Source organism: Colias croceus, chromosome 24 (assembly GCF_905220415.1).
Source record: "Colias croceus chromosome 24, ilColCroc2.1".
In the NCBI taxonomy this organism is placed as follows: Eukaryota; Metazoa; Arthropoda; class Insecta; order Lepidoptera; family Pieridae; genus Colias; species Colias croceus.
Window position 1 is genome coordinate 5,136,025 of NC_059560.1, and position 117,107 is coordinate 5,253,131.

General features: G+C 31.4%; 4 protein-coding genes across 4 annotated transcripts in view; 2 read left to right on the forward strand and 2 right to left on the reverse strand.

Moving 5' to 3' along the window:
- Positions 1-1,404, forward strand: part of LOC123702875 — a 7,804-nt gene extending 6,400 nt beyond the window's left edge. Inside the window, exon 4 of the mRNA XM_045650709.1 lies at positions 1,319-1,404. Coding sequence (XP_045506665.1) covers positions 1,319-1,350 — 32 coding nt within the window. The 3' untranslated portion in view covers positions 1,351-1,404. The remainder of the gene's footprint in view (positions 1-1,318) is intronic.
- Positions 1,405-17,754: 16,350 nt separating this feature from the next.
- LOC123702832 (neuropeptide F receptor) lies at positions 17,755-66,056 on the reverse strand. Its single transcript, XM_045650643.1, has 4 exons — positions 65,738-66,056; positions 27,352-27,558; positions 23,552-23,785; positions 17,755-18,745 (listed from the first exon to the last, which is right to left on the reverse strand). Exons 1-4 carry the CDS (start codon positions 65,831-65,833, stop codon positions 18,062-18,064), a joined length of 1,221 nt encoding a protein of 406 aa, XP_045506599.1. The 5' UTR covers positions 65,834-66,056; the 3' UTR covers positions 17,755-18,061.
- A 5,202-nt stretch (positions 66,057-71,258) lies between these two features.
- LOC123702870 lies at positions 71,259-75,763 on the reverse strand. The gene is made up of 4 exons (XM_045650703.1): positions 75,730-75,763; positions 75,510-75,657; positions 74,383-74,477; positions 71,259-71,307 (listed from the first exon to the last, which is right to left on the reverse strand). The coding sequence occupies exons 1-4, from the start codon at positions 75,743-75,745 to the stop codon at positions 71,276-71,278; spliced, it is 291 nt and encodes a 96-aa protein (XP_045506659.1). The 5' UTR covers positions 75,746-75,763; the 3' UTR covers positions 71,259-71,275.
- An 8,009-nt stretch (positions 75,764-83,772) lies between these two features.
- On the forward strand, positions 83,773-99,538 carry LOC123702772. Its single transcript, XM_045650563.1, has 4 exons — positions 83,773-83,867; positions 86,828-87,264; positions 94,367-94,542; positions 99,061-99,538. Exons 2-4 carry the CDS (start codon positions 86,835-86,837, stop codon positions 99,256-99,258), a joined length of 804 nt encoding a protein of 267 aa, XP_045506519.1. The 5' UTR covers positions 83,773-83,867; positions 86,828-86,834; the 3' UTR covers positions 99,259-99,538.
- Positions 99,539-117,107: the final 17,569 nt, after the last annotated feature.

Genomic DNA, 117,107 nt, shown 5'->3' on the forward strand with positions numbered 1-117,107 from the left:
ATATATAATCTATATACTTTTTTAGTTATGTAAAGTATGTAGGTAGGTAAGTATACATATTACGTATATAATATACATAGTACTAGCTTTCCGCCCGCGGCTTTGCCCGCGTTTTCAAAGAAAAACCCGCATAGTTCCCGTTCCCGAGGAATTTCCGGGATAAAACCTATCCTATCTCTCAAGTTGGATTGAACTGCACATGGTGTGCGAATTTTATTATAATCGGTTAAGTGGTTTAGGAGTCCATTGAGGACAAACATTGTGACACGAGATTTATATATATTAAAGGATATATCTTCATAAATGGAGCGTTAAAATACGGTGTAAGGAGTTAAAATTTAAAAGTTAAACATGCATATAACATAACGTTCTTAACAGAAACCAATAACGTTCCTCAAAGAGTTTCTAGAAAAAGCTACATTTTACAGCAATTTCCTTAAAATCTTCAGTCAGCGCTTAGCAAAAATTTCACCTAAGTACTGTTCCGAGAATTTAAATCTGTCCGGTACAGTTTCAGTCATGTTTCACTGCCTTTTTATGCTTCAAAGCCGATCAAAATAACAGTACACTGACATATTGCAGCTTGTGTTACGTATGTACGTTTTTTTGCGTTTAATTTTGGTCCTTTGATGCCTTTTTCGAAGACTTTCAGCATATGTATATGAGTATGCATTTGTAACTTTGAATTCTAATTAGCCACTTCTCGTGTTTGTAGGGAACTTTTGTTAATGAAGGAATGGAAATCTTTAGAGCGTCGTTTGATTAATGCTACTGCAAATGTATTTTTTTAAGCTATTGCATAGCTTCTATGGCGGGCCTTGAGCGCGGGGATCGAATCGAGAAATTTCGTAACGAAAAAACTTCACGCTCCTTTCCTGTTACAAATGACCCAAAATTTTGTGTCAGTGTTTCGGGTCATTTATAACAGGATGGCGGTTCTACAGGGGTCTTAGTACGCAATGACAAAAAGAAAAATGATGGTCAGAACGCTGATACCGGATACCTTAAGATACTGTAATATTTTATATTAGATAATCTTAACATAAAATATTATAGTATCTTCACCGTGTGTGATGCGCTTTAGTATGTGTTTGTGTGCATGTGTGTGTGTGAGGGTTTTCAATCAATCCTAGTAGGTACCCTACATCGCACAATTATTAAACATGATATTATAACAATATAATTTGTACATATTTTACGTGCACATAATATTTTAAAATAAAAGAAACTACTCATTCCACGATGAGTTGCTTTACAGTGATAAATATTAAAAGCGAATCTCATAATGGGTTTTAAAAGGATTTTTTTTTTGTTTCAGAATGGAGTATGATAAAACGCGAGCGATGTTGAAAACTTTCTAAAGAGACATTTTTCTGCCCACAAAATTCGTTCGTGATTTAATGTGCAGGGAACATAATAAATTGTGGTGAATTAATATATTTCTTCATCGTTATAGTCTCATGAATATATCAGTTTATTAATACCCATAAAAATAAATTAATAATAATAAACAATTAATAATCCTGACTTAAATATAATTTGACCTTGATTTATGTTTTCTGTCTTCTGTCTTTTTTAAATGGGTGCTTTGCCACCAATAATGAAGCGAAATGATTGGTTTTTAAAAACACATTCGTCGCTACACATGTTCGCACATTATTATTGGTGGAAAAGCCCTAATTTGCCTTATGAAAGTTTTGAAATACAATAATTAATTGTAACATCTCTGACAATCCACACCTACGCGCCCGTCGGAGTGGGGAGCGTGAGGTTTTTCGTTACGGAATTTCTGGATTCGGTCCCCGCGCTCAAGGCCCGCGATAGAAGCTATGCAATAGCTTAAAAGAAACAATAATATTAGAAATGTATAGTTCAGGAATAGTAGAATTATTTTCTATATTGGTAGAGCACGTGGGTTTCCAATACTACGATCCTTATTATTAGGTATTTTTATACAGAAGTATTTTGCAGCAATCGTTTGGAATTGTACCGGATTTTATCGCCCTACTTGCCCTATTAAACGAGTCATATATTTCCTACCTCTGCGTTGTCAATGTTATGATTTATTAAAAACTTCTAGTGTGTGTCGTATGGTTTAGATTGTAGCTCTACGTTGAGCTCTACTTTAGGAGAGAGTAACCAATTTTATGTTTCATATAACTAACCATGTTTAGGTGGGTTTTACATTGTTTAAACGATTACATACCTAGATTTTATACTAAAATAAAAACAGCGTGTGTGCCGAGCACACGTGGCAAGATACAAAAATGTCGCTTTACTCCATGGAATCAGTTAAGCCGTTCTTGAGTTATGCGCTTACTAACAAATTTTGCGATTCAATGTCATGTTCGAATGTCAATCAGCAGTAGGCAACATAATTAGATATCCAAACTATAATATTATAAATGCGAAAGTAACTAACTCTGTCTGTCTGTCTGTTACTCAATCACGCCTAAAATACTGAACCAGTTTTCATGAAATTTGGCACGGAGATATTTTGAAGCCCGAGAAAGGACATAGGCTACTTTTTATCCCGGGAAAATGACGCAATCCCGGAAATCCCACGGGAACGGGAACTATGCGGGTTTTTCTTTGACTGCGCGGGCGAAGCCGCGGGCGTCAGTCAAAAGACACAACTTATATAATACTAGGTGTATTATATAAGTTGTGTCTTTTGACTGAAATTATATTTACGCTAGCACACTGTACGTATCTAGTGACTTACATAATATGTACGACTAATAATAATTAAACCCTCTACGTTAATAATAACTATTACTTTTACTTGATAAGTACCTAATAATATAATATCTCTTCTGTGCGTGTGTTTGACACTGAACTACTACTAACGGCTAACCCGATTTCAATAAAATTTTGTGTATGTTTTCTAGTCGATTCGAGAATATTTACAATTCGAATGTGAGCAAAGCCACGGAAAGCCTTAGTTAATTCTTGTAACACATTCTATTAAAAAAACCCTCTATAACAGCTTGACCAATATTTATGAATTATTTTATGTACATTTCGTGGGTCTGAGAAAAGGTCGTAAACCATTTTTATATCCTTATGTGATAAGGGTGTCCTGGCAGAATGTTTGCAGTGTCAGTAGGTATACTTGTATACATATAAAACCAACTTTTACTGTTGGAACAATCGGTATGGTTTTGAACGATATTTTGTCCAGTGTCCGTGCTCTAAAATTTATGATAAATATAAGCTGAATAAGCTACAAAGCGAGCAAATTTCATCAATATCCGTTCAGTTTATTTGGCATGTCACTTGTAAATAAACTTTACCATTGATGCCTTTTTAGCATCTAAGGTATTATAATATGTACAATTAGCTTTTCAATAATAAGATAACGTCTTAACTTGTAATTATTTTTAAGCAAGATAAACACAATCTACGCACTAAAGAGAGAATTTACAATAATATGTTCATTTACACCAAGACTTGAAAGAAGCGGAAATGTATTTTTGCAAAACTTTTAACAAACTCCAAAAAATATGTTGCTCGAATTTTTTTTGTAACATTTCAAGTGAGGTCGAGAAGGGACGCTAAATGTCTCAGAAAATAATACATTTTGTCATTTTTAAAAGTCAGTTTTGTTTAAATATGCGTGTAGATTATTTTATTTATTTATTGTTTTAGTATAAAATACCACACATGTAGAGGGTAACTTGAATTAACACATAGGATAGGTTTTATCCCGGAAATCCCACGGGAACGGGAACTATGCGGGTTTTCCTTTGAAAACGCGGGCGAAGCCGCGGGCGGAAATCTAGTAATATTATAAAAATACTTTATACAGGGATAAGTAAAATTAAATCTATTAAGTTTTTTTTTACAAAACTTGTACGTTGTAAATGCCAACGCGAACAAAAAATCTCATACGAATTTTCCTTTTAATAAGAGCAAAAGCGTCTTATATTGCTCCATAAAGAATTATGTAACTAACATCACACTGAGCCAACGTTGGATACAAGAAAAGTTTACAGAAAATTTTATCTCAAGGAACTTTAATAACGGTGGCTTTCGACAAAATATTTTTTGTTTCCTCCGAGTGAGTAATGCAGGCTTTTAGGGTCGCAAATGTAAAGTAAAATCCTTTTAATCTTCAATCTACTAAATTATAGTGGCGTGTTTGTGAATAGCGAAGTTGTTATGAATTTTTAAAAAGATGTAGTTTCAGTGTGACATACTTTTTATGATAATAATATGTTGACATTGTAAATAAACAAACTCAAACTCAAACATTTATTTATTCAATTAGACTTCTTCTAGAAGCACTTTTGAAACGTCATTACATATTTATAACATTTACCAGCGATTCGGAAAGCAGTATCTACGGAGAAGAACCGGCAAGAAACTCCATAGTTCATCATCATCATCATCATCAGCCCATATACGTTCCCACTGCTGGGACACGGGCCTCCTATGAGGGTACAGGCCATAATCCACCACGCTGGCCAAGTGCGGGTTGGCGGATGACACATGTCGTCGAACTTTTTAATTCTTCGACATGTCGGTTTCCTCACGATGTTTTCCTTCACCGTTCGAGCAGTGGTGATGTTACAACATGCGCAGATAAATTGAAAAATCAATTTATTTCCTGCGCGCTCGCCTGGTCTCGAACCACGGACTTATCGATTCGAAGTCCGAGGTCTCACCACTGAGCCACCACAGCACACAAGAAACTCCATAGTTGCAAACAGAATAATATATTTTTAAACCAATATTCCTATGTAAAAGTAGTAGTAAGGATATAACTGTTGTATTGAGGTCGTACCAAATTGTGATATTAAAATACGGTAGATTTTCAAAACTGAAAAGAATAAATAAATATTACAGTTCACACACGGCACGGTCTATTCCTATACTAAGCTTTTCGCTTGTGTTATGGAAACTAACATAATTTTATAAAGCAATTAGCTTACCGCCCGCGGCTTCGCCCGCTTTCTCTAAAACGATTTGAGATTTAAACTATCCTATATCTCAAGTTGGATCGAACTGCATATGGTGTGCGAATTTTATTATAATCGGTTAAGTGGTTTAGGTGTCCATTGAGGACAAACATTGTGACACGAGATTTATATATATTAAGATTTGGAAAACGATCACATCGATCAGTATTTCCCACCCAACCAACAAATCGTTGCTCTATAGAAGGGATAAGAACGTTTCAGAGGTGCTAATTGGTAGTCCTATAAGGGTGATAAGAACGTGGTATAAACCCCAAAGTGGCGCATTTATAAAGCCATTTGATGGTATTGTGTTGCTGTAGCAGCAACTCAGATGCCATTTGGACCTATAGAAGAGTACACTTATAGAATCGCGATGCTGTTATAGAGCGAAGTAGTGATATAAAAGGAACCGCGATGCTGTTACAGCGCGAAGTTGTGTTTTAAGGCCGTGTACGCGGTCCGTGCGCTGTTTGGCTCAAATATGTGATTTTTCAAACCAGATTGTCCATCAACCACTTATCTTACAAACATATGAATTACTAATAATTTTAGGAAATTTTATTGTCTTTATAGTTAGTTAAGAGTTTTTTTCAATTAATACAGTATTTGTGAATAGCATCAAGATAACTGAGCCGATGATTACTTGATTTCACTTTTAGTGTCAATTTCGAAGCTAAAAATATCTGAAATTGCTGACAGATCTAACACACATTTTTTTTAACTAACTGAAAAAATCCTTATTAAAATAGTTAGTTAAAAGATTTTTTTATTTTGGACTCCTAACTTACGAAATTAAAATCCGAACAATGTGAAATTTTTTAGAAATTATAGTCGACAAAATGATTATTTTCACCAAGATATTTGACTTAGTTGAATATAATTTATATACATTGCAATAAAAGAACGTATTACTTATAAGATAAATCAACTAAGGTACCTCTATTATTTTTCTACAATTTTTTTTAAAGTACTATATAACACTGCGCGCGACTCGATTAAAATCAGTCGGCAGCGAGCCTTTCCTGAGAGAGGACATGTTGCTCGGCGCTCTCCTGTGGACCTATGCTGTTCATAGTAAAAGGATAGCGCAAGCCGCGATCTATCGTAATAGATCGCGGAGATTTTGACTTGCGTTAAATTGAATAAGCCCTCTTAAGAGTAACCGCAAATCTTTTGTAGCACGAAGTTGCAATGTACGAGCCACCGCGACGCTACAATTATAGTACAAAATGGTAAATCGTGTACCAGTTGATAATACGAGTAAATGACTATAGGAACCATCATCGTGGTGTCGAGTATTAATTTTTGTTACGCTGTTAATTATGTTAGATACATAAACTGACTGGCGAATGAAATTTTACTGATAGATTATATGCATAATTACGCTGTTTTTTTAATGCCCCCCTCGAATTATTGAGTTTTAAGTAATTAAAAACTAATTTTACACCAAATTGCTGTATAGGATGCCAAATAGCAACTCCGTGGCTATTATACAACCGCAAACGAACGTAGTTTTGACAACTGTCATGCCTTAAACTGGATTAAATTAGTAGGGTTCCCTGATGTAAATAGAAAACCCATAACATTTTTTTTTGTATTTTCTAGTGTAAATTCCGATTTTTAGATTCCGATCCCGAAGTGTCAAGCAGAACACTAGAGTCTGAATGGTCTGCTTCTGAATTATCACAAACCACATGATGGCTGTTTAATTGGTTTTGTTCATAGGATGTAACAGATTGTACGGAATCATTGTCCGTATTCGAAGCCTCACCTTGAATTTGTCTGTCTTGTCTGTCAATCCTTACTTACTTGTCTTACATATGTTCTAAATCCATGATTTTATTAAATAGAACCCTTCAATTATTTACGATACGGTGCTGACAATATGGCAGGTTTTTGTTGTTTTAAAGAGAAAGAAACTCTCTTATAGGCCGTATATCTCTCATAAGTGTCGCATTTTACTACATTAATACGCCGTTTTTGTTACATAATAGATTTATTAACTCTTTTATACAGTAAAACAGTCCTATAACTCTGACCACTCAGCTATTACACCACTGCGTTATAATGGGCAGAAAAACACTAATATAATTCAATTAGGTTACAAAGAAGTGATATAGAACTCGGATATATCACCTAATTGCTCTATTATGGAGTTTCAGCTACCATGAAGATTCACAGTGCTATAATAGCAATAAGGAAAACCATTACAACACTAAATTGTCCTATTGTAGATTTTTTTACGCCTCTATAGGCATGGGACTATAAAGGTTACCCTAGAATCGTTTATTGCACTAATTTGCTGTAAAAAAGAGACCACCAGCGCTGTTATGTGATAATATCGCCCTGTTATTGCTGTATCAAAATCTGGATAAGAGCTGCTCTATAAACGCCGTATAAAATAGTGATATAAACGTTTACATCACCTTGTTATGGGACAAATCTGCTGTGTATGATTATAGAGCAAAATCATCACATTAAACGCTATTATACAACAAGCATGTCACCGCGACACTGTTATACGTCATTTAAAAAACTTTTTAGTGTTGTAAGTTATTGTTATAGGACATCTTTGCTGGTTGGGCAGTGACTTGGTAACAAACAAAAAGTAGCAATTCCCAATCCTACCTACTTCAATAAAGATAAAATACAATTAATGGAAGAGCCTGATCGAAACTAAATAAACAATTAGTCATACACTCAAACTTAACGACCGTTTCAGGATTGCTAAATAAATTAATGGCCTATTGGGTAAACCATGCGATATTCTTAATTGATCTATAACTAACTTACTTTATTGAAATGATTAATCGATAAAACCAATTATCGCTAATTGGTAAGCAAAATATATTTAACCTGAAATGAATTTTTCGCTTCATTTGGCGAAGAACGGAATATAAAATTAGGTAAAGTAAAGAAACAATTTTCATCAGTCACGAATTTAATGATAAATAAATACTTTCATATTATATATTAAATAGATGTTTATTCCTCGTTTCTTATTTGAGTAATATAATATACAAAAATATATATTTATAAATAAATAATGAGGACATAGAAATGTGTAGTAAGCTCTGGTGCATTGCTGTAGCATGAGTATGCTGTAAGCGCGACTGCATTACAGACGCAATTGTGCCTAATTACCCCTTTCGTAGCTTAAACGTACCTATGTAAGTATGTAGTTTCTTAGTATAGTTGTGTAAGTATACTGCTGTAAGAATGTTTTTAGCCTTTAAGCATTTTCGTAGCTGACATTCTTAGCACTCATGGTACATAATATTATATAGTGTTTCCTAGCGAAGTATGATGTATATGGTAAGTATGCAGGCGTCTACGGTTTACATTACACTGACTACGTTCGTAGCACTCAGGATGCCTATATAGTCTTTCTTAACGTAGTGTGATGTAAGTATTTAAAAACATTCGTAGTACATCTACGGTTTACATTCTACTGACTACATTCGTAGCACTCAGGATAACAATTAATATTTACTACCGTAGAGTTGTGTAAGTATACGGTAAATATGCAGTATGAACGTTTCGTAGTAGACATCTACGAAAGACATTCTATTGACAATATTTGTAGCACTCAATTGCGCAAAACGTCCTATTGCTAGTATTCCTATGAGTAGGAATAACTATAATACACATATGCGTAGTCTACTGTAGTATAATTTATTTCACAGGTACAGGTACTTATAGAATAATATTGTTGTAAGTTTGTACAATAGCGTTGTTTAGCGTTACGAGACCTCTACGGAAGACGACCAGTGCACATTTGTACGGAGCTTTACAGTATCATGAGCTTTAAATTTCATGCTGCAAGGCTTCTAGAGAGGATTCCTTCGTACTATGTATTGAAGCGTTGTATGGAATGTAAATATTATTCAACTCAAATATATACCTACCTGATATTATATAATTTTCTCGCTACATTGCGGTTTCCATCATCTTCTCTTACAAAATTTTTATATACAGCTACTGGGCGATTACAATCTACGTTCTCATTTTTTAAAATATAATAATATTTAATCAGATTTATTTTAAACATGGAAAATCGACGGCACATGCATTTTGCCACCTTACTATTTGGGATAGTAAAGTCTACTAAACCTGAGTATCTCCATAATAAAATAACTTGGGGGCGAAATATTAACAGCAGATATAATACTAGGGCAACTCCGTACATATTTTCAAAAATTTCATACAAACGCATTCAGAGGCAGTTTTAAGTACAATGCAACTAAATGTTGGAACAACCTGCCTCCCCCTTATCGCAACATTCAATCTGTGACTAATTTTAAAAAGAAATATAAAAATTATCTAATCATAAGGCAGGTAGGCCAGCTTTAGTTGCATGGTAACTAAATCTTTCGCATTGTTTGATCTCCTTACAACCTAATCAATTATTTATGTACTCAGTAAAGTTACTATAATTCTATAACATACAAATTATAATGTAATTATGTATATTGTATATTTTTGTAATATGTTTTTCTTTTTTTAAATATGTTAATTATTTATGTATATCTTTTGCTTTCTCCAAACTATCTATATATATTATGTAACAAAATTTACACTGTGCCTTTGACTGTCGAGGAGGGCCCACTGAAAACCGGTGCTGCGATGCCTCTGCATCACAGAATATCACCGAGTGGTTTCCTTTTTTAATGTTTGATGCTGCACAGACCCTATGTGTTTAGGTTGAAATCAGTATTGAATATAATTTTCTGTTTTCTTCGCATGCAAAATTTATTGTATTTTACTATTCTCTGTTTTTTTTTTCCTGTGTGGCAAGACATTAAAATAAATGTATTTTCTTTCTTTCTTTCTTTCTTTCATTTTGAGGCTCTTATGTAATTTATAAGTTAAACATTTGATTTTTATGTTTTATAGTTTAGGGGCTGGATTTGTATCCTATCGAATTAAAATTAAGCGTGAATATTTGAATAACCAGCATAAAATAAAACAACAACAACACAACATTTATTATATTCTATTGCAATATTTTATCCTGAACATTAAAAATGTCCAAGTATCTTCCACATCTTCAACACACGCCATCGTTGTAGTATCTCCACGTAACTGAAATTTTAAATTCGATAAAGAATTGTTCTAGAACTTTCGAGAAAACTCCATAGTAACAAACTTACATAAGCAGGGTAATTACACGTTCAACTAATGTATAACTAAGTAAATAAACTGAACCCACACTTTATAGATTGAGTTTCAATCAAGGTAACAGCTATTTACCTATTTACGTAAGGGTTCGATTTAAAGACCAATCTTAAATGTATAATAACTACTTTGTAGGTGATTTTGATTTGAGAGGATGAATGATCCTTAACTAGCTGCTCCGCGCGGTTTCACCCCCGTGGCTCCACCCCTGTTGGTCGTAGCGTGATGATATATAAGCTTCCTCGATAAATGGGCTATCTAACACCGAAAGAATTTTTCAAATCGGACCAGTAGTTCCCGAGATTAGCGCGTTCAAACAAACAAACAAACAAACTCTTCCGCTTTATAATATTAGTATAGATATAGTGTATGTAGAAATGATATGGTGACAACTTTGAATTAAGTTTCCTAAACAATTAAAGAATCAAATCACAATAATAATTGTGATATGGCTTTTACATATTAATGTTCAAGGTTCTAACTAGCTGTTATTCACAATTCCACGAAACAAAACTACTGTGACCTATTTTAAACCTTTCGTTGATTTTTGAAGTAACATAACATGTTTGACACCCTAGCTCTTCTTCTTTCTATTTTCATTCCGAATTTTATGTAAATCAGTGCTGTGGTGCATTCATAGTTTATCTGTTACAAAGACATACTTTCGAATTTATATTACACTAGCTGCTTCCCGCGGTTTCACCCCCGTGGTTCCGCTCCTGTTGGTCGTAGCGTGATGATATATAGCCTATAACCTTCCTCGATAAATGAGCTTTCTAACACCGAAATAATTTTTTACATCGGACGAGTAGTTCCCGAGATTAGCGCGTTCAAACAAACAAACGAACAAACAAACAAACAAACTCTTCAGCTTTATAATATTAGTATAGATAATATATTAGGTATATGGTTTGTTAGTTGTCACATCCACGTTGCCTTCTACTGTTTCGTAGGATTTGCTATTGACCGTTTGTAAGATTGACAATTGCATAATCATATGCAACTCTACCCTAGGTTATTGGAGTTAGAATTATCTTTAAATTATTTAATCTAGTTTAGTTATTGCTATATTTTAATTTGACCTTACTAGCTGCGCCACGCGGTTTTACCCGCGTAGCTGCACTCCTGTTGGTCTTAGCGTGATGATATCGATAGCCTATAGCCTTTCTTGATAAATGGGCTATCTAATACCGAAACAATTTATCAAATCGGACCAAGTAGTTTCTGAGATTAGCGCATTCAAACCAACAAACAAACTCTTAAGCTCTATTATATTAGTATAAATTAGTAAACTAATAAAGTTCTATTTGACTTGATGAAATTAAACTATATAGAGTAAACGCAAACATCATTAAAACAAGTTAGTAGCGTTAGATATATCTCTCAATTATAATAAGAATGTTAATCTCAATATATTTGCTAAGTTATCTTGATATATTGTCATTAATATTTCATGTACCTACTACCTATGTACATTATAATACGAATAATATGTATATATATTTTGATTGATTTACAATCTCATTTGGAGTTATTCCCTCAGGAAAACAATGAATTTTCCATATTAAATGGGACGTAATAATTAAGAGAATGAAGGGCATATTGTTATAAAAGTATGCAATTAATTAACTCGTTCATTCATTTTCATAACAGCATACAAACTTTGCACTGCATTTGCAAATTAACTTTTGAATCTAGTTCATAAGAAATATTACTTACCTCCCGTATTCTTACAATTCTCGTACTCCATTAAGCACAGAGAAAGGAAGATTTTCTTTTCTTGGCGATCATTCAAAGCGCAGATTTGTTTTTTCCTGCGTATTCAAAGAATCAAAAGAATTAATTTTTGACCGGAGCTGAGGCAAACGTTCTTTGGCTTAATATATCGTGATTTCGTACTTTCAGTGTGCTATATTATAGGTAATACTAGCTTTCCGCCCGCGGTTTCGCCCGCTTTGTTTAAATCCTAATAAATTACATAGTAAAACCTTCCTCTTGAATCACTTTATCTATTAAAAAAACCGTATAAAATCCGTTGCGTAGTTTGATAGATTGTAACATACAAAGGGACATAGGGACAGAGAAAGCGACTTTGTTTATGTAGTGATTTTCGATTACGTAATGTATATGTGAACAGTAAATCAATTCAGAAGTTTTTTGAGCATTATTGAAAACAAATTTACATTTTACAAATACACATTTAGGACAAACATTATGACACGAGATTTATATATAAGTAGCATTCCGCCCGCGGCTTCGCCCGCGTTTTCAAAGAAAAACCCGCATAGTTCCCGTTCCCGAGGGATTTCCGGGATAAAACCTATCATATCTCTCAAGTTGGATCGAATTACACATGGTGTGCGAATTTTATTATAATCGGTTAAGTGGTTTAGGAGTCCATTGAGGACAAACATTGTGACACGAGATTTATATATATTAAGATTATTATGTTAGAAATACTGTTCGTGAATAAAATACATTCATTGCTTTCATAATTATAGTAATTAAATAAAATAATATACCTACCTTTACCTACCTTTTGGCCGTGGAACCCTACGGCGTGACCTCAATAATTACTACAGAAAATAACGTTTTTTCTATATACCTGGGTTATACGTGAAGTATGTTTATTATTCACGCATTATTATAATAAATATCTATGAGAATTATAGTACTATAATTATTAATTCATTACAGGCGTACCTAATTAACGCAGAATATCTTTTGTTCAAGCCCTCATCCAGTAATGCGTAATAAGTAATAACAGTAGTGATAATTATATAATTCCATTATTTGTTTGAAACAAAACGGATTATTTTAATGTGATACATGAAATTTTTGAATGATCTCTCCTCTGAGATCCTCTGAGAATGATCTTAATAGTTAATTTATGCCACCAAAATCCAACAAGAAACTATATAATAAGTATTCTTGTCTTAATAGTTATATTTTAGCCGACTCCTTCATATCTCGTTGAAAAATATGTTATCGGTTTTCAGTATTACTCAAGAAGCTTATATTATTTACTAGTAACTACTACTATTTCTTATTGGAGGGTTACTTTAATGTCATAAAGAGGTATTACTTCCAGTGTGCGACAATTATGGTGCTAGATGACATCTTAATCTTATCTTATCTTATCTTAATTCTTAATATATATAAATCTCGTGTCACAATGTTTGTCTTCAATGGACTCCTAAACCACATAACCGATTATAATGAAATTCGCACACCATGTGCAGTTCGATCCAACTTGAGAGATAGGATAGTTTAAATTTCAAATCGTTTAAGAGAAAGCGGGCGAAGCCGCGGGCGGTAAGCTAGTATAATATATAAATCTCGTGTCACAATGTTTGTCCTCAATGGACTCCTAAACCACTTTACCGATTATAATAAAATTCGCACATCATGTGCAGTTTGATCCAAATTGAGAGATAGGATAGTTTAAATCTCAAATTTTCATTACCTACTAAGACCCCTGTAGAACCGGCATCCTGTTACAAATGACCCGAAATTTTGTGTCAGTGTTTCGGGTCATTTGTAACAGGATGGCGGTTCTACAGGGGTGTTAGTACGCAATGACAAACAGAAAAATGATGGTCAGAACGCTGATACCGGATACCTTAAGATATAATATTAGAGAATCTTAACATAAAATATTATAGTATCTTCACCGTGTGTGATGCGCTTAAGTAGTTTATTTATATTTTATACTGACCTGTCGGCAATAAAACATTGTGTAAATTCAGCCATACATTCTTCCATATCTTCTTCGAATGATGTTTTATTAATTTTTATATCGGGTCCAAAATCAGGCATCGGACGGGGAGTAAATGTGTCTAGATCTGAATCGTCTTGTCCTGTTACTGCTGCTGTTGAAATTGTTCTTCAAAATATATGTACATAGACACATAGTATGTTTAATTTAAAATGAATTACCTATACTTCTGCTCAACATATTCGTATATTATATAGTTAATAAAAGTTCAATTAACATTAAAGAAATAAGTGCTTTCATTAATGTTAGTAAATCCTAGTTTGTAATTTGCAAAAATATACAACTAATCCTAATGTACCTTATTTCTTCAGACGCAAATATTAAATTAAAATCTAATTTCTACTTTGTAGTTTGTGTTGTTCTGTTTAATTATTAAGAAAATAAATTATTAATCGAAATATTTGTTTAATAATTACTAGCTGTTCCCTGCGCTTCGCTCTTGTCCTCTGCTCCTAGCGTCATTTTCCCGGGGTAAGAAGTAGCCTATGTCCTTTCTCGGGTATCAAAATATCTCCATACAAAATTTCATGCCAATTGGTTCAGTAGTTTAGGCGTGATTGAGTAACAGACAGACAGACAGAGTTACTTTCGCATTTATAATATTAAGTATGGATTTAAAATTGAAAACATGCAACTTTGTATATAACTGACTACCGTCTAAAGTCATTAATGCTTACACTAAAAAGATTCTCACCTCCTTCTACTATATTATTTTATACTCAACCCAGTTTACGAAACTGCTACCAAATTTAAATGTTCTCGATAGGAAATCCTATAAGGATTTGTTCGCAAACGATCTCATATATATTCTGAAAATTTGCATAAACTGCTCGGGCCATTTCAATCCGAGATATTGCAGAGTGGCCACTGCTTATACAGGGTGTCTCTCTGTTGGTATACTAAGTTCAAAGGAGGTTATAGTTTTGTATACGCTGAGTACGTAAAAAGTACTTATAAAATTCCAGACGTATTTTTTTTCAAATAGATGAATTCTTATAACTCTATGTGAACACCCCTAACAAGCAATCCGCCCATTATGTTTTCATAGACAAAATGCTAGATTAGAGAAGCGGTATATGCCGGCTGCACTAAACTAGAGAAGAAAACATGAATTATCAGGAAAAATTTAGCAAAAAATTTTTGACGTAATTTTGTTGTTTAAGTATTTTTTACGTGATCAGAGTATGCAAAACTACAAGTCCTTTCGCGCTTAGTATACCAATAGTGGGGCACCCTGTATAGATATATGTATATTATTATGTGATTATTCGATTTGAGAAAACGGAAGCTAGCCAACTTATAAAATGGACGAAGATAGATTTTTGTTTCACTTGGACTGAGTAAATTTAAAAAAATCAGTACAGTAGATAGGTTAGGTTCCTTTTCAATGTACACAAAGAAATATTTCCTGTATTTATCTATAATATTATAAAAAAATAAATATAAGTTACTTTTATTTATTATATTGTTATTTAATTTTTTTTTATTATGTTTAGTAAAATTAAAGAAATGGACACTACTTTATATCTATAGATATATAAAGTTCACAGCATAACCTTTTTAACTAGTTTAGTAGTTTTCTTAAAGTCGATATTTAATATTATTGAAATAACGAGTTAGCTTGTTTTAAAAACTTACTATTTTCTATTACTTTGGAGCACAGCTGTGGCGGTAATGAGCAAACTTCTGGCCAGCTGAACTACAAAGAAGTTATTTTCATGCTCGACTGTTAAACAGATTGTACGTGTGTAAAAGTTATAATTAGACGCAAAAACCTACGCATGTTATTTACGTTTTCTAAAACGTAAGATAAAGGGTTTTTGTACTTTCACTACAAAGTTACATAAAGTTGTATAATGTACCTACTAGCTGGATTTATTTTTCACACTCACAGCCATTTATTTTATGTTCAACTAGCTGTGCCCTGCGGCTATTCCCGCATTGCTGTGCTCCTGCTTAGCGTGATGATAATATTATATATAACCTATAGCGTTCCTCGATAAATGAGGTATCTAACACCGAAAGAATTTTTCAAATCGGACCAGTAGTTCTGGAGATTAGCGCGTTCAAACAAACAAACAAACTCTCCAGATTTATAATATTAATATAGCTCTTCAGCTTTATAAAATTGCATAATTTGAATAATATTACAAACTAGCTATGCATTGGGTCTTCTTTGCCCCCATATTTCTCGATAAATACGCGATCCAATTAGATATACCTTATTTTTCAGTTCGATTGAGTAGTTCTTGAGATAAGCACGTTCAAAAAAACAAACTTCAGCTCTTATTATTAAAAGTATAGAAATCAAATAAAAATAGAATCAGTATAAAATTTGACGCAAATTAAGATTACCTACAAGTCTAAATGCAAGCATAAATTCAGAATGAATGCATGATATGAATATTCAAAATAGATGCATAAATTACGCCATACATTTTGTTCATAGCTTAACCGCTCTAAATACAACATAATATTATGACAAACTCTTACAAATTACAAATACTCTTATGAATAGAGTCATCACTACATAGTATAAAACAAAGTCACTTTCTCTGTCCCTATGTCCCTTTATATGCTTTAATCTTTCAAACTACGCAACTGATTTTGATGCTATTTTTTAAATAGATAAAGTGATTCAAGAGGAAGGTTTTAGTTATTTAGTATATAATTTATTAGGTTTAAGTCAAAGTGAGCGAAGCCGCGGGCGGTAAGCTAGTATATAATAAGACTAGATTTTCTTGTATAATGCTGCAGACTTACCCATCACGAGTAACAATACATGTACTTTGAATATATTTAAATGAAACATTAAAATTATTTTCTATAACGTCGTCAAACTATGAACGAACATTTTCTAGTATGAATGTTAACTATTGCTAAGTTCTTATTTATTACATTAGTCATACGGCAATTACACGGTCATTAATTTTTATATAGTTTCAAATGGTTCATTAGGTCTTGATTTTTATGTACTAGGTAATGAAAAGATTGCCAACTATTCCTTATACATATTATATATAGTATGTATCTTAAATGAAATAGAAATATGTGTGTGTATTATTTTTTACTAGTTGTGCCCCGTGTTTTTACCCGCATTGCTCCGCGCCTGTTGGTCTTAGTGTGTTGATATATTATAGCATATAAGCCTTCTTCGATATATATATGGGCTATCTAACAAAAGAATTCGTACCAGTATTTCCTGAGATTAGCGCGTTCAAACAAACAAACAAAGTGTAAAATAATGATGAGAACAAGGTTTTATGAGAATAATTATTATAAGTTGTAGATTTGAAGACGCGAATTATATTAATTATTCCTGTTAAGTACTTATCTTTTCATTGTACATAGGTACACTATTTACTAATTAAAATTATATTATATAGGTATATTATATTCATTTCGGTGGAGGAAAATTCTCTTCGAGGAAAATCTGGATAATATGCATTGAATTTTGCAAGAATATATTAAAATCCAGAATGTACTAAATTCTCAACTCTACAAATAAACTTTCTGAACACTTGTAAGTAAATTTGTCTTCATTTGCAAATATTTAAACTAAAGGGTATGCTAATGTCCTTAGAGTTCTCGCTCTCAGTTCTGAAAATGGTCAGTACTTAAATAGAAATGAACTAGTGTAAACGACCTTAATGAGTGTGAAATTTTCATCCAAAAACAGTTTCAAATAGTTGAAATGCAAGTAAGTTAAAACTTTGTAGCAAGCAAATTTGCCTAAATACTTATTTTGGTGTGCGATGTACTATAAAGTAGTTAGAGTTATAAAATATGAAATCTTTCATGCAAAAAAAAAGGTAAAAAAAATAATAAAACAAATTCAGTTTGCAACTTTAATCTCGTAATTAAATTACAATAATAAATTTATTAACTCTATAAGAATCGCAGCAATTTACGTTTTGGGCTCATAAAAACGTATATTGCTTTGCAATTAAAATAAGACAATACAATTATTTACATACAGAAGACACTCATTTACAATAATAGTAACGTAATAATTACAATAGGCGTTAACAATACAAAAGGAACTTTATAATACACTATACAAAATGTCATTTCAATTGACTCGAGTTCATAAGTGTTGCATCTCGACACTCGTATCATGCTATTTGAAGCAGGTTTTTAGTCAGAAAATTTGGGAGCACTGTGATGTTTTTGTGTTCGCGGTTACTGTATGCTCAATCTGCGCTAAAGCTGTTAATTCTGTATCCATCTTTTTGTTCTTAGTTCTAAATTTCTCATTCTTCTGCCCTTTCTTTCGACCACAGCACAGGATTTCTTCGAACTCCTTCCTGAAGTTGTCATTCAACCACCCGTATAGGAGAGGGTTGGAGACAGCGCTGGACATTCCAAACATATGGCATACAGCATACGTTATCGTCAACGTCTTCTCATCCAGGATAGCGTCCTCACTGAAGTCGGCCACCAGGTTGAACACATTCAAAGGCATCCAACTTATAACATACGTAACAGCTATCGCTATAAGAATAGCTGGTGTTTTTCTAGTGGTTCTTCGTCTACCACGTAATCTTCTGTGTATTTGTACGTGTGCCATAACAACTACTAGTACGGGAAGAACGTATTGGAATATTAAACTAAATAGAGAGTAGATAGCTCGACCATTGGAGATGGGCCAGTCTTCTATGCAGAAACTGAGGACGTCCATTCCAATGAGGCCGACTTTGTGAGTCTTGAGGCTTCTGAAGATATAGAGAGGAGATGCGAGGGTGAAGGCGGTGACCCAAATGAAGAACATGGTGATGAGAGCTCCCATTGTTTGAAGGCCGGGTCGGGTTGGATACACGATCAGCTGTAAACAAATGTTTGGGTAAGTATTTCGAAATTTATTATATTTGTTTATGTTTAACTTTTTTAAGGATTCAAATATATCTGTAGAGTTGAATATTACTACTAACTTTAATTGAACTAATAATAAAACTTTACAAAAAAATTCTGAATGTAAAAGCAACATAATTATTTGTGTATTTCAATTATATACCAAGGATAAAATAATATCTCAACAACTACGGCTCTTATTTCAACCTTGAGACCAGACAAACAGGGATAGGGTAATTTTTCGGTTCAGTGCTACAGATTAATTCGTTTTCTTTTTTACTCCAATGCCACTAATCTAGGCGGCCAGTATTATTTTATTCCTAAAAGTTTTCAACCTCTTTGATCATTGAACCTGTATGGAATAAATAAAGAAAATATTAATAACGTTCTAAATTTAAATTGTTACCGCTTTTGCCGCCTACGTTAAACGTGGTTAAACTCAGTTAAACCAAAGCGACGTATTCGGTTAAATATAATGAGAACAATGCTTTTAATTATTGGTTTATTTTCCTGCACTGTAAGCGTAAAAGGGTTTATATTTAGAATCCAAATATGGAAATTTTTATCAAAAACTACGATAAACATATTTTGTTACTCTTCTATATCTTATACGAGTAAAGCCGCGGGCTCCATCTAATAGTAGATACATATTTTTTTTAGTTTTCTCCAGCCATAGCAACAAAACACGACTGCAGTGAAATTGCAAGCGAATTATCTATACACACGACAGTAAATGTCAAATTCCGGTTATATTACTTTTTTCGTGTTTTACAGCTCTTATTTTATCAGCTTTATTAAGTGGTGTTATCATCTCTCTACAGTTTGATATTTTGTTCATTACGCGACACTCGTAATATGATGTACTGATAAATATATTGGTGATAGTACAGTTCTTATGAAATCAATATTATGTTTTTATTGTGGACACATGCTTGTTAACGGCATAGTTTTGTGTTATATTGATTATTTTTGTGGCTTATGAAGCATCTGTTTTACGACATGAATTTATACTTCTTCTTCTTCTTCTCTTATTTAATGGCTCCAACCAAAAAGCAGGGACTCTGCCATGAATTTATAATATTCTGGGTTAATTGTGATGTCTCTACAGTCCTCTTCAATTTGATTAATACGCTTATAATTCAAACTTTGTACACTTATCAGGGAAGGGTAACAATACAATCTTTTTATTTTTATTAGAGTTCGATTTTTATTTTTTGAAACTATATTAATTATTTGAATAGAACCTTTTTTGCTTAATCGTGTGTAATGCGTGTTTATACCAGCAAGTAAAAGGTAAAATATAAATATAATGAATATAGATCAATGTTAAATGTACAGATATAAATATAATAGTTTATAAATAAAAAAATATCAAGACTATAAAGTCTATTGATGGTCACCCATCAAAAACACGGCCGCACGCTCTGGCGCTTAACTAGTGGCATATTGCTGATTGTAATTAACCACGGGTGCAAAACGTTATTCACAGGAAGTGTGAAGGCGGATGTAATATCGCCTCACATCAAATTCTATCCCTTTATTTGGTTGTAGCAAACACCAGCCCGTATGATGTCTTTAATTCCACTGTGGTTAATAAATGTCAGCGATATATAGTTAGCGCTATCTCTTTCGCACTCAGATAATAATACTGATACAAGACATCTTGCTTGATGCTGAGGAATGATATAGAATATATAGATTATAGATTAATTTATGAGATAAACTTAAGACGACAATAGATTTAAAATGTATTATGAGTTGTAGTTTAAATTTCAAAATAATGGAAGAATGCTACTGATTCCAAATGTAGGTAAACTAAATTGAAAGGAACAGAAATAATGTCTGTCTGATGTCTGATAACATAGCCACAATATTTAAATAAAAAACTGTGAACTTTTAAGGACCAATAATATCATCCACCTGTAAAAGAGACTTACAACCAAATACTATAAACTGACAAAATTATGTAATACTATTTTACAATACATTTTAAAAATAATACTATTTTATAATACAAAATGTATCTTTGTACCACAATAATTATATTTAATAATGAATAGAGGTCTCATTAGAAAAGCTAAGTGAGAAGCTCTTGTTAAATTATCACTACACAAAGTTATTTAGATTCCGAGTTATTTGAATTTATATAGAGTTCATTTAAATTAAATTCGCTAAATAACTACGAGTAACACGGGTGTATCTTGTTATTTTGAAACTTTACAAAATATAAACTCAAACTCAACTCAAACTCAAACATTCATTTATTCAATTAGACTACTATTTAGTACCACTTTCGAATCGTCATTACATAATTATTTTAACATTTACCACCGATTCGGAAAGCAGTGATCTATGGAGAAGAATCGGCAAGAAACTCCATAGTTGCTCTTTTAAAATCATGTCGATATTACATAATATGTAACTTATATCTAAATACATAATATATCATAATATACAAAGAACTGTCCTGTGGTTTTTACGCGACAACCCTCCATGGGTTTTTATCGTCCATATATTCCTGAATACTGTAGTACGCTCTCTGAACTAGTACATTTTTTATATAAGTTTTAAATTTAGAATATAATGTAATATAGTTTTATTAAATCGTCTAACAAACAGATTCTGTTTCAGTCATGTATAGAATATTAAAGGAAGGACTAGTCTTGAATTATTAATCGGTAGTGTTGTTTTTATATTATTTTTTTATAAATAGAGTAGTTCGTAACGTAAGTGCCCTTACGAACTAGCGGCTAACCGCGGGGGCGGCTAACCGCGCGATTAGCCGCTTTCCCATTTTAATATGCAACCGCTTTTATGATTAGTGCGTACAATCATAAGCGGTTGCATATTAAAATGGAAAAGCGGCTAACCGCGCGGTTAGCCGCCCCCGCGGTTAGCCGCCCCCGCGGTTAACCGCTAGTGCGTAAGGGCACTAATAATTTTATTTCATAACTAGTGGTCCGCCCCGGCTTCGCCCGTGGTACGTATTTAGTATCCTATATCCTTCTCCTGGCTCTAAACTACCTCCCTGCCAATTTTCAGCTAAATCGGTTCAGCCGTTCTTGAGTTATAAGTGGAGTAACTAACACGACTTTCTTTTATATATTATATAGATTTACAAATCTATTTCAACTGACTCTTTGGTATGATGTTTTCGATAATATAATAACTAAGGTAATTAAATATCTGTTTTCTGCTCGTAGTAGATTATTATAACCTACAAAATTATACGAGACACAGCTTTACAAAGCTCCATAAGAAATGAAACATACTATGTTAACTAAGCAGTAATGAATACAGCAGCAATGCATACAGCTGTAACCCTTTTCAAGATAGATCAGCATAAAAATCAAACAAATTATTTTGACTTTAAAACATTTCTTTACAACGAAATAAGATTGTGAGATCTATTGACAATCGTAAATTCTACTTAAATTGTCAAAGCTAATGAATTTCTATTGTAACTATTTTATCTCTACTGGGTTAAATGGATTAAGGATCTTGAATTAAAACCTCAAAATCAAGAGGAGTAACATTTTAAACCGACTTCAAAAAAGGTTTTCCTTTCGATTGTATGTACTATGTTTTCAGTTTGTTACCTTAGAAGTTTCGACTGGGTAAACTGATTTTGATGATACTTTTTTTATTTGAAAGATGATGCCTCCTGTGTAGTTTTATTAAACTTTGTCTAGTTCGGAAAATTCCAAGGTGGTGTAAGGTTTTTGTTAAAAATAATTAATATCCAATATTTTTATACTGTTTTCCTCATGTTTTTCGTCTCTAAAGTTCAAAGTACGAATGAAATTAACATTTCAGTACAAGATAGATCTAAAGATCAATAGATTCTCATTATTAATTTAATATAAACTGTTAACTCCAGGATTAAAGCAACTGACGTCATCCTTATGTAAATAAGGCGGGAGCAAACAGAAAAGGGATCCAATAAACAATGAAATTATGCAGACGGTATATTAAATGATTTAGTATTTTATAGCAGTTATATACAAAAAGTGTGAACAGTTTTATTTATAAATGTTTATAGGTTTCCTCAAAGAATGGAATGTAGACATCCGTACATCAACAATGCGAAAGAAATTAAATTTTTGTACAGAATTGTGTTTCTAATGGTTTTATGAATAAATTTTTATAATAAAATTGATGGAACCTTGTACAGAAATTTGTGATTAATTGAAAGAAAACAGGGTGAAAGAAGAATAAAGAGTAGAGAAAAGCACGAGCACACATATGTCAGAAGTGAAATGTTGTGAATAAGTAATTTGATCATATAATATTATTTGTGTTATGACAAAAATCTTTTCGAAAAACAAAATTCCTTTACGTATTCAGAAAAAGAAATCCATTATCATTCTTGGTTGAATAATAATGATAGATTTCTTGCCGTGTTTCAACTTGAATTTATTAATTATTATACCACCGTTTGATGGATTGCATAGCGTGTTTAACTTGACCTTTTTATGTGGACACGAAAAAATACAATGTTATCTGATGTATTTTGATAGATGAAAAATTAAGTCAGGGACCTACTGTTGTTTTATTGCATTTAACATTACAAAGAACATAGATTTTGATAATAATTTTGACTTAAAAGTTTGAACATCGAGAATGTTTTGTAATAAAAGATTACAGAAGATTCGACGAAGTTAAAATATATCTACCAAAAATAGTTGTGTCTTCTCACTTCTGTAGTGGTTACCAATTATTACGCGCAGGATGCGCACAGGTCACCTACAGCTATGAACAACAGAGCACTCAAACCAACCTGGTAGCGATCCAAGGCAATAGCAGTGATTGATATAGTGGAGACAAATATGGATATGGCCTGTATTGCTCCACATGCTTTACACAGGCTGGGCCAGTCGGGAAGTGGCCAGTGCTTCGTCAGCAGCTCCATGAGGGTCAGCGGAGTGCCGACACAGCAGACCAGCGTGTCGGACACCGCTAGGTTCACTATGAACATGTTGCGGGCCGTTCGCATGGCTGGCTTTTTGACCACCTGGAACAAATGACAGCTTTAATTGTCGAAGAGACTTATCCACATGTTTTTGGTAAAATATGTATTGATACAAACTCTTCGTGATTAGTTTATACATAGATAGAAGGTACTTTGTATTTATAGTATTCTGAGATAACATAAAAATCAATGAACAGTTTGTATTACGATACCAAACTAAGTAAATATTGTGCTATAAAAACTATACTGTAATATGTTATTTATGGATACTGGAAAAGCAAAACACTCTCACAATATCGTATATTTCTAGTTAAGATCGAACCTCTTTTGCGTAATAGTGATTGTACCTAGCCATTATGAAGATATTTTCATTCACCTAATAATATGAATAGAAAGTTGTAATTATATATAATTATGTATTTATCAATCACGCTACAAAAACAACGAATCGTAATTTGTCGTGAATATAAATAATTATAAGTTCTATTCGGGCACAATATTTTGATGAATATGGGTCAAAGATACTATTTTAACTTAACAGTATAATATATATTTTGTTGCTTGAAGGTTTGTCCCGCTTTAAATATAAATAAATTCGAAAATATGTATAAAGCTTATTGATTATTCCTGGAATTGATAAAATTATACTTAATTAATACTACCTCAAATATTAACTTTTTTTTTGTGAGAAATTATGAAAATCACTTCAGTGATTTAATCATGAAAGAGGGTAAAACAGATAAACATTTCAAATCTGTGTTTCAAATGCACTGTTAAAGTGACATATTTATTAATAACATTTAAAGGTGGTTTTACTCAATACCTAAACTAAGTAAATGCTATTATTCTGAGTACCTAAGTCGTAGGTTCAGAATATTCAATTGCGAGTAAATAGGTTTCCAGTAAGTTGAAGATTGAGTCCTTTCCTAATTCCTAATCCTTTCCTAATTCCGAATCCTTTCCTAATTCCTAATCCTTTCCTAATTCCTAATCCTTTCCTAATTCCTAATCCTTTCCAAATTTCTAAGCCTTGAATTCAATACAAATAGAATGTGTTCCACGTATAAATAATTAATTAACATTCATTTGATTTGGTGGTTATCGTAGTATAGTTAAACTAGTACAGATACATAGAGAAGAGATGGTTTAATTTCTTATTTGATTGCCAAGATTTATCTTTACTGACTAATATAGTTGTCTTTTTTTATCTTAGGTACATCCAAGCGCAAGCATGCGGCTTGAAAATTATATTTTGATTTAATATACACCAAAATTTATCGTTTAAAATTGATGTAAATAACACGACAGAAGGTATTGAATATAGAGAAAAATAAACTACACCTAAGAATAATTTTAAACTGTAATAATTTATTAAAGACTTATACAAAATAAAATTATGATATCCATAATATTATTATGTGTTTGTATTTCCAAACTAAAATAATCAAACATCTTATATGTTCGTCTTAGAATCTAATGCAATTGACTGATAAATAATATCTAAGTCTGTCTTATCAGATCAAGCTGAAACATCTATTAAGCCATGTTATTGACTCTTATCAACTATGTAGATCAATGAACAGTGATAAACTGATGTTCTTGAATATATTTTTAATATATATAAAATTGTATGGTATTTACTATCTTCTTCTGTCGTTCTATTTACATTTGTAACTATATAGATAGTATAAAATTTTACATTAACGAAAAATAATTTCGCTTGAATTAACATTAAGATTATGATTATGTAGTTCAAAGTAAAGAAACTATTAATGGTAAACCAATATTGATATAATTTTGAAATTAGGTACATTTTCTTGTTTGATTTTCCTTGTTAGAAAACAATATTTTTACTTCTTTAAATTAAAAAAAATCTTTACATTTAATTGCATTTAAAGAAATCGTAATACACCCACGATGAGGGCGTATAATTTGCTTCAAAGTTTGCTTCTCTTAACAGTTAAACATCGAAAATGCAATGAAATGAGAACTCTCGCCTACGCTTTTCATGATTGGTTTCCAACCTGAAAGGGAAACCATCTATCCTATTTTTATATAAACCTTAATTTAAAATGTAATTGAAATTAAAACTCAGCGTAGAAAACGGAATTTCCGATGAGTTGTGTAAAACGTTGTGAAAGGGTCTCTAAACAAAAATCGTACCTACCACGAAAACACTATATTGTGACGTAGAAGAAAAAAAAGAATTAATAAGCCCACTTTCGAATTTAAAATATTATTTATTAACTATATGTATGTACCTATGCTTTATATAAATTCCTGTAATAATATAATATTGTTATAGTAATTAGTATGAAAGTAAAAAGATCTGCAGGCATTGCTTTCATTTGTACTTTGATGTGTATACCTCTATTATTATCTTATATATGTTCTTAAATTAGTTAACAATAAGGTATCTTATATTCCTTAATTCATATGAGTCCCCATAATACGTCGTTTGGATGTATGAGAAGGCTTACAGCCAAACTTCTCAATGGGTTTAGTAGAAATTTGGTTTGCTCATAGATTTGGGCTGGAATAACATTAAGGTTTTTATTTGGCTTGGACATTATACGGCCTTAGGTTACTTTTAAAATAATACAATATTTATCTACTATCGCTATAACTTATATCTATACTAATATTATAAAGCTGAAGAGTTTGTTTGTTTGAACGCGCTAATCTAGGGAACTACTGGTCCGATTTGAAAAATTCTTTCGGTGTTAGATAGCTCATTTATCGAGGAAGGATAGGGTATATCATTACGCTACCACCAACAGGAGTGGAGCCACGGGTGTGAAACCGCGCGGAGCAGCTAAAATGTTATAGAATTTATATTTCAATAGGTACATATGATTGTTATTAACACTCCCTTACAAAATTGGATGCGGTTTTGAAAGCTGTATTCTCAGGGGACTAATAAATTCTGTCGTTAGCAAAGCCGGAATATAATTTGAAATTTATGAATAATGGATATTTTAAAATAAATTATCATAATATAGTTCTTTCGTAAGAGTGAAATCCTTTTTAGATTGTAAATGCTTGTAAATGTGATATTTCGTGAAAATTCGGTTCAGGAAAGCTCTACCTGAGTTTTTTTTATCGCATAGCATTTTCTATATTTACTTGAATCAATTTATATTTTTTGGGACTTCTGAACAGGTTTTGGAAATTTCTTTCACAATATTTTTTGTGCGACTTTAGTAAGAGTTTACACGTTATACCGTTTATCTGATCTGAATTAATTATATTGAACATTATATTGAAAATAAAATATTTATTATAAAATAATAGTATTTCACCTTTTTTATTGTCTAACAAAAAAAAAAGATAAAGCTAGCAGCTAACAAAATTATTTTTTGTCTTAATTTATATAATTACTTACGGATCAGCTCAACGAGAGCATTCCCAAAAGCGCCCATGACTACCAGGATACCATAAACTGTGAGCAGCAAGGACCAAGTTGATATAAATCGGCTTTCTATGAGAATTTTCCAAGACCAAATTGGAACTTGGGGCATCAAATTATTTTATTACCATCTAACAATAGAAATAAAATAAAACAATAAGCTACTCTACAAAATACACAAATTTGTCAAATTACTTACAGATAGCACAACGAGGGCATTCCCAACAGCGCCGATGACTACCAGGATGCCATAAAACGTGAGGAGCAGGGATCGAGTCGGGTCATCGACCTTCCTGTTCTGTGAGAATTTGTCCAAGAGCGTGTTGGGGTTTTCAACGCCGAGGGAAGCCTCGATTAGCCATTTCGCTGATGCATTGAAGGTGAAATTCATACTCGGATCCGCGGCCTGGAACAAGGCATATTATTTATGATTAGTTATAACGTCAAAATCAATATTTTAAAATACATTTACAGTATTATTATTTTATTACGTTGATCTTTTGAAATTGTAGAGCAAACAGATAAGAATTTATTATGTAAAAAGCTGCTGTTTAGTTTGCCATAAATACATTACCAATAATAGTAATTCGCAGAAACTATACCTACCTACTACTTATTTAACTAGGTACATTATAATAAGAAATTATATTATTTAATTCCTTAATATTTTCGTACATTATTTTTAACCGACTTCAAAAAAAGGAGGAGGTTATCAATTCGGCCGGTATATTTTTTTTTTTTTTATGTATGTACACCGATTACTCCGAGGTTTCTGAACTGATTTACGTGATTCTTTTTTTGATCGATGCGGGATGGTGTCGAATTGGTCCCATAAAAATTTTATTCGGATAGGCCCAGTAGTTTTTATTTTATGAGCATTTTTGTCTGTAGGTATTTGTAAATTTTGCAAGTGCAAGTTTGAAGTCGGTTGTTTTTAACGCAGTTATCACTTGTCAGTTTATAGATCGTAACTCGTAAGCGATAAAACATTAGGTATTACCTAACCTAACGCACTAAGATTATTTCTAACTTTCAATGAAGTCTATGATTTGTATAAAAAAGTGGGCTACTATCCGAGTTTTACAACCACGAAACCAACGTGCATATAAATAAACAAATCTAAAATTTCAATCAGCCGCAGAATATTTACCTTTCAATCTCCGTTTTGCGTAAAACTGTCGACGTTTTTACACATTTACGCGTTGTTTACGATACAAAGAATTGACATTTTTAAAGCTACCGCCCGCTTCTATATATATAATGTAGTATTAACAATACAAACGAAAATCAACTCTAGCTATGAACTTTTAGAGTCCAATTTGTCGAAATTTCCTTTTTTTATTATACGTAAACGACTTCGCGGAAGCTTGTTTTCTTCTATTGACCGGTAAGCCAGATTCAGTTGGTTTCATTATTATGTCGTTGTTTTTGTTCGAACGCATGATCAAATTTGAATCAAAATATTATATAACTAGATAACAGTTTATTCGATCTTTTAGGCATAATAGGTACCTTAAAGACTTATACTTTAAACCAGTTACTAAAGGTATCTATTTATGTTTTGTAAATACAATCTTAATTTAGAATATTCCATGCCTCTATACCATGTCTATATCTACAGAAGGCAAGTGTATCCATGTTTGTATACACTATAAAATAATACTTGGCCAAGTAAAGCCCTATGCGTGGTTAAGTAGTCTCTTTAGAGATAATCTAGTTTTGATATAGTAATATATATAATATATATAGTATAATATGTAATAATATTATCAAACGCAAGCTCTTAAAATATTTAAAAATAGATAAAACGTACAACTTTTGAAGATAATCCCTCCAAAGCCAACTCGTAACGTTTCAAATATTTTATGACTCTATAAAGACGCTTTAATGTCAAAGAAAGTTGTTGATAAATAAAAAATCGTCGTCAAAAACAGAAAAGAGGCAAATAATATAATATTACTAGATATCATTAAAATACATAAACCCTGCTACAGACTCATCTGCCTGCTGAATTGCACCCTTAATTGGCTCCTTAATTATTGTGATGTGTTGAAGTAGGGGCAATTTAGAGAACTGCTCCAATATTGCCCCTGCGTCAGGTACATGAGTAGCCGGCTTTACTCTTATATTAATAAGGGCTGATTTTTCAATCGTTGGTTAAAACTTAGGTACTCGTCGAATAACGTATTAAACTACCATTTCAATAATATTTTCTTCTTGCCTTTATTTGACAGTTTATAGGTGACATTTTAATATTATCGTGTAATACTTTATTGGACGGGTAAGTTTTAACTAAGGATTGAAAAATCGGGTCTAAACAAAACAATGCAGACTGTTGCTAAATAGTTCGCGTCCTATATTACAATTTATGACAGTTAGTGTTGCAAACAGCAAAAATAACTCAAGTATTCATTAAGCCCGTGAATTTTCATTGCATTATTCTGTTTATTCATACGGATTTGAACGTAAATAAATATCAGGTGGTTATCTGCATTTTCTCTTTCTATATGAAACTTTATTTTTTTCCACTTACTCGGCAGTTTTGAATCTTCATTCACCTTTATATGACTTTATCGAGGTCAACTGTTCTGTAGGTGAATCGAAAGCCCAGATTTTTCGCTGTGTATTAAAAAGTAACTAATTAAAAATGGGATGTGAATAAATTGAAGGTTTGAGTAATTATGCCTTCATTTTTTTATCTGCGAGAACATTTTTAATTTCAGTTTATATTCAACATCTGAAGTATTTTAATATTAACCATTCCATGTTGTAACATTTTTTACTTACACCACTTCATAATAACTAACTGCTATTCAATTCATTTACTTCATTTTTTGATTTTACGCGAGTATTATACATTTAGAAATTAAATACTTTTTAACGGATTTTATACGCGATTTATTCATTATATTATTTACCCGACGTTTAAAATCCCATGTCAAACGTACCAAAAGACTAGAATACACGATCAGCCAATACTGCCAACATCCGGAAAAATACTCCACATACCAACTACGGAGGAATAGGTGGAGGTAGTTCACAAATAACAATTTTTGAATGACCGTCAAGACGTACAACATCTCAGTCTCCCCATGACCACGCTCGCTGTAAAGTGTTCGAAACGTCGGGTAAATAATATAATGAATAAATCGCGTTTAAAATCCGTTAAAAAGTCTTTAATTTCTAAAGGTATTATATTTAACTAGCTGCGCTCCACGGCTTCACACGCGTGGCTCCGCTCCTGTTGGTCTTAGCTTGATATATAAGCCTAGCCTTCCACGATAAATGGGCTATCTATCACCGAAAGAATTTTTCAAATCGGACCAGTAGTTCCTGAGATTAGCGCGTTCAAATTCGGGTTAATCCAGTTATATCTTCATTCCTATAATACTAATAAACTCAGTATTTGTTCAACATCATAACGAAAAAGATTTCCGGGATAAAAAGCCTATGTCTAATCACAAATTTCATTGTAATCGGTTCAGTAGTGTTTGCGTGAAAGAGTAACAAATATCCATCCATCCTACAAACTTCGTGCTTATAATATTATAGTAGGATTTAATTCAAAAGAAAGGATTTTCCATTGTATTTAAGTTGTTCCTAATATTATCGTGTTATACAATGTGCTGACAGTGATGGAACGGCTAGACTATTATTATGTAAAGTGTATGCAATTTTTGTGATTCATAGTCTTTTTCTTGTTAATAATGCTTTTTAGGGAAATATAGTACGTTTTCGTTAGAGAAAAAGGACATGTGTGAAAAATTTAAAAACTTTTGAAGTTTTATCAAGCTGTTGTATAAGGTTTTTTAGAGTTTCAAAATAGTTTATCTTCTGATGGAAAGGTTTTTAAACATCTTTAATTACTTATTTGTCACACTTCTTTTATCAGTGCATTTACATCGAAAGAACATAGAGCTAGAGCAAGATTATTCTTGACTTCTTCTTTTAGTGTAAATTAAGTTTAAATTATATTTAGTTGCAAGAATGATGTTACAAATTATAGATGTTTTAATTACAATATTATATGGCTAATACATTCTACCCATCGACTGGCCGTGCAAATATTAAAAAAGAAAGTTAATTGATCTAATTATTTAAATGTACACACAATTCAATTTTCAAAATTACACGAACACACTACTATTAACACGATTATATCACACACAATTCAGTTTACACTACTTCAAAGTCATAAATTAAAACTCGTATTCAGTATTTTTCAGTATTAGAACATTGAATAGAATCTTTTCGAACGCACTAAGAACAACGATATAATGCTCTACGCCTGTTTACACTAAAGGAATTTGACATAGTGGTGGGTTAGAATAGAAAAAAAAAGAAGAAGCGTTTTATGTGAATGCAGCGATAGTATAATAATAATTAATGAATACGTTAACCAATTATTTGATGTTGTTTACTGTTTATTATCTTTTGAGTTTTACCATACAATCCATACTTATATTATAAATGCGAAAGTAAGTCTGTCTGTCTGTTACTCAATCACGCCTAAACTACTGTACTAATTTTCATGAAATTTGGTATTGAGATATTAATATTTTAATACCCAAGGAGGACATAGTAATTCCCACGTTCCCACGGGAACGGAACTATGCGGGTTTTTCTTTGTCTGCGCGGGCGAAGCCGCGGGCGTAAACCTAGTATTCCATAATTTCTTATGTATTCGTATAATCTTATAAACACTACTTTAGTATGTAGAATACAATTTCCATAAGATCGTCCATAGACATCCTTGAAACTTCAACAATCTCAACTTTACGCATCAAACCTAATGGACAACTAGGAAATTCTCCTAAAACAAGCATTTCGCAACCTTGAGAGAAGAAAAACATAAAATATTATATAAAAAATGTTTATGTCGGAAAATAAATGTTTGGGAAATGGTAATTGCATTTAAAGTTAAGGCTTCATGAGCTTCAAACGTTAAATAATAAACATTGTTAAAAAAAAAACGTTAAATCGAAAGCATACATGAGAAGTATTGACTTTTATCCTTTGCATCAAAAAAATAATTAAGTTTCTTAATTCACTGATACATGTACAGACTAATAAAATAACTATAATGTCCCAACGGAATCGTCATCATTTTATGAGAAATAAAGTTCTTAGCTTAGTTATTAGTCTAAGAGATATTTTATGACTCATTACAATACTGTTTTCTGTATAACGTGAAATAATACAAACAACGAAGTGTTTTGTTATGATCTTATAAGGCGCAAGTATATTATTCTCATGTTACCTATACTAATATTATAAAGCTGAAGAGTTTGTTTGTTTGTTTGAACGCGCTAAGTTCAGGAACCACGTGTCCTAATTGAAAAATTATTTCACTGTTAGATAGTCAATTTAACGAAACAGGCTATATTATTATATGTATAACGCTCAGACTAATAGGAGCGGAGCAATGCAGGTAAAATCGCGGGGCACAGCCAGTTAATGATAAAACATATTATGCAGTTTAAATACAATACAAGCTACAACGTAATAACATTATCTAAATATGTTATTTGAAAGGTTAAATTATCAAATCTTAAGGTATCCAACAAAAAAATTGAGGTATTAGATACCTATGGAACTTTGAATCGACTTCTAATTGAATTTTAAGCTTCCTCAAACGAAAACTTTAGATATTAATGAAAATGTTCTGTGCTCAAAGGGCTGTTTTAATTAATTATACTTTTATTTTCTCTAACTCTTTTTGATATAGCGTTAATTAAAACAGGTAAAGGGCTTAAAATTTTATGTTTTTTATAATATATACCTACGATGAAAATAGCAGATTACGTACGTAGAGGTTTTTAAGGACCTGTTTCACAATTTGAAGATAAACACATTGATAGTCTATTCAGTCTGTAGGTACTTTTTGTTTGTTTGTTTTGTTCTTTTTAATTTTCATCATTAATTTTTTCATCGTTAAAGTTAGAGTAGTAATGCTCATTGAAATAAATATAAATTTTATTGAAGTGAAACTTCTTTATCGGGGTTGGAAAAAATTTAGTGTAACATTTTTTCGTTACGCGTGACATTTTTCCGTTACGCGCCATCTTTTTCTTGCCACGCGTGATTCGACGTTTTTTCTGTAAAGTTGCATAATTATATGCACATAGTAAATTATTTTTTTGAAAAATAAGGTCATAAAGAAGTTTCACTTCTTACGTGTGTACATTAGTACACGCACACATGTTTTATCATATAAATACTTTGTAGTATTTCATCGATATAATATTATTATAAACGATACTCTAAAGTTAAGCTCAATTTCGATATTACGCTACATTCGCATTTACCCTAATACCACAGAATACTTATTAGTAGTATCTACACACTAAAATGATTTTCCCCCTTTTCAATGCTTTGTCAACCTTTTATTATAGCTACCTCATCTAAGTACCTTTATGTTAAACCTATATTATGTAGAGATAAAAGATGTCATATAGTATTTAGCAAAACAGGGTAAGGGCAAAATGTACGTTCCATTTCTGATCGCTTGATTACAGTATGGGCATGAGTTAGTCCTTTGTGCTTAGACAGACTAAGACCAAAGTCTTACCAAAGATCTTATTGAAGTTATCTGAGTTGTACAGCTAGTATTCATTCCAATAGGCAAAGGTTGCTTTGACTTTCAACCCTTCGAAGAAAACTAGACTAAACTACAAGTAACATTTTGTTTATTTTTTTTTTAATTAGAGTGATTCGAAAATAAATACTATTAATTGTTATTATGACTCAAATATTCTAACAATTATTTAATACAGTTATTTATAATATTATTTAGTGTAGATACATTGGAAGCTTAGAAATAATAAAATATGTGTGGTTAGATAAAATCCTAAAGTTCTTCCAAGAAAACTTCACCCTAGAGTTCTTTAACTCCAGTGCGAAAGAATATAAGTGCACTTGTCTTGAATACAGAGATATATTTTCCAAAGGGTGTATAAAAATATTTTTTCATGATACTCTGTAACAAAAATGACAAAAAATAGCATTTGGATTTCATTCGACCTTAGTACCTAGATACAAATAAGTAGGTACATTCATGTTAAAAATGTATTAAGTGTACCTTATATTCTGATTCGATTTACTTAACTAGAAGAAAACTTCCGAAGATCTTTTAACATTAACCTGTGAAAGCAGTCCTTGGAACTTTGTGAAACTGCATTAAATGAAGCACAAAATGTAAACAACACTCAATTTCTTAGACTAAGGCTGCGTTCACGAAAAAGAAAGAAGCTAGGAATAACTTAAACTAACAATATTAATTATTATGAGTATATAACGACGTAATATCTGCAAAATGAAAAATTTAATATATCAGAAGTGGGAATACAGCATTTTTATATATTGAATTATAAAGTATTCGTACCTTTTCAATGGCCTTTTTATGGCGAATACACTGGAAGGATATAATTATCTTTTTATATCTCATAAATTCGGACACCATTTCAATGTTTTCACCTCGCTCCTTGGAAATTGAACTCTAGTAGATGGATATAACGCACAATTTACAACTATCTACTACAAACTCTTAGCTTCGCCACGGCTTGTACACCATAGACATATACACAGGTTGTTACAATTTTGCCACCGAAAATTGTATCTTACTCAAAGGACATAAACGCACAATTTAAAAATACCCGTCTAACCATCAACAAAACGCTGTTTGCATCGCTACCGCTTGTCAACCAGAGAACTTCGTAATTCACAAGTAGATGAAAATTGAACTCTACAGTAAACACATTAGGTACAATTTACAACTAACAGTCCTTCTAACAAACCGCTCTTTTCATCGCCACCGCTTGTCCACTATAGAATTCACTCACCGAAAATCCAACTCTACTACTACAAGGACTACTACAAGGACATAAGGCACAATTTACTCTTCTAACCCTAAACCGCTCTTCGCTTAGGCCATAGAACTCCACACAAGTAGGTGTTCATATCTAACAGTGTTACGGTGTAACTGGGTCAATGGTTCTCCAGTGGAGTGGACGATCTGTTTGTTGAGTAAGCGAAATTCGTTAACTGCTCGAACACCTGGCTGCATTTGTTATGAAGGACCAAAACTCGTGTTTCTTTATTTCCTTTTATAATTAAATATTTTCTTGTTTCATAAAGAATTCTATCGAATTAGATTATTTTTCTTTAAATGTCTTCTGTATAGATAAATAGCAAAGAAGAACAAGCTTATTACGGGAATATTTTTAGGTCTCTGAGGAGAAGCACATCTGTCACTTTGGTGGTAATACGCGTTGCGACCTTAACAAATCTCATATTTATTTTCAAATATTGAAATAATCTGAATTGAGGCCAGATATTTATAGGTACATACAATAAGAAACGAATACAGAAATATACCTAACGTCACTTATCTTCTTTATTTCTTATAATATACCTACGTTAAGCTTATGTTAGCCTTTTTTCACTTTCAAAACGCCTTTTATAAATTTGACCTCAATTTTTATAGAACAAAATCCAACTATTCTTTACACGATTGAAAAGGTCAGCCACAAAGTATCCCCAGAGAAAAGTGACATTTGTCGAAGAAAACATCAGACTGCGGCTAAGCTTTAGTGCAATCTTCGGTAGTAGCCTCTAAGCTGTCTAGGCACAGATTAGAGAATAGTTACTTCGTAAGTCTAGGCACCGTATTATCCTTAATCTAATATATGTATATTATAAAGGCGAAAGTTTGTAAGTATGGATGTATGGATGTATGGATGTTTGTTACTCTTTCACGTAAAAACTACTGAACCGATTACAATGAAATTTAGCACACATATAGAGGGTAACTTGGATTAACACATAGGATAGTTTTTATCCCGGAAATCCCACGGAAACGGGAACTATGCGGGTTTTCCTTTGCAAACGCGGGCGAAGCCGCGGGCGGAAATCTAGTAGATAATATAATAAATACGATTGTGTATATGTTGCCTTATATACGTATAAATTGCGTTTAAAATTTAAGTATAGAGAAGACTCCGCTGTGAAACTATGAAAATTATACATTGCAATCAGCCTATTAATTAAATTATTCTATCTGTTTAATATTATCATGTTTGTATTCTACTTTTTAGAAATATGAAGCTCTATTTAATTGGTACATGCCGTGTTAATCTTTGATTATTAATTTATTTTTCACAAGAACATTTGTTTTATATAATATATACATAATACTTATATACATGAATAACTGTGAACAAATGTTGGATGAAAAAATAAATATACCGGTATGAAAATATAGTACATATATTAAAGCTTTAGTTAAGCCGTAATGATTATTGAAGAAAGGATTTTTTAATCTTTAAAATAACCTAATCTATACATATAATAAATCTGTAGAAGGGTCAATTCTGTACTTTGAAAATATTGAAAAAATAAATAGCAGGGGGTGTTACTGGATCGATACCAAACCCAAATATGTGATTAAAAAAATTTTTGTCTGTCTGTCTGTCTGTATGTGAAGGCATCACGTGAAAACTAGCGGTTCGATTTCGATGAAACTTGGTATAGTTATACCTTATTATCCTGGGCGTAAAATAGGATACTTTTTATCCTGGAAAAATACGTAGAAAAAAAATAATCGTAATTTTTCAGTTTTATCCATAGACGTTGTTCCGTAGAACCGCGAACACACGTTGCGTATTATTATAGGCCTAGCCGTATTTGGGAATTGGGTCCAATAGATATTTATAAGATGTTATTGACAGAGGTACTCAAAATGGAGAAATAACCATCCACGCGAAGACCGACATCCGCGCGGACGGAGTCGCGGGCGGAAGCTAGTGATATAATAATACTATCATTTTATATACGTAGGTATATACATATTTTTGCACTTCATTCCTACAGTAATTTATGCCACTCATGTATTAAAATAACAGTAAAAGTAGTAAACATCTCAACGTGTTTACTATGTTGCCATGACAACGAATTTAAATCATTCTACAGACTACAAGGTCTTTTGAGTAAAACTTTTATGAATATTTCAACGCGCTGTGAGAAACTGGGAGTGGTTGAGCGAAATGCTCAAGTTTTCTAAAACGGTGAAGAATTGAACTGAATTTTTATTCAGGAGTGTTCTATTTATATTTCAGTACTTGAATAATCTTTTTGTTTAGATGCATTTTATTTTGTATTCATCGTGTTGAAGAATTTATTCTATGATACTTGAATTTGTTAGAAAGAATTGAGCTAGTAGATAAACTTTATAATGATTGGCAGAATAAATAAGTCGAATATATAAATACAATTTAGTATATTTCCTCTAGATAGCATTTCTAAAAAAAAAAATAGCAAAGAAAACCTATTATACGATTATTTGCCCATATCAAGTGGCACCTTTAGACGTTTACCTTCCTGTCACATAAACACTATTTACTATTCTACCGTTTGATCTATTCTTGAATAAATCCAAGGTGAACTCATAAACTGTATGAAATATTGTATTGATCTACAAGAAAAATAGGTTAAAAGTTGGCTGACGTAAATGTAGTACGTTGAAAATTTGCTCAATGATAAAGCTTGGAACAAACGTAAACTATATTCATTCTTTTGAGTTTTAGCGTTGAATTTAATCAAATAGTAACATTGCTTTCTATGTGCGTTTCTTGTTCTATTTTGAAGTTATACTTCTTTTGAGAGTGAATTTTTACGATCCGCGCGCACACCGACACCTAAATTTAACAGCATGAAGTTAGTTCTAGGTGATATGAAAATTGATAACTATGTTCAAGTTGTATATTCTAGTATTTTTTTTCATACGCCAAAGAAGTATAACTTCTAACGCGTGTACATAAGTACATACACTCTTTTTTATTAAGTGTATCTTTTCATGTAGATGGAAATTGTTTTGTATTTTAATATATTCTAGTGCTAGTGTAGATTATCTTTCAAGGAACTATTTATTCATATGTAAATGGTGGTATAATTAAAATCTATTTATAAAGCATTATTAATAAACCATCGGAATCATCCAAATACAGAATAGCATACAATAGAAATAATAAGCTTTTAGACGTCGCTTTCTAAATCGTAAATAGGTACTTTATATGTTACTATCTGCTCCGCGCGGTTTCATCCCCGTGGCTACTACACTTCTGATGGCCGTAGCGTGATGATATTATATAACAATTAGCCTTCCTCGATAAATGAGCTATCTAAAACCGAAAGAATTTTTCAAATCGGACCAGTAGTTCCCGAGATTAGCGCATTCAAACAAACAAACAAACTCTTCAGCTTTATAATATTAGTATAGATATTATGATATTGGACAACGAAAATGCTAAATATTCAAATCTACATATTATTTTTATCAGAGTTTACCAAATGGCCAAAGCTTTTAATATTAATATAACCTTTGTAACTCAGAATAAATGTATAATTTTTAAATCAAGTCGTGGGCGAAAGAGGAAATAGATTAAAAACAAAACAAAATAAAACGGACATCCATTGATAATTCGACCCACACCATTATTTTGATAATATAATGTTCAATTAATCAATTTAATAATAATAAATATAATGTTCAATTTCGGTTTTATTTTTCATGCAGATATCTCTTATCTGTATGAAAAATAAAGATTGAATTTATGCGCAGCGCATCAAAATGACATTGAAATTGATAATGTTTTTTTTTCTAATACACGTATTATATTACAGTATATATAATATAGTTTAATTACTTTGTTGAGTTGTCATGATTAAGATAGTAAAATCAGTTTTCATAAGGAAGTAACACTAACACAACACGTTTATAAATAACAAAAAATAAAGGAGGAAAAATGTACTTTATTTCAGAAAGTTAGAAAAGGTCATATTAATTATTGTGATACCAAAATTGGTGCAAGCATTTTGAAGATAAATGTAATTCATACCTGTAAAATAATATCAACATCACCACGTACCTAGTATAAAACAAAGTCGCTTTCTCTGTCCCTATGTCCCTTTGTATGCTTAAATCTTTAAAACTACGCAACGGATTTTGATGCGGTTTTTTTTAGATAGAGTGATTCAAGAGGAAGGTTTTAGTATATAATTAATTATGTTTTAGACAAAGCGGGCGAAGCCGCGGGCGGAAACTAGTAGAGGATAAAGTATGAATTACCTACCTTAGATCCCGGTACATACCTACTTCATAATATTTTTTTCATAATCTTGTTTATGTAATTTTAGCCAATACATTTACTGTCATAAATTGGTTAAAATTAAATAACTACCGCTAGACCACAAGTCTTTATGAAATACACAGCATACTTCAGGCAATAAAACTTTATAGTGGTAAGAAACTTTGTGTATTGGCCCGTTTTAGTATGATAATTACTGGACTTTAAGTCTAGAAATTTCGTCTTTTGAGCTTCGTGGCTTATAGTTATGTTCAATATTAAAATCTGAGATAAAGCTTAGCTTCGGTTTTATAAAAACAAGTGCGGATTTCATTAAGAAGATTATAACTTTTTATTATAAAGATAGTATATGTGATATTATGTTGTCGTTCTTTTTTTTTTTTGTAAATTGTTTGCTTGTGTTATGTGGCCTAGTCTCCTCACAATCTCACAAACATACGTATTATATGTATCTGTCATTATATATCGAGAGTTACTATTTAAATAACAAGACCATAAATTTTACACAAACACATAATTTTGTTGATCAATTCTCTTGAAATTACTATGCGTTAAAATACTATTATTATGTAAAATTGAATTGTAATATTGACATGATATTAAAAGAGCAACTATGGAGTTTCTTGCCGGTTCTTCTCCATAGTGCCCTTAGTGCCCTTACGCACTAGCGGTTAACCGCGAGGGCGGCTAACCGCGCGGTTAGTCGCTTTCCCATTTTAATATGCAACCGCTATTATGATTAGTGCGTACAATCATGAGCGGTTAACCGCTAGTGCGTGATACCGCTTTCCGAATCGGTAGTAAATGTTAAAAAATGTCATGACGATACAAAAGTGCTTTTATAAGAAGTCGAATTGAATACACAAATGTTTGAGTTTGAGTTTGAAAAAGGTGTGTTTAATTTCAATCGCGTACCTTCTAACAAGTCTATTTTAGTGCTCTTCATGTTATGATCTGTTTTGATGTAAACGATTTTATTACCTCCAGACGCCGCTGAGTCCCTAGTCACGGCATCGGCACTTGAAAAGATTCGCTTTGTTTCATCTTAGAAAGAAATAGGGTATTATCGTTTTTAACATGCTTTCATTTTCTTCACGTAATTCGTCATCTTTATATTATGTAACTCATTCCTTCAGAGTTGAATTTGATGCAGTTTTTACAGATAGATTTAATTCTAACTTTGAGCACTTATCAGGGATCGATGACAATACAATAATTTTATGAATTTGCACGATTTTTAGGTTTTTAAACAATAATTATTATTATTCGACACCTACAGTAGTGTATATAGGTAAATGTATTTGTACTAGCTTCGCTCGCTTTGTCTAAAACTAATTATGTTCCTATTAAAATCTTCCTCGAGAACCAACCATTCTATTTAAAAAATCGTATCAAAATCCATTGCGTAGTTTTTAGATGTAAGCATACATAGGAACGGACAGACAACGACTATGAAGTGATATAGAAGTATCTTAGATTTGCTATTATTTATATAAACTATTTCAAATATAGCTATTACCAAAATGGACACATAAATATTTTATATTTTTAGAAGTATAATAATATATTTTTTCTTGGAATATTTGCTCAGCAGTTAGTAACTAGACACGAGTTTATGTATATCTTCATTTATAAATGAGGGCAGATTTCTTGAAGGTTTCCATAGAACAAGTTATTTAACTTCATAACTTGGAAAAACAAACTTTGTTTTTCATGCTCTGAATGTGAACAAACAATAACAGGATTAAGTTTAATACTTAGCTATGTAAGTGAACTTATTATAAAGTTTAAAATAGTCAGTGTGTGAAGTAATAATCAGAAAGGAACTAAAAATGAATGCAGAATTTGGTTTTAAAAATAATTCCATGAGACGGATTATACAAAAGTTTATCAAACTATTTACAAATATTTTATTTCTAAATAAAACTGTTATATAGGGCGGGTCACGAGTGGCCGAGTTGGTCAGGCATCCGCGAAAGGATGAGGGTTCGAGTCCCGCCTCATCTATATGTTATACTGTTATACATTTTATAACATAGGTACTAAGGAAAGAGAAAATGCATATACAACTGAAATAAATCGATTTAAATTCGTCTCCCTTTCCAAATAATAAGGCTTATTTTCAAACATTACTGAAATAACTCAGTAAACATGAATATACCTAATATACTTTATTCTTTCACATCAAAAGAACACAATCTTTCCGTGTCTCATAAATACACGCGTTTGGTTTCCTTTTAATAAAAAATTCAGGGGCTTCTGAGAAAACGATCGAAAAATAAATCAGCCATAAACAAACACATACATATTGGTTCGAATACCTCGATATTATCAACGAATTTACATATACTGAAAGAAAACGTACTTCAGTAATTCTCAGAGCAGTATAAATCGTTGTGTTCAGCATTATGTATCGATGCTTTAAGATTTAGCAGGAAAATAAAATGTAAAAGATTCTTAAGAAGTACACAATGCATCGATGAATAGAACAATAATCAAGCAGTAATCACTCTAGAGATTACGAAAAGGTAAGACTTATTTTCGTTCGGCTATGATTCAGCTCTCGACCGCCTCCTTTGTACAGTGGTTGACGCGTGAGCGTAGCATCAAGGGGTCCTGGCCCTGGGTTCAATTCCGGGTGGAGACGAAGAAAAAAAAATGTCTCGGTCTGGTAGGACACAGAAGGCTAATCAGTAATCACCTACTTGTCCCTAAAGAAAATCGATCAGTGAAACAGATGTATAATGCATCTGCCCCCTTAGCCCACTATAGGACACGGGACTTCACACACATGATTCAGCTCAAAAAATATGAACCGAAGTTATAAAAAAATTCCATTAAATTTAATAAATTATTCTGTAACAGTCTGTTCTGTTTATAATTTGAATGTTATGACTGCTTTAATTTTTTTGGAGTAAGAGTAATGTTTTGCTTCTGTTATCATTACAAATACTTACTATAAGCAAATAATTTAAGTGAATCACTATTCGCATCACTAATGCAAATTACGGATTATAAGAACAAGGAAAACTTGCAAGTCATGTGGTTTCTTTCACGTTATGATTAAAGAGATATAAATAAAAATATGTAGGAGTTTATCAGCTATTACACTAATACTATAAAGAGTAAATATTTTATATAAACCATTCGTAATGTTATTTTCTTTCGTTTACTCTTTACATTATTTTATAAATTAAAAACATGTAAACGGATTCTTAGTTCTATGAAATCGTAAGAAATAAATGTGGGGTTAAATAATGAATAAATCGTATTTTAAATACGTTAAAAAAACATTCATTTCTAAGTATTTTTTGTCTATGTAAGTTTTTGAAACAAGCGCTTAGTTTATTATTATACTAGCGGTCCGCCCCGGCTTCGCCCGTGATACATATTTTGCAATAAAAGGTAGCCTTTGTTCTTTCTCAGGGTCTAAAGATTGTCTGTGCTAAATTTCATCAAAATAGGTCCAGTAGTTTATGCGTGAAAACTATACATACATACATACAATCCTTTCCTCTTTATAATATTAGTATAGATTTTAATGAAATAATTCGTGTTGTTGGTCATTGAATTTAAAGCCCCTTCATACTTAGTGGCGTCAAAACTTCCACGTTAAATTAACAAATTGAAACATTGTTTACATTTATTTTGAAGCTTCTTGTTACGGAGAGACGTAATTTTAAATCGTTGTTTCGTTGATTGGTCCGTTTTAATTTTCAATTAAGGGGTGTAACTCGATATTGAAGTTACGTTTCAAATTTTATGGAAGCAATTTTTGAGTTGTTTTTCAAGTGACATAAAATTAATTTAAGGTAGGTTAGTTTATAGGTATAGATAATAGTTAATGAAAAATAAGTTTTACGTTGTGATGTATGAATGCTTCACGGTGAACGTGATCGAAGAAAGCTCAAATAGCTAGGTATCTTGAAATTTTAAGCCTCCATTACAATTTGTTTTAATGAAAATAACGTCATAATTGTTTAAAAATTTAGTAACACAATATCCAATAAAAACTCATTTTGAAAATTTCGAATATCACCATAAATTTTCTAAATTCGTTCCAGAATTTTCTAGAAGCATTCCTTCGTACTAAATATGAACGGAATGGAACGTGTTATGTTATTCCGTGTTTATATACGGCCCATAATATAGGCCTAGTAATGAGGCAATGAAAATTCTAGGAGTCGTATTCAGAGATGACGATGACTTGTGAAGTAGGGTTGCCAGCAGACAAATTGGGTTTGAATTAAATAGGGCTTGTCAATTATTAAACACGGTGAAATGCCGAATGCGGAAGTGTGAAAATATTTTTAAATAAACGATAAGTTATGTTTTAAAATTACAACTAAGGATGATAAAATAATACCTAATCACATGTCCTTGGAAAACAAAAATATTATTATTTTATTCAGAGAAATAGTATTTCAACCACAATATCAGTTTTTTTTTAATTATTAATATACACTTCACATGCATTTTTCGTTTGGAAAATAAATGTCGTGGAAAAAGGTTAATTGAATAACCCAAAAGTGCCAACCCTACTCGTATTTATACGATCCGCCCTAATGAATCTTAATAATATATTTTATTTCTTTCTTACCAGTTCAGCGGATTTCCACGTTCAATAAACCACGCTGTTGAGGTTATTTTATTTATTGCTCCTTGCAGAAAGTTAAGCACTTAATACGGGGTATAATCGAGTACCTAAGTGTGAAAAGCTAGGGTTGGCGAAAAGTATTTTGATTTACGAGTATTGAACTTGATAGTTGTATATTTTATATTTTTAAGGGATAAAATGTAATCCATAATTAATGTCGTTTGGTTTTAATTCTAGTAACATAAACTTAGTCTAGTCGATAGTTCAGCTGTGTATTGTGTAAGCCGTAAGGCATCGCTAAGGTAAAGTGAACTGAGTTTGAATATCTAGTTCTTATGAAGTCTTTAGGATCAATTATTTTATTAGGTACTACTTTATTTTAATATATTGCATTTGCTATAATAAATAGCTTTCAGTCATTTTTTTATATTAATGTGAATGACATGACAAGCATGCCTTTCGATGATATACTACGCAAAATAACACTAAAGCACATTATAATTCATTCATTTATAGCAGTTATTATCATGATTATTTATCATTCATTCAGAGTTCCTTACTTTACGGTACTTTATTTTTAATATATTATGGAATGCAATCGTAAATTATATTCAAATCTTGTCTTAATATAATGCTTTTAATAACATCAGCAAATGGGTCACATAATATTTCGCCATGAACTGACCCTCATGAAATTAATAAAAGTAAAACACATTCCAAATACGAATTTCGTAATCTTCACAATATTAGGTTATGCGATCGATAAAGGCATCTAATTAAATTAATATTTTGTTTGATATTCATTCATTATAATAATCTTATGTGATTTCTGTGAAAGAGCTCGATTAATTTAATATTTATGAAATTGAGTTAACAAGTACTAATTTATACGACAAATGGATTAATATATATATAATAGATAATAATAATTTGGATAATAAAATTATTGAATAATGCAAACAGCCGCGCCATTATAATGTTATATTCGTTAATATTAAACTGAAATTTGAAGTCGCCTCAAAATTCGAGCGTCCTTTATCAAATAGAATAAGACAGATTAATTTTCGATGACAAGAGAATTTACGACTTGTGCAAGATTTTCATTTATAAAACTCAGTGGAACATCAAAAGGGACGACTTAATACTTTGACCTTGTATTATTCAAAAGGCGGGTTTACACAGAGCGAGCAGCCTCGCAAAGCTATTTCCGCGCGAGGAAATGATACGTAGCATCGGTGGCATCACGAAGATGCTGCGTGCAAAAGCCATAGCCTAGCCATTTGTTCTTTCTTTATCAATACCTCACTCTAAATCGCGCAAAATATGTTTTTGCTATGGAGCATAATATTATTAACAACTTTACAACATATTTCACTGGGTGTAGTCAAGTCCGTGTGCATACGAAAAAATGACAGATCTATCTTTGAGAAGATAATAATTAATTAATCGGTGGTTCGGCCGATCGCTCGCTCGCCCACGTTGTCACACGCGCTTTCCTTGACCGAGCTGCTTCGCATAGGAATTGCTTCGCGAGGTTGCTTGCTCTGTGTGGACTAGCCTTATGATATTGTCACTATCCGTAATGGTGAGCCATCATCATTTTGTCAGAATTTTGAGACTCATTAGATTTGTGTTCATTATGAAATATCGCGATGACGATGTTATGATTTTGCACAATAATATTATCAAATAATAATCAAAGCATTTATTTGACTTTTAATTTTTGACTATTATTATTAGAATGAGTCTATTCATACAAAATGGAATTAATTATTATTATTTTATAAGAATGTAGGTACAAAGCTCTGAAAAATACCTATTTGTAATATTTCATGATTTTCATTTGTTCGTGTAAATGCACGGAAAGTTCAGTTACATATCAGACGATTTGAAAAAAATGGAAGCAAAACTGAGATCCTGCTTTTCTTGATGAAATAAAGATTAAACGTCAAAATAGCTTTCCGAAGTCCACGACACGATCAAAAATTTAGTATCAATTAAGTACGAGACATTAAATACTACTTATAGACATTCCAGCGGAATGTTCCAGTGAAATGTTCCAGCAAAATGTTCCATTGGAATGACACGTAGGCTGTATACACGTGCGACGATTAATATCGCTGATCAAATTATGTTTCCAGCACCTTCTCTTAATTTAATAAATAATATGTAATGAACATGCTAGCTTGTTGTAATTTTATGTGATGTCAAATAAAATTCAGATTAATTATGTGTTAGTCGTCTACTAATATGACCTAAGAGCAATAAACCTATAGAGTTCTTATATTGAGACAGAACAAAATACATATTTTCTAATCTACTTACTCTTAGTCAATAACAGCATAAGCCAGATTGAGATAGCGATAGAGTATCTGCACTGTCTTCAAACGTAGCGCGCCGGCAGTCAGTTTGTTTTCCAACCAGCTGGTGGGCTCAGTGCGTCAAGTGTTTATAACGAAATATTTAGAAAATATAAAGTGTACAGTGTTTCTTTTTATTTGTCAGTGTGCTAAAATAACTATTGTATGTTTAGCAACCGGCTATCACTAGTCGAATGGGAGTTTTGGATAAAAACAATGTAAAAATATCTTTCCATCGGTAAGTGATTTTCAGCAAATTGATAAATATTTATGTTTTAAACCTATTTGAAGGTTTTATATAAAGCGCTTTTTTTGTAATTTTATGTTGTAACTGTAACATTTACCCACTTTAAGGGGTTGTGGAATATAAAATAATGAAATAATTTTTAAAAAATGTCACAATAATATCACGTTTGACATTTTGTTTACCACCGTAGTGTTGTAACACATCTAGCGTATATTGTCGATTTATGACAAAAAATCTATTTCATATTAACGTTGATTTATTTATTTTGTTTCTTATATCAGATTTATATGTAGTTGTTGTTGCAAATAATAGATGTAAATTTTTTACCGCAGGAAAATAAAACATACCACGTGGTTGTTTTATTTGCCTTATGTGTTTTAGTTTTTGTTTGTTGTTTATTAATTTCTCTTTCAGATTATTAATAAATTCATTTTGTTTTAGATTTCCAGAGCTAAATAAAAAATGGGTATAAAACATGAGACATGAGTTGATTGGACGCCGCCACAATTTGCTATATTGTGTTCACTGCATTTCGAGCCTGCGTATTATCAAGATGGATACTCTAGAAGAATTGTGCAATCTTACGCTTACGTTTTTTTTTTGTTCCTGTAGATAATAAATACATTTGATTAAAGAGAGTGAATTTTTATTTTGAAATTTTTTACACATAAGTTACTTTAAATGTGTAACTATGTGAAAATTAAACGGTTGATTAAATGACAGTTCTCATAGATGAGAAACTACTATTGAAATACATACTTAATATACATGCGTTTTCAAAGAAAAACCCGCATAGTTCCCATTCCTGTTGGATTTACGGGATCAAAAGTAATTTTTCCAAATTTCATTGTAATCGGTTTAGTAGTATTCGCGTGAAAGAGTAACAAACATCCATCCTCACAAACTTTCGCTTTATTAGTAGGATGTTAGGAAAATGTTTTCATTAAGACTGTCCTTTTATTAACTTATTAAAATGCTGCATGATTCCTTCATGCTGACTGTGCCTTTCTCCTCACTCCTTTAACTTTATCATCATTTCCTTCTTTATTTTAAATTACATTTCAAGTTTTAAAATTTCTTTTATAATGTACTAACTTTCCGCCCGCGTTTTTAAAGAAAATCCTGCACAGTTCCCGTTCACGTGGGATTTCCGGGATAAAACCTAACCTTTGTGTGTATGTACAAAATTTCATTGTAATCGGTTCCGCAGTGAAAGAGTAACATCCATTCTCGCATAATTTCGCATTTATTATATACGTAGGATTAAACAAATAATGTATTCAACTGAAATTAATTATAAGTTTTGTTTTTTTTTTTATTTATTATTTCACGAAACCGTAAATGCAAAATACATTCACGATTTTATCGATTGAAGCACATCCATCACTATCACCTTCTATCTATCTAAATACGTACCTATAGTAAAAATGGTGCCATGACTATGTTGAAACGTAGCTTGTTGTCTATAGCTGTCTCATTCTTTCATACGACGTTTTCATTAGATAGAGAGAAACAAATATATGTAAATTGTATACGCTCGATACAAGTACTCTATAGGTTTATTGCTCTGAGAATATGACTTTATTACTTCTTATAAATGTGCATATAAGTAGTTTTTTAAATTTTATGTATGTATAATTGTATAAACTGTACTGCTTTTTACCGCTGATTAAATTAATTATTATTAAAACATTTTTCAAATAATTTGGAAAAATTGCCGCTCGCTGAAAAATCTATGAAAAAATTACGACACTATATTTATCTATGTTATATATTTTATGGTGTCTTTAAATCAACAAAGTCTTATCCATTTTTACATACTCGTTTACTCCCATGACACGCATTTCTTCATGTAGGACCTAATGGCTTATTCGTGTTAGCTTAATAGAGCAGCAGTCTCAATAATCCTTCTAATATCTTTTCAATGTAACTAGAGATAATGACATAGTTTTATGTAGGTTAATAATACAATTTTACTAACAGATTGAATCAATTATTCTTATATAAATGAGTGTTTTATGACCTATTATTTTTCCGTATTTTTCCATACTTTTATTAGAAACCTATTTAAAATATAAACCAAACAGAGCAAAAAATAAATAAAACATTCGAGAATTTTCTAATATTATCTTTTCATCTATACGCGACGTGTAAAAAATGTGATAGGCATATTTCAGAGAGTTTTTGTTTCATTTATACCTAGTGCACACTAAAAGTTTTGCGTTTCTAGCCACCCATAAATGTTTGAATTTTGAATGTTATATTTTTTTAACCTATGAAGTCTCATAAGTTGAGGAAAAAAAAATTTGGCTGGAAGCTCGTGTCAATTTTTTTTTATCTCAAGTTGAAGTTCGTTGTCCGTAGCAAAAACGGAACTAACACGAAACAATTTTAGGGCGATGATTTTTGATGATTTTAAAAGTTCGCTCTCTCCGAAAGCTTGCACTGCTCGCCTTCAATATACTTTTGGGAGGGAAGCACCTTATTTGAGCACTGTAAGGCATTGATATGCTGAATTTCATCGCGGCCGTGTTTCTCTTCATGATGAAATTCGTGAAGGTCGACCCTCAACTGCGATCACGGAGGAAAATATGGCTACTATCAGACGACTAATTTATGAAAATTGCCATATCACTTATTAGGATATTCGAGGACATTTGGGGATTGGTATGAGACAAATTCAGAAAATTTTACATGAACATTTCAAAGTTAGGAAGATTGGTTGCCGGTGAATTGCTCCCAAACTCACTCCAGAACAAAAACGACATCGAGTAGATTGGTGTTAAGAAATGCTATTAAAGTACAATTACGGACATTCTAATGCCGTGTATAATATCGTGACAGGATATGAAATATGTATATATGGTTATATTCCAGAAAGAAAACACCAATATTCTTTGTGGGTGTTTGAAAGTGACAGCAAACCAACCAAATAGAGGCAGGCGAGAAGGGTTGGCAAACAAATGATTGCATTATTTTTCTCTAAGACGAATCCTGTCTGCACTATCCCACTTGAGTAACAAAAGACTGTTAATGCCGAGTGGTACACCACTATTTTTTTGCCCAATGTCTTAGAAAAAATAAGAGAAAAGCGACCTAGAAGTCGCATCTTGTTGCACCATGACAGTGCTTCGGCGCACACCGCGAACAAAACAAAGTCATTTTTAGCTACTGAAAACATAGAGCACGTGACTCATGCCGCACGCAGTCCTAACCTAGCACCTTGCGATTTCTTCCTTTTCCCAAAAATCTATGATTCAATGAGTGGTTCGACATTTACGAGGCCAGAAGAGGCCGTGGTTGCTTTCAAACAGCACGCAGAAAACATACCCTCGGACCAATGGTCCTCATGTTTCCAGAAATGGTTTGAACGGATGAAAAAGTGTTTTAAATGTAGCGGAGAATACTTTAAAAAGTAGTAAATATAATATTGGACAAATAAATTGTTTTGTTTATTAGTTACGCAAAACTTTCAGTGTGGCCCACGTATTGGACAAAAATTCAAGAGCGGGTCGTTATTTATTAGATATCATAAATTACGTTGGAGAGTTTTTAATAAATGAAGTCGTGCTTCAGTTTGGAAAACGATATTTTTAATTTGAAGTCATATATTTTAGGTAGGACGTTCCTAATATATAAATAACATATTTTTATATCTAGTTATTATTGTGACTAATTTATTTTAGTACTTACATACTTATATATTTTTTGGTTTGATTTTCACTTCTAAAATTATATTATGTTCAATATTGTATTTTCATTTAGTAGGATATACTTACCTATAATATGATTTGTTTATTAAAAAATTATAATGGGATATTCATCGTCGTCTATTTTATAGAAGCTCTTTATTACTGCATATTATCAGGCACACCATAAATAATTAAAAATCTATATTTAACTAAACCTTCATGGGCATAATTTAATAGCTTCCGTTTCCGTGATATGAAACAGAGTCATATTGATAATAATAATTATTTAATATTTTCATAAGTATATGGAGCCTAGAGTTATTAAAGCTCCGTTTTTTTTGTAATTTTATAGTTTTACTATACGTATTGTAAGCAATATTATTAATGACTTAATCTTAGATCATTAAGTATGATCTAAGGACTTAATGTATGGATAGTAGTTATCGTCATTGTTTATTTTAACATTAATTTGCTGATTTTCAGCAAAAATTTATAGAACAATATAGTAATAAATTTGAAATTTAATTTCAATGTTCTTTTATTCCCTGAGATTATTCATAAGATTGATACATTATTACCATACCTAGATTCCAGATTTTTCCAAATATGGACATGTATTTTTTTCCGAAAAAGGTAATATGTCACGTCAAATCGTTCTCAAATTTCGTATTCAGCTGTCTTTGTCCCTTTTCGTATTTACATAATTCTCTTTGGCGTTTCATCAAAATGTTAGACGAATGTTTATTTTATTGGTGGTTGGGTCAACGGAACATGCACATGTAACAAAATTTAGAAAAAAAAAAACTATTATCACCATGATAACCAAAATCGCGGGGAAGATGGCCGACAAAAACGAGGTATAAAGAGACAAATGAAAATATACAATTTTTCAAGCGTATTCATAATAAATAATCTTGAAATTCAATTTAAAATGTTAGAAAAACTTTCTAAAAACATGTTGTAAAATTTCGTTTCATATTTTACGAAGCATGTTCAACAGTATATTAAAATTAGGTACGCTTACGAAGGCTTTGTTGAATTCGAAACAGCTTATGTCAACGTTAACACGACGAATATTTCAGACAATACAAGCTTTTAATTAAAAATATTTTATCTAAGCTTGGTTAGAAGTAGTTTAATATGTTTATAATTTTCATATAAAGTATATTATTTTTAACTATGTATGGTATATTTTATGAAATTTATGTTCAACAAGTACCAAGACCATTTCTGAAAGAAAACTATCTAAAACAATTGCACGCTTCGCACGCTTAAAGCGCGTCACACACGGTGAAGATACTATAATATTTTATGTTAAGATACTCTAATATAAAACGTTATAGTATCATGGTATTCGGTATCAGCGTTCTGACCATCATTTTTCTTTTTGTCATTGCGTACTAAGACCCCTGTAGAACCGCCATCCTGTTACAAATCACCCACAAAATTTCGGGTCATTTGTAACAGGATGGCGGACAAAAAAAAACTCACTGCTTTACACTCAATACACCGTTCTGTGTCGAGTTTTTTATCTTCTATTTATTTGGAAGCGTTACAACAGAAAATAATTAAAAGAACATATTAATGTGATTTGCCTGCATGTATAATAAAATAATATTATACATAAATTGAATGAAAAATCAAGCTAAAAATTCACTCGATTAACCAAACCCAAAACAATTTTTCATTTTACAAAATTCATTTCCTCTTACATCGGTTGTCATACCAGAAATTGGATTCTGACTCAAAAAGGCAGATTTCATCTTTCAGAACCTAATCTGCCAAAAAAGATCATTTCTAGGTATACGGAACACAAGATATCAACATTTTTGCATATTGCCTATCAGAGTATAGCCGATAGCCTATCGACTATATAATATTATTATAATCCATACTAATATTATAAATGCGAAAGTAACTCTGTCTGTCCGTCTGTTACTCAATCACGCCTAAACTACTGAACCAATTTTTATGAAATTTGGTATGGAGATATTTTGATACCCAAAAAAGACATAGGCTACTTTTTATCCCGGGAAAATTACGCAATACCGAAAATCCCACGGGAACGGGAACTATGCGGGTTTTTCTTTGGTTGCGCGGGCGAAGCCGCGGGCGGAAACTAGTATATTATATCGGATAAAAACATTCTTAGTAATATAAATATTATTATTCCCTACGATAATAATCTAAAAGGCCATATTCTTTACGGCTTACGACAAAATATTCATTCATACATAAATACTAAATAGGTACATAATATTATTATTCTGGGTATTGGGCATTTCTTATGAAAAATATTATTATTATTTATTTTAACGTTTTGTGAGACTACTATGATTTTGTGAAGTATTTTTTATGAAAATAAGTACATTTAGAATAATCTTTATCAATGACTTACGTAATTCATTTACCCATCTCAACTAGTACCTATATGAATGTAGGTTACACTTACAAACCAGGATAATATTTAAGACGAGCTGTTTGTCTCAGCTTCGCCTGGGTTTGCCCGATATAAAATATTAGCAAGGCTATATTTTTATGCTGATTGCAGCAAATATATAAATGTGCTTTAAAATGGTAAAATAATTTTAAAAATCGGCAATATAGGGTTAGAACTGTATCATGATTGTGATCATGATAAACGAACAAAGAAACTTTCTTTCAAACTCAAATCAAACATTTATTTATTCAATTAGACTTCTTCAAGAAGCACTTTTGAAACGTCAATACATATTTTAACATTTACCACCGATTCGGAAAGCAGTATCTATGGAGAAGAATCGGCAAGAAACTCCATAGTTGCTCTTTAAAATCATTTCAGTATTACAATTTAATTTTACAAAATATGTAAGTAACTGTACGTATATATTATCATTATATGCCAAAGATTTTTAGTAGGTAATTGGTACCTATGTATTACTTTAGTTAATAACAGTTAAATTTTGCAACTGATACGCGTTAAAATCCTGTCCGTCTTTCTGTCGGTTCACGTTTTAACCACTGATCCGATTTTGATGAAACAAGACATGTTATATGGATGGATGTATGTAGCATGATGGATGTAGATGCGTTGACAAATAAGAACAATATTCACGCGATAATGTGTTCTAAAAACAACCAGATAAATACTTTTATTGTCTGCACACTCGCAAGTCACATTCCTTCAACCTGTAAATGCTACGTGGCTACGTTTTAATAAATAAACATTTAGATTTCTTAAAACAGAATTTATTTTTTGTTAGCAAAGAAACGAATATAAATCAACACGATTTATTACACATTTTCTAGAAGTCGGTACGAGGTAGTAAATGTAAGACTGAGTTCCGTTTCAAACATTATGATGTATATTTTGCTTTCATTTGTACTAAAATTACATTTATTTTATGAACTAGCTTTCCACCCACGGCTTCGTCCGTTTTTTGAAAGAACAATCCGCATAATTCCCGTTCCCGTGGGATTTCCGGGATGAAACCTTTCCTATGTGTTAATGCAAGTTACCCTCTATATGTGTGCTAAATTTCATTGTAATCGGTTCAGTAGTATTTGCGTGAAAGAGTAACAAACACACACACACACACATCCTCACAAACTTTCGCATTTATTTATTTATTTATTATTTATTTACATCACATAAAACTTACTATCATTACAGGATTCTAACCTAATTCGACAGTGTTCTTTTATAAATTAACAAAAACAAATCTCATCTATCAAACATCAACATCATTAACATTAAAAATAAGTACTACTTAACAATTATAATCTTAATACAATTAACATTCCCGATAACATAGAATATATAAGAGCACCTTTGAAAAATCACTCAAAGTACAAGAGAACACATCTACATATTTTATTGTGTACTTCATTAACTGTACGGCATGCACAAAAAAGAGGGGATTTGGCTAATAAATTAGTCCTCGCTACTGGAACATACAGTAACTTGGGTAAGATTCTTCTTCCTAAATAGTGGTCTGGAACCTTAAAATACAATCTCTGTAATATTCCAGGATTGTATTCTTTGCCCCTTAAAACCTCCACCAAGTATGCCACCAGCTTAAATTCGCGCCTTTTATAATATTTTACGAATTACTCATAAGGTTTTCTATTGAAATACGCCTAAATTATCTTTATGATTTTAATTTAGATTCGAATAGTTTTTCGTTGTATAATATTTGTGTTATAAATATGAGATAGATAATATGAGAACAACTTATTATTTTAAATAGTTAGTGGTTAAAATACTCCAGAGAACAATAATTTAACAAAGATTAAATCAGCTCTAAAGGATTGTAGCTTAATAAACAATCATTACCTATTGTATAAAACGATTTAATTACCAACACATTTCAGGAACAATATACCTAATAATTAATGTGACAAAAGACTTTTCTAAAAAAACTATGACTGCGAAACGACGGGATAATAACATAATGAATACATCGTGTTTAAAATCCGTTAAAGTCTTTATTTTCTAACTATGATTTCATTTAAAGAAAATAAAGAACGTTCGAAATAGCTATGCTGTAGATTCTGTAACTTATAATATACTAGCTTTCCGCCCGCGGCTTCGCCCGCGTTTTCAAAGCAAACCCGTTCCCGTAGGATTTCCGGGATAAAACCTATCCTATGTCCTTTCTCGGGTATCAAAATATCTCTATACCAAATTTCATGCAAATTGGTTCAGTAGTTTAGGCGTGATTGAGTAACAGACAGACAGACAGACAGAGTTACTTTCGCATTTATAATATTAGTAAATATATGTATGTACATAATATTATTATTTAGAAAAGTGATGAAAAACAGGCGCTTTCTTAATATCGGCTATCGAAATATCTCTTGAATGAAAACAGACTGCGTTTTGATGGAATTATTAATGTTGTTTAAAAATCTGATTTTTAAATGTGATGACTAGCATCTGGTTAGTTATCTTGACACTATTAGATACTAATTTCAGTTTATTTTTGAAGTAAAACTTCTAGGCACATTGAGAGTAAAATTTCAAGGTCACGTTATGTCAATACCGTTATGCAGTAAGGCGACGATTATGATATCTTTGAATCCTGCCAAAGAAGTTTCACTTCTGACGCGTGTGCTCGGAACACACGCTCTTTTTTAAACTAGGTTGTTTTAATTCGAAATTTCCTAATTATTATCTTGTTTATTAAATTTCATAATAGCTCAACTTGTATTATAAGAAGTCTAGCATACGGCCCGTGGCTTCGCCCGCTTCGTCTAAAACCGAATAAATTATAAACTAAATCCTTCCTCTTGAATCACTTTATCTATTACAAAAAACCGCATCAAAATCCGTAGCGCAGTTTTAAAGATTTAAGCATACAAAGGAACATAGGGAGTGGGGACAGAGAAAGCGACTGTGTTTTATACTATGTAGCGATGAAGCAAGATTGGTAAAAAATTAAATATGTAAAAGATGCTTTCCAAAACAGCATCATTGTTCAATCACAGTATCATTTAGCTAAAATTGACGCAATACGTTTATTCTCCGTTTTTACATAATATAAGTATTTACTGTTAGTCTGTTATTATTAGAAAATGCACTATGCTTTATCAAAACATCCTAATCAGGATGTTAACACATCAAAGATTTAATCTAACGTACCTCGTCACTTATCATCTCAATTGACATGCAATAAAAATGATATTGTAGTCTATATATTTTATATCTATCTCTCATTGTTAACTACTATATTTGTTAAGACGTCCCTAGATGATATGGGTGCCTTTACACCAATAATTATGTGCGATGATGTAATAGCGAGGAATGTGTTTGTAAATAACCAATAGTATTGCTTCAAACGCTAAACGCTTCAAACTTCAAACTAAATGAAGCGATATGATTGGTTCTTTACAAACACATTCTCACACATCCTCGCACTTAATTGGTGGAAAAGCATCCTAATGCAGCATGCCAAACGTTACGTCATGCATGAATGATCGTTTAATTAGATGATTATAATGAATGACATGCAAACTACGTAGTTACTAATAGCTGTTGTATTCTCAATGATATTATGTTTATAATTTAATACTCTTCAATCGCTCTCTCTTTCTATACTATCTTTTATATTATTATCTTATCTTTTATTGCGGGGGGCAAGCATATCAATCAATATTAAATTTATAAAATGATCGTGTGTCTGACTCTTTCTCTTTTTAACCGATGATAGATTTTGGTAAAATAAGCATTGTGATAGTTGAATATTGCAGCCGAAAAAAGCGACTTTACATATAAATATATATATATATATATATATAAGAAAATTAACTTTTACAATACATTCATAAGTACCATTCATCAAATTTTAGAGGTAGATCAATGTTAAACAATTTGTTGGAAACTAACCTCATAAATTATCTACTTAGAGGATCGCTGAAACTATGTTCCCATCAAACTTTAAAACATCTGTGTCTGTGATAAAGCGTTCAAATTAAAATAGTTCATGCTAAACTTTTGCTAACACACATAATATAAATAAACCTGGCCACATAATACAACTTGTATATTATTTTATTATGCGTGTCCCCCTACTATGCGATCTATATTAATAATTATAATATATAAAACGTTTTAACATTAGGTCGCACTCTAACTCAATATAATGATGTAGTTCTTGTGAATTTGGTAACGATCAATATAAACAAATATGTTAAAATATTATATTCGTGTGCGGTTAGAACATCATTGAGTAATAAGCTAATGTTATTATTAAAAAAATTTGCACGAAAAAGCCACACTGATTTTTACTTGAATAGAAATTTTCTATAAGCTTCAGCAATTCATTACATTATTAATATCTGTTAAGAATTTTATTATCTGTAAGTTTTACACGACGACCGGTTGGCTACGTTGGTAGTGACCCTGCTTTCCAAGCCACAGGTCGTGGGTTCGATTCCTACCCGGGGCAAATATTTGTGTGATGAACATAGATGTTTGATCTGTGTTAATTATCTTTATAAGTATTTATTTAAAATTATATATGTATGTTTATCAGCCATCTGGTTTCCATAACACAAGCGAAAGCTTAGTATGGGATCAGATCGTGCCGTGTGTGAAAATTATTGTCCTGAATATTTATTTAATTTATATACTCTGTGGCCGCTAAAATATCGCCGTTGGTTTAATTATATTATCCCTTTTAACTTTCGCCTTCAATGTTATTAGAGAAGTTAAGCATAAAGCCAAGTTCTTGACATGTGGGTGGATTCTTATAAAAGGGATTGTTACGTGGTTATAATAGAAATTTTACAAATCTATCCTTTCTATTCTTTATAAATTTATAAATCTATCCTAATATTATAAAGCTAAAGAGTTTGTTTGCTTGAACGCGCAAATCTCAGGAACTTCTGGTCCAATTTGAAAAATTCTTTCGGTGTAAGATAGCCTATTTATCGAGGAAAGCTATAGGCTATATTTTCATCACGCTAAGACCAACAGGGCTGGAGCCACCCGGGTGAAAGCGAGGGGCGCAGCTAGTATCTACATATTATGGCATGATGGTATGTAGTACAATGCCAGTCATATAATGTGTAGAACTGTTTAATGAACATTATAACCCTCAACAATTACGAAATACATTTTTCTACACAACAACAGATTTTACGAAACAACGAGAAACAGGAAAAAACAAAACGAATTCAAACCACAACAAAGTCTTCATTCGTAAATTCGTTAATAAGTTACCCACGTAATTCTCAACTGCTAACACTGTTAAACTTTTCCCATAACCAGCCAACAATACGTTAAAAATTCCAACAAATCTCGTTCTTTGCTAAATCAGTACTTTGTCCTGGCAATTTATGGCTGGTTGCGTAAGGTTTGGCATGAATAAAGTTTGTGCTCTGAATTGTCAAATTAACTGCGTGAATATATTACCGGCGTGCTACATTTGTAGCGCGGTTGGATTTCACTGTATCACGGTAATGAATCAACATAAGGACGCACGTAAGAGCCGTATTAGTAAAATGTATGTAGAAATAGTGCACTGCAGCTTTTATGGAATGTGAGGGAGGATATTGCGGTATTAATACATTAATCCTACTACTATTATAAAGGCGAAAGTTTGTAAGTATGGATGTATGGATGTTTGTTACTCTTTCACGTAAAAACTACTCAACCGATTACAATGAAATTTAGCACACATATAGAGGGTAACTTGGATTAACACATAGGATAGGTTTTATCCCGGAAATCCCACGGGAACGGGAACTATACGGGTTTTTCTTTGAAAACGCGGGCGAAGCCGCGGGCGGAAAGCTAGTTTTAAATAAAAATATGCATTTTAGTTATTACACATTTATTTTAAATCTCAAGTTTAAGTTCCTGGTCTGTTACAGATATTTAGCTAAGCAACATACGGTGTGGTCTGTTTACTATCTTCTGTGAAGCTACATGGAATATTAATGATAAGTTTTTTTACAAACTTTTTTTGCATTAGAATATTATTTCGTATTTTCTCCGAATAGTGTATAAACAGCCTAATATAAATTAGTACCTACTATTTCAGCAGATTATGAGTTATATCAAGGAATATAAAACCTTTATATCATTACCCGATTACAGGAGCCGAGGTTAACTTTGTACTTTCGGCGGCTATCCTGGTCTCGTAATGAGTTCTTATCTTCCTTATTAGGAAAGCAAAGAGTAAGAAAAAATACATTGTGAGATATAATATTTTCTGCTATGTATAATATTTTGTGATTTTTTTCATCTATATCAGTTGGAAACGGTCGGCTTGTAGCGTTTACAATGAAGGTTTTAATAATCTTCGCATTAGGAAAATAAAAAATTACAGGAACTTTCAATATCTTTACATATGATTTTTAATACCCTCTATAAAAAATTCACGTTATAATATGACGAAGTATTCATCCGCATTATTTTACGTATTTTGATGTAAAACACATTCCAGTTTTAATAAAAAACCATTTCATAAAAGCAAAAGAAAGCAATTCGAATTCTTGAGATAGAATTTCCTTTGACAAAATAGATCATCCAGTGTGTAGTTGTAATAACAGATATTCGCGAAAAGCGTCTTAGGAAACGCAATTTGCTTGAAATTTGAGTAAATAAGAAATACATAGAGAAATGGCTTCATCTAGTACAAACATAAAGCTCGTATTAACTGTTAACATTTTTATTTTATAAATCCTCACTTTATTATTAAAGTGTGTTTGTTTGATTGTCTGTCTTTCACGTCGCAATGGAGTGAATTTATGGTATGATTTTGGAGTCTAAATATAGAATAGGAAGCTACTATTTTTTACCGCAGTGATATATCACACTCCTATGGGAATTTCTCTTGATCGCATAAGCGGAGCCGCGGGCAATACCTAGTACAATATATGATGTTATTGACTTAGCAATAAATCATAGACAAGCTATTTAGGGTGATATATTATTTCTTGGCACTGGGTGAGGTCAAAAGCCTATTTACCAGAAGGCTGAGTAGGGTAAAGTCTGTACATTTTTGTGGGTAGTAAATTGAAAATAATATTTTTTAGCTACTTACGAATCCGTCCAGTGAAAATAAAATCTTTAAAGCTTAGGTATATTATTGAAATCATAATAGTAGGCTATTATATTATATTATATATGGCGGGCAAACATACAAATCTCTATTGGATTAGTATGGTATATGAAACTAAAAACTGCGAGTGTATTCTTTAAAATATTCTAACTTGGTTACTTTACAAAATATTTCGAGTCATAGATATTCCCATACTCTCTAGCACAATAGTCCGGTTCACTAGTCATTAATATTGGTAAAATAGAATTCCAAATAAATTCTACAATAGGAAGCAATTTTAATATCTTCCTTGACGCAGCCAATCTTCTTTCAAGAGCCAAGAGCATACGTAACAATATCAATTGCATAAGTTTGTGTGCACACACACATTGTAAAGCAAATTCGAAAAGTACTTAATCTAGTTTATAATTCATAAATAAATACTTATCTGTATATACTAAATACTGATCATAATAATATTACGATCATAAATAGTGAAGAAGCTAAAGAGATAGCACATATTCCAGTTAATGCGTTGGCACGTCTATTGAAAGCGAAACATAATGAACCCGGTTTCCAGAATGTTCCCGTATCGCATTCAAATGTAATTTCAATTCATTTCTAAACCTTAGTATCTTTAAGTATACAAATTTGATGTAACATTCTGTAAGAATGTTTGAAATTTGATTCTTTATCAATCTTCAATACGTACCTAGGTGCTTAATTAATAAAAAAAAGAGCGAGTGTTCCGAGCACATGTGTCAGAAGTGAAATTTCTTTGGCAGGATTCAAAGATACCAAAATCATCGCCTTACTCCATGACGTGACGATATTGCAATGACGTGACCATTAAATTTTATTCTCAACGCGCCTAACGAAGTTTCACTTCAAAAAAATATGGACAAAATAATTAGAGACCTTCATAAAAATCACTTTATGTTAGAAACAATGTACTACCTAAAGGCTTAACATTATGAAAAATAAATAAAGCACGTTCATATAAATAAAAAAGTATATTAGGTTAGCTAGCTACTAGTTATTATTCTGTGGCTAGGTTCAGGTTCAGGATATCGATATCATAATTTTTAATTAATAGATTTCCTCATACTCCTACCTATACATAATATAACACCATAATATACTGCATATGCGTTCCAGATTATATTTAGTTTTTATCGCGCTAATATAAACAATTTAAGTGTTTAAATTTTGAGGTTATGTGCGCATCTGCTTTTTGTATAGAGATGATTTATCAAATGTTCTATGCCTCATCTATTATAGATTATCAGAATAAAACTGTTACCCAGATATTTAAAAGTATTGTTTTTAATTTAAATTCGTGTAGATAGAATTACAGCATCTATGATTCTGCAATTTATGTCGAATAAGAGATTGTCTTCGTTCGTTGAGAGCGTTTTTTCGGTTATAATGAAAATACACGCATGGCAAACGCAAACTTACTTATAATATTTATTTATTATGTACAGTGGTTCACGTCAGTCGTATACCAATGTTTCCTCGAACGATCAAGCGAATGTTTGGAAAAAAAAAGACGTGTGGCACTCGGGGACTGCCGCAGTAAAGCCATTGCATGCTATGCCTTCAAGCCACACCTCCGAGCCCGTCGGAGTGGGGAGCGTGAGATTTTTTCGTTACGGAATTTCTCGATTCGGTCCCCGCGCTCAAGGCCCGCGATAGAAGCTATGCAATAGCTTAAAAGTAAATTAAGTTCGAAAAAGTAAATTTTATACAATGTTAAGTATGAGAATTAAATATTAACCATTTTGTCGTTCGATTAATTCTGGTAAAATTCACACATGCAACGGAATCAAATTTTCCGAGCCTTTATAATAACCATCAATCAAAAACGTTTACACTATTGTGAATGTTTTGTGATCTAAATTGGTATGATGAAAAAGTAATAGATTTACTATGGTATTGCAATTGAATTTATTACTATTGCAATTTATATTAAAACTATACGTCGAAGCTGGCTTGATAATATTTTCTATGGTATTTTTTTACAGAATTTCTAGGAACTGTTTTGTTTATTAATTAATACAGCTATTGTTCATACTGTATATCAATAGAATTTACTTTTATTATTACTTACAATCTATTATTCAGCTCTGGGGCCGAATTATGACCTCTTATTTCCAGACAGATTACGCCGTGAATTGAACTTAGGTAATTAAAAATTAGCTCCAGGTAATAAAAAAAAATGTGTGCGTGTACCAGTGTACACACGTAAGAAGTGAAACTTCTTTATGACCTTATTTTTCAAAAAATAATTTACTATATGCAACTTTACAGAAATACGTCGAATCACGCGTGGCACGTAACGGAAAAATTTCACGCGTAACGAAAAAATGTTACACTAAATTTTTTTACAACCCCGATAAAGAAGCTTCACTTCAAAAATATAGTGTAAGAATATGCCTAAAAAATATGTGAATACTAATAATATAATTATCTAGGAGATATTAAAATAATTATCTAGTTTCTCTTCTAAACAAATACAGCAGCTTATAATCTTTCAACTATAAATAAATGCAATAGTACTTCTTACGTCGTATGCAATCTATTCCAATTAAGGAAGATTAATCAATTTATTATGGTTGATCAGACAACAATATGGTATACTGTCATACTATCACACAATCATACAATATGAATTGAGGAACTTCGTTGTTTTTAGAATAAAGATGCAATACGAATTAAGAAGCTCCATTGGTTTTGGAATGTCGATTAATAATGTCTACTTGTTCTAACTATGATTACTTATAATATTTTAAACAAACAAAAAAACTTTCGCATTTAAAATATTAGTAGGATTAATATTTTTATGAATTTTCCGGTATTGTTTTCATTCAATAAACAATCCGTTGAAAACCAAATTTATACACAATAAAGCCCGCTTTATCCAGTATTGAAACAATATACGAGTCGGTTAATTAATTTTTATGGCCAACCCGTTTGATATATGAAAAACAACGTGTAAATACATTCGGAGACGTGATACAAATGAATGAGGCTTTTTTTCAATTTAATAACGTAATGGAGTACATTTGATATTATGTTAGTGGTTTTTGTACTGTATTCGATGGTTTGATATTGCGTTTTTATTTATCAATTGATTGATGGTGTGAAATGGATGGGAAGAAGAATAATGTACACTAGCTATCCGCCCGCGGCTCCGTCAGTGTATTTTTAGCGAAAATACCCATTGAAAACCTACGAATATATAGCTAACAAAAATCGCAAAAATTTTAAAATCAATTCGTTGCAACGTAAAAGTTCACGCATTTATAATGGTAAGGATTATTATTATCGTTATTGATTATTTTTAAACACGACTCAGGAATCAGGGATTTAACATCACGACTTTAGTAACCTATTAACGGACACAAAATACATGGATTAAAAAATATATCATACAGAAAATATCATGCATCAAGCAAAAAATAAAATGTTACTCATAACGCACGTAGCTACACCCCGACTGCACGTACTAGTTTACATAACAAGTCATTTAAAATAGCTTACGTGAACAATTTTTCTTATATTTCCACAACATCAACTATAAATCCGACTTATTTCGTTCGAAGAGTTTCACAACTTACCCGATAGAGATCTGTTGAAACTGGACGTCAAAGAAAACTCCAAACTTTTATTAACTTAAGACTTTTTCTAGTGCTTTTGAATCAACATCTAATATTTATGTAGGTAACCTTCATTGGAATGAAGAATGTACTTCCGCTATAGATTTAAGTAATTTTGTACATGAAAAAAAGATCAAAAATGTTTTGATGATATTACAATCCACCCAAACAAATAACGGTTTTTTTAACAAATTTACAAAGCATTTAATATTATAAATAATCAAAATATGTAGGTTGTTAACATAACTGATATTGAAGTTAAAAGAAAACGAAAGAAAGTTATATATTATGTACCTAAACATTATCTTTAATTATAATAGAAACATACATCTGAAAAAATTACACTCTAATCAAAATACGACATAATATTATGTATCATAACTATACGACCACTCTAAAATACAAGACACATGATAAGATAGTAATAATATGTATTATGATTTGAAAAGAAAAGCATTAATATTTATTAACTTACTTATTTGTACTTATTTCAATACATTTAGTATTCCCACCGCATTGGAATATTAATACGGTTATGAGTGAGCCTTTTATTGTACGCAGTTAAATTTTATTAAAAGGTCAAACATATATGACTGTCATAGTAATACAATTTGTCTTAATTAGAAATTGATGATGATTAGATTGGAACATGTAATAAAATCTAATTAGAATAATGACTAGGTATACTTATATTATGTACCTATGTACAAACCAAATTGTGTATTTTTATCATTTATTCTGTTTTTCAATTCGATTCGATTATTATTATAAACTAGATGATGCATGCGACTCTGCCCGCGATTAAAAAAATATGATCACTATCAATTTGTAACTAACACTAAATAAGGCTTCGCTATTTATTTTTATTTATTTTATTATTTATTTTTAGATACTACTTAATATAAATTTTATGTCATGAATTGTTAGTTAAACATAATGAGTCCTGGTAACTTGAATAAATGAATGAATTATTATATTCCTTCTAAATTAATTTAATCGAATTTAAAACATGTTTCTACTGTAGAAAAACAACACAAAAGTTCCACTAAATTCATTCTAGTTCTATATTTGTATGCGGAATTCAGCCATAGTATCATAATTACAGCCGAACTTTTAGAGCTCTCGAGAACATCCACAATAATAGCTTAACAATGGACACAATAGCCGGATTTTCGACTTGCACAGACTAAAAATACATAGATTATAAAAGATACAAGAAGAGAAAAAGTTTTGCTTAAATGTAAATGATATTGAATTGACAGTTAAACCGCTTAGATAGGTAGGTAGCTTAGGTACTAAAAATATGACACAAAAGTAGCTTCAAGTTTCGTATCAAAATAAGCTATAGTAAAAAATAATACAAGTAACTATATTTACGTTAGTAAGTTGGTATCACTGTGCCAAATATTATTATCTCGATTCAGACGTGATTCAGACAGCCTTATTATGCGTAAAAGTGTAAACAATTTTCAAGTCAGGAATTTCCAACCCATAGCGAGCTTATTCCTTCACCGTTCACGATTCAGAGATTCCTCAAAAGGGTTTTAAATCAATGTTGCGCTAATTAAAATTACCTTTGAATTAATACGGAATTTATATAAATACCTGTTTAATTGTATTAAAATATTATTATTGTTAACTTTTTGTAGGTACCTACCTACTATATATTATTATAATGTTATATTTATAGTATCGCTAGCGAATTTTCAACATAAAGGTAAGAAAGAAAATAAAGACGCTATTATCTTTAGATATTATTATATTATAAGGAATATAATATTATTTTTCTACTTCTATTTATTAAAAAAAAATGTTTTGCTTAGAAGGGAAAGCTATAGGTAGTTGTTTCGAGAAATATCTTCTTGCAATATCCTCCTCGATTACCTACATTGTATTATGTTGTTAAAAAAATAAGTAAACTGTACATAAATTGATCCGAATATTACTAGAATAAGTTTTAAATACCCAACCTGAATTTTATTTAAAAAAAGAAATTCATGAATTTTATACGTGAATCCCAAAAAAAACTTTCTTATTATATTCATTTTAACATTGCATTTCATTGATAATAATAATATTTGAAACGTAATACTTATATTAATATTAATAATCACTAGCAAATGCTCCCCAATTTTCATCAGAATATAATCTTTAGGGAAAAGTATAGTTGGGCGAGACCTTCTTTAAAAGTTAAAACTTTCTTATGCTTCTTAATTTAAATTATTCATACATAGAATAATTATCCAAAGTTCTTAATTATTTTAAATAACAAAAATGTAAACAAAATAAACTATCTTATAACATCTTTTTAAATATCCATTATTTCTGAGATGTATTAAAAAAATCAGACTTACCATGTCATCATAAAATGGCATCAGGATGCCTAACAATCTCTTGATATGATAATAGCATAATGTCCAATTCAGATCACTACCGTTGCATAGGTACATTCACTCCGAATAAACCATTTCGACCAGTCAATGAGCTTCCTTGAGCACCTATCTTGCTAAATCACAGTATAAACAATAAAAAAGTACACTAAAAACTTTAACAGTCAACACCGGCCACGCAGAAAAAAAATGAATTTAAATTAAGAACTTAGAATTTAAAATCGAACTGTCGGATAAGTTTCGTAACATTGAGGGAGAGGGGGAACAAGCGTCCATCCACGACGGTTGCTGAAAGAAGACTGAAGCTGAACAATAAATTATTATTAAGCGTAGTAGGTAGCAATGTACTGTACATCTCATGAGCGAGCCACTTATCTGAGAACTGAACATTTTATCGCGTTGATAAACAGTTGTTACAATGTTTTGCCGAAATATAATTTTTATTGGGTTAGCTGCGAAATTTTTCGACTGCGAATTAAGACTTCCATGACTAAGAATTGGATGGAAAGTTTATAAGCGTTTTAGGATCTGTTTTTTGTACAACTTTTTGACTAATTGAACTGTTTTAAGACGAAATAATAATTGATATATTTGGAATCGATATAATAGTTTTATAATGCTCTCTACAACATTTGTTCAACATATAAAGGCCATGGAACTAAGAAGCAGTTGGTAATAAAATAAAGGTTAATTTTAAATGTGTAAACATAATACATAATAACATTTTCCATAAAGAGAGTCAATACGAGGTCAATAGCCAGATAGTGTCGGTAATGGGAAAACTATTATATAGAAAACTAATCAATAATATTATTATGGCGGTAGATTTGTAAGTTCTTTTTTTTAAATAGACAATTTTTTAAATCCATTCAACTCTAATAAGGAGTAGCATAGGCTTTATTTTTTATGAAATGTATCAAGTGTTAATTAGGGCTGTGCCAAGGGTTACAGACGGAATTTAATAGGTTATATTATTATCTACATTCTATACAATTAAATAAATTAATAAAATATTATTCTTCGTACAATACCTGTCTATAAAATATCTAGAACTTCATTTCAAATCAATAAATAATAACATTATAGTATTTGTAAATCTATTCATTTTTCCGTTAGTTTCCTTCCCTATCGTTCCACAAAACTTAAAAATACATGGCAACATGTATTTAAATAATATCACTGCCGGTCATCTTAATATGGGCACAAATAGTATAATACTACTGGCGGTCCGCCCCGGCTTCGCCCGTGGTACATAATATATTTACGTATTCTCTACCGTCAAACCATCCTTAGACTTCCACAAACATTAAAAAAAAAGAATTATCGAAATCGGTTCAACCGTTCACACGTGATGCTGTGACAACGCGAAACGGATTTCATTTTTGTATAATATATTAATACAAAATATTATTTACTTATCTTAGTGGAATTCGATATACTGCGTCTTGTGATTGAAGTAAACCCTTATCTACTGGCCGCAGTATGAGCATCGTTTTGACTGACGCGGACGCTTCGAAACAATTTTGAGGGTATGTTTGTTTCTTTTTACGTGATAAAAGTTTTCTATAGGAGTATGTTTCTTATTGTATTTTTGTACAATTAAAATACAATATAACATGTAAATAAAACTCCCTAAATATATTGAAATATATGTTATAAGTTATAACCAATGTGGTTACTGCGTAGTATTAAATTATCTGTGGTTCTTATATTTTACTTTACTGTATTTTTATCGTATAAAAATCATACTATTATATCGTATCATAAATATTATATTATGTGAGATTTACTATTTAATATTATAAAATATTCAATTTAGTATTTACGTTGGCCACATTTTTTATTTTTTATAATTATGGAGTGGCAACCCATAAATAAAAAAAAGAACATTCGAACGTGATTTAAAAAAGTGATTATTATAAACCGAATTAGTTTTGTGTGAATAAAAAGTGATTGTTTTTGTTTGCAATAAAACAATAAAATTATGAAGTAACATCTGATAAAGGAATTACTTTTATATTTATTTCCTCATATCGGTAAGTATTCAATAAATGACTTTGTAAAAAGTAGCATTACTTATACAATTTAGATTTCAGTTTTTATCCAAAAACAGCTGTCCCGGCGCGGCAGCCTTCGTTCTGCCCTATTGCACCTTTTTCGTGTTTTATTTCCCTACGAACCTTCCTCGGTAAAATAATTATTAGGCAATGCATTTGATTCATTAACCGACTTCAAAAAAAGGAGGAGGTTATCAATTCGGCCGGTATATTTTTATTTTTTATTATAGTATTAATGACACGATTTCTCTTCGCATTTACCTACCTATATATTTAAGCATGAGTATATTGCAAAAACCAGTTTAAACCAGTTTCTGAAGCAAATTAGGGCTGACACTGTCACATATCATAAACAATATGTGAATATGTGGTTTCCCTGAGATACAACCAGCGTTGACTTGTCACTGATGAATGCAGTCATAAAATGTTAGGGGAAACTTTGCTTTAAGCTAATTTCGATCTTAACACTTGAGTACACGGTTTTTAATAGCAAATCAAGAGACGCGGCAATAAGTTACCATAATAATATTATACCGTCATAAAACACAAAAATGTCGTCGCAGCTATTTGTTTGAAAAGTACGGTTTCTGTGGGTTTGATTTTTGCATTGTTGACATTGATTGGTTTTTATCTGTAGAAATTTACTTGCTGATAGTTGTTTTATTAGGTATATGTTATCTGTTATTAATGTAATTCACGTTTATGTATTTTTTAAGAAGTCGCTTAGGTACTAAGAATCGATAGTAAATCAAACGATTTATTCCAAATACCTACTTATAAAATGCATTTGCTTTATCATTCCTGACTTATTAGAAATTATATTATGTTTGGTATATATTTCCCAATTTCGATTATCGAATAAAAATGTATAGTTTTATTTTATGCCAGTCACTCATTATCGAACCGGTCATAACCGGTTATCCGGATTGACCGCGGTATTTTATTATTTTTGATTAAATTAACTTCTCTTGTTTATTTTTTTTTCTGAATTGAAGCATTCATCTCGCAATTTGTATATTATATTCCTATGATAATTTGGATATTTATAAGATACTAGCGGTCCGCCTCGGCTTCGCCCGTGGTACATATTTCGCAATAAAAGGTAGCCTATGTCCTTTCTCGGGTATCAAAATATCTCCAAACCAAATTTCATGCAAATTGGTTCAGTAGTTTAGGCGTGATTGATTAACAGACAGACAGACAGAGTTACTTTCGCATTTGTAATATTAGTATAGATTTTTACAATGAAAACAACATGTAAAATCATATTTATCGAATATTCTAAGATTGGAGCAAATCCGTTTCCCGAAAAGGTCGGTAGAGCAAAAATTCATAGAACATTTGTATGCGTACAGGTGGATAGAAAGAACCCACTTGACATAAAGCGATACAGTTTTATATGCAGGGACATGGTTCTATTGGAAAGAAACAAATATTTTTTACACTGTCCGATCCGATATCGGAACGATAAAAAAATGAAGGCTAGATTTTTAAAGTGAAACTTCTTTAGGCGCGTTGAGAGTAAAATTTCGCGTCATGGCAATACCGTCACGTCATGCAGTAAGGCGACGATTTTGGTATCTTCCTAAAGAAGTTTCACTTCTGACACGTGGGAGCGTGTGTGTCAAACACGTTCCTCTTATATATATATGTATATAATTATCGTTAGTAATCGTGTCGCATGATATAAAAACGACATCCACAATTCGATCAAATACAACGTATGTACTTAAAATGTGGCAGTCGTACGACGACGAATTTTGTGAACTTGCTTCTTCAGTTATGGATTAGGGTTGACACCTTTCAGTTTTTGTTATGAATAATAGAATAATAGAATGTGATTGTATTCCAATAATAAAATATTCACAACTAGTCCAAGATATGTTGTAAAATTAAATATAGGTAATCTCTTATTTTATGACAATGACAAATAATAGTTGTGCTAGATAGTCAAATCATACAGGACCCGATATTTATTAGTAATATTGACTTTGTATAAATTAATTATCGGCTTCTCGACTAACATAAAAATTTAATTACAACCTTGTATTCATAAAATATGGATATATACGTATATGTGATAAAAATATGTACCTAGTTGTTAGGTGGGACAGGGGATCAGGCGTTACTAGATAAATAATTTCTTGTTTATATAAAACTAGGTTTCCGTCCGCGGCTTCGCCCGCGCAGTCAAAGAAAAACCCGCATAGTTCCGGTTCCCGCGGGATTTCCGGGATTGCGTCATTTTCCCGGAATAAAAAGTAGCCTATGTCCTTTCTCGGGTATCAAAATATCTCCATACCAAATTTCATGAAAATTGGTTCAGTAGTTTAGGCGTGATTGAGTAACAGACTTTCGCATTTATAATATTAGTATGGATTATATTTACATTAAAAAATATTTTACGTTACCCAAATAAATTACCACACTAACATTATCCTGCTTTAAAGATCATAACTTTACACTCGGTAAAGGTTTGACTATAAATTAATTAAATTTCAACAAGAACTTGACGGAACCTTTTCATTTCTAAATCCATTAAATATTATCGGAAACGCTAAAAAGAAATGTGAATGAAAATTAATTATTATTTTGCAGTTTACAACCTTTGAAATCATGGATTAATGACGCTTGATTAAACAACTCGGAGAATTATGGAACCACATAATATGGAACTTTGACATTATGGTAACTTGATAATAAAGATTCGGCTTAAAATATAATATTATGTGTAATGGTGATTTTTCTTATATGTAATAATTAAAAAAATCGTAAAAGTTAGTGTAAAATATTGATATAATAAATACAGCTTTTAATCAATTACCTAAAAAGTCAGTTTTCTATAAACTACTATGCAAATTCATGATTATCGTCACGTCATAATAACATTAAAAACAGTCTCTTACTTTATACTTACTTATACATTACTACAAACATAATTTATTCAAAGCTTAATAAATTTGAAGATGTCAATAAACGCTTACATATTATGTTAAAACATTCGCTATAAAATTGTAAACGACAGGAAAATTTTCCTTGTTTGTGTTATGAAAATTATTGTTTTATTTATTTGTAATAGAGGAAAGATTTCTGAAGGTTTTCTATTGTCATGCCTTTGGTTAACATGGTGAATTGCTTGTCTATGTTTTCATGTAAAAAATATTTATTTTAAACTAACATCATTTGCTTTATTTCAAGTCCCAAATATAAATGACTTGCAGTTTATTCATATACCTACAACTATTATGTAGAAAGCACAGCAAAACATAGACTTTGGTCATTGCTAAATTTTCTTCATTAATCTGTCACAATTCAAGAGTAAGAAATGCGATTAAGAATTTGAATTTTTCAACAATATAATAATAGACAATGCAATTTTATCGTAATTTATTGAACAAAAACAAGCAATATTTCAATGTTCTAATCTATTACGCCTTAGATTTCATTAGCACTTCTCTCTTTTGAAAACTCTCCAATCTGAAACAAAAAGCTTTTATAAAACTTTACATAAAAAGTAAATTCATTTATTTAATTTAAGTAAACATTTAAGTTAAAAGAAATAACCCCAAAGTCCTATTTAAATAAAACAAAACATCAACAAAAATTCAACGATAATATTATTTAAATTTATTTTAAATATTCTAAAAATAAATTTAAAATAATCTGGTAAAATATAATTTAAAAACTTTAAATTAGGTAAAAAGTTTTTAGACTTTAACTTAGTCTAAATAACCTACATAATTAATTATCTTATCAGGTAGGTATTGCGTTATAGAAAAAAGCATTTTTAAATAACTCTATAACCTTTTTTTCCACACTTATATTATTATAAAATGCAAAGCTTGGTAGTTTGTCTGTTATGTATAATAAATATTTTCTTCCCAAATTCATCTAAGTATTAGCTAATTTTGAATTTACCATTAAACAGTTACAATTAAAACCTATATTGTGGTATTCTTCCATCTTCGTTCTTATTTTTTTCAACATCAAGGAATGAATGTGAACCAACTATATCCATACTAATATTATAAATGCGAAAGTAACTCTGTCTGTCTGTCTGTCTGTTACTCAATCACGCCTCAATTCAATCACGTGAACCAATTTTCATGAATTTTGGAGATATTTTAGTACCCGAGAAAGGACATAGACTACTTTTTATCCCAGGATAATAACGCAATCCCGGAAATCCCACGGGAACGGGAACTATGCGGGTTTTTCTTTGACTGCGCGGGCGAAGCCGCGGGCGGAAACCTAGTTTCCTATAAATAATAACTACATTTTAAACTTTATATTACGTCCATAAATACAATTTTGTCGTTTCAAAAGTATTATATTCACATAAAAATGCGCTACAGAGACCGTGGTATCGTAACTTTGCGATCTGTCTTGAGAAATATTTTACAATCACAATATGTTATATTGTGTATTGCTATTTTATTATCCTTTAGAAATTGCCGAGGAATTGCAACAGAGCTTTATATTTTCTATTATGGTTGTTTTACTGACGTTTGTTTGAAGAAGATAATTTTAAACAGTGGGCAAAATTAACACTATTTGGAAGCGGTATCTATGAAATACATCTAAATTAGGTTGGTAAGGTTAGCAGGTTAGATTTTAATTTGTGGGTTTTAAAAATATTGATTTCGATTTTCGTGTTATACATACAATAAGTAGGTAGCTTATAGCACTCAGAGATCACGCGTAAATACAAGGGTGACAGAATTTTTGAAATCGATCCACTAGATTCTGATATTATCGCGCACAAACAAACAAACAAACTCTTCATCCATATAAACAAACAAACTCTTCATCCTTAATATAAGCATAGGTCGTATAGACAAACGAAATATTTTATTTTATCTACAAAAGAATGTACAATAGAACTGGGTTAACAGCAATTAACCAAAACGATTAATCACGGTAATCCCATTTAATTTGGTCTTTAAAATATAAGGGTGGTCAATATACCCTGTTTACTAAAATACTCCCAAATGGTCAGTAATATGGGTCGGGATCAATACGGGTCAATCGGACTGTAAACAATCTTGTAAATTAATACTCATTTGGACCTTTCGGGGTATATATTTCTGAACGTAATTAATCCTAGGTTTCAAGTCCTAGTTGTAGTTAGTTTTATTTTAATTAAAAAAGTTTTATCATGTTTTCCGATAGGTAGGTACGAATTCTGTGCTTTAGGGTGCTATTACACCATTTGCATTGGTGTCAGCTGTGCTGCGAAAATGTAACAGCTATGCTTGTATTTAGCCAGCGATTTTCAAAACTACACGAATTATATCCGCTGATGGTACATTTCGGTTTAATTTTCTTATACTAATTACATTTTTATAGCATAGCTGCATAGCACTGTATCTCTGGTGGAAAATCACCCTAAGGCAAGGTAAGTATGTCAATAGATTTTCTCGATATATTTGGAGAAATAGTTAAGTATAGGCCGAGACCGATAAGTCCTAAATTTTTAAGTGAATAAAGTGAAATGATTTGTGTAAAGTGGCTTTTTATATTTTTATAGAAATTGCAATTTATTTCTTTCACGTTTCATTTTATTACATTGTAAATTGACATTACGTCGCAACTCGTAGCGCGAGCAAGTCAATTATGTAAATTTCTTGAAATATTATAATAATGCATGCTCTTGAAATATGGCTCATGGAAGTAAAACTATGTATTTAAAATAAAAAATAACTTATATTACTATGTTATTTCTTAGTTACTAGATATTAAGGTATCAATCGTATTCAGATAATTTAAAATTCCAAATCGATACACGAAATATATATTTTATCCACTTGAGAAAATATAAAAATTTAAAAAAATCAATGAGTATGAAATAGAATAAATTTCACATTGAGCACAGCATATTCTTTTAATGTTGGTTAAATGTTTAAGTGCTATAAAATATTTAAATCATAGATGCTTCAAGATTAAAATAGTGAAGTTTGAACTTTCACAGATTAAAAATCTGCAGAAAATATAAAAACTTAAAAGAGAAGAAGGCTGCATTTTATTCAGGCGATATAATTTTTATTTCTTATTCATCGCAACGAGAAACGACAGACAATCTTTGTCTAGATAACGGAATTTTCATAAATAATATTCAGTCTACGACGATATATATTTTTTTATTCGACGACGCTTTTTGAAAAGGAACTCAAGTGAGCACTGAATACTTTTAAAAAATCTCCACCAAAGCACTAAACAACAATTCTTTGCAAATTTACTAACAACGAACGACTACGAGATTGACGGACTATTCATGTATTTTCAATAGAACAACCGATAAGAATTGATTAATTTTAAGGAATCTCAGTTTATTGGCTTTATCCAAATCGGTTCAGGGTTTGAGTCGTGAAGAAGAGACAAACAGACAGAGTTACTTTTATATAAATAATATTAGTTAGAATGGTTATTAAACAGCTCCAGAAAATCTAACTAGCTAGGAAGTTAATAAATTAGGAAATCAGCCTTTGTCTAACAAATGTTGTCAAGTTTTAATCTTAATTTGTTAAGTTAAAACTAAGCATTGAGACTCACTTCTCCAAGTGTTGCAGTTTTCATATTGCATTTGACAATAATTCGCGAAGTTTCTGTATTCCCCGCCGTAACTACGAGCGCAGATTTCTTGAACTCTGCAATATAATATTATACATAATAGATATTTAGTTGAAATAACATTAATTAAATATGTGAAGGAACACTCCTGATCGTGACCATCAATATAAACAATAATTTTATAACTTTCCTAAGCTTCTAAAAAGTTTAATTATTATTATAATAGAACATGATAGTGAAGGTACTTATGATCAATCATCAAAAGGATTACACTGGCTATTTACTTATTTAATATCTAACAATCCTGCCAAAATTGGTGAGAATTTTGCATGTTCTTAAGAAGAACAATGTAAAATTGATTTATGTAACACTAGTCGCTCCGCGCGGTTTCACCCCCGTGGCTCCTCTCCTGTTGGTCGTAGCGTGATGGTATATAGCCTATAGCCTTCCTCGATAAATGAGCTATCTAACACCGAAAGAATTTTTCAAAGACCAGTAGTTCCCGAGATTAGCGCGATTAAACAAACAAACAAATAAACAAACTCTTCAGCTTTATAATATTAGTATAGATTAAGACTTGAAAATCTAGAGCAAAGCAGTGCCATTAGCTAAGACAAACATTTAGCATTAGTGGTGAAGTCGAGAAGTCTGCTTATAAACCATCTTCGATTAAATCCGATATTGTGTGCACTGAAGGTATACATGAATATGTATACATGAATATGTAACGTTTATTGTTCTAGGCTGCTTATAGTTCGTGTATTTATTGTTATGTATTGAATCGTAAACAATATCTGCTTTGGTTGCAAGTATATTGAATATTTCTGTATAAATAAACAATAATATACAGGACGTCACAGATTAAATGTAGGTAGGTACTAAAATGAAAACGATTTAATTGGAAATGTTACAATTTTTTTTCTTTATGCTATATTTATCCTTTATAAATGGGATATTTTTTAAGGAGTAGAAAAAATCGATCTTAAGGTGGGACTCGAACCCGCGTCTTTCGACGCGAAAGATATGGCTATAAATTTTTTTCTACAATTAGACAAATTATATTATGAGACAAAATGTATATCTGAATTCAAAGACCAAATAATACTTACTTATATCCAGAAGGACAATTCTCTAGAAAGTTCTTACACCCTTTTACGAAGAAGTCAGTTGCCCAGAACACAGTGTCCCTGGGGTATTTTGGTTGAGGCTTTCTGTATTTCGCAGAAACTAGTATGACTGACATTGAGAGTAATATAGCTGAAAACGCATGATAAAATATTAGTAAAAAAAAAATAATTTATTTCAATTCATATTTTCAATAAAACATACCTATTCGTATTAACATACTGATATTATACACACTTCAAAAGTAACTTCAATAACTACAGAAGTTCTCAACATTTGGTACCTATGTCGTAAAAATCTTAAAACATATTCCATCATTTTTTTTGAAACGATGTAAGATATATTTATGTATATGTTTTAGTTTGGGTATTAAATATTATTTTGTCGATCGCACATCATGACTACATAATTTTTATGCATAAGATTTACATAACATTGCCTTTATAAGTACGTTCATGCGTAAAATATATTAAACCAATAAATGTTTTAAAAACGTAATTTTATAATTTTAATTACTTGTTTTAATTTTTCTTTTCAATCAAGAAAAACACCCATAGTACAATATTATTCATAAACTGTCAGAAAAATAAACATTTACACGATTTTTAAGCAAGTGAACGCATTTTCTTATAATAATGATAAAGTATGTTACTTTTGAAGAAGGCATAAAAACACATAAGTTTGAGCGAAGTTGTGATTTATCGTATAAAGTTTGGTCGATGTTTTCCGACTCGTGTCAGCTACTTTTACATACATTATGCTGACAAAAATAAAACATAAAGAGTTTAGTCATATTTACTTGAGCATTACCATGAGTTCAACGGTTATATTTTTTATTTTTAAAATGGCCGTGTCTTTGGGACAAGACCAATGCAAAAAAGTTTTGATAATTGTTTTATCTTACGAGTACATAAAATGCAGATTTAATTCATACTTTGAATCAGCGTGTTCTAGATTAAAAATTAATTCAAGCGAAAACTTTGCGAAAATTTAAAATGCGTTTATCAATTTTAAAGTTAATATCCGTATACTGAAGCTGGAAAATATATAAAATACTATTCAAATCGAAATGTTTTCAAGCACTGCATAATTTGTAATAAAATTTACATATTACATTTTTATGTTATATTATTTCAATAGTGTAAAACACAATTTATATTACGAACTATTCCACTTTACAAAAATTGGGAACAATGACGTGTATTTGATAATAACTATACATACATTAATTGGAGATGTTTATAGATTCCGATGTTTAAATATGTATCAATTCCTGTGTAGATTTCTGATTAATTGATTATTCAGGCATCAAGCTTCTTATAACTACGTAACATGGTTTTAATCCATAAAAAACAGTACTCAGTAGCATACTATATTTTATCAGAGCATAATCTCCAATCACTTTTCCTTTTAAAATACCCATGTAGTTGGTTACAAATTAATACCTTTCCCCTGTAAGTTTATAATATTAAGTTTCACTGTTCGATTTAAAAACGATCCACGTGTAATTTGTAGAAGCTATTAAATATAGCGGATTTGTGATTAAATCGTAGTCAAAGGCATGCCTGTGAAAGCTATTTTTGTTTTTAATTTAAACGTGCGTTCACATATAAATGTTTATATGGTCTATATTTACTTTAAGTGTACCTGTTTTATTTTTGGATGTTTCCTAAAAAATATACTTTATGAGAGCCGGGATAAAATAGTCTTTGTCACTCAGAATTTATGAAGCCTTCTGGTGGTGAAAGAATTTTTGATAATTTTTCCACTTACAAATATAATTTAACTTAACTGATTTCTCTCGCGTAACTAGGTACTGGAAGTTTATCTTAGGACCGATTTTTCAATGCTTGGTCAAAACTTATCCGTCCAATAAAGTATTACACGATACTATTAAAATGTCATGTAAACTGTCAAATACGGGCAATTAGAATACGTTTTTAAAATGGTAGTTTTATACAATATTCGACGAATAAGTTTTAACCAAAGATTGAAAAATCAGCCCTTAATCGAATATTTTCTTTGAATAAACAACTTTAAAAATAATCAGGGAAGTAAATATATCTTTGCTTGCTCAATCGCATAATAGAAGCTCATAACATTTATATGAGCGAGAACCAACAAATCCAACATTATAAAACACAAAATATGTAAAAATATACAAAGCGTTGCACCTGTTTCTACAAACTACAACTTTCCGGCAAAATTATCCCCGGTTTAAATATTTGTAGTTCACTATAGTTTCGTTGGAGTTATCAATTACTGTACTATGTTGTATTTGAGTTTCATTTCCTCCAAAAACATAGTGCTACTAATTAATTATTCTATCTTTACTGATAATAATATTATGTTTAAGTGCATATCCGTTTTTAATATGTCTATTGTCTACCTATACTTAAAATCTCTTATAGTTTCCGTTAGATGAATTAAATTTATTAAAGGTACATAACTCTTTTTAATCGGTATTGCTTATCAGTCAATGAATGAAAATATAGTAAGAAATACTGAAGAAGCAAAAATTGAATAATATGACATCTGCTAACCCGCACTTGGCCAGCGTGGTGATGGCCTGTACCCTCATATGAGGCCAGTGTCCCACTAGTGGGAATGTGTATGGGCTGATGATGATTATATTATATTATGTAAGGTCATAATTATTAATATAGAAATGAAAATATTCGACTGCATAATTTTGCTCTCATGAAAATTTAAATGAGACGTAATATTTAATTGGAATATGGGTCAAAGTAAGAGCGAAGAGTGGTTCGTGTGTAATTAACTCTAATAATATGTGGAGCCTATAAATTAGAAATGATTATTTCTGTATATTTTATCTTAAACTAGTTTTCCGCCCGCGGCTTCACCCGCTTTATCTCAAACCTAATAAATTATAATAATATAACAAAACCGCATCAAAATACAGTTTGATGCAGTTTTTTAATATAATATAGAGTAATTCAAGAGGAAGGTTTTAGTATATAATTTATTAGGTTTAAGACAAAGCGGGCGAAGCCGTGGGTGGAAAGCTAGTTAAAAATAAAATGTGGCCTATTTCACTAAAGAATTTTGTAGCACTATGCAAGTGGAAGAATTTTTTACAACAGTTGTTTTGGACCTTAAAATATGGTAGAGCGAACATAGAATCGATAATAATGTTTTTAAAAATAGGCTTTGTCAACATATTATTATAATATATTGTTTTAGTAAACGCTTAATTTAGCGAACACAAAAGGGAATAATTATACGCCCTTGTTCAAATAATTCCGACCAAATTTTCTTAGTAACACCATTTACCTTTTAACCAGTCTCAATAACCAACGTGTTGAAAGTTCTAAATTATTTAAGACCTAAGCCTCTGTGGTTAAAACAAGGTTAAAATTAACAATTTGACGTATTACCTAGAAGTGAGATGAATTTGAAGTCAAATAACGTTCAACACCTTTGATGTTATTATATTATTATTATAACAAGGCTCTTTGAAATATTTTAGACTACTAGCTTTTGCCCGCGGCTCCACCCGAGTAGTATAAGGAAATTTCTTACGGGAGTTGACGTTTCTAACCGATAAAAAGTAACGTATATTACTTACTATATTACTCTTTAATTGCCTCTAGAAACAATAATGACACCATTAATAAATCAGTTTCGACGTGAGAGAAAGACAAACAATCAAATACATACTTTTACAAAATATAAGGATAATGTAAGTAATATGACGAAAAGATTTGTGGTCAAAAAGTGAAACAGTTGTAAATTGAATCCCTATTACCCCACAAGACTAATACTTTACTTTTGCAAAGCTATACAGGGTGTTATCGATAAGTGTGAGTCGTTTGATATAAAATTTTTGGTTATTTCCTATTTTATTTTTAAAAAGTTATTATTGTCATTTTACTCATTAGATAAAGGGCTTTAAAATTTTTTTGATATCTGCAATACTTACGGAATAATCACCTGTGCACAGTTAACGATTACACCCTGTATATAACGATTTAAATCAATAAGGGCCGATTTTTCAATGCTTGGATAAAACTTGTCCGTCCAATAAAGTATTACACGATAATGTTAAAATGTCACGTAAACTGTCAAATACGGGCAATTAAAATACGTTTCTAGAATGATAGTTTTATACATTATTCGACGAATAAGTTTTATCCAAGCATTGAAAAATCGGCCCTAAATATTGTAAAACTATTTTAAAGAATAGGTATTATATTATTTACTCACTAAACTAAGAAAAGTCCTTACTAATGCATGACTGAAAGATTTATCTCCATACAAACCAAACAGTTTTACTAACTCATAAAAAATTAAAATAGTTTTATAAATAAATAAATAAATTCTTATGATATATCTGTCCTTTTTACACAAACTTTGAACAACATTTTTTCCAACTAAAAGATAGTATCGAATGAGGAAATAGGAAAGTATTTATCGACAAATATTTTCACTAGGGGCTGCAAATACTTTGATAATTTGATTCAATCGACCGTAAGTTGTTATTTTTCCTACTGAATATTTGACCTTTGATTTATTTCTTTCTCAAGAAATAATAGTATTGTTAAATACCATTAAAAATAGTTTGAGTGAGTGAGTGAATGTCCATGTCCCATGTCCCCTAGTGGGGTAAGGGGCAGGTGCATTATAAATCTGTTAAACATTAAAAAGAGTAATAAATTATACTGATCACTGTATTATTTCTGTAAACTTATTTGTTTGTAGAATATAATGGTATGTTATTCTCATAAAGAAAATTGAATTAATAGCAAGCTAAAATTATAAAATTATTTTCATAACTACAAAATTAAGAAAAGTTAAAGTTACAATGTAAATATGTATACTGAAAACATTATTATTTTATGTAGATACCTACCTAATTTATCGCATATCATTATGATAGTAATAAACTTATTCCTAGCCTACTATTAACATTTATTATAAGCTCAAAATAACATTTTTCTATTTATTTCATTAAGTATTTTACAGTAAACCCCAAAAAACAAAAACGTTCTAACGATAAGCAATTTTCAATAGAAAGAAGAAAGAAAGAAAGAAAAAAACATTTATTTCAAGGACATCAATAAAGAACATCAATACAAAAAAAGAAAATCACATAAAATTTACACACAAGAAAAAAAAGTAAAAAAAGTAAAGAAAATCAATTGTAAAACAATACTAATATACTTACATACAGTACATGATTAGTTTCCATAAATCCTACTTTATATTAGAAATGCGAAAGTTTGTTAGGATGGATGTTTGTTACTCTTTCACGCAAATACCTAATACTTAACCTATTACAATGAAATTTAGTATGAAGTATGTATGAAAATGAAGAACCAGAATAACACATATGCTACTTTTATTCCCGGAAATCCCACAGGAACGGGAACTATGCGGGTTTTTCTTTGAAAACGCGTTCGAGGCCGCGGACGGAAATCTAGTGTATTATGAATAACGACCAAAACAGCTAATCAACCAAGAGTAAAGCCCCAAAGGCTATATAACAATTAATGTTCAAATAATCCAATAGAAGCTATATTTTCCGGCAAATTAGACAAAACCAGTGGTTCGGACACACTTCAATAACATAAAACATTAATAATTATTGAAACATAAACGTATTGTACTGACTCAGTATTTAGGTATATTAACAGATAGCACGTAAAAGGTTTGATGGTAGCAGACAATGAAAACAGAAATCGCTATAAAAATATTATTTTAAACTTTAAATGACACTGAAAATACCTGCTTCTTATTTCATTTAGGTTCAGGAAATCATAGTGGCATGTTGATCACTAATAATTGTTTTATTTACTCATTTTATAAACAATTATTATGAACTAGCTGTGCCCCGCGGTTTTACCCACATTTCTCCATGTCTCTATCTATATCTTCGATAAATGCAGTATTTAGAAGTGAAATAATCTTTCAAATCGCAACCGTAATTCCATAGATTAGCGCGTTTATGCAAACAAAGTTCAAAAACAAGCAAAGAGGTTAATTAATATAATTTTTAATTGATATCCGAAAATCCAGTTCTGAGTATGATCTTATTTATCGCGCGTCAGAGCGTCCGTCGCGTCGTCGCTTTGATTGGCGGCATATTACTGCGTAGCACAACATAATTGGGCGTCATAGCGCCGCGTCATTTTAGCGCTCTGACGCGCGCTAAGTACGCGTTCTACCTGGCAAAGCTATGAATTGTTTTAGCAATAATTATTGTAGTTGGAGGTAGTTTGTATATTTGTATGTCAACCGAGAGAAAGTTCAACAAATCAAATGAAGCATAAAGTCCAAATATTAGTTTAATTTTCCTATTATTTGACCATTTCCGCCCGGCCCTTTACAATTAGTGGTTTACAAATGCCTGTCCCTTGCTTTTGGGAGATATGAATAATTTCACTTACTGTTTTGCAGCTTTGTTAGTTTTATATTATAAACAACATGCTCTGAATTGTGTAGGCATATATAAAATTTAATTAATGGTAGCTTTGTTATTAAACTAAACCATTTTATAACTACTTTGATTATATAATTAATGATCTATCCGATTTGTTAAATTTTAACGAATAAATAAAAGTAATTGAAAATACTGTACAAATTTGTGAAACATTCATATAAAATTTATATTGCGAATTCAATGATTCGCATTCCAATATGAAACTATTGTACGAAAAAGTTCCTGTTCAAAAATCGAGAGCTAAAATTTAACAGTAAAGTTAAATTGAATAAAGTGAAAAAATATAGTAACTCCAATAGGATCTATGCAAACATTTGTACTACATTCTTAGATAGTAAGCGTACACAGTAGATAAAACGATGGAACTATATATATGATTAGCTTTGTAGAGTCCCATAATTAAATCAAATTAATAGTAGTCTGGAAGAGATCGCTCCCTAGCGATAAGGCCGCCATTTGTACATACTTGCATCTGTTTGTCTTTTTCTGTGTTTTATGTAAATCTTGTGTGTGTGCAATAAAGAATTATCTATCTATCTATCAAAATATGTGCATGTTATCTGAATAGCGTGTTTACTTATTTATGACGTAGGTTATCACTTATCACCCTATACATACCCTAGGTACAATATATTTTAGACTTTTGACTTTTCAAATACTTTTCAATAAAAATAGCGATACAGACCAAAATAGAGATTTTAATACTAAAATTTTACCTTAAATCCAGATTTCTTAAGACCTAGTACCTACTGGTGTCTTAAATTTTATTCTATACTTTTACAAGCTAAGATATGAAAAAAATTATACAAGAAATCATAATAATTACTTTTTAAAAACCATCGCCAGGTAAGATTCCAACAAATTATAAAGTACCTATTCATTCAAATTAAAACTAACAACTTACAAAACACAGGCAATCACGTCAAAGTTAACAACTAAACTAACAAACAATACATAATAACTAATTAACTACACGTCAACGAACTAAACCGATATAGATATGAAAAGTTGAAGAAAATGCAAGTGTAATATGATAGTGTAGGAAAGAAAATGGCGGGCTATTATATTACAGTGGATAACTTATAATAAACTAGTATTAATTTGTCCGTCTGTTTAACTTTCTTTCTTATAGTTCTTAATATTATTATGTCTCTGTCTACTAATTATTAGGACTGTAGGCGTATCGTTAGATAAACTTTTATAAGTTCATACGCAATTTATTTTACTAGAAAAACATATCTTTATAAATCGAATAAATTGCTAACCCTACCTACCTATATCTTAAATTAAAACGTATGATAATAATAATTGAAAGAACAGAAGTTTGAATTATGTTTGTAATTTCCATATCAACACAATACTCAACGCCTATATTTGTCTGTCCCTTCGCGATAAAAATTAAAAACTACTGCAGCGATTTTTATTCTGTTTTCATCAGTGGACAGCGATTAATATTTGTTTATTAAGGGGGCATAAGCACTTTAAAGAACTAAGCTACCTTTATGAGTAACTGGTAAATTTCGAACTAATAATATTTTCTTCACATGGTTTCACATATTAAAAAGCTTAATAAAAGCGATTTATATGCGTTGTAAATTGCCTTGCAAATGCAAATTTACAGATCCACTTTAAAAATAAATAACACAAGCAAACTCGCAGCACAAAATACAGCCACTAACGATTTCGAAATCATCCAGATCACATTATCTACGTTCCGCTGGCTGGCGTATCGATCCTAGATCATTTAAATAGCGAATCAGACGCCAACATTGACATTGATCTATCGAACATCGGCGCGTGCGCATATAATTTAAATTACATTATTTATTATTACATTAATTGTTAGTTTATTAAGTGTGTGAAGTGCAGTGAATTTAATGTAAGTTTATTTTTTAATTGTGCGGTTTTAAAGTGATAAATATTAGTTGAAAGTGAATTCAATGTACAGGGATCTTAAGTGAAATATAAAGTATCCTAAAGCACATATATATATTTTTTAATTCGTGTTAAATAATGATTTACAAGTCAAACAATTTTAATCTAAATGTCCAGTCGGATACTCTTTTTTTCATTCAAGAGTCTGATATTTCCTTTGCGCGCGTTCATATTATATTATCGCTATATACTTATGAGACACAACAAAATAGTCGTTCAACTAAGGGCTGATTTTCCATCCTCGGTTAAAACTTATTCGTCGAATAACGTATTAAACTACCATTTCGAAATTTTATTGCATGCAATTGACAGTTTACAGATGACATTTTAACACTATCGTGTAATACTTTATTGGACGGGTAAGTTTAAACCAGGGATTAAAAATTGGCCCAAAAAGTTGTATGTATCCGCGAGCTTATAATAACAATTATAAAACACTTAAATCCAAAAAGATTACCCGCTAAAAGCTGTATCCCTCCAAATGGGAATTTTGATCATTTCTCCAATATTTATTTTATAAGCCAAACTACGTACAAGCTTCTAAGATTGGCTTTCTGTTTACATTCGAATCATTTTTCTAAACAGAGTCGTATGTTATCATGAAATATAGCTTTCTTTATTTTTCTTTATCTTTCCGAACTTGCTATATTATTGATGCATAACAACTTACCTTTCTTCTATATACATGTGCATGGTAGAGAATGTTCATGTAAAAATAATATTACACTTTTATTTTTAATTTTCCATCAAGAAACAACTACACAAACTTGCATAAAAATTTATCAAACTTTTCTAAAAACACCATTTTCTGAGATACTTCATCTGCTCAGAATTTTTTTTTACTTTTTCCATTTTTACAATATTTTTCATTGATGCTTTTGAGTTGAAGCGTGATATAACATGGCCTGTAGCCTAAATCAATAAATGTACCATCTAACACACAAAACATTTTTTTAATAAGAACCAGTAGTTCGTGGGATTATCTATTAAAGTTTTAAACAAACAATCAATTCAACATGGTGAGACAAGTATGTCTCACCATCGCTGCAGATATACAGTTATTATACATGTTATGCAGTTATACATAGTAGGTATACCAACAGCGGCATACCTTGTATATATTTTTTGTAGTGCTTATTTTATTTTCTATCGTTCAATCTCGTTGCGCTTGTTAACTCGCGTTTATCTAAGCTCCATTTTCCGTAGTGTTATTAGTATAGTTATAATTAATGCAAAAGTCGTTAAACATTAATGAACTTCCCAAAGAATAGTTAGATTTCCAATCTTCAGCAAAGTGACTTTAAACTTCACTGATTGTTCTTTAGGTGCATCTTACGAGTTTAGTTTTATGAATATTAATACGTAGATCATTATGAGTTTTCAATATTGGCTTTTATTAAAATCCTCAGTAGCCCATTACATTCCCACTGCTGGGACACGGGCCTCCGGTAAGGGATCAGGCCATAATCCACCACGCTGGCCAAGTGCGGATTGGCAGATGTCAAGTTCAAAGTTTCACCATTGAGCCATTACTGCATTAAAATTATTAATTTGTATATAATATAAATACCAGCTGTGAAAGCCTTAATGTCTTTTTATTAAGTTTTGAATCGATATAAACTGTACATGTTTACATTTTATCATCTCATATTTCGTAATAACAAGATCTTCATATAGGTAATAATATAATAGCAAATTGTTATATTATGTTCTTGGAAATTACATTATTTCCTAGCAACACGGTCAAATATTATCATACCCTAACTAAAACATGGCTGTTACCTACATAAACATTCCGCTACCCATAGAATACATTACAACGTTATAGCAGCTATGAAAATGAATCACTTGTGACAATTTCAGCTTTCTAGATATCACGGCTTATGAGATACAGCCTGGATACAGACAGATAGATAGCGTAGGCTTAGTAATAGTCCCGTTTTACCCTTTGAATACGGAACCCTAAAAACGGAATACAAAAGCAGGGGAACCTAATAAACAACTTTGCTTTGTTTCATAGCATTTGGACCCTTGTTACCTTTGCAAAGCTTTATGATTTGGCCAAACGCGTGATTACAAATTTTGATTAATACACGTTTTTGTGAAATGCTCTTTCGTACATATAATATTTCACATTTCGTACATTATAATTTGATGTTTATTGTTCTGCTTTTTTTTGAACAGCTGGGATGTGCCTTGCTAATTTAAATATTGTTTTTTAAATGCTTTAAATTATAACGGATAGAATTTTATGCCACTAACGACGACTTTTAACAATTAATTTCTTTGTAACATTTGATTCGAGCGTAACAAAGACATTTCTTTGCAATCTAGCATTAAAAGATTTGATGTCTCTTTTATGACTCTTGTAAGAACTAATCTAGTGATAGAAGTCATTAAAGGTCGATAAACTATAATTAACCATGGACTGTTTACAATGGCACTTTGTCTTTAATTAAGAACGTAAATAGGCCAATCATTATTTGCCTCATTCATCTTCTCTTTTACCTAAATTCCATTTTTTCGTATAGTATTTTATTGTAAGCATATTTTGATCACTCAGTTTATTATTTATAACTTTGAATTTACCTTTTACTATCACTAACACGGTAACACACATTACAGTGCATTTACATCTGACGAACATAGAGCTAGAGCTAGCTGCTAGAGCAAGAGCATTCTTTCGTGATCTTTTTGTGTAAACGAAAACACGTGTTCAGTGTTATTCAGTATTAGAACATTACAAAAAATCTTTTCGAACGCATTAAGAACAACGAAATGCCTGATTACACTAAAATAATTTGACATAGTGGTGTCAGAATGAGCATTCGGTCGTTTGATGAAAATGCACCGTTAGACTTATTTATTCTGCCTCCTGTCTAATACATTCCAAAAATATTTCAGACTCAAAATGACACATTGGAAGATAGTTCTCTCAATTCTGTTTATCGCAAGTGAACAAACAATGGGCTCTGAAGATAGATATCTACGCTACGTCAAAGACAGCTGCATCGTAAAAGGCGAGGCTTTATCCTGCGTCAAGTACAAGGCTTTGAAAATCGCCAAGAAAACCCTTTTCGGCGACGTGAGCAGTAATGAAACTATCATTGCGAATGACGTCATAAGCTTCGTACCTTTGAACTCGGATGTTCTAAAAGACATTAATGTTACTGAAGAAGTTGATCTGTTGAGAGACGGTCAGAGGAGCATTATTTCTGAGTGGACGGAGATCGCTAAATACTTTATGAGTTTGGTTCGTGATTTCTTCAAAATGAGAGGACTGAGGGTGAACCTGCCGCATGGAGCAAGGACTATTGAGGAACCGGACACTGAAGATGATGGTAAGGATTTTTGATGACTTTAAATGACTCAAATGTATTTCTCTAAAATATTTAAGTACTTGTTTTTTTATTAATAAAATTGTATTCTTTGTACATAACAATTCTAACCATTTAAACAATTTGTGCACTTATTTCGTGATTTTGTGATTTATTTCATTTCGCAACAGAACCTTAGTTGATTAATTACTAACATAAAAAAAACTATATTTTTCTAGCATTTTCTCAGGATTAATAATAAAATAAAAAGTTCATACCCCTATCCACGTGCTCTGATTAATATTTAGGCGACACGATCGCGGGATGTCGTATTACTTCCATCAAAGTTCATCGACCTTTGTAACCATCTGGGATGAAATGATTTTGTTTTTCGATTTAATAAAAATTACAGCGCTTTTTCGTAAGGAAAAGAATATATTGATAAAAGGCTTGTCTTGGCTAATTTTAGTTGCTAAATTTTATTATTTTTCAACCGATTTCAAAAAAGGAGGTTTTCTCGTTTGTTAATTCAAAACTTTCGACTGAACGAACCGATTTTGATGAGTTTTTTTTTAATTGAAAGCCGTGGGTTTCATTTAAGCTTTGTCTAATTCTGACAAATTGAAATCGATTTAGCTTTTGTTAAAAATAATTATTACCTACAAAGGTTTTTTTTTTCAATTAAGGGTGGATACCAAAGCGTTTCTTATTTGCTATTGAAGAGTAACGACCCGTGTACTCTTGTGAAGAATAAGGAAGGAATTTCACATCTGTTTCAATGATTGAATTTCTTTTAGGTCAGGGGATAACGTATGTGAAAGATTCCACGCATTTACGTTGTTCTTTTTGCTTTTGACAAATAGTTTTCCTGAAAAAGACATGCAACAAATAACATATCAACTTGTTAAAAGTCATCTAATTCGCATTTAATATGAACTATATTTGTATTCATATATTGATATATTGTATATATAATACTAGCTGTACCCTGCGGTTCTACCTGCATTGCTCCGCTCCAGTTAGTCTCAGCGTGATGATAGCCTAGCCTTCCTCGATAAATGGACTATATAGCCCTGAAAGAATTTTTCCCGTAATTCCTGAGATTCAACCAAACCAAACAAACAAATTCTTCAGCCTTATTATAATATTAGTATAGGTTTTATCTGATTGCAAGCCATAACACAATTTTTTTACAGTTTCATTTATCGAAAATTAATCAATAACCTCCTTTTAAAAAGTTAATTGAACGTTATCGTTTATTTGTGCTACATAAATTAAGAGCATACGAATCACGATTAACAACAAAATGTAGTTTAAACGGCTGTGTCGAAAATAATCGGACCGTATCGTGGGATAGTCAGGTCGTAAAGGTTAACGTGAAACTAATCGATGTAATTAAAGCAAATATTATAACTGTTTATTTAAACTATTTTAGATTAAGTATTACGTGCATAATTTTTGACACGGAAATGACTTGATTAAAACAATATTGCCCAGTTGAATACATCATTATCTTGATATTATTCGCAATTTCAAACGCTTGTTCAAACAAACAAACAAATAAAGTTTTCCTCTTTATAATATTAGTGTAGATAAAAAAATGGTGCCTAAAATGTTGGGTGTGTCATACCTTCACACGTATGTATCCTTAGAGTATTTATACTGTAGGTACCTATGTAATTAATGGTAAATAAAATATATTAGACTAATATTCGATTTACTTCACAAGTGATAATATACTTATGTCGTACTAGCTGTTGCCCGCGACTTCGTCCGCGATTAGGTCGTTTTTCGTCATTCGTTGTTTAAAAAAAATACGTGACACTTTATTTTAAAATTTTCTTAATTATTGTCTCTTATAAAATTTAACTACATTAAAATTGAACACTCTGATAATAAAATCTTAAAATCTGAAGAAAACATGAATGTGGTTTAAATTCTACATTACTTAGTATCAAATAATAATCTAAATTAAATGTAGATTAACAGTTTGAGCACACCATTATAGAATATGTACCTAAGTATTAAATTACGTTAGTTTACATAGTAACTTTACTAAAACAACGATGACTATCTTTCGCGCTCGATACCACAAACTAAGCATGTTTGTGGTAGGTACGTGGCCCGCGTCACTTGACCCCCATCTGGATCCATGATGATGATTCCATCCTGAAGATGATTCTGAAGATGATTCTGAAGATGATTCAGAAGATGATTCTGAAGATGATCCAGGATGATTCCATCCTGAAGATGATTTCTTTTGCCTGGAAGAAATCACCATCGCCTAACAAATATAATGTGTTTTCTTATAAAACCGTTACATAATTTATTTTATCAACTTAAATAATGAAAATGATATATTTATAAAATATAAAACATATTATTTAAAATGATTAAAATTAAATAAATGAAGCAACTACGATTCAAAGATAACATCTTTTTCAGTGTGAAAATGCTCTAAGCAATCCGGGATGATGAACTGTATATCATGTACCTACTCTGATCCCAGTACGGTCGGTACGTCGATAGCCATAACGATAAATATTATAATCAGATAACCGCAAAGTCAAAATAAAAACATTACTTGTAAAGTTGTGAGTGCAAAATTTACGTTTCATTTGGCAATAACATTTTTTTCGGTACTAAAACGTAGTAGTTTGATATGTGGTTGGCTGCCCCTCCTCTCCTTCCTGAAAAATATCCTCCAAAATTTCCCGAGATACTTCCAATGATTGAACCATTGGACGTTGGACATTAACTTCAGTCAAAAATTGACGAAGCGGATGATTACTAATTTCCACTCCTCGCTGCTACTGTCTTTATCATCAAATCATCAATTTTCAAGTGGTGTAGTAAAAATATCAGCAGAAATCGTCTTCCAAAGGCGATATAATTTTATTAGCATTGAATAAAAAAAATCAAAAGTTAACTGTAAATCTATAAAAAAAGCTACTTACAAATAAAATTTTATCAAAAACTTCTGTTCCCAATGCACCTCAAAATAATAAAAGAATCATTCATTTCATTTCATTTCAATAAATACCTGTAAGTAACAACATATGTGGGAACGCATGATGGTGAAAATTCACAAAACACGAAGATTGCATTTGATATTTTTGGTTTTATGGCATTCAATTGCTTTATAAATATCACTACATAGTATAAAAAAAGTCGCTTTCTGTGTCCCTATGTCCCTATGTCCCTTTGTATGCTTAAATCTTTAAAACTTCGCAACAGATTTTGATGCAGTTTTTTTAATAGATAGACTGATTCAAGAGGAAGGTTTTAGTACATAATTTATTAGGTTTTAGACAAAGCGGACGAAGCCGCGGGCGGTAAGCTAGTAAATTTATAAAACACGAAGATTTTAAAAATTGTAACTAATGAACACAACAATATATTATTATACTCTTTGGAACACAATCATTAGATTAACTGTAGATAATGGTGTCTATTTTTACTTAAAATAATAAACATCTAAGTAGGTACCCTCACTTTAAAAAAAATATAGTTTATTATTTACACGAAATATATCTTATAGGGAACGGAAGATATGGGTTAAAGAGTTAAATAAATAAATAACATAATTATATTTAAATTATTAATTTTTAACATTGTGTTCAGTAGTGTTAACATGTAAATTGATTTGATTTTTACGAAATCTCATAGATGGCGCTGTTACAAAATTAACATTATACAACTTACATTCTTTAAGCTATGTTTCTCTTCCCAAGTTACTTAAATGGCATAATTTTTATAGTGTCAATCTAGATATTGTCAAACACCCCCCCATCAGTTCCAAGCCTTGTCGTGGCCGGGGGGGCTCAGTAGCTTGGAGTGCACTCGTGTACTCTGAGTGAAGCTAATTGGACGCGGAGGGGCTGAAAGGCCGGTCTGTCGTCTGACGACACGATTGGTTCGACGGCCAGGGATCCATATAGCTGGCTGGCTGGCTTGAAGGCCGGCTGGCCGGGCTGGCTGGAACCGGCTGGTCACACCGGCTGCCTCGCTGACTGGCTAGGGGGCCGGCTGGCAGGCTGGCTGAAACCGGCTGCTCCACCGGTTGGCTGGCTGGCTGCTTTGGACGGCGGCTGGCTGGCATGCTGTCACCGGCTGGTTGTCCGGCTGGCTGGCTGGCTGCCTGGATGGCTGGCTAGCTGGCTAGGATCCTCCGGGGGGCCAGGATTGGCTCAGGTGCCGTTGTGGTACGGCGAGGGATGGCGGCTAGTGGTCGCGGCCTGGTAATTTGGCTGGGCAAAACGGGGTTGGAAGGTCGATCGGGGCTCGTTTGGGTCTCGTTCCGACCGACTGGCAGGGGGCTGCGCTTTGCGGCGATGGATGGCGGCCAGAGGCCGCGCGCGTTGTTTTTTGTTGGTAGTCTAACTACCAACAAAACAGGGGGCGGGATCCCGACGCGTCACTTTTGTGACACGCGGTGACTCCTGAAGGTGGGTGTAGGGCGGCGGCTGTCCTGAGACAGTCGTCTGCCAACTCGTAATCCGGTCCGTGGGGCCGGACCGAGGGCCGCCACTTCTGGTGTGAGGTGGGGGCTGCGAGGGAAACCTCTATAAAAGTGCGCCGGAGGGTCGTTTGACGCGTGACTCACGTTTCGGGGGGCCTTTCGGCGCGCGTCCTTCGGCCGGTCAGTGCTGGGGTCGAGGGTTTGGGGAACGCCGATGATGGAACGGGGAACAATCCATCATCGGCGAGTAGGTGGCGTGAGCTCGTGTACGGCTTGCGCCACCCCGGGGTGGGCATTTGGTGGAGGGCCTGGAAACGGGCAAGTGGCGGAGAGCCTGGAAACGGGCAACTGCTGGGCGGGACATGCGGAAGATTGCGAATGTGTACCCGCATCCCGTCTAAAGCAGCGCGTTGGTACACGGTGGGGTTTTGGTCGGTAGGAATCCGACATAACCCACGGCTCCTTCCCCGGGAGCCGTGGGTATCTTAGGCAAGATTTCCCCACTTGAAAAAAAAAAAAAAAAAAAAAAAAAAAAAGATATTGTCAAACAACATTTATATATGCGTCATTTGATTATTAATTTCCAATAGTTAACGTGTAAATTAACATTTAATAGATGGCGCTGTTTCTAATTTGTCTTTATACTACTAAATTCATTAAACTGTTTCTCTGCCCAAATTACGTAAATGACATAGTTTTTATTTTGTAAAGCTAGATAATAGCATGGCTTACTCGAAACCAACATTTAAACATGAGTCTTTAGATTGTACGCTGTCGTAATACACGGAATACGTAAGAAAAATAAAGGTTCACAGCTCCTCCCCCGTAGATGATAGCTTGATAATATGTAGCCTATAGCCTCACCCGACCTGTTAGTAATATTCATGCAAAATTTGAAGTCAATCTATGCAGTACTTTTCGAGATTAGCTCGGACAAACATACAGACAAACAGACAAACAGACAAACAGACAAACAGACAAACAGACAAAAATTCTAAAAACTATGTTTTTGGCTTCTATATCGATTATAGATCACGGCCCAGGTATTCTTTTAAAAAAATATTCAATGTACAGTTTTGACTTTCCTACGATTTTATTATATGTATAGATAAAAGTTTAACGTGAAATTATTATTGAGTCGGTAACAATAAGCTATTACATTGTCATTTGTATCCTAATCCCAAGAAATACAGGGATTTATTTCAAATCTCGAGTTATTAATATTCGGGATGGAACCTTAGGTAACCTTCCAAAATACTGATCCCGGGTCCTAACCTAACTTCACCCTATCTCACACACACCTGAGCTAATACCCCTATAAATCATTTTAAAAATATTTTCTACAAAAAAAGTCACATCCCTGGAGGAAGGTAAAATAAAAAAAAAAACACAGTTAAAAATAAGAAAACATAATATTATCTATCAAATGCAAAAATAATCACGTCAATCAGTTGAACTGAATTATCGAGTAAAGAACCAATCTATACTAATATTATAAAGCTTAATGTTTGTTTGTTTGAACGCGCTAATCTCGGGAACCACTGGTCCGATTTGAAAAATTCTTTCGGTGTTAGATAGCCCATTTATCGAGGAAGGCTATAAGCTAAATATCATCACGCTAAGACCAACAGGAGCGGAGCAATGCGGGTGAAACCGCGAGGAACAGCTAGTTATAAATACAGCTTAAGAAATTAAAAAAACACGCTAGATGAACTCATAAAATTATTGTATGTATTGGCAGCGATCCGTGATACGTGTACAAATTTTGTATTAAATATGTGAGTCAAAATCGACTTAAAAGGAGTCGGTTACACAGAAGCATACAGGTGCAGTTAAAATAAACGTTTTTATAAGAAAATCATCGAATTCACATCCTCTTTCGTTTTTAGAGCGTCGTTTAAAAAGCAATCAACACAACTGAGTAATATTTTAAATGTAAATCTTACTTTAAATTATGTAATTTACTAACTGCAATTTCGCTTTTAATATAGTTTTAATTAATCTCCGAGCTAAGAGGAATTTCCTGAGCGCATCTGCAACTGTACAACAGTTATCATTTAGGATTTATTTTCCAACATTTGTCGTAGTAGGTAATTCTGTAGCAGTAATATATCACTAATTAATATAAAACAAAGTTGCTTTCTCTGTCCCTATGTCCCTTTGTATGCTTAAATCTTGAAAACTATGCAACCGATTTTGATGCGGTTTTTTTAATAGATAGAGTGATTCAAGAGGAAGGTGTAAGTATATATTTTATTAGGTTTTAGACAAGGCGGGCGAAGCCGCGGGTGGTAAGCTAGTTAAAATATATTTAGCACAATACATTACTAGTAAAATATATTTTCTTTTGTTATGTAATTTAAATACATTTTTATAAATCATCGATTGAATTTATTTTAGATTTATTTGTTTTGTGTTGTTTTTTTGATATTATACAAATAGTAATAGAGTAAATAGAATTCAATTTCAATTTTCATAAAATATATTTACCAAATCAAAAAGTGTGCTCGTAAAATCTGTAGAATCTGGTTATAAATGCTTTAAATTGTATAAAAAATGTATGTTGGAAGTATAGAAAATTAGCTTAAAATTTTTATATTATACAAAAAAAATAACGTACACAATACACATAGTACAAATCGTAAATATAAATAAACATTACAGGTCGTGGCAAAAAGAAGAAGCTGGCAATCATGATCCCATTTCTGAACCTGCTAGCAACACTGAAGACGAAGATGTTGCTTATCCCAATTCTGTTGGGTGTCATGCTGATCAAGAAATTGTTGCTTGTTGCTGCCTTGTTGGTACCCAGTTTGCTGAGCACTTTGAAGGCTTGCAAGGTAAATATTTAATGGGCTGCTCAATGGACAGTGTTGGCCCAACATTAACAAATGATTGTCAATGTTTGGGACGGTTGCAGAGCTTCACCGACCATCAGTTCATACGTCAGTCGCGCTTGTCATATTATGTATGGAAATTCATAAAACCGTTCATAGCTAGACCGACCATACGCACGCGTATTTCCATAGATATGACAAGCGCGACTGACGTACGCACTGATCGTCGGTGAAGCTCTGCAACCGGCCTTGCAGCCATTACGGGGATTATGAATAAACAAACAGCATACACTATCGTGATTGCATGCACTCGTCCAACGCTGCCAATTGTGAAGAAGACCCATGAGTAAATAATAAATATGTTATACTCATCCTGATGTTGGTACCTACTCTGTATTTTATCAAGCATAAAACTAAATTTGAATTAATTCGGTCATCATCATTACGGCCTGTAATAAAATAATCTTAATCAACGTAATTTTCATTTGGAACAAGAAGACAGATGTATTTCAATATATCTTTTTACTATTTGTTCAATCTAGGTTCATATTGTATATTATATTATTCAATATAATTGATGACGTAATTGGATGTCTAAAGTGACATAATATATATCTCAGAAGGCATTCACAAGCAGAAACCCATTAGTAATAGCCAATCGAAATTAGGCTGACACAATTATCCGCCAATCACGATTTAGCAAAGCAATTAAGCTTGCGAATGAGCTTCTGTACTGCAGACCATATGGTGTATAAATTAGCAAGATGTTACAGAATTTGACGTTATCATAAGTATTATTGACTGCACGGCTATAACTAAAGTACCCATACATAAAAAAAAACTAAACAATGTACAAAGAAAATCGGACCGCTTGTAAGAAAATGTAGCGTGTAAAATCTAGCTGTTATATTATATAAGCTAGATTTAATGATTATCCCTCATAAAAAAGAGGATAGTACGCGTCACATATTATTACATGATGTAAAACCATCCCAAACTATGCTTAGTTAAAAATATAGGCAGTACTGTATTGTTTAACGTAGCCTTTTTCATTGTTTATAGTGACTATTTTAAATACTCAATTACCCTTATGAATTCAGTAACAACTAAAGTCTATTTCAGGAAATTATTTTTACCTCAGATATATAAAAAAACGTCAAGACATCTTTCATTCACGAATATTAAGATAAGAATCTATTGCAATGCCCAGTAAGGTCATAAAGAAGTTTCACTTCTTACGTGCACTGCGTTCTTCTTCACTTTTTTTTTATTTATTTTTTTGCTGGATTTAATTGTTGTTATGATGATTTTAGTTCAGGAATTATTTGCATTATAAAATCTAATAAACTTTAACAACTGTATATTGCTTTAATATTATACTATACAAGCTTTCTGCCCGCGACTTCGGCCGCTTTGTTTTGCGTAGTCACATATTATGTTGTTATGATGATTTTAGTTCAGGAATTATTTGCATGATAAAATCTTATAAACTTAAACAACTGTATATTGCTATAATATTATACTATACAAGCTTTCTGCCTGCGGCTTCGCCCGCTTTGTCAAAGTAAAACCCGTATAGTTCCCTATTCCATGTGATTTCCGGTGTAAGAAGTCGCATATATGTGTTATTCGGGCTATTAGCTACCTCCATACAAAATTTCATTGTAATCGGTTCTGTAGTGTTTGCGCGAAAGAGTAACAAACATCCATAGTTACATAAAGTTACATAATCACAAACTTTCGCATTTATTATACCTATAAGTATAATTCGAATGTAATTATTTTTTTCTGTCGAATTAACATTATTAATTAGTTTCTCGTAGTTCATTAAAAAAAATATCCTTTTGTCACTCACGTCATAAAATATTTGTAATTCCAAACAGAGACTGAATTTTCTGAAATGAATTTTTCTCTTAATTGAATTTATAAGTCGATCTAACTGCTTCATACATTTCAAAGGCGAACGTGTGAAACTTTCAAAACTGCGAACTTTGTTCATATTGGAAATATATTTTTCATTAGAGATTTATAGAAATTAAGAAATAAATTCTCTTTTAGGAAAACACCTGAAAATATACTTCAAGATTAAAGTATGTTATTTTCATATTTCTTAACTTTGTATACATTTTTAATATTTATATAAAATGCAAATCTAACGAAAAGTAAAACCCCGTCAAAAAAAAATTCCGTTATTAATAAAATTATATGTAACTAGATTACCGGCCGGGGCTTCGCCCGCTTTGTCTAAAACCTAATTAATTATATACTAAAACCTTCCTCTTGAATCACTCTATCTATTAAAAAAACCGCATCAAAATCCGTTACGTAGTTTTAAATATTTAAGCAATAAGCATACAAAGGGACATAGGGACAGAGGGACAGAGAAAGCGACTTTGTTTTATACTATGTAGTGATGATGACACCTATTAGGTACCTACACTATGCGTGTACCGTATTCACTTCTGACATGTGTGCTCGGATATTTTTTGCCTAACCTAATTCATCTTTACCAAGTTAGTAAATATGAAGTTAACGATCAACCCAAAAATATTATTCTTATAAAAATATTGATTTCATCCTCGTCCTTGATTGCTCTACCTTATCGAATAAAAAAATAAAATAAACAAGCCACATTTATCGACTCTGGAGTGAAATAAACAAACTTAAGTTATCTAAATCCACTTGAAATCCAGGCTTTTATGGGTATTATATCATCCAAAGTGGGTGTGTGCTGAGCTTATATGGATATATTTTATATGCAGCGAAAGATTATTGGATTATTATCAAACTAGCTTTCTGTGTAAAGCGACTTTTTTGTGTATCATAGGAAATTCCCATGGGAATAAGATGTTTCACTGCGGTAAAAAGTAGCTTATGTCACTCTCTACCCTATCGCCAGAAAACACAAAAATCATTATATCACAAAATTTCTTTAATGCGAAATATAAATAAACACATTTTCAAATCTATAATGAACTAGCTGCCCCCGCAGACGTTGTTCTGCCCTATTGCCCCTTTTTTTGTTTTTTCTCTTTATAAGAACCTGCCTTAAACGTTAAAAAAATTAGCCGAATTGGTCGAGCCGTTCTAGAGTTTAAAGAAAATATATTTTTTTTTTAATGTTTAGTTCAAAAAATCACAGAAACACGTACTGATTGTAAAATAAAGGCAAGTTTAACCTTTGAAATTCAGATGTCAGTAAACAATAGATTCAGAAGTTCCGAAGTTAATTAATTATCTTATCATGCGGGCTCGGCTGTTGCTTTTAGGAATTAAATTGAATCTGTGTAGGTACTTTAATTGTGATGGAAATTCAGCTGGCTTAATAATGAACAATGCTGACAAACGCTGACATATTATTGAACGGAAATTTGGTAAAGGATGACCAAATTAATCACGCAATAACTTATTGAATTTTGTAGTCATTTTTAGCTGAGACTGAAGCTTACGGCTTCACTCGCGTGGTATCTATAGATAACAAGCAGCTTTCGTGCTGAACTATTTACCAAATCTCATACTGTTCCAATCAGAAGGCGTAGTCACAAACATCAAGTCAAACATCTATTCTCTGCTACGTCAATTATTATTAGACTATTACGTTTATAATATCAGTAGGATTTATAAATACCGTCACTTATTATAAATTATCTTATTTTCTCTTTAATGTGGAAATTTTTAGAAACATATTTTGCTATTTGTAGCTGTTATTTTGACTTTGTTTCAAATCATATATTTTAATTAATAAGCGGTTTTTTTTCTATTCTCCTATCTTGAGTGGTTGTTAAGCTTTTTTAAGTATATATTTATCATTGAAGTACTGAGCAGAAATAGTAGCTTTATCTCTATGATAATGTTATCGATTATATAAACACAATACAAAATATTTTCATGAAGTGCGAGAATTGAATGTAATACAATTTAAAACATGCCTAGTTCTATATGAATTTAATTTAAAGACATTCAATAATTCATCGTCATCATCACCATCATCATCATCAGCCCCAATATTGGGGAACTTTAATTTAAGCTTAAATATAATACGAATATTTAGATCGTCGTTTTATTTACAAATATTTCTCTTTCATTAGGAATCGAGTATCTTAGTGTGTTCTTAGTTTAAACTCACTTTAAAATACTATTCTATAAGCTTACATTTATTTATTGCAGTAACTAATTTGGGGCCCTGATTTCAGAGAAAATAATGTATCAAAATAACATTTTTAGTAGGTACAGACTTTTGAGTTATAATATGTAGATAGATTAGTAGATAGTTTTGAAGTGAAACTTCTAATCGCGTTGAGAGTATAATTCCAATTCGCGTCATAGCACACTATAATCTGACGATTTTGGTATCTTTCTAGCCAAAGAAGTTTCACTTCTGACACGTGTGATCGGCACACACGTTCTTTTTATGTAGCGCTATATTGTGTTCTATTTCATAATATATAAGCCATTTAAAATTTGTCTAAAATATTTTACAAACGTTTCCATTATTTTAACGTCTAATTCCTTCTATTTCAGCAGCACCATCCAATGACACACTACTCATATTTCGGCAGTGATGCATCTGACTACAACTCGGATTATTCCAATAGCTACGCATATTCCTCAGGAGGTGGGTACGGGAAGGATTGGCCATCTAACAGGGCATACACGATTGCCAAACATCGGCCAACACCCGCCCCGGTGTATATCACAGCCCCTGGTACTGCCAAATAATAGAATTATCTAGAATAAATACAGCTTATGGACCTTCACAATGGGCAGCATTGGGCGTGTAGAATCACGATAGTGTATAGGGCCTAAATGTCTATGATCGGTCATCATTGTAGATGTTTATTCATAATCGCCGTAATGGCAGCAAACATCAACGATCATTTGTTGGGCCAATGTTGCCCATTGTGGACAGGGCCCATTAAATATTATATCTAGGTAGGTATATCTAGATAGGCTCCTGAATTGATAAAACTCTCAGCAGCCAAAAGTATTTAAATTGTTAATGACAGCAAATATTTTTAAAGACACTTTATATATTTAGTAGCTTCTAAAGTCTCTTAATTTATTGCACGCCTCATAAGCGAAGCGTTGAGGTGGGTACTACTGTCACTTCGCGCAAAACATCTGATTTTTCAAACTTAAAATGTCTTTATGTATCATACATTGCACTTGTAAGATAATACATACACATTACACACACATATTAAGAAAAAACACTATTTTTAACATTCATGATATTTTTGATGTCATTTTTGTTATTTAAACTAGTTAAAAAACAGTTTAAAAAAGTTCTGTCTTGGACGTCCGTGTGTCTGTATGTGCGGAGGATTTTCTTGTTAACACGATAGCGACCGAAGTACTTTACTAATCGAGTCTTTTTTTTTTCTCTTACGCTTGAGTATGCTCAGGAATAGAACCCTTTCATTTTTCAGGGTCTGATTCGATGTGGTTTAATTGTTATTAAATAAACAAAAAAAATATCGACTTTTTTTATATTTATAGTGTACTCAAAATTCACCATTATAAACTCGATTCTTTATACTATAAGCCAAGGTTTAAAAAAATAAGTTGGTAGTCAGTCCCTTAAACCTGCGCAGTTTCACATCTAGGTGGGGCCACAAGAAAAATAGCTCAATTATTACGGTACCGCTTTCTTTACTTTTCCAACTATTTTGAGACAGTACAAGAGCATAGGCACATGAGAACAAGTGTATCTACATACTTATATTATATACACCTTTATAAATAATCAATTTTATTGTAAAGGATGAGATTATGAGGCGTGCACTTTTGGATTTTCCAAATTATTTTTGTAATATTATGAAACCATTACTTATGTCTATAAATACCTATTTATTGTAGAGATATCGGTATAGCTTAATGAATTTTCTATAATTTTTAATTTTCAAATGTAATTAGTGTATTTTAAATCTGTTTTTTTATTACTATAATGTACGTCTCGATAGTAATTTGTAGAGTTAGTACTTAATACTGAATTTATTAATATCCTTGTTATCATTAATGGAAAGACTGTCTTGTAGAACTTTTAATATTATGTTATTTTATAAAATAAAGCATTTATTACAGTTTAAATAAAATTAATTGGTGTGCTATCGATTCAAGAAATGTTTACCTCTAGATGTATTCAAAATATTAATTATAATAATTTATTTTACATTGTAAGAATATTCGACTTATTGATTCTTAATTTATTTATTAATTTTAAGGTCGTTAATGTAATGATAACTTTACTTTGTTAATTTTATCAGCATAGTTTTTTATTTGTATGTTTTCAAAGTGATACTTATAAAGCTTAAATTATATTTTGTCTATGTACAAATAAACTATTCAATATCACAATAATTGTATTTTTATTTACTTACCCCTTTTTATTATATAAATACAATTAACACTAATTAATGCATTACAAAATGTAATCAAGATTGACTGGCCGGTTGGCTTCGTTGGTAGTGGCCATGCCTTCCAAGCCAGAGGTCGTGGGTTCGATCCCCACACGGAGCAAATATTTATGTGATGAAGATGTTTGCTCTATATCTGGGTGTTAATTATCTATACAAGTATTAATTTAAAATTATATATATATGTATGTTTATCAGCCATCTGGTTTCCATAACACAAGCGAAAGCTTAGTATGGGATCAGATCGTGCCGTGTGTAAAAATGTTCCCGAAATATTTATTAGATATAATTTTATTTTTTATTATTAACAATGACCATAACTTTCATACAAAGTTTTAGATTTATTAGTTTAATTAATATTACTCTCCTTAGACATTTTTTCATACCAATTACTATTTGAGATTTTTAGCATAATTTGACCTATATTCATACCTCAATCTTTGTACCTTAAAGCAGGTCATATAAGGGATTATTCCCTTCAATTTGAACTGAAGGACAGATAGAAATAAATAACCTATTTCTATGTAACAAGCGCAATTTCCTTTACTAGCTATAACGCTCCAAGGTTTCAATAAAATTTTTCATCCATACATTAGATTGATGTAATATTATAGTGAACAGTTTTCTTTGCAAGCTTTTTACAGCGTTGAACTAGCAACCTGTTTATTATTGTTTTCATAAACTTCGAATGATTGAGACACATTCTCAAAACTGTAGTTTAGATTTAATTATTGTAGTTAATTTGTCTATAGAACGTTTTGTAAGTAAGTCTCTTCTTCTTGCCCTGGTATAATGCGAACTTCAAACTTCGAATGATTGAGAAACATTCTCATATAACTCTTTTTATATTCGGTATAATTCAAACTTCGAATGATTGAGAAACATTCTCAAAACTGTAGTTTAGATTTAATTATTGTAGTAAACTTGTCTATATACAACGTTTTGTAAGTAAGTCTCTTCTTCTTGACCTGGTATAAGAAATAGCCTGTCACTTCTGAAAAGTGCAGCTTTCTTGTGGTGAAAGAATTTTCATGATAAATACTTCCCAAGATTATCCTTATAACATAACAAGTTAGAAATTTTACCTCTTAATATCTCTACATAGAGTTATAGAACGTAACTAGAACAATTTTGAAAAAATTATCCCTAATAGATAGATCAATACTTATAGATTATACTATGTAGTCACTAGTTGCCTATTCTGCAATTTATGTGTATTTCATTTTATGTAATGTCTGTAATTTGGTGTGTACACTGTACAAACCGTGCTGTCATTTATTCATTCAATATGTCATAGTGCAATTTCTTTACACTTCTAGTTCTTTCTCGAAGCTTAATAAAGGTGTTTGCCAATTAGGGCCACGGCTCAAATCCGTCCATTAGATTTACATTTCCAAATGACAATGGATTGAATTTCCACCGCAATTACTTCAGGGATTCTGTTTGCATTCTTCACAATTTATTCTAAGAAATACTTAAAATCTGTTTAGATAATAAAGTTTAAGGATATTTGCTTTTGGTTGGAATAAAATTGGTAGAGGTGGAATCGGGTTTGCTAAGTGAATCTGTTATCGGCGTTCTATATTTGCTCAATGTTTTACCAATATGGTGATAGTAGTCTATGTTCAAAAATTTAAATAAGTTCTTTTCAAAGTTATTTATTAAGATACTATCTGCCTGAGCAATTTCTTGTTAAACTGACAGCTCCTAAGTTATATAAAAACATCAAATCAAATTACATACATACTTCATCAAATTATACATACATTCATTTAATAAAGATAATTCATTTAAAAGTTACTGACCTATCCTTTGGTTATTAATCTTAAAGCTTACGTGTTAATTTGATTCTTTTGTTCAGAGGAATCTAATAAGAACATCCTCTAATATATATTTTTTAATAAAATTAAGTTCATTGATCTTATTGAATGCAACCCACGCGTCCCGACTCTGGAGATAAAATCTAATAAAACCTCAGGAATAAGCTAAATATATTTCACTAGCTGTGCTCCGCGGTTTCACGCGCATTGCTCCGCTCCTGTTGGTCTTAGCGTGAAGACTGATGAGAGAATTTTTCAAATCGGACCAGTAGTTCCTGAGATTAGCGCGTTCTAACAAACAAACTCTTCAGCTTTATAATATTATGGTATAGATTAGTTACATGGCATAAATCCTAAAAAACAAACTGCGGAATAGACTTATCATAATCAAATAAAAATAAATACATAAATAAGAAAAGATATTATGTGATGTACTAATTAGTTCAGGCATTTAAGTGTAAAATACAAAATATAAGTAAAATTCACATTCCACTTTTAGACATTCCTTCAAGTTTGCACAAACGAGCCCTCAGAAAAACTAACGTAATTTAACCTAAAATATAAACTAGTTTTATTTTAACTTACTGCCCTAAAATGTCTAAAACATTGTATAGGTAGTTATCCAATTTAGATCTCCTAACTAATACTCTTTTTCCAAATATAATTAATATTAACAAATCAAAATCTACGTACCTAGGTACCTATATAACATCGCTTCCAACTTGAGCAATAGCTAAGAAAATGTAAATTTTATCGACAAGGCCATAAAAAATTTATTACTCGTCTAAAATCTTGTTCATTGTTCCAATATCTATGTTAAACCTGAAAGTGGATTTTACGTGAAAATTAATTACAATATTTCTTTTTTACAAATTTTATTTACAATTAGCATAACTTCATCTAGCTCTGAAAGGCTATACGGATTAAGCCTTTGCGATACGAATACAAAATAATTGAAACTGAATACGCTATGAAGGATTCATAAACCTGGTTGGAATAATATTTTATGAATTTATTTTACACCGACTTTCTTAAAAACGACGAATCATTTCGTAATTTATATTTGTTTATTATATTCTCATAGGTACTACAAATTGAATTAATATACTAAAAATTATAAAAAAAATGCATCACAAAACATCCAGCTCTACAAAGCAAATCTATTATGTGTATTAAGTACTAAACTGAAATCAAACACATCATAAAGATATGTAATACTAAAAGATGTAGTATGTATTACTCAACTACACAACAATGTATTTATAAAACACCAATAATATTGATTGTTTCATTTGAACATACCTACAAACTATATTTTGGATTTACTTACATATAAAAATATAACAAGCTTGACATATTCTTCTATTCTTTAGTAACTCTGCTTTGCATTCAAAGTTTCGTTCTGAGATAATTATTTTAACATAATATATTATTTGCTGTAAAATGCACTAAATAAGATCTGTCCTTTACATTCTATGTCTATATACGAAATTTAGACGTTTAAACATATACCTATTATACACTAGCTGTGCCGCGCGGTTTCATCCGCTTCCTGTTAGTCTTAGCGTGATGATATAATCGATAAATAGGCTATCTAACAACGAAAGAATTTTTCAAATCGGATCAGTAGTTCCTGAGATTAGCGCGTTCAAACTAACAAACAAACTCTTCAGCTTTATAATATTAGTATATAGATTAAATAACCTCATTTTCCTATTTATAATTATAACAATAAAGAAATAGTGATAATAATTTGTCCTTTGCATTAAAGATGAGCAAAATAAAGCATTATTAAATTTCGCTGTACCCATTAAGCACGAAGTTCATTTCAAGGTGAACTTGCAAGATAATGATCATTATAGATGCAACTTTAATACACAATATTATGTTCATATTGTTTACAATTTAAGGTATTAATAGTATTAAGTACTATTACTTTGCACGTTTTTATAGTTTAATTTTTAAGTTCCTTTATGATGTAATATTCTTCGTAATACTAATATTATAAATCTAAAAGTTTTGTGGTTGAATGTTTGTAACTCTCGTGCAAAATCAGCTGTTTCGTCCTATATTTTGAAGTAGGTTAATTAAAGTCTGGATTAGCAGATAAACTACTTATTTATCAGGCGAATGAAGCTTAGGATTCTAACTTCTAATTCAATTTGTTTTCAATTTGCAAGTATTTAAAACATACATAGAGACTACTTATATATACAGATAGAAGGTCTATCATGACCATGATTACACTATTTTCAATAATATAAACACAACATGCATGTTATTAATAAATTATTAATTTATAAATCAACCGCAAATCTATATCTATATAATATATATATAATATAAAACTCAAAGGTGACTGATATAGTGATCTATCAACGCACAGCCCAAACCACTGGACGTATCGGGCTGAAATTTGGCATGCAGGTAGATGTCATAACTAGGCGTCCCTTAGAAAAGATTTTAGAAAATTCATCCCCTAAAGGAGTAAAAGCTATATTCGTAACCAAAGCTCAAACATTAAATGTATCACTATTAAATATTACTTTCATATTTTTATTTAACTTCTTACGTCTTTCGGCTTATAAAAACATTTTAGTAGCATTTATAAAATATTACTCGATAATACTAGGAAAGTATGGAGTCAGATAAACGGAGAAATTATAGCTCTGCCCCACTTTGTTCTGGACCGTTTAAACTCACATTTCTATAAGATTTTTAGTTTTACAAGAAGAATTATGGAGGCAATAAGAATTGAATTATTATAGTATGTTTGTTTCCAGGTTTATTTGTTTGTGTTCTTGCCCGTGACGATGTTTAACTTGCAAAGTAACATCTCTCTCTCTCTACTGCAATAATTAGTGTATTTTAATATTATGAAAGTTTTCACATTTTCAAATTATGTTTTTAATGTGGCTTTTAAATGCAAGCTTTTCTTATTTAAAAATAATGAAAGTTCTTGCAGCAATAAAATAAAAACGACGTGTGGCACTCGGGGACTGCCGCGGTAAAGCTATTGCATGCTATGCCTTCCAGCCACACCTCCGCCCGTCGGAGTGGGGAGCGTGAGATTTTTTCGTTACGGAATTTCTCGATTCGGTCCCCGCGCTCAAGGCCCACGATAGAAGCTATGCAATAGCTTAAAAACGATTATAGAATAGTCTGGAAAAAGTTAACTAACTGTATTGTTAAACTCCTATAGCCTCAGAACTAAAGCACTGGACTTGTGTATTTATTTTTAGTGACCAGGTATATGTTTTGGAATTAAAAGAGAACATGTTTTTTTATAGATTCGTAGGTATAAAGTTATTCAAAAGCCTTAGTTTTTGCTAAAATGAGGAATCAGAACTGTTCTTCTCTCTATAATTTTCTTTTTGTATTGTAGTTTATTAATTATTTATTCTAAGAATAATATTATCTAATTTAGTTCTACTGTAGAAAATATGATCCTTATCTTGATTAAAAAAATATTCGACGAGAAGAAAATAATATTATTTATTATAATAATATTAATTATCATAAATTTAATACTGATCTTCTGGGAAAATTCTGTAATAGATTTTTAATGGTTTCTAGGAAAAATATTGATTTTTATTATTCAATCTAATTAGCGATATGAAAAATGTTTTAAGCATAAAATCTGATTTATTATATTTTAATATAATATTTATTTGTTATCTGAGCCTACATTAATTTGATTTCTAGGAATTTACAATTAGGTATTAATGTTCTTTTCTATAAAATGGAACTAATTTAAAATTCGGATAGCTTTTTAATGTTAAATACAAGGCCTTTATTAGAACAAATACTTCATTAGTCAGTAGTAGTACTAAATCAGTGTTAAAGCGAAAAATCAATTTTGACCTGATGATACCATTCATAGTTTAATACACTTCATTGTTCTATGCCATTCTGCTCTTTATCGCAAAAAGTTTTAGGGTGAAAATGGCGTGTTGTTGAAATTTGTTTCGCTGGGGACACCTTAATTCCTCGTCACGTTTCGGGGTATTATTATTACTCAATCGTGTGAATTCAGTGCAGTTTGTTTGTTGGAAAATAAAGTAACAATAGAAAGATTATGAATTTAACTATATATTTTTACCAGTTTTTCGCCCACGTAGTTAATGGAAATTCCCGTGGGAACAAGTTGTTTCAACACAAAGTAGCTTCTGACACTCTCTAGTCTTCTAATTATTTCTACACATAAATATTTCTCAGTAGCCACATGAATGAAAAACAAACACACACTCCTTCGCATTTATTAGTGAGAGTACACAAAAGGAAATCCCTTACTTCCCCGGTCTTGGCATCATGCGTGAACGACTGCAGCGGTTTCTCTAATTCTTTCTTTATTAACGAACCTTAAATTTGAACATCGCCTACAAACCAACCATAAAAATTTTGCTAAAGCTACCACGACACAAATTGCATGACCTGGGATTATTATTACCATTACCACATTACATTACACATAAATAAGATAAGATACACACAAAAAAATCAACTTTTATGATTTGACGAACGTCTGACCGTCGCGTCGCGGGCTCTATGTGTAGGGTGATCCTATTAAAAATAAAAGATGTGTACTGAATAAAAGTATGTTATAAAGTTATATAGATAGATAAAGTTTAGACAGTTTTCAGACAGTTCACACAGAGAATGTGTGTCGATTCAGATAATTTGTTGTAGTTCCTTAGAACTTCCATTGTCTATTTCATGCCATCGTAGAAAAGCTACGAATTCTTCATCATTTTTTTATCTTTGAATATATTTTCTTGGATTAAATATGGAACGATGTAAGAAGTATTTTACATTTAAGCTAAATAAATATTGGAAAAGTTGGCAGAAAACAAAGTTTTCGCTTGCTTTAAATTCTTAAAGAGTTTGTCATATTTTGATAGATCAACCTTTGAACAATTAGTGTTGAATAATAAATATACTCAGAAAATTCAAATAACGCTAAGTAATTAAACAATACTTTTCAAAGAAATTAAAACCGCACAAATAACAAAGAATACCTACCTACTTCATTCTGATCATTCATAATAGTTCACAATGGAGATGCGATATCGATTCAATTTTTTCTCTGAACACGTTTTAAGTGCAGGAAAATTTTAATAGAGATTGAATGAATGAGGTTCGTTTTATGTTATGAAATATGAAATTTAATATATTATTATTTCCACAAAATATTTCATAAATGTAAGTTATGTTTGGATAATCAATTCAGTATTAAAATAAATAAAATAATTCAAGCCAGTAGTTCGATTGGAATTTAATATTGTTAAACATTAATGAATTAAAATTATTGAAATTTCAAAAGGCATTATGATTCTGAAATTATTAAGTAGGTACTTTACAGCAATAATAAATCAATATAATTTATAGCGCCTTCGTAAATTAGTTGGACAGAGATCCATTAGTATAGTTTGAGAAACTTTGCCTTTATTTTATGTAAAGGTAGTTAATCCTTACTATAATATTATATATGCGAAAGTAACTCTGTCTGTCTGTCTGTTACTCAATCACGCCTAAACTACTGAACCGTTTTGCATGAAATATGGTATGGAGATATTTTGATACCCGAGAAAGGACACAGGCTACTTTTTATTGCGAAATATGTACCACGGGCGAACCCAGGGCGGACCTCCTGTTGTTTATATTTTAAAGAAAATACAATTTAGAATAATTTAATACAGTAGTTTCTTATGCTAAAGCGTTCATCTCAGTTTCGTAATTAATTACTTGACTAACATCTTAAAAGAGAGGATGCCAACAATTACTTAATGGATTTACGTATTCCCTCCCTTGTTTCCTTTATGTTTTCTACTCATTATTGTGATTTAATTTAATATCACATAAAAATAATGTAGCTGTTTTCAAAATCGGTTGGAAAGAGTCATATGAAGATAAAAAAGACGTGTGGCACTCGGGGACTGTCGCGGTAAAGCTATTGCATGCTATGCCTTCAAGCCACACCTCCGAGCCCGTCGGAGTGGGGAGCGTAAGGTTTTTCGTTACGGAATTTCGTTACGGAATTTCTGGATTCAGTCCCCGCACTCAAGGCCCGTGATAGAAGATATGCAATAGCTTAAAAACAAATATTTAGCTGTGTCCCGCGTTTTTGCCCGCATGCTCTGGCATGATATAATATATTATAGGTAGAGCCTTTAGCGTTTCTTGATAAATTGACCATCTAACATTAAAATTAATTTACAAATAGGACCCACAGTTCCTGAGATCAGCGCGTTCAAGCAAAGAAACTCTTCAACTTTATGATATTAGTATAGAAAATCAAATATATAAAGTGCAAGTAAACGCACTTAACTCAGTTAAGAGGCTTTATAACTCGTGTAAATTATATTAAAGTACTTGTTGAACATTTATTACGCCATTAAATTCACTCCTTGAAGCTTTTAGAGCTACTTGCAGTTCCGCTATTAATTAACTATAATAAGATTTTCCTTTAAAATAGTTATTTAATGCGAATCTTACTTTTCTTAGTATGACGTTAATTGTATATTATGCTACCTGCTTGTTACGTTTACTGAAATTAAGCTTATAAGGGCCGATTTTTCAATGCTTGAATAAAACTTATTCGTCGAATACTGTATAAAACTACCATTTTAAAAACATATTCTAATTGCCCGTATTTGACAGTTTACGTGACGTTTTTATATTATCGTGTAATACTTTATTGGACGGATAAGTTTTATCCAAGCATTGAAAAATCGGCCCTTAAATAAAAAAAGTAACGTTAATTCGGTATCTTTATAATAAATGTTGAATCTATATTAACGTTATTATATCGATATTCACTCCAATTATTATTTAGGTTAAATGATTATATTATTAGACAATTATAAGTTTATTAATATATTTCAATTAAGACATGATTATATTCTTTGTAAAAACATAAGTAGAATCATTAAAAAGTTGTATATCTTTAGGATTTATCAGATATCATACACATATTATGTACTAGCTGTGTCCCGCGGTTTCACCCGCATTGCTCCGCTCCTGTTGTTCTTAGCGTGATGATATATAGCCTATAGCCTTTCTCGATAAATGGGCTATCTAACACCGAAAGAATTTTTCAAATCGGTTCCTGAGATTCACGCGTTCAAACAAACAAACAAACTCTTCAGCTTTATAATATAAGTATAGATATAACGTTTGTATCACATACAGTAGTAAACTATTTTAAGCGCAGTACAGAATCTTCAATGAATTCGAAAACATTTGTATGCCACTGGGCCAGGCGTTACAGCCCTTAGAAAGACGTTTCCACCATTACGAGTGACGTTTCATGTAATCCGATGCGATTGAGATAGGAATCAGGACCAAGTGATTGTAGAAATGATGTGCTTTATTTTTAGCAACCTTATAGTATAATTTAATTCAAAGTGTTCGAGAAGATGTTTTGGACTTTGTTATTTTATAGGATATCTAGATCTTATGTTTTAAGTGTGGAATTACATTTTTTGTTTTTTTTATTTTTAAAGTTTGCTTTACACCTTTTTTAAAGCTTGTATCATATTATTATAGTTTGTGTATAACAACTTAAAATAATTGGATATGGAGTTTCTTGTCGGTTCTTCTCCGTAGGATACTGCTATCCGAATCGGTCGTAAATGTTAAAAATATGTAATGACGTTTCAAAAGTGCTCTAATTGAATAAATAAATGCTTGAGTTTGAGTTTGAGTTTAATAAGAAGTATAAGCTACAATTCTTGCAATTTTAGAAATATTTAAATTTAAATTTTCAGGCGCACATTTAAAAATAAATCGAAAACTATCACTATCAAGACTAATGCTCAATTTTCTTTTAAATTATGTACCACATGACGTCTACTTGCGTCAGTACACATGCACAAAAGGTAAAGGTGAGACCACACCGAGCCAGTAACTCAATCTAACTTTCTAAGACCTAGTGACACTGGGTTTTCTCTCGTCTGTAATTAGAGCGAACATTGATAGGGACACCTGATTTTATTTATGGTAAAGAATCGATTGTATATGTTAATGTTGAATGTTTGCTTGTATGGTGAATTGAATAATATGGAAAATAAGTTATTAATGAGTTATTATGAAACTAGCTGCGTCCCGCGGTTTCATCCGCGTGGCTCCGCTCCTGTTGGTGTTAGCGTGATGATATATTACTTCCTTGATAAATGGTCTATCTAACACAGGAATTATAGTATTATTTAAAAATTCTTTTGAAATCGGCCCAGTAGTTCCTGAGATTAGCGCGCTCAAACAAACATACAAACTCTTCAGCTTTATAATATTATTAGTTTAGATTATACCATAATATATAAAATAAACATTTAATATTGCAAAATAATGTGTTTTTATTTGACTGCAACTCATACCATCGAATCTGCTGAAGCATTTGGAATCTTTAGGAACTATAGAAACCCAAAAAGCTTCACTAGGTACCATGTTTTCTACAGTTATCTAGTAGTTATAAATTAATATAAAAGTATAAAATATGTAGGTTCAACAACAAACTATTTGTTCATCTCGTTTGTAATATTTTGGTAAAATAACAAGAATGGTAAAATTTTTAATTGGCTGTGAACAAAGTCACAAGCTTTTGCCACTATTATTTAGCTCTTGTATATAAAAAAATAAAATTTTATCAGTGAATATAGTATTATAATATATAATTAAATGCAATAATTCAAGTAGTTCTTACTCATCTTTTCTTGAATAACTAGTTTTTATACACTCAGTGAAATTCCGAGAAATATCGAGTTCGTTTAAAATACTAAATGCGTTATTACGAATTTCTGGTAACTATAACCTTTTCTTATTCATCAACCATATTTTCATCTTTGATATCAGCTTATTAATCTTAGGGCTGATTTTTCAATACTTGGATAAAACTTACACGTCCAATAAAGTATTACTCTTAGGGCTGATTTTTCAATCCTTGGTTAAAACTTACACGTCCAATAAAGTATTACTCTTAGGGCTGATTTTTCAATCCTTGGTTAAAACTTATTCATCGAATAACTGCGTTACTGTGCACCTACTTGAACACAGGTGTGCAAGTAGGACACACTACCTACAAATTAACAATATAAAAATAACAATACTTAATTATTTTTATATTCATATTATAATAATTAAGTATAGAAATCCATACTAATATTATAAATGCGAAAGTAACTCTGTCTGTCCGTATGTTACTCAATCACGCCTAACTATACTGAACCAATTTTCATGAAATTTGGTATGGAGATATTTTGATACCCGAGAAAGGACATAGGCTACTATTTATCGCAGAAAAATGACGCAATCCCGTAAATCCCACGGGAACGGGAGCAATGTGGGTTTTTCTTTGACTGCGCGTGCGAAGCCGCGGGCGGAAAACTAGTACATAATAAAAGAAAACATGAGTAATTTACAGAATATGAGCGAACTTGAAAAAATCTATTATTCTTCCACCATACCGTATAAACTTATTTATCTGTTTTAACGTATGTAAGTAGATTATTTTCTGCCACATAGGTACGTACTTTAAAATCATCTTAAACGATAATTTATTTAAACATTTAGAGCCGCAGCCTAAACACGTTCATGTAAAACGATCGAATACATAATAGGCTGATAATTAAAGCAATTTTCGCGTGACAATATATCGTGTACACTTTCCACAAACGCTATTTATAAGATCGCCACACGAAAGTAAATTTTTTACGAAGTTTTCCCCGTTGTAATGCGTCGCCTGAATTATGTATGGACTAGATAGCTATGTATTGTATAGACTATAGACTGTTTTATGTTTCCTATGATGTTGAGGTTTCGTGTTTATACGCTATGGGATTGTATAGACTATAGACTGTTTTATGTTTCCTATGTGATACTGAGGTTTTGTGTTTATACGCTATGGGAGGTAGACAATTCCAAATTCGGAACGACATATTGCGAAAGAAATTTGCTGATATGCTGCAGTTTTCAGCTGATTATGAACAGTGTGTTTTTGTGTTTTTATTAAAGTTTATCTTCAGTGTTTCGTTAATATACTTATATTAGTAATTCACGTAGAAGTGTAATTCTATCTGCAAGTTTATGAAATAATTTTTTTATACCTACAAGCAACAAATATTCCGTTTATGAAGCAAAGAAAGAGCTAATAAAGTTTGCTTTATACCATATTGTTCAGTAATAGTTTATTATAATGACAAATTTTAAATTTTACGTCGTCATTCGGATATATCTAGTCACAATTTAATTCGGCAATAAAACGTAGAACTTTTATAATAAAAACCATTCAAAAATTCAAGTACCATTTTGTTTCAAACAACAGAATTAAACTTACTGTCTAGTGTTTTTAATAAAAACTACTAACGCCACATTGTTTATAATATACTGTATCACTGATAGATTATTACAGAGAAATTTATGATTTTACTTTACAACGGATTTAAATCGCAAACAGCGTCAGTAAAAAAACAATCAAAAATAATTGAAGTATATCCAAATTAGGCAATAGGGAAACATTGGGTGTGAAAATGAATAAAGATACGACAGTAAATTAGGTGTATAAAGCGTGTTAAAAAGGCAATATGCACAGGAAGCATTGAAGTCGGTTAAAACCGATATTATCATATACACGTTTTTTTTTAATTTATGACAGTTTACATTTCCTAACACGATTTATTTACTATTTTTTCAAAGATACTCTTTCCGATTCTGTATTGATTTTTATTAACTAGTAATAAAGGCAAGTCATAAACAATCTGACATGATAAATATATACTATGCATTTATCAGATCATAGTAAGTTTTTGGTATACTTACATATTTTCAAGCTAAATATTTTCTTAAAAATATTTCATTTGCTTGTATAAACAGACAAATAGTCCTTTTCCTATAATTTTAGTGAAAATAGTTGTTATTTCCGTAAATTGGCAGTGTTTATAATGCTAATGCAACAATAACATTACATAGTATCATGTTTAAAACATTTTTTTATATTCCCAAATTGGATATTAATAAAACAATCGTTACTCAAAATAAAACACTTTTACTCCATAATAAAAACGATTGTCTTAAATATTCCCATTTCATCATCATCATCATCATCATCAGCCCATATTATACGTTCCCACTACTGGGACACGGGCCTACTATGAGGGTACAGGCCATAATCCACCACGCTGGCCAAGTGCGTGTTGGCGGATGACACATGTCGTCGAACTTTTTAATTCTTCGACATGTCGGTTTCCTCACGATGTTTTCCTTCACCGTTCAAGCAGTGGTGATGTTACAACATGCGCAGATAAATTGAAAAATCAATTTATTTCCTGCACGCTCGCCTGGTCTCGAAACCCGGACTTATCGATTCTAAGTCCGAGGTCTCACCACTGAGCCACCACTGCTTTCTACCTAAATACGACAATCGTTACACAAAATAAAACACTTTTACTCCATCATAAAAACGAATGTCTTTTAAATATGTTCGACACGAATCACGAGCCCAACTCAAACATATCTTACATACAATATTAAATATTAAAAGCAGAACAGCTGTTCCATTCTTCCAATTCTCGAACATTCTTGAATTCTTAACTAAATTTATCTTCGACTGAGGTTAAAGACCCGTATTGTTATTCAGGATCTTCAGTCACGTGGAAATCCTTTATGATATTGTTATGGAAACAATAATTATGAGTCTGTATATCAGGCTTCGATAAAACTACGTAGTTACTGTCTTAAAATAAGACTTTTTCAGTAAACTTCTACCTGAAACTTCAAGTAACAAGTGATAACTGCGTTAAAAACAACCGACTTCAAACTTTCACTTGCAAAATTTACAAATACCTACAGACAAAAATGCTCATAAAATAAAAACTACTGGGCCTATCCGAATAAAATTTTTATGGGACCAATTCGACACCATCCCGCATCGAACAAAAAAAGAATCACGTAAATCGGTTCAGAAACCTCGGAGTAATCGGTGTACATACATAAAAAAAAAAAAATATATACCGGCCGAATTGATAACCTCCTCCTTTTTTTTTGAAGTCGGTTAAAAATATGATGTGAAATTTGAATGACATAGCAACTTTGTTTTTTATAAGATAACTAGCTTCGTCCGCGTTTTGAAAGAAAAACCCACATAGTTCCCGTTCCCGTGGGATTTTCGAGATGAAACCTATCCTATGTGGTAATCCAAGTTACCCTCTATATGTGTGCTAAATTTCATTGTAATCGGTTCATTAGTATTTGCGTGAAAGAGTAACAAACACACACATACACATCCTCACAAACTTTCGCATTTATAATATTAGTAGGATAAGATGCATTGTGTTCAAATTTAAGAAAGTGGTTTAATTTAAACTACCATCAGATTCTTTACAGTTTTTTTGTAATAATTATCATATTTTATATGTAACAGTAAAAGATTTCCGGCCGCGGCTTAACAGACGACAGACAGAGTTACTTTCGCATTTATAATATATGGATTATAGAAAGCTCTGTAACATAGAGCTTTTTTCAGCTACAGGTATATCAACAATGGCCTTAATTATGCAATAAATGTTACAAAACCAATCGCTTTTTTAGCTTTCAATAAATCGAGTCTAAATGAAATATTTGAATATGTAGAGCTACTTAATACTAAATGATGCAGGTACTTAATTTTATTGTCGATGGATGTCTTTACTGTATAAGTGTTTGTATCATTTAATTCCTTTCACATTACATGCATAATATCAGCAATACTTACACTGAACTTTGGATGTTTCTACTTATTGCGAAGTTGTTTACGTGTAGAAAACGTGGCAATACTATTAATTATTCAGATTTTCTGAATACTTTTTTTTTTTTTTTAATATTATATACTGCTTCATGCCAATCTGTTGATCACAACAATAAGCCACTTTTTTGTGTGATATTTATCTGTTGGGTTTTTCTGAATACTAATAAAAGCTTTGTTTTTAATTTGTTTTATTACTAGATTAGGTAATTAAAATGGTTAATAAATCATAAAATTAGTATATTTATTTTAGTATATTAGCAATACGAACACTTATTCATATGATATAATAAATAAATACAGAGTAGTAATTTCATAAAATAATAAGTATATCAAATTATGTTTGCATTAATTTACTTATGTAGGTAATAATATGATATTATTTTAATATCATGTAACATGGTATTTAATAATTGAAATAATAAACGGTAGGTAATAAATTATTATTTATTGGCCAAGAATTTGCCGAAGTAAATATAATAGTTTGCTTCACGGTTAGACTAAATCGATTCAGCATTTTCCAAGACGAATAATAAAATATAGAAGAAATATACGATAAATATTAGGGTAGTCTTAACATCCATACTAATATTATAAATGCGAAAGTAACTCTGTCTGTCTGTCTGTTACTCAATCACGCCTTAACTACTGAACCAATTTGCATGAAATTTGGTATAGAGATATTTTGATACCCGAGACCTTACTCGGGTATCAAAATATCTCCATGTCCTTACATAGGCTACTTTTTACCCCGGGACATAGGATAGGTTTTATCCCGGAAATCCCACGGGAACGGGAACTATGCGGGTTTTTCTTAGACTGCGCGGGCGAAGCCGAGGGCGGAAAGCTAGTACTTTATAAATCTTTGAGGCTTTATACGATTAATATTTTCTTTAAAAAAAACTTCATATCTGTTTCAGTCCTTAAAGGATTAACTATAGGATTAAATAAATATAAAAAATTATGATAACCTCTTTTGAAGTCGGTTAACTGAAATATTTGGGATAAGCCCCGAGCATCGTAGAACAAAAGAAAATGGAGTAAGTAATATCTACCCAAAAACTTAATGTATACAATGTGCCGATATTTATCTTGTCCCTACCTGGAAGGCAAATGTTTATCGTCTGTACAAAGTGAAATTCGTTCGCAAAATAATAAAAATGAAATAATATTTTCATCAAATACATTTACGGGGTCTTACAAATTGAGAGCTGAGTCAATAGTAGGTTCATAGTGATTGGTTATTTGTTTCCTCTTTATTTGTTTATCTTTTTATGTGTAAACTTGTGCTAGTTTAATGTCTGTTTGAATTACTTCAGGTTGGGAAGAAATGTCGAATAATTTTTATCGTGTTTTCAATAACAAGGGAAATTACACTATGATTTATTTTAGCAATAATAAAATCAAATTCCAAATGAGAGAAGAAATTTAACACCAATAATAATAATTATTATTTTTTTAATTATTGTAGTTCTCTATTTCAAATTTAATCTTTTACATTTTCACGGGAGAAATTATTCTAAGAATATTCCATACATCAAAATATGTTTAGGCATTTAG

Coding starts and splice junctions, on each gene's coding strand:
- LOC123702832 (XM_045650643.1), bottom strand. CDS start 65,833: ATGTACCTATGCAACGGTAGTGATCTGAATTGGACATTATGCTATTAT. Junction 27,559..65,737: donor TGCCATTTTATGATGACATG/GTAAGTCTGATT, acceptor GCCTTGTTCCAG/GCCGCGGATCCGAGTATGAA. Junction 18,746..23,551: donor TTGCCTTGGATCGCTACCAG/GTTGGTTTGAGT, acceptor ATTTGTTTACAG/CTGATCGTGTATCCAACCCG.
- LOC123702870 (XM_045650703.1), bottom strand. Junction 74,478..75,509: donor AATTGTCCTTCTGGATATAA/GTAAGTATTATT, acceptor ATTATATTGCAG/AGTTCAAGAAATCTGCGCTC. Junction 71,308..74,382: donor AAACTGCAACACTTGGAGAA/GTGAGTCTCAAT, acceptor TTTTTGTTTCAG/ATTGGAGAGTTTTCAAAAGA.
- LOC123702772 (XM_045650563.1), top strand. CDS start 86,835: ATGACACATTGGAAGATAGTTCTCTCAATTCTGTTTATCGCAAGTGAA. Junction 87,265..94,366: donor ACCGGACACTGAAGATGATG/GTAAGGATTTTT, acceptor TAAACATTACAG/GTCGTGGCAAAAAGAAGAAG. Junction 94,543..99,060: donor GCACTTTGAAGGCTTGCAAG/GTAAATATTTAA, acceptor CTTCTATTTCAG/CAGCACCATCCAATGACACA.